This window comes from Zosterops lateralis, assembly GCF_965231275.1.
Source record: "Zosterops lateralis genome assembly, chromosome: 29".
Lineage (NCBI taxonomy): Eukaryota > Metazoa > Chordata > Aves > Passeriformes > Zosteropidae > Zosterops > Zosterops lateralis.
The window spans coordinates 6098316-6208759 of record NC_139789.1 but is presented as its reverse complement, the minus strand read 5'-3'; the positions used below and the strand labels follow the sequence as shown (position 1 = coordinate 6208759).

General features: G+C 54.7%; 6 protein-coding genes and 1 long non-coding RNA gene across 10 annotated transcripts; 4 read left to right on the top strand and 3 right to left on the bottom strand.

Annotated features, from left to right (window-relative positions):
* The first annotated feature begins 4279 nt into the window (after positions 1-4279).
* TNFAIP8L1 (TNF alpha induced protein 8 like 1) lies at positions 4280-9257 on the top strand. Of its 3 annotated transcripts, none has more exons than XM_083880121.1 (2): positions 4280-4406; positions 7897-9257. In XM_083880121.1, the coding sequence occupies exons 1-2, from the start codon at positions 4298-4300 to the stop codon at positions 8457-8459; spliced, it is 672 nt and encodes a 223-aa protein (XP_083736247.1). In that variant the 5' UTR covers positions 4280-4297; the 3' UTR covers positions 8460-9257. The 3 variants fall into 3 exon arrangements, with proteins under 3 accessions (XP_083736247.1, XP_083736248.1, XP_083736249.1); XM_083880122.1 differs by lacking the exon at positions 4280-4406 and adding an exon at positions 5331-5559 and having other exon boundaries at positions 7897-9256; XM_083880123.1 differs by lacking the exon at positions 4280-4406 and adding an exon at positions 7195-7223 and having other exon boundaries at positions 7897-9256.
* Positions 9258-11031: 1774 nt separating this feature from the next.
* MYDGF (myeloid derived growth factor) lies at positions 11032-14526 on the bottom strand. The gene is made up of 6 exons (XM_083879916.1): positions 14308-14526; positions 13231-13281; positions 12843-12904; positions 12466-12547; positions 11839-11911; positions 11032-11325 (listed from the first exon to the last, which is right to left on the bottom strand). Exons 1-6 carry the CDS (start codon positions 14485-14487, stop codon positions 11246-11248), a joined length of 528 nt encoding a protein of 175 aa, XP_083736042.1. The 5' UTR covers positions 14488-14526; the 3' UTR covers positions 11032-11245.
* Positions 14527-16900: 2374 nt separating this feature from the next.
* DPP9 (dipeptidyl peptidase 9) lies at positions 16901-36432 on the bottom strand. 2 transcript variants are annotated; one of them, XM_083879765.1, is made up of 22 exons: positions 36378-36432; positions 34519-34606; positions 31923-32025; positions 31772-31826; positions 29126-29238; positions 28255-28428; positions 27509-27677; positions 27232-27345; positions 26825-26953; positions 26275-26336; positions 25661-25761; positions 24151-24328; positions 23789-23954; positions 23623-23702; positions 21707-21859; positions 21470-21605; positions 20548-20693; positions 19947-20093; positions 19651-19803; positions 19020-19162; positions 18628-18739; positions 16901-18214 (listed from the first exon to the last, which is right to left on the bottom strand). In XM_083879765.1, exons 2-22 carry the CDS (start codon positions 34572-34574, stop codon positions 18122-18124), a joined length of 2583 nt encoding a protein of 860 aa, XP_083735891.1. In that variant the 5' UTR covers positions 34575-34606; positions 36378-36432; the 3' UTR covers positions 16901-18121. The 2 variants fall into 2 exon arrangements, with proteins under 2 accessions (XP_083735891.1, XP_083735890.1); XM_083879764.1 differs by having other exon boundaries at positions 31772-32025.
* Positions 36433-51581: 15149 nt separating this feature from the next.
* On the top strand, positions 51582-59395 carry LOC310920260. Its single transcript, XR_014591959.1, has 5 exons — positions 51582-51654; positions 53423-53486; positions 55805-55879; positions 57879-57990; positions 58878-59395. It is a non-coding gene; the product is annotated as an uncharacterized lncRNA (long non-coding RNA).
* Positions 59396-69360: 9965 nt separating this feature from the next.
* On the top strand, positions 69361-73270 carry FEM1A (fem-1 homolog A; the record flags this gene model as incomplete). Its single annotated transcript, XM_083879755.1, has 1 exon — positions 69361-73270. One exon carries the CDS (start codon positions 69361-69363, stop codon positions 71359-71361), a length of 2001 nt encoding a protein of 666 aa, XP_083735881.1. The 3' UTR covers positions 71362-73270.
* A 2467-nt stretch (positions 73271-75737) lies between these two features.
* On the bottom strand, positions 75738-79194 carry TICAM1 (TIR domain containing adaptor molecule 1). The gene is made up of 2 exons (XM_083880268.1): positions 79147-79194; positions 75738-78102 (listed from the first exon to the last, which is right to left on the bottom strand). The coding sequence occupies exon 2, from the start codon at positions 77961-77963 to the stop codon at positions 75957-75959; it is 2007 nt and encodes a 668-aa protein (XP_083736394.1). The 5' UTR covers positions 77964-78102; positions 79147-79194; the 3' UTR covers positions 75738-75956.
* A 17261-nt stretch (positions 79195-96455) lies between these two features.
* Positions 96456-108070, top strand: UHRF1 (ubiquitin like with PHD and ring finger domains 1; the record flags this gene model as incomplete). Its single annotated transcript, XM_083880112.1, has 16 exons — positions 96456-96608; positions 99265-99528; positions 100276-100448; positions 100836-101051; positions 101784-101890; positions 102061-102244; positions 102991-103114; positions 103190-103297; positions 104045-104149; positions 104669-104775; positions 105586-105748; positions 105850-105987; positions 106367-106478; positions 106600-106757; positions 106998-107096; positions 107666-108070. The coding sequence occupies 16 exons, from the start codon at positions 96456-96458 to the stop codon at positions 107810-107812; spliced, it is 2358 nt and encodes a 785-aa protein (XP_083736238.1). The 3' UTR covers positions 107813-108070.
* Positions 108071-110444: the final 2374 nt, after the last annotated feature.

Genomic DNA, 110444 nt, shown 5'->3' with positions numbered 1-110444 from the left:
GGTCCCCCCAGCCGAGGCCCCCAGACTCTGCTCCAGGGCTCTGCAGGACCTGGGGATGGCCCTGGGGTTCTTCCTGAGCTGGGAAATGTGGGATCCGGGTGTGGGGCACACCGGAGGGCACTGGGGGCGCGGGGTGATCCCCACCCCATCCCAAAACATCCAAAACATCCAAAACAGCGGCCCCAGAGAGGGGGAAAAGCTGCGGGGATGGGAATGTGGGATGGGACAGGAATGGGGACACGGGACAGGGCAGGGATGGGGCGGGGATGGGGAGAGGGGACAGGACAGGAATGGGGACAGGGGATGGGGACACGGGATGGGGCAGGAAAGGGGACCCAGGATGGGGCAGTGATGCTGACACAGCACAGGACAGCAGTGGGGATGGGGCAGGACACCCGAGGGGACGAGAACGGGGCAGTGATGGGAACACAGGATGAGGCTCTGGCGGCCACCGGGAGGTGATTTCGGTGATTGATCCCGGGCGGGCTGGCGGCACAAGCGCTCGGAAAGGGGCAGCAGCTGCTCCGGCTGTTCCGGCACCACCTGGGGGCAGAACAAACCCTGGGGGACATCGGGAGTGGGGGCGGTACCTGGGGAGGGGTCGGGCACTGCCCTGGGGCGGGGGCGGCACGGCCGGGGGTCTGGGGGGGTCTGGGGTTCCCTCCCCAACCAGGGGGCCTGGGGGGGGTCTGGGGGCCCTGGGGGGGTCTCGGTTCCCTCCCCACCCGCTGAGTGAGACCAGGACTCAAGTCAAGGCTCCCGCTAATCCAGACTTTAATCCGCCCCAAATCCCACCTTTGATCTGTTTAACGCCACCTCCGGGAATTGGGATCTGCCCCTCGCTGGGCCGGGAGGAGGAAGGGGAAGGGGAAGGGGAAGGGGAAGGAGGGTCGGACACTCCGGGGCTGGGGGCTCAGGGGTGTCGGGGGGTCCCCGGTACCGATCGGGGATGAACCGACCCCCGGGTTTAACCCCCCCGCTCCCTCGGCCGGTGCCCCCCCCCGCCGTTCCCTGTCCCCAGGGGTGTCACAGCCCCCGGGGGGGCTCAGCGGGACCCCCGAGCGCAGCCCGGGCCGGCAGCACCCCCCTCAGCTCTGCCCATCAGCACCGCCCCCTGCCCCGGCACACGGGGCTCCAGCGTGTCCCCGGCACCCGGGGGGTCCCTGTCACCGACCAGTGTCCCTGTCACCCGGGGTGTCCCTGTCACCCGGCATGTCACTGTCACCCGGGGTGTCCCTGTCACCTACAGGTGTCCCTGTCACGCATCAGTGTCCCGGTCACATATAGGTGTCCCTGGCACCCCTTGGTGTCACTGTCACTGATCGGTGTCCCCATCACCCTCCAGTGTCCCCGTCACTCCCCGCTGTCCCTGTCACTATAGGTGTCCATGTCACCCGGCGTGTTCTTGTCACCTATTGGGGTCCCTGTCCCGCCCCGGTGTCCCTGTCACCCCCCGGTGTCCCTGTCACCCAGCGTGTCACTGTCACCTCTCGGTGTCTCTGTCACTGATCGGTGTCCCCGTCCCCCCCGGTGTGCCGTCCCCCCCTGCAGGCCGGCCTGGGGGGCCCCGTGCCCGCCCCAGGCGCGTTCCCGGGCCCGGCCCACGCGCGCGGGACCCACGGGGGGCGCGCCCGCCCCGGCCCCGCCCACGCACCATCCTCGAGCTCCCATTGGCTGCTTTGTAGCAAGCCCCGCGCCGCCATTGGCTAAATCCGCCCGCGGGACACGCCCCCCGGCCCCGCCCACGCCGCTCCCGGCCCCGCGCGGGATTTGGCGGCGGCGGCGGCGGGAGGGGGAACCGGGACCGGGACCGGGACCGGGAACGGGAACGGGAACCGGGCACTGAGAGCCGGGAACGGGGCACCGGGAACGACACCGGGCACCGGACACCGGGACTGGCACTGAGCATCGAACACCGGACACCGGACACCGGGAACCGGCACCGGGCACCGGCTGTGCCTGCGGGGCCCCGGCGGGCAGGGAGAGGCTCCGGGGGTCCCTAACCCCCCGCCCGGCCCCGCCCCGCCCCGCCCCGCCCCGCCGGGGGCACCGGAGCAGCCCCAGGCCCGGTGGCCGCGCCGCTCTCCCCGAGGAGCTGCAGGTAAGGGCTGGTTCCCCCCGGTACCCCCCGGTTCCCCCCATCCCCCGGTCCCCGGGGCCGCTCGGTACCGGCGCTGGGAGGGGAAAACCTCCCGTCCCCCAGGCCGGGAATGGTCCGTGTGTCCCCCCCCATTCCCGGTGGTACCGGAGCCCCGGGAAAGGAGGGTCTGGGGCAGAGCCCGGGATGTGCCTCAGTTTCCCCAGGCGGATAAAACACGGGAAAAGGCGATTTCCCCCTAAATTCACGGCCGGTGGGTGCCGGATAACGGGCCCGGGGCAGGGCCGGCGCCCCCCGGCAGCGCTTGGCCCCGAGCACCGCCCGGCCCCCTCCTCCTCCTCCTCCTCCTCCTCCTCCTCCTCCCCCCTGCCCTCCGGAGCCCGAAATTCCTCCTTTCCTGGAAAGACAAATCCCTCTGGAGAGGCCGGACCGTCCCGGGTGTGAAACCCCCCGACCCCGACTGACCCTCCCCCGCGCCGGGAAAGGTTTGGGTCATTTCGGGCCGTTTTCTGCCCGTGTTGGACCCCGATTGTCCCGTGGGGTGATTTCTCCTCCCCCCAGGGCGGGTTTGTCCCCCCGGTCCGGGGCAGGGGGTTTGTGCTGTGCCCCCCCCGGCAGGACAGACAGACAGACAGACAGACGGACAGACGGACGGACAGACGGACAGACGGTGCTCTGGCCTCAGTTTCCCCTCTGCAGCCTCTGTTTTTACTTCCCCATAAAGTCTCTGTCTGCCCCGGGTGAGGGGAGAGGAAGTTGCTGCCGGAGAGCGGCTTGAGGGCAGCTGGGGAGAAAAGGAGGAAATGGAAGGCGAGACAGATGCTCCAAAATAATCCCCCCTTTTCCTTCTCCTCTGTGAAATAACAACTCCCCTTCCTCCTGCTCTTCCTCTGCCTTTTCTCTGTGAAATCCGCCTTTCCTCCTCCTCCTCCTCCTCCTCTCTGTAAAATAACATCTCCTCTTCCTCCTCCTCCTCTTCCTCTGCCTTTTCTTGATAAAATTCCCTTTTCTTTTTCTCCTCCTCCTCCTCCCCTTCCTCTGCCATTTCTCCACGAAATCCCCCTTTCTTCCTCCTCCTCTCCATGAAACAACATCTCCCCTTCCTCCTCCTCTTCCTCCCCCTCCTCTCCTCAAAGTAACCTCCATTCCTCCTCCTCCTCCTCCTCCTCCTCCTCCTCCTCTCCCATTTGGCCGCTCCTTTCCCGGGCAGGGCAATCCGGGGGGATTCCTGGGTGCCCCGGCAGCCCCTGGAGCGGCCCCGGCCCTGCCCCTGCCCCGTGTCCGGCCCTGTCCCTGTTTCCCAGGCCCCCATCCCCAGGGGGGCTCGGGCGGGGGGTCCCGGCTCTGGAGCCCCTCGGAGGGGCCGCTCTTTGCTCAGACCCGCCGGAGCCGCCGGGGCGTTCCCAGGGAAAACCCCCAAAGGCCGTCTCCTTTCCCGCGGGCGAGTCCGCGGAGCTGCGGGGGGAGCTTTGGGATGGAGGAGCCCAGAGCCCGAGTGGAGGGGCCAGGGATGGGGACCCGAGCCCTCGGCACCACCAACACCGCGGTGAGGAGGGCGAGGTGGGTCCCCCCGGTGCCCCCCGGCCGCGGATCCCCCCTGGCCGGGCCGGGAGAGGAGTTTTCCCTCGGGCCGGTGTTTGCTGAGCTCTCCCGGCCCGGCCTCGCCCCGCTGGGCACACAGCGCTGTCTGAGCGCCCCTGGCAACCCCGGGGCGGGGGGGACGCGTCCTGTGCTTCCTCCCGCTCCTCCTCCTCCCCGGTTCTCCTGGTAACGGGCCCGGGACAGGCCGGTGACGCTGCTGGGATCTCGGGTTACTGCTCTGAGCGCCTGATGAGCGAGGGTTTAATTAATTAATGATTAATAGGGGTTGGAGCGCGGGGGAAAAGTGATGCCGGGGGATGGGGAGAGTAGAGATGAGCAGAGCAGAGGGTCCCACCCACGGATCCCACCCATTGATCCCATCCCCTGATCCCATCCCCTGATCCCACCCATTGATCCCATCCCCTGATCCCATCCACTGATCCCATCCATTCATCCCATCTGTGGATCCCATCCATTGATCCCATCCCATCCCATCCCATCCCATCCATGGATCCCACCATCCCACCCACCCTCGTGGCCTCCACCCTCGGGGGCACCGGGGGTGCTCAGGGGGTTCCCCAAAGCAGGGAGAGGGAGCAGCGTGTGGGGTGGAGGGAAATGCAGCGAGATCCGCCGCTATTCACTGTTTATTTATCCTGTCGGGGAAACGATGTTTCCACATCGCAGGAAACTTGTAGCGAGACAAATCCGAGTTCCCGTGGCCGAGGTGAGAAGGTGGAGGAGGGAGAGGAGGAGGAGGAGAAGGCAGAGGAGGAGAATGAGGAGGCAGAGGAGGATGATGATGATGAGGAGGAGGAGGAGGAGGATGAGGGAGAGGAGGAGGATGAGGAGGAGGAGGAGAAGGCAGAGGAGGAGGAGGATGAGGAGAGGATGAGGAGGGGGCAGAGGTGCCTCCGCTCCGAGCTGGAGCTCTGTGGAGCCTCCCCCTCTCCCTCGTGCTGCTCCATGAATTATTGAAGTGCTTTTCCTTCCCTGCATGAACATCCCCCGGCTGCCGGGGGAACTGGGGGGGCTCGGGGGGACCCTGGTGGGAACCGGGTGAAAGGAACAGGCGGGGAAAGGAGCTTTGGGGCAGCTACAAATGAAAACTGGGGTGATGCAGTGCTGGGTTTGGCCCCTCTCCACACAGGAGCTCAGCTGGCTCTGCCCGGTGCCACCAGCTCCAGGTGACACAGGGTGACACAGTCCTGCCTTCCCCCCCAAACAGGAGCTTTCATTGATGTTTTGTGCCCTCACTGGTGTGGGAGAGGGTTTTTTGGGGAATCAGGTCCCAGCTGGGTGTTGGGTGAGGTGCAAACCCAGCGGGGTGAACCCCAAACCAGGGATGTGTCTGTCCCCAGGGCACCCTGTCCCTCCTGTGTCCCCACCCAGGACACCCCACCCTCACCCAGCGCTCAGGGCTGCGAGAAACCTCCAAAACCCTCCAGGATGGGTGGGAACCCTCCGAGAAAGGGCTGTACCTGTCCCCAAAGGCGCCGCCGGGACCGCAGCCCCGGGGCGGGGAGGGACTCGCTGTCAGCAGCTGCTCCAGATCAGGAGGAGGAAAAGAAGAACAAACCGAGGCTGTTTTTTAGGGCGTTTTCATTAAAAAGAAGAGGGGGGCGGGGGGCAGCCCGAGCCCCGAGCGGCAGCCGCAGGAAGGAAGTGAAGTTGGTTATTCTCGGGTTTGGCCGCTCGGGGCAAGGCTCGGCTCTTCTGTGCCCCCCGAGCAGCCCCGGGTGAACAATGGGCTCCGGGGGCCCTTCCCGGCAGGAAAACGGCTCGTTCCGCTGAAATCTCCCGCTGCTGCTGAGTCAGCAAATCCTGCTGGGCCCGGGCTGGGCTGGAGGTGCCGGGGAACCGTCCTGGGCCAGCGGGAGGTGAGCCTGGGTCTCCTGGGGTTCGCAGGGTTCAGCCTCTAAACCCATCCCTGGGCACTGCAGAGGCAGCTGGCTGCGTTTTTGGGATCCCCATTCCTGCCTGTACCACTTTTGGTATAAAAATGCCAAATTTTTATACCAGATAATGCTCTGTGCCTCAGTTTCCCCCCTGTGCCTCAGTTTCCCCCCTGTGCCTCAGTTTCCCCCCGTGCCTCAGTTTCCCCCGTGCCTCAGTTTCCCCCGTGCCTCAGTTTCCCCCCGGGGGATGCCGGTGGTCCCGGGGCAGGGCAGGGCTGGGAGCAGCCGGGTGTTTTCTTTGGGGCAGAGGGTTGGTCCGTGACTCCAGCCGGGATTTGGGGGCCGTGGGCAGCTCGCAGGACTCGGCACTTCCCGTTTCTCGTGGGCTCTGGAGGGGGGGTTTGCCCTCGCTGTGTCTGTGGTCACTGCGGGAGAGCTCGGCTGGGGGAACCCCCATTTCTCCCTTCCCTCACCCCACAGCCCCGGGAGGGCAATGCCAGGCCGGGGACACCCGGGCAAAGCTCTGCTCCATCCGGACAGGGTGAGCTGAGTGTCCTCACAGGCGGGGAGAGGGGCTGGGGCTGCCCCTGCCCGGCCTGCCCATCCCTCCTCGAGGGGCAGCCACTGCAATTCCAATCCCACCAGCCTGGCCCCGGAGCTGCTGTCACCGGGCTCTGCCTGGTCATTTTTGTCTGATTGAGTCCCAGAGCCTCAGCTGGAGGCTCGGGCTGACAAGGATCAATGTTTTCCCATTGTAGGAAACGCTTCCCAACCTCTGTGTTTGTCCTGAGGGCTGTAAAAACCCTCCAGGCTGTGGGTCGTGGAATTGTCATCCCCACAGAGCCTTGGCTGTTTTGGGTTTGGGAGCTGATGGCTGGAGGTGCTCAGGGGCTCAGCACCACCCACCTGGCAGGGGATCCCTGGGGATTTGCTCCCCAGAGCCTGGTGTGTCCTCCAGAGCAGGACTGGGGATCCCCAGAGGGGTCTGGGACTCTCAGCTTGGCCAGGGGGGGATGACAGGGCTGCCTGTGGTGGGGACAGAGTCAGTTCTGTGACAATCCCAGAGCCATGGGATGGTTTGGGTTGGAGAAAGACCAAAAGCTCATCTCATCCCACCCCTGCCATGGCAGGGACACCTCTCACTGCCCCAGGCTGCTCCAAGCCCTGTCCAGCCTGGCCTGGGACACTGCCAGGGATCCAGGGGCAGCCACAGCCTCTCTGGGCACCTGTGCCAGGGCCTCACCTCCCTCTCAGGGAAAAATCCCTTCCTAACATCAAATCTAAACCTGCTCCCCTACCCACGAGCGATTTATCACCGCCCATCCCCACACCAGCAGCATCCTTCAGCTGAAATATCTCCTGTGCCCTGCCTGGGGGTGTATTTATAGGCTGATCGTGTCCCCTCCTGCTCTGCCAGCCTGTCCCTGCCGTGTGCAGGGCTCTTGCATAAGCAGCTCCCAGCTCTGCCCATCCATCCCCTGCTGCTCTCCCCTGGCTGTGATTTGTAGCTCTGCGGTTTCCCAGCCCAGGATGAGTCTCCAGGGTCGGGGTGGGGGTGTTTTGATGGTTCACAGGCGGGTTTAAAGCCGTGCTCTGCCCCCAGGGGATGGATTTGGTCCCGCCGGGATGTGGGAGTTGGGCTCCAGGTGAGGATCCTGTCTGGGTGAATTATTCACCCCCGTGCAGTGCCGGCTCTGGAGGAGGCTGGGGCAGGGCAGGGGACGAGTCTGAGCTCGTGTGGGTGTTGCAGGGCGAGCAGTGCCAGGAGAAGGGCCCTCACTCCACCGTGGATGCTGCAAACCGGCTGTGCCGGGGCCTGGATGGGGCACTGGGGGTGACTCAGCTGCCACCTGGGCTGTCCCCAGCTCACCCTGCAGGAAATGAGTCAGGCTTTAAGGAAGGAAAAAAATGTTAAAACGATGGGGCAAGAGGCCCTTCCTGCCCCTTCCTGTGTTGATCACGGGAGGGACAGCGGGATGGAGCAGGGGCAGTGCTCAGGTAGGGACACCGTGCTCTCCACAGGGTCTGGGGTGGGAACGCCCTGGGACTGATCCCACCAACCAAACCTGGGGCTGAGCTCAGCCCCCACCTGCCCTGGCACCCAGGGGCTCCCTCAGCCTCCATTGCCTGGAGATGTTTTTTTTCTCCTGCCAAAATTCCTCGTGGGGAGGTGAGGAGCCACAGAATCACAGGGTGGTTTGGGTGGGAAAAATCTCATCCAGCTCCACCCCGTGCCATGGACAGGGACATCCAGCAGCCCAGGTGAGATGGGGACGGACACAGAGCAGGGACTGACCCGTGTGTGCCTCTTTCCCCCAGAGATGGACACCTTCAGCACCAAGAACTTGGCCCTGCAGGCCCAGAAGAAGCTGCTGAGCAAAATGGCCACCAAAACCATCGCCAACGCCTTCATCGACGACACCAGCAGCGAGATCCTGGACGAGCTGTACCGGGCCACCAAGGAATACACCCGCAACCGCAAGGAGGCCCAGAAGATCATCAAGAACCTCATCAAGATCGTGATGAAACTGGGCGTCCTCTACCGCAACGGGCAGTTCAGCCCCGAGGAGCTGCTGCTGATGGAGCGCTTCCGCAAGAAGGTGCACACCCTGGCCATGACGGCCGTCAGCTTCCACCAGATCGACTTCACCTTCGACCGCAGGGTGATGTCGGGGGTGCTGACGGAGTGCCGGGACCTGCTGCACCAGGCGGTCAACGGGCACCTCACGGCCAAGTCGCACTCGCGCATCAACCACGTCTTCAACCACTTTGCGGACTACGAGTTCCTGTCGGCGCTGTACGGCCCGGCCGAGCCCTACCGCACGCACCTGCAGAGGATCTGCCAGGGCGTCAACAAGATGCTGGAGGAGGAGAGTATCTGAGTGTGCAGGGCGGTCTTGGTGGGCTCTCCTGGGTTGTGCCTCGAGTGAGGGTGAAGATGTGATGAGTGCTCTGAGCTCTGCTGGACTGCTCATCCTCTCTGGTTGTCCCCTCTTCCTCCTCTGCAGTGCTCACTCGTGTTCTCCTCGTTTCTCCAAGAGACTGAACCTCCTGAGTTTGTGTCCTCCTCTTGCCCAGGGTCTGCAAACCCCTCCCTGTGCTGGACTGAGCCCCCTCTCCAGGAGATCCTGGGATTTTGTACAGTTTGGTTTTATTTTCCCACTAAGTGCCTTTAGCTCAAGGGTTTGGACTCGGCCTTGAACTCTGTTGTAACCTCTGGGGGGAAACCCAAGCAAAGACTCGTGGTGTGAAGCACCTCTGAGGTGTCTCTGAGCAGCTGGGACGTTGTTGGGGTGGACAGTTCTGAGACTCCAGAACTTTGTGGAACTCTGTGGTTTTTCTTCCAGCAGCTCCACAACGTGGTGGGAGCAAATCGTGGTCCAGGCCTCAGGCAGGAAGGTGCCTCTGGGTGGGCTTTGGTGTCCTCAAAGAAGTCCCTGAGACCAGGAGGATCCCTCCTCTCCTCCTGGGGAGGGCTGGGAGGGGCTGAGGGAGCTGTTCCTCCCCTGGATCCCAACTCCCCACCAGTGCTGGTGCCACCTGGCAGCTCCAGGGCTGCTCTTGGTGGTTTATCCAAAGCTCCCCTGGGATTTCATCCCTTTTCCACGCCCTTGACTGAGTGATGTTCGTTTTTTATCAAACTCTGTAGCCCTGATGAGTTATTGAAATAAACTCACCTGTGTGGCCTGGGAGGTTGTTCCAGCAGTGGTGACAGTGACAAAAGGAGCCCTGGGGACAGCTGGCTTTGCCCCCAGGTGCTGGTGGCTCTCTGTGCTCTCTGTCCCCTGGCACTGCTGCTGGCTGTACTGGCCCTGCAGCTCCTGGATTTGCATGGACAAAGGGGAAATGGGTTCCCAGGGCCAGAGGGCAGGGTTAAATGGGATATTGGGCAGGAATTCCTCCCTGGGAGGGTGGGCAGGCCACAGAGAAGCTGTGGCTGCCCCTGGATCCCTGGCAGTGCCCAAGGCCAGGCTGGAGCAGCCTGGGACAGTGGGAGGTGTCTGTTCCCACGGCAGGGGTGGCACTGGGTGGGCTTTAAGGCCTCTCCACACCTCAACCAGTCCATGATTTGGTGAGATCCCACTCCCAGCAGACCCCACAGGTTCTCCCCTCCAGCCCCACGGCCCCTCCAGCCCCACGTCCCCTCCAGCCCCACGTCCCCTCCAGCCCCACGGCCCCTCCAGCCCCACGTCCCCTCCAGCCCCACGTCCCCTGCAGCCCCACGTCCCCTCCCTGCTCAGGAGGGCCAAAAGCAGAGCCCTGGCCGGGAGCAGGGGGTGACCCCACAGTCAGGAGCAGAGTCAGCTCTGGGAGCTGCTCCAGCACACTCTGAGCACTGTGAATTGCCCTTTTGGCATCCAAGACACCCCAGAGTCCCCACTGGCCTCATCTCTGTGACCTTCTCGTGCCTCAGTCCCCTGGGTGTCCCCAGGCTCAGGCAGAGAGAGGCTCCTGCTCCTTCCCACCCCTGCCCTGATAACTCTCAGCCTCAGAAGACGAAACGAAAGGCACAAAGACTCCGTCTCTGTCATTTCCAGGCCTGGCTGCAGCTGTCACAGATAACTGTGTGGCCCAGCTCGGGGAGGGGGCAAAGCCCATTCACAGGGGGGTGTGGAGAGCACCAGGAGGTCACCAGGTGCTGCTCCCTCAGGAGCCTCTGTGGCCTCTGGAACAATTCCTGTCCCCAGTGGCCTCTGGAACAATTCCTGTCCCCCCCGGGCTGCTGTGTCCCTGTCAGGACTGTGCTGGACAGGAACCAGGGCTGGGAATCCCAGGCAGGTGTGGCTCCAGCCAGGAATTTTTTGCTGTTCCCAAAGGTGTCTCTGTGCCAGCTGCAAGACCCCCCCAAAGCCCCCAAATTCCCCTGGGACACCTCAGCTCCTCCTGGCCAAGGAGCAGCAAAGGTGCACCCAGCTGGAGAGGGGAGGAGGGACAGAGCACGATGCTTTATTTCTTTATTTGTGCTGCATTTACACAGGAAAGGAATTGCACATTCCTTGTTATTACTCTGGATAAGAAAAGAATCACTTTTCTGTAGGTATAAAACGGTCCCCTGGTCGTGGTGAGAGGTGGATTTGTTGCCTGGGTTGATTCCTGGTCGTGCCAGAACAAGCTGCTCTGCCTTCCCCCACCCAAAGTCCCCCAGCCACACACCCTGGCCATGGAACCAGAGCTTTGGCCACCTCCCTCCCTCCCTCCCTCCCTCCCTCCCTCCCTCCCCCTAAATGAATTATTTCCTCCTGTCACGCTGGTGGAGAGAGAAATCCCATCTCCCCTCCAGAGATTACAGAGTTAACAACTTCCCTTTAGTGAGCCCTGCTTAAATCCAGCCCCTTATCTCCCTGCTCTGCTCTTCCCGGGCAGGCAGATAAGGAGCCCCTGTGCAGGGAGCCCTGCCCTGCTCAGGAAGGGGCACAGGAGGATCAGGAGGCTCCTGGGTTGTTTGTTTTTTTTTTTTTTTTTTTTTTTTTTTTTTTTTTTTTTTTTTCCAGCTGCAGAGCACCCCAGATCTGTCCTCACACCTCCCAGCCCCACTCCTGTGGGTCCCCAGCACATTTCAGTATGGAAAACAGAAAAAGGTTTGGCCAGCCATAAAGGAAAGCCCTGCAGGCACCCAGGAAATCCCTTCCCTGCCAGGCTGCTCTGGCCAAGGTCCTGCCCTGGGGGGTCACAGCTCGTCACGGGGGTTTTTGGCCACAATCACCAGCTTGGAGAGCTCGAAACGGAACTTGCCTTCCCTGTGGGACACTGCAGGGAGAGAGGGAGAACAGCCCAGGGTCAGCAGGTGGAAAAGGAGGCACAGAACAGCCTCTGCTGGGCCTTTCCAGCGTGTGGGGCACTGATCTTCCTGCTCCTGCACATGCCAGGCTGGGAGAAACCCTTCCTTGAAACCTCTCCTTAAAACCCTTCCCTAAAACCCCTCCTTAACACCTCTCCCTAAAACCTCTCCTTAAACCCCCTCCTTAAAACCCTTCCTTAAAACCTCTCCTTAAAACCTCTCCTTAAACTCCTTCCCTATAACCCCTCATTTTTAAAACCTCTCCTTAAACCCCTCCTTAAAACCCTTCCATAAAACCCTTCCATAAACCCCTTCCTAAAGCCCCTCCTTACCCTGTGAATTTAACTGGGATGGGACCCCCAGAGTCCAGGGGTCACTGCACCCCCTGGCTCCATGTCACTGTCACCAGTATTTGAGTCCAAACCTGTCCCAGGCCTGTCCCCCAGCCCAGCCCCTCTCCCCCAGCTGCCCCAGGCACAAACCCGTTGTGTCAGTGATCTCAAACTCTTCCTGTTTTAAGGGGATGTCGCTCTGGGCACCCGCAGCAGCCTGAGACTGGAACAGGAAGGAAGGAAGGAGGTGTCAGAGTGTGAGGCAATCCCAACGAGTGAGAGCATCAAACCAACCAAAACAACAGCACACTGGAAAATGAGCAGGTCCCTGATTTCTGTGCAGGGAAGGAATTAAGAGCACAAAGGAAAATCTCTGGCTGTTTTACCATTTCCCATTAAACCACAGACTCGTGTCCTCGGGGTGAGTGAAAGCCTCACCCCTGGGAACTGGGGAATGGAAGAATGAGCCAGACAAAAACACCAGCAGAGGTTTTGATTTGCTTTGTCACACTGCAGTTTCTCGAGGCAATCCAAGAGCCCCTTTGTGCCCTTTGGAGCCCCCTCCCTGCAAACCCCTGTGGCTGAGAGGGCAGGGACACAAAGGAGCAGCTTTGCCCACCTGCAGCCCCCTCTGCTGCCTCCCTCCAGCCTCTAATTAGGGCCACGATGGAGCACATTTTATGGCACAGATGTCTAATAAATGTTTTCCATGTCTAATTCATGTTTTATAGCAGCCTCCCACACTCCTCCTCCTTCCTGGGATCAGCTGGGACTTACATAAGCCATGGCATACTCTATCTTGGCTCCTTTCACTTCAGCTTTAAACTGGGTAAAGAAGAGATAAGACTTCCCCTGGGGCCTGGAAGAAGAAAGCAGAGCCTGTGTCAGGGGCACGGAGGTGCAGAGGAGTGAAGGATTCCTGGCTCATTCCCTCCCTCCCCCCGCAGCCACCTCTGGATCTCTTGGAGCTTTTGTGCAGAGCTGGGGGAGAGGGGGGAGCTCAGAATTCATCAACCACCAGCTGCACAAAAAGCCCCCAGAGCCACAGAATCCCTGGGAGAGGAAAACCCTCCCTGGGAGAGGAAAACCCGCCCTGCAGAGATGCAAATCTCGTCCCTGCCCCACGTCCCGGGGTGGATTTGCTGAGGACACACCTCCAGATGGTGCAGGAGAAGAGCCCGTTGTCCTCGCTGGTTCCAACGTTCATCTGCCATTGCTGCACGGGGAAAATCCAGAGTTAACGAGGGGAAAACCCCCCCGAGGCCAATCCCTGCCCTCTGAGCTCCAAAATAACCCAGGACCTGCAGCAGAATAACCTCAGGAGCTCCAAAATAACCCAGGACCTGCAGCAGAATAACCTCAGGAGCTCCAAAATAACCCAGCACCACCCCCAGCACCCGCTGGGGGCCCCTCCTGCTCCCTCCTCCTCCCCATAGTCACAGTTGTGATCCCACACAAAGCAGTTCTGAGCCTCTTTTTCCTTTTAGGATGAGGAAAAGGGGCTGATCCAAGAGGAATCAGCCCGGGGTTTGCCCAGCTCACCTCGTTTGTGCCGCCCTGGGCCGAGTAGGTGAAGGTGCAGCTGTAATCCCCCTGCCAGGAGAGAGAACAGGGGCAGAGTCACCTCAGCACGAGCTTTTCTTCCACAAAATCCAGGAATTGCTGAGGTTGGAGAAGTTCCCCAAGAACACCAAGTCCAACAGTGCCCCAGCAGTGCCCAGGCCACCACTGACCCCGTCCCCAAGTGCCACAACCACACGGCCTTAAATCCCTCCAGGGATGGGGGGCCTCCCCCAGTGCCAGTGCCTGACCCCCCTTCCCATGAGGAATTTTTCCCAATTCCAGCCTAAACCTCCCCTGGCACCCCCTGAAGCCATTTCCTCCTGCTGGGGGGAGGATTCACGTTCTGGGGTGCCCAGGGACCCCCCAGCCCCTTCTGCACTGGGGCTTTTCCCTTGCTGAGCCCCCTCCCGTGAGGATCTTTCTTTCTTTGAGAGCCCCCTCCCCTCTCCCTGCTCTTGGGGTACCTCGTCCCTTTGGAACTCCCCTTTTCTTGGGGGGCATTGCCCAGGGCAGGTCCTCATCCCTGGGGGTCTTCTCGCTATAGGGACTGTCCCACCCTGGGGACCTGCTGTCCTTGGGGCCCCCCTTCTGCTGGAGAACCCACCTGGGGACCCCCTCCCCTCCAGAACCCCCTTCTCTGTGGAGGCTCCTCCCTCCTTGAGTACCCCCGTTCTCCCTGGGCCCCCCTGCCTTTAGAGCCCCCCTTTAGGATCCCATTTCCCTTTGCAGACCCCGCTCTCCCTGGGACCCCCCTGCCTTTGTAGCCCCCTTTGGGACCCCCTTTCTCGTGCAGACCCCACTCCCTCTGGGATCCCCTGCCTTTGCAGCCCCTTTGGGCTCCCCTTTCCCGTGCAGACCCCCAGGGACCCCCTTGCCTTTAGATCCCCCCTTGGGGATCCCCTTCTCCCTTGGGGACCCTCACACTGCACGTTCGCCCCGCCCTCCCTCGCGCCCAGCCAATCCCCACAGCAGGATTTATGAGTGACGTGAAGCGCAGCCAATCAAGGAAGGGCGCGTACCTTCTCCTCTCCCGCTCCCTCCCTCCCTGCCGCTCACCAGGCTCCGGGAGAAGGAGTGAACCACCCCGCCGGGCCGCACATCGAACTCGGCCGTGCCCGGGACCGCGTCCGGGGCCGTGCCCGGTTCCGCGGCCGCCCAGGCCGCCAGGCACAGCAGGGCTGCGGGCACCAGCGCGGCCCATGAGCGCCGGCAGCTCCTCCCGCAGGGCGCCGCCATCTTGGAGAGGAAGCGCGGGCTACGGCGGCCGGGAGGAGCCAGAGCGGCGGCGGCACGGCCGCCATGTTGGGTGTGGGCAGGAGCCCGGGCGGGCCGGGCTGAGGGGGGACAGGGGGACACCAGGGGGACATCAGGGGGACAGGGGGACATCACGGGGACAGGGGGACATGGGGACATCGAGGACGAGAGACAACAGGACAAGGGCACAGGGAACCTCGGGGACAAGAGGCCCTGTGGTCAGGGGACAAAGGGACCACGAGGATAAGGTGCCATTGGGACTGAAGGGACCTCAGGGACAATCAAAGGGGCTGGGAGCAGGAAAATCCTGAATTACAGAAAGGGACACACAGAAATCTGCTCCAGTTCCGAGAGGGGCTGCAGGGAGAACCAGGGACAGGGGGTTTCTCTGCAGAGGCCCTGCCCAAAGCCTCCCCCGTGTCCCAGCACGGAGCTGGGGGGGCCTCTGGTTTAACCAAAATCCCTCCCGGAGGATTCTCCGAGATCAGTTTATACCCTTGCTTTGGGCCAGCCCAGCCCAGCCCTGTGCGTGCCTTCCTTCCTTCCTTCCTTCTTTCTTTCCTTTCCTTTCCTTTCCTTTCCTTTCCTTTCCTTTCCTTTCCTTTCCTTTCCTTTCCTTTCCTTTCCTTTCCTTTCCTTTCCTTTCCTTTCCTTTCCTTTCCTTTCCTTTCCTTTCCTTTCCTTTCCTTTCCTTTCCTTTCCTTTCCTTTCCTTTCCTTTCCTTCCTTTCCTTCTTTTCCTTCCTTTCTTTCTCTTTTCCCCTCTTTTTCCTCTCTTTTCCTCTTTCTTTCCTTTTTTCTCTTTTTTTACACTCCTCCTTTGGGGATTTCTGAGCCTCTCCAGTTATCCTGGGGGTGCTCTCAGGGCTGAGATCAATGACCAGATGAGACCCCCAAGCCCCCCGAGTTTCCACTGAGCCTTTCCCTGACCCGGAGCTGTCCCTGCACCTTCATCCCACCCTCTTTGGGAACGGAGATGCCGGGAAGTTTTCCATCCGAGCCCGTTTCAGGGCAAGGAGTGACTTTTCTGAGCTAATTCTGTAGCTCGAGGAGTGGTTTTGTTTCAAAAATAAGCCCTCGAGAACATCTGTTCTCCCTCCACACCACCCACCTAAAAATAAAGCCCCGCGAGGGTGGGTTTGGGGAGAAGAAATGCCTCCCAAGCCACCCTCAAGTCCCAAATTCTTGAGGAAGAGTCTTTTCTACCCGCTCTCCCCAGCACCTGCTGCTTCCTCTGTCATCACCACTCACTGGGGAAATTAACTCAGCTCCATCCTCCAGCTGCAAATCCTCCAGCAAGAGTTATCCTGCTCCCTGTTCCCTTCACCTTTCCCGCAGGACAGCGAGGTGGGGACCCCCCACACCGTTTGGATTTCAATCCCCAGCAGAGCCTGTTCCCTATGGAGCAGCTCCAGCCCCCGGGAGGTTTCCCAGGTAATTCCCCTCGGGATTCTCAATCCCCCAGCGAAGACCAACCCCTTTTTAGGGTGCCAAAAGATCCTGCAGCAAGAGGAGCCGACAGAGCTGCAAACTCTTCTAGACAAGAGTGTTTTAAGACATTTTAAGAAACACTCGGCTTTTTTTGGGGAACAGGGAAAAAGCAGCTTAAATTAAGGCTAAAAATTAAATTAAGGGAAGCACAGAAACAAACCCTGCAAAAATAAAGCTTTTTACCAATCCAGCAGCAGCCACCCAGCTGTGGGGGCAGCAGGGACAGAGGGTGCAGGGTTCTCTTATAGACACATCTCAGAGAGGTGCAGCTTCTTCCACCCCTCCGACCTCAAAAGTCACACCTGAGGTGCTTCTGCAGCAGCTAAACCACAACTCCAATAATTGGGACAATTATCTGGGCACAGGGACAAGAAGAGGAGGGAAAAATCTGCTCCCAGCCCTCCCCAGGAACCCAAAGGCTCCATCTGGAAGGAGCTTTGCATTTAGAACAAGCCTCCAGCAGCACCCTCGGGGCATTAACAGCGGGTTAATTAACACGGGCTCCCACGGGGGGGAAGGCAGAGCAAGGCCAGGTTTAGGAAGCTTTGGGCTGGGAGGGCGAGCAGAGGCAGGCCCAGCTCTGCAGCAGCAGCTCCGGGTGTCCCAGGGCAGCTGCAGCCCCAAATCCCAGCCCAGGGAGGGAAGGAGGGAGGGAGGTGCCCACCCCAGGCTGGTGCTGACTCGCTCAAGGTCACACCGAGCCAAGAGCACGGCCCAGGATTCCCAACCCTCCACTGCCTGGATCGTGCTTCCCCCGAGGAACATCAGGGATTTAATATTCTCTCCACTGCTCGGCACAGAAAGAATAGAACACTTGGCTTTCAGCAGAGCTGCTCTGGCTGTGGCAGCAGCTGCTGTTTCCTCCCACCACCCCCACCCCAAAGCAGCCACCACGTTCTCTTTCCAATATTTTAATGAGTCGCTACATCTTACACTCATAATTATAAAAGAATAAGAATCCATAAAAATATTTTCTTTTCATAATACGCACTTAAAATACTCCAGGGCAAGTCGACGTGGTTCATTTGGGTGGGTTTTGTTTGTGTTTTCGTTTTGCCCCTGGCAGAACCCTTGGCTTGAGGGGGGGACGTGCTCCCCTGAGGTGTGATTGCTCAATCCCCCTCCCCAGAACTGCAGTTCCTGTTGCCCAGGTAAATAAAAACCAGGAGAGAGCATTGCTGAGTGGATGGGCGAGGGGGACCAGTCACTGACCCGCAGAGAACTGAAGCACAGCCAATTTCAGTGCACATTGGAAAGCTCGGGGGAGGACAGGGGGGGGTCGGGAGGCGGCACAGAGAACGGAGGGAGGGGAGGATTTGCATAAATATCATCCATCTTGTGTTGCAAAAACCCAAATGCTGCTGTGAGCTCTGGAGAGAGGCCCTGGCTGTAGCCAGCTGCCTGTGCTACCTGTTGGCACAACTCAGTGAGAGCGGCCATGAGAGGAAGGATCAGAGGACGCCGTTATTACCGGCCCCGGCCACTTCCTCCATCTGCTCTGCAAATTTAAACTGGAAAATAGATATATATATATATATAAAAAAAAGACTAGTGTTGCATGCTTCTGTAGACCTCTCTTCACCTCCCAGGGCTCCAGTGTGGCGGCAGGGCCAGGACACAGAGCAGATCCCCAGGGGAGCAGTAGGTAGTTGTCTCTTCCCTCGCACTCCTGGCTTAAGGCAGCTTCTGATTCGGCTCTTCCGTTTCCAACACAGGCACTGAGTTCTTGCAGGTGAGAGTTTGGGAACTGCACAGGTGCAGTGGAAAGGGAAAAGGATTGGGGAGAGAGAGAGATGGACACAAACCTCAGCCTCGGGACACAGACCACTGTCCATTGATTCCCAGGAGAGAGGGAGTAGCAGCAAAAAAAGCGTTGAACAGCCAGGCTGGAGGAGAGGAGGAGGACGAGCAGCCGAGCAGGGGCAGAACCTCCAGCGTGGAAAGTGAGAGAAGGTGGCACTGTCCAAAGGGAAGGTGCCCTCCAGCTTTTCCCCCTGGCCTGGGGGTTTATCCCCAGCCCAATGTGGGCACTCAGCCCCTTGTGCTCTGGGTTGGACTCTGCCGGGGAGCAGGAGGGCACGGGGCAAGGTGAGCTGTCAGTGTCCAGTTTGCAGAGGCTCGTGCTCTCAGAGGTATTCTTGTAGAAAGTGCAGCAGCGTGATTTCATAGTGCTCTCCAGACTCAGGGCACCGAATACTGTGTCTCTCGTTGGGGTAGATCTGTGCAGGGGCAGACACGGGGCATTGGTCACTCAGCAGGGACAGAAATATCTCTCCTCAGCCCTGCTCCCTCCCCATCCAGTCCCCACTGGGATAGAGAAGTGCCAGGGAGGGTCTGGAGCATCCCCTTCCCTCACTGACACCCCTGACAAGTGGGACAGCACAGCCTGTGGAGGAGGAAAGTTCCAGGCCCCAGGGCAGCAGCTCTGCCTGCACATGGCACATCTGCCAGCCATGGAACAGCCACAGTGCCACCTCCCGGCCTCCTCTCCAGCCCAGCGAGGTGCTCCCTGTCACCAGCATCACAGGAGGATGTGGGACATCTGCCTCCATCTCCTCCCGTCCCCAGAACACACAGCAGGGAACTTTCTCCAGATTTATGGGACTTCTCTCTCCACTCCTGTCCCTCCTACCTGCAGCTGGTAAGGTTTTCCAGCCCGGATTAGCTGCGATACCAGGAAGTTGGTGTGAAAAAAGTGCACATTTTCATCCAAAAAGCCATGGAGGATCAGCAAACGATTTGGCCTGGACGTGGGGCGAGAGATAAGGAGAGAAAACAGGATGAGAAACCAGATGGAAAACACAATGAAGCACCAGATAAAAGCTCTGCAGAGGGTTTGAGCAAAGAGCTGCCAGCTGGACAAGCCAAACCCAAGCAAGAGCAGTGCCAGGCCACAGGCCTCAAGCCCTCCCTGGCTGGGGGTGCCACGGCCCAGCTGCTGCCGAGTTAAAGCAGATCAGAACCCCTCCATCCCTTTGGGACTGAGCAGAGGGGGCACAGAGCAGCTCTGGGGCAGGCACTCACTCGTTGGGAAGCTTTTCCACGTGCAGAGCCACCGAGCCAGCCTCGTAGCCCTGCTGGTTGTTCTCGGGGACGTCCATGTAGCGCTCGGTGTAGCCGGTGTCGTAGGCCATCCACACGGTGACAGGGGCACCTGCTATGGCAATCTGTCAAACAGAGAGGTGCCACCACACAGCCTCCGTTATCACCTGCTGCACAGCCCAGGGTGTTCCCTGCCTTCCTGGAGAGGCTCTGGGCTGTTCTGTCACTCAGAGCAGGATTTTCCTCCTGCGATCCCACACACAACCCAGATTCCTCCTCTGCTGTTCCTCTTGTGCTCCCAGTGGGGAAAATTCCTGCACATCAGCACTAAAGGCCTGCCCTGTGCAGGGAGGACTGGTGAATGATCCACAAACTGTGCTGGGGACTTGGGATGGGGAACAGCACATTAGTATCTCCCTGTATGGCAGACCAAGGCCATCCCAGAGCCATCCTCCTGCAGCTCCAGCAGGAAAGGAGTTGGGAGCTCCAGGCAGGCAGGACAGGGGGACATTTCCACCACAAACAAGCCACAAGGCCAATTCCAGCTGCCAAGAGGGACAGAAGCTGAGAGAGCCAGGTGTCCCAAAGGTGCCAGCCCCACGTGCAGGCTCACCTTGAAGACGTTGGGTTTACAGATGAGCCCCATGAGGGACAGAAAGCCCCCGTAGGACCAGCCGTGGATGGCGACCCGGCTCAAGTCGATGAACCCGTATTTTTCTGCTACATAATGTAAACCTTCCACCTGGTCCTCTATCTCCACCTGGCCCTAAAAGGCAACGAGGAGGCTCATGTTAGTGGACTTGATAAATTTAGAAACTCGAGGCAGGAAGACTCACACAGGAAACGAGCAGCCACCACCCTCAGGAAGGACAGATGATCAGAGATTCCCCAGCACAAGGAGGACGTTACCATTTGGTTTTTCAGGGCCCCTTCAAACTTGAGGCCTCGCTGGCACGATCCCCTTCCATCAATGACCACCACAGCATAGCCCAGGGATGCCAACGTGTTCAGCCGCAGGTACTTGATGCCTTTGAAGGAGTTGTTCACCAGCTGCACCTGCACAAGGAGGGAGGAAGAGTTTCAGAGCTGCCTTCCTGTGCCACTGGAGGATCTGAGCTGGGCAGCAGCCACTCATCGAGCTCTCAGAGCCATGGAAATCTAACCACATGCTGGAAAAGTCAGCTGAGGTTTGAAGCAGAGGTCAAACACAGGGACAAAAAGAGTAGGTTTAGATTAGATATTAGGAGGAGTGTTTTGGTGGTGAAGCCCTGACACAGGGTGCCCAGAGAAGCTGTGGCTGCCCCATCCCTGGGTGTTTTCGAGGCCAGGCTGGATCTCTGAACCACCCAGGACAGTGAAAGGTGTCCCTGCCCATTGCAGGGGTGGCACTGGATGGGTTTAAGGCCACACCAACCCCAAACCATTCCATGATTCCACAACAGTGCTCACTTTGCTACCCAAAATCTTGACACACGACTGACTGAGCCCAGCAGCTCCCCATGGCGATTACCTGAGGGCCTCCATACACAAAGAGCACCGTGGGGTGTTTCTTGCCAGGCTGCACGTCATGGGGCTTGTAGACCATTCCATAGAGCTCCACGTCCGACTGGGTGTGGAAATGGAAGATCTCCGGGGGGACGTAGTCTGGGGGACAGCCTGCAGCAGGAGGGACACACACAGGGCTGAGGGACACAGCAGGCTCTGCTGCCACCCCCCTGAGCCAGATCTGACCAAATCTGACCCTGGGCAGGGCTCCTTCAACACCAAACCACACTGAGGGTTACCAAAGCCTCTCCCTGGGAAACACAGGGAAGGGATTCCACAGGAAAACCTCACCAGCTGGGAGTTCTCCAATAAACAGGGTGGGAGAGGGTAAGAACAGGGATGGGACAAAGTGTTTGCAGTAGGTTCAGGTGCTTCTGTGAGCTGTACCATAACCTTTAAACCCTGCAGTGCACAATGGAGCAGCCACTGCATCCCAGGTACTTGTCTCTTCCCACGTCACCATCACACAAATCCCAAATAAAAAAACACCTTGAAGTGTTCAAGGCCAGGCTGGGCAGGGCTTGGAGCAACCTGGACTAGTGCAGGATGTCCCTGTCCATGGCAGGGCATGAGAGCAAGATGAACTTTCATGTCCATTCTCACCCAAACCATCCAGTGATCCCACGGTAAAACCACATCCTTGTGGGTGTGTCAGCTCTGTAACAGCCCCGAGCACGACTTTTGCTCAGCGTGGGAAACACCTCGAAAGCCCACAGAGCATTTCCTGTGTGAGCTGACCACGAGCAATATCTCCCCCACAAGACACCACAATTCACCTTCCCTCAGAGTAAAGAACACTCAGGCCACTTCCCTCCCTTATCACTCTTGGCTTCTGCTGGGACAATTCTCACTGCAAAGCCCCAGGGGGACGTTTCTCCAGGACTTACTGGCTGCCTCCATCATGCTGGCCCAGAATTTGGGCTGCTTGTGGAGCGGGTCGTCCTCGGAGCCGCTGAGCTTGTAGATGTGCACGCAGGGAGGGGTGCTCACGCTGCTGTAGTGGCTGATGAACATGTCAAAGTTCTGGCAGGGAAAACACAGGGGAGGGAAGGAATGAGTCGTTGTTGCCATTCCCAGTCAGGATCCCTGTCAGGCAGGAGGATGGGGATCCAATAAAAACCAACCTGGCTCATGGAGCAGCTGTGGGAGAAGCCCGGGCTGGTGAGGCGCACGATCTCCCCGGGGCACTCGTAGCTGACCACGTAGAGGTGGTGCTCTAGAGGGGTGTCCTTGGTGCCTTGGAAATACACCAGCTTGGTGGCCTCGTTGACCCAGATCTGTGCCAGGAGACAGGGCTCAGGGACAGGCAGGGCCCAGCTCTGCTCCTCTGCCAGCCCAGAACACACACAGACCGTGACAGGGCTGCCCAGGGCAGGGGCTTGAGGGGCTGGGGAACACACACAGCACTTGGGGAACTGCAGACAACACAATGCAGGGGCAGAGAGCAGCCCCTCAGCCTGTTTGTTAAAGACTCAAAGCATTTGATTATTAATGGGCATAAAAAGCTGGGCTTTGCTCCATGCACGTTAAGAGGAAGCCATCCTCTTAACAAGGAACATTCTGTGCTTATGTGGCACCTTACAGAACCATGGGGTCATTCAGAAAATGGGAAAAGCCCTCCAAGATCAACCATTAACCGTGTGCACCACTACCCCACACCCTTCTGAACACCTCCAGGACTGGTGCCTCCCCACTGCCCTGCACAGCCTGTCCCAGTGCCTGATCACCTTTGCAGTGAGGCCATTTCCCCCATCTCCACCCTAAATCCCCCTGGAGCAACGTGAGGCAGTTTCCTCTGTTCCTGTCCCTTGTCACCTGGGAGAAGAGCCCAACTCTCACCTGGCCACAGCCAGCAGGGCTGGATTAGAAAGGCCCAGGTACCTTTTTTCCAGCCATTGTGGTGATGAATTCCCATTTGTGGGAGGACCAGTCTAACAGCTCTCAGCACCAAAACTTTGAGACACATTAAAATAGGTTTTTTACTGTCCAGATAAAGCTGTTTCTAAAAACCACCCAGTCAGGCAGGAACAGAGGCGACAGCTTTTAAATCCTGCATTGATCCAGCAACAGTAACTGAACTGTTTTTCCACCTTACAGTTTCCAAATGCTATTTCTGGCTAACCCACAGTTTGAAGACCCCTGTGAACAGCAAAGGGAAAAACATATCCAACTCAATTGGCCAGGAAAACCAGGCAGAGCCCTGTGGAGCAACAAATGCATCAAAATAATTGCTGCTAACACAATTTTAGCCATAACACATGCAGGGAAGAGCTGTGGCCAAAATCAACAGCATGTACAGTGAGAATCCACATGGGGAGGGACAGCAGGTTAATTGCAGATTGAGGAAAAGCAGCAGAAACCAAAAGCTTGGAGCTGTTGGTCTTTTAAAAAGCGAGAAGTGAAAATCCAGATTAATTGGAAATGAACAGACAAGGTCTTTATTTTGACAGAAATCACCTGGGAGTGTTAAAGATCAGACTCGAAGTTAATTCCTGAAGCAAAAAATGAAACTGGGTTTCTACAAGATTAATAAAAATTCATTTCTGGCTGTTCTGCAAGCGACAACAGATACAGCTTCTCCATATTCTAAATTGCTTTATATTCCCCAGCTGCCTTCTTCCTAAAGGCTGTGCTGAGGGATCAGCTGGAGACCAAGAGTTCACTCCGAGTGCCAGGACACATTTCCACATGGCAAGAACTCATTGGAGTTAAAATGCCTCAGCAAAGGCAGCAGTCCCCGGCTCCTCCACAAAATGGTTCTTTGTTGCTCTTAAACCTCAGACTTGTGTCCTTTTTTATGGCCTGGCCCACTCCTGGGATTTACCTAAGGAGCAATCCGAAGTCTGATTAAGAAGGCAATCAGCTCCATGTGCACTGGCCTACAGCACTTCTGGGGAAAGCAGAGGCAGCAATAAAAACAGCAACAAAATGAAGCTTAAGCAGTTCTAGCAGGTCCCAGGAGTGAGGGAGGACTCAGGCCAGGACTGGGGGCAGACAATGCAGAGCTGAGACTCTGCAAGAGAATAAAAATAACCCCTACCTTGGATCCGTGCCTCGCCAGCACCTCCCACTCCCCAGCAGTCAGGGCAACCTCCTCCTTGATGGGACATTTGAAATCATCTGCAAGAGAGAGCAGGAGGATAAATCCCTGCCGTCCCCAAAGGACAGGACAGGCCAACAGGAGCCCCCAGGGCTGCAGCCCTTACCCTCAGTGTGGACACAGGGCTGTCCCCAGTCGTGGCTGCCTGGCTTCAGCAGGGCTGTCACCCTGTACAGGTGGCAGAAGCCCGTTTTGCACTCGTTGGCTCGGATAAAGCAGAGCTCTTCCTCCTCCCCCTCCGGCTGGATGAAAGGATAGAAGATGTCGTGGACCTGCCACAAAAGATGAGAAACCTGTGAGTGACTTGCTTGACCAAACCAAACCCCTGGTTCAACACCAGATTTGGGACTACTGAGTAGCCAAGCTGCTGGAGCAAGGACTTAACTGGACACCCAATCGACAGGAGAATGGTTAAGTGAGGGGAGGAAGGGGCAGCCTGTGTTCTCCTCCCAGCCCCGAGCCTCTTACATTTATCCACACATCAGTGGTTTCTTCATAGATCACAAATGGCTGGACATTTTCTGGCACAGTTTTGGCAAATTCAGCACGCTGCTCCTCATTTTCTGGGACTGGAATAAAGAGTGCTGGAGGCAGGAGGACTAGCTGGAGCCTCTGCTGAGGTCTGTCTAGGAACATAGCCCAGGCACTGGGGAAAGAAGTCGGAGGTGAATGTCAGCACCACAAAACAGAGGTCCCTTTCCAACACTGGGAACACGCATCCCCTTTCTTCCCCCCGCTGCCAGAAAGGATTTGGGCATCTGAATGCAAAGCTTTTCTCATCACTGCTGCTTTCTAATCCCCTGGAAGCTGTGCCAACACACACGTACTGCCAGACAGCTCTGGTATTTCACAGGGGTATCGCTCAGACGAGATGTCTGACAGATCTGGCAGCGCCTGCTCCAAGGGAGCACTGCTAACACAGCTCTGTCTCCAGAATGGAGCTCCTCCTCGGACACCCCTCCAGCAGGAAGCACTGTTTGTGCTCCAGCTCAAGAGATCACCCTCCAAGAGCTCCGTCTACAGCCTCCTCCTCCTCCAGGCAGAGGCACAGACCCAACACGAGTGCCAGGGGAAGGAGCTGCTTCGAGTCCCAGCCCTGCTCCCCTCCCAAGGAGAGTCCCTGGAAGTGGTGCTGCACTGCAGGCTCTCAGCATGACAGATGGCACAGCACAGCCACCCCAAGGCCTGCGAGAGCATCCAGGGGAGTTTCATCAGCAAAGACAGATTTGAAAAGAGCCGGTTCTCCCCCAGCGCTGCAGGATTTCAGGAACTGAGATATTCAGCACATTTAGATAAGCTCTGGTGCAGAACATCACAATCACCTCTGGGATTACCTGCTGGAAAGATCTCTAAATTTCCCTTCCAGAGCAGAAAATTAATGACGAGTTACAGAATGCCACCTTCAAAGGCAGCCAAGTCACCTTAACTTAATCTGCACACACACACCAGTTAACAGCCAAGCCAGCTTGGGAGGGGGAAAAAAATTAAGAACTTTAAAATTTCAATCGGATTGAAGTGAACTCTGTAACTCTTCAGGCAAGAAGTATCCCATTTGGAGCAATAGCCAGCCCCAGAGCAATCCTCCCCTTTGGACAGGCTGCATGAAGGACGTGGCACCACTGACCCTGTCCTGTGATCTGGGCTTTTTGTGCCAACAAACAAAGATAAAACTGTCCACAGAACACCCCCATCTTCAGCATTCTATCTGTGTTAAACACCTTCAGCTCCAAAGAATTCCCCAGGACGCCCCACTTAATGCATCAATGTCATTTAACTCTGGTTGTGACAAACCCCTGTCACTCTGCTCTGCTTCATTCCTACTTTTAGGACGTTACAGCACTGAAGAGGCCAAATATTCATGTGCCATTTCTGGCACTCAGGGCTTTAAAACCAGGTCATGAACACAGCAGAAGCACGTCAAGGGTCTGCAGCCACAGGAGCTCTTGGGACAGTTATTTTGGGAGGAAAATGGACTCACAATTTGCCATCCCGGGTCCATCCAGCACGGGCAATGTACTCCACAGTGGGAAACAAGGCAGCAAAGGGTTGCACCAGCTCTTTGTCCTGAGCACACACAATCTGCAGCAAAACCAAGGGCCAACATCAAATCAGAGCTCATCACCTCCTCCCAGGGAAGCTCGGGGAGATGGCAGAACAAGGAAGTTTAGCTACTGGCATCAGCAAGGGTCAGGCCAGGAGGAGCAAGCCTGGCTACAAAGAGCAGGAAGAGAAGGGAAAAAGAGGCTTCAAAGCAGAATGATTTTGGCATTCAGCCACAGGAAAGGACACAGGCAGGGACTGAAGCCCTGGGTTAGACCTGGCTCCAGCCCTCCTGTCTCTGCCATGGTGTGCCAGGCAAGTCCCACTTCCCCCTTTCCCTCCACACTCCCAGCTGAATCTCCCCCAGAATATTCTTCTCAGCATTTTCAAGTCTTTCTGTTTCTTGGATAAACACATTAGAGAACCAGGTTATTACAAGAGAATAAAAAAACCCAGACTAACACTATTTAGGATTTCTTTGTGACCTTGTTTTAACCTTAGGGAGCATCAAAAACCTTCCTGTGCAATGTCCCCTTCTGAGTTATCACTTACCTTACCCTTGCTGTCTGTTTTAAATTCTGCCAGTTTCAATGTAATCTTGGGGTTTTTGCTGCCTGCAGAGGAGAAGTGAAAAAAAACACCAAGATGATCAAGTTGAACATTCTGTGGTTACACAAAATACAGCTTCTGAAGGAGAACTGCCCCTGGTCCTACTGAAATAGCCCTGTGTGAATTTACAAATATCAAATATGAACGTGAGCAAACACCAGAGTCGTTCTGGGAATGGGAACAGTTTGCTTTGCCTTCCCTGGCTGGCTGTGCACGCTCCCAGGAGGGAGAGGAGGATGGGATTCAGAGTGTATCCCACAATGAGCCATCAGATATATTCCACTTCCTCAGCAATCCTTTCATTTAGGGCTGGGATTTAAAGTTCAGCCTTTCTTGCAGCAGATTTTGGGATCAGAGAGTCAATTAGGGCTGAACATTTACAAGCAGTTTCTACATCCCAGTAAGTGCCCAGATTAATGATGCAAAGTTTATAGCCCCAATTCCCCTGGTGATTCCAGCAGGAGTCCAGAGCTCAGCCACGTGTCTCACTCACCTGTCCTGGGGTACCGATAGGAATCTGTTTTTCTCTCCTCCAAGGCGGGTGAAGGAACATGAATTATCTCCACCTCTGACTCATCCACTTCCTCGTACAGGATCCGCAGTGTTTTCAAATCCTCTGAACCTGGGACAGAGAGCAGGAACGTTATCAAAGAGGATTTCCTGCTGTTTCTGGGCTTGCCTGGAGCACTGGAGCAGAGGGAACACACCTGTACAGCCCCAGCTCTCAGTGACCACCCGCAAACACCCCACAATTACAATCCCCTCAGTGCCTTGTTCCTTCAGGTGATCTCCCCAGGAACAACACAAAGCCAGGCCAAAGGAAAACCATGCTCAGAAGCTCACTGCTAGCAGGAGGCAGCAGTCACAGGGCCAGATTTGATGAGCACAACAGTGACTGACCTTCTGTGGCAGCTGTGGGACACCACCAATAGCCCGTGAACCGATCAAACTCCTCCTGAATGACAAAAGTGGCTACACCAGCAGACTTGGGGTCATCCAGAACATTGGACAAGCCTGGAGAGGAACAAAGACCAGACAGCATTTGAATTTTGCATTTACATCTCCTTGGAAAAAATGCTGACCCAAAAGACAGTGATAAATAAGGCAGGAATGTGGGTATTGCAGGCCAGGATCCTCAGCAGGAATTCCCCTCTGGGGCAGGAGGAAGCCCCATTACCTTTGTGGCAGTATGTCAGCCTCCTCTCCTCTCCTGTCTCGATGTTTGCCACCCACAGGTCGTTGTTGTTAATGAAGGAGAAGAAGGCTGGGTCAGCAGGGCAGATTTTGGGATCCATCCGTGGCCCCGAGCACTGAGTCTTGATCTCCAGAGGCTTCATGGGAGATACCTGCAGCAAGAGACCCACACAGAGCTGGGTGTCACATCAGGGAAACACCTCAAACCAGAGAAAAACCTCAAATCAGCCCAGGGGATGATGGCAAACGTGGCCCTGACAGGACACAGGAACAACCACCATGACCAAATGGATGAAGATGTGGAGGAGCCAGAGAGATGCTCCAAGGGCTGCAGCCCCTCTGGAGCCAGGCTGGGAGAGCTGGGAGTGTTCACTGGAGAAGAGAAGGATCTGGGGAGACCTGAGAGCTTTGCAGTGCATGAAGGGGCTCCAGGAGAACCTCCTGTGAGGGTGGGCAGGCCCTGGCACAGGTGCCCAGAGCAGCTGTGGCTGCCCCTGGACCCCTGGCAGTGCCCAAGGCCAGGCTGGATGGGGCTTGGAGCATCCTGGGGCGGTGGGAGGCGTCCCTGGGACAGTGGGAGGTGTCCCTGCCATGGGAGGGGGTGACACTGGGATGAGCTTTAAGGTCCCTCCCACCCCAGTCCAGCCTGGGACTCCACGTGCAGCCACCTCCAATCCAAACCATCAGGCCCCTTTGAGGTGACACCCATGAAATCCCTGGCAGACTCACCATGAACCCATTCTTGCCCCCATCTCGGCAGTGGAAGAGGCTGTTGCTGGCCTGGAAGAGGAACAGGCCACTCTCACTGTGGAAATCGTAGGATGTTATCCCAAAGACACCCAGCCTCTTGCGTTCCCTCAGGAGCTCCTCCTCTCTGGAGTACATCCCGTGGTGAGGGGTTGCCTAGGATTGAAGGAAAGGAATATCTGAAGGGATTTGCAAGGAGAGGAACGTTGACAGGAGTGCTCTGAGCCTGTCACAACACCCCAGCTCACACAGGCAGCACTGTCAGGGTACAAATCCCCAATTCCTGCACTCCAGGCTACAGCTGGGGGGTCCAGGAGGCCTAAACCCACCAAACCCCCCCCCCAATTTCCCCCGCAGAAGGGCTGAGCTGTGAATCTCTCAGTCCTGCAGTTGGCACTTGAGCACCAAGTGAGAACAGCTGCGCTTGCTCTGCTTATGCAAATCAGATGTAACCAATTAACTTAATGACGTTATCTGCAGCCTTCACAAACAGTTTCCATGTCAGACACTGCAAACAAAAGTTCTTCCGGGATCTTGAATTACCCTGGAGAGAATTCGCAGCCCAAATGGGGTCAAGACAGATAAATTCTGTTCCACCAGGAACTTTTTAAGTAGGGGGAGAAAAGACCAACACCCTGCAATGCTGTCAGTGACAAAGGACATGAAGATACTGAAACCAGGGAGGGGGAAAATTCCCTCCCTTTCTGGTGCACTCACAACAGTGTAAGGCAGAAGCAGCAATTTAAACTCAACTTGCCCAACGTTTCAGAAGCAGGAAGGATGACAGACCCCACACAGATGTCCCCACCACTGCATCACCCAGTTTCCCCAGGCTCTTCCCACTCTGGCTCACCTGAAAGTGATCCAGCATCTGTTTCCAGGACAAGAGCAGCAAGGCCTCCTTCCGTACCTTTTTGGGAATCTCTGAGTAAAGGAGGGAATTCTCTCTGCTACCATATGGCATTCCTATTAGGGGGACAAAAGCACCATCCTGCTTAAGATGAGTTAGCCAGGACAAAGAGGCCCACGAGCAAATTCAAACAGGAGTCTGAAAACAGAGGGGCTGGGGCTGCCCAGAGACCTTTACCCACATTCCTCCCCAAGCAGCTCACAGATCAACCCCAGAATAACACCTAAACCACTCAGATATTCACTTGTTTGGAATTTTCAAAGCAAGATTTAATACCCCACCTCTCCAGAATGTATTAGGTCCAATTTTCCCCTCCATGCCCCAGCACCACTCCCTGAATGAGTGACTCAACATTACCCTCCACATTTCTCACACAGAAATTTACTACAGGGACCCGGTTCAGGCCAAGGCAGCAGCTTGCAAGGGGGGAAGGAAGAGCTTGGAAGCTCCACAGAGCCCATTCAAATGTGAAACAGTATCCTGCAGAGTCAAAAGACCTTGTCATTTTACATAAGCCTTTGACTGTGGTTATCAAATGAGCTCCTGGCCTTCATCCAACTTCCAAAACAACCATCAAATATCCCCACACGTGATTTTGACAGATTCTACAAAAACAAAGACCATGAACTTGCCCTCTGCTTATGCTGTAGAGACTCCCTGGATCAGAAATTCACACAGGGATACGTGCCCTGATACTGCCTACTCTGCACATGTTCTGGGCAGAACAGAGAGGATTTCTGAGCTGGCTGACCCAGCAGCAGTTACTTCAAATTAAAACTGAAATATTAATAAGTGCTTGGGAAGCAGAGCAATATGTGAGGATCTAATCCTCAGAGATGCAGGAACACCAAAGTGCTGAGCATGTGGTGTTTAACATAAGCAGCATCTGCCACGATACAACAGAGAACTCAGTGGGGATGGCCCAGGAATGATTGAAGATGGCCATGGAGGAAAAACTGCAGAGGGGAACAAATGACTGATCTGACACTCAGGCAACTGTGACCTGGACTTCTCTTCCCCTTATGTTTGAACTTTCTCCAGTGACCTCAGCCTGACTACAATCAACTGGCATTTACAAGGGAAATATTGCCCTCCTCCCCAAAAGAGACTTTGCTTTGCTTCCAGTTCAACCCTACAGCAAAGTTTTCATCAGGAGTCTCCATCCACTCCTCAGTTTCATTTAAACACTTTAAAATGTTCTTTAAAGCTGGGGCAGTAACAGCACAGTGAGTTAGACACTTGTGAACTCACAGGGTGCCCAGAGGAGCTGTGGCTGCCCCATCCCTGGAGTGTCCAGGCAAAAGAATCAGCATTTAAATCAGCATTTACCCTTTATTAGGGACATCTGAGCGGAGGTACCCTGGGATTACCTGGCTGATGCTGATCTGAACTGAGGGATTAATCTGCTCTAAGCCCTGCACATTTCCTTAAGGAAGGAAACACTGAAAAGGCACTCGTGTATCCTCATTCTGGCTCCTGGAACAGTCACACCCTGGCAGAGCACCAACCACCCAGTAGCTGGTTTGGTTGCCATTTCATACAACAGAACATTAAAAAAAAAAAAATAAAATTAGCCACTTAGCTCTTTAATCATCTAGATCAAAACCAGTATCAAAGTGAACTGGAAACACATTCAACTTTAAATCAAGCCTCAACTGCTCAGACTTGACAAGAAAAATGTGCCAGCTCTGGATCCTGCCCTTCAGAGCTGCACTTGTGTCCCGAGAATTTATGAGAACTACACAAATCAAGTCACTGGCACGCAGGAGCTGCTCAGTGACAGAACAAATCAGTCCCTCAAATCCAGCATCCCACAGTGACCTACAGTCAAAACCTGGAAAAAGAAGGGAAGAACAGCAGGGTCACTTCAGGGCAGCAGTCACTGCACTGAGCTGCACACCCAGCAATTTTAGTTCTGGCCCAGTAATGATCAGCTCATGCCCCAAAGCACAGCAAACTCTTTATAGCCTATAAAGCCTCCCATGTTACCAGCCACAAAATTATCCAGTCACTAAAATCCCAACAACTCTGTCACTAATTACACCGTGGCTCCATCTGTAACAAGGGACCTGCACAACACGGAATTCTGCTTTCAGCCCCACTGAAGGGAAGGGAGATTTCCCTGCAAAGGCCAGGAACAGCTCATTCCCACCTCAATTCTCTTCCCTGCTCCTGAAAGCATCCTACTCTCATGACACTTAATAAAGCAGGAGACACCACCACCCTGCCATTAATATGTTGCAACATATGATGAGTCATTACTGACAGCAAATTTCTTGGAAAGTCAGCCTGGTTAAGGAAGCAAGTAAATCCCATTTTTCCCAAGCTACAGAGGCACGAGACAGAGGGAGGACACAGAAGTGCTGCCTGGCCACCACTTCCCCTTGTCACAGCTGATCCCTGTGTGTTTGAGGCTTGTCTGGGACTGGGGAGTCCCTGCTCACTCCCAGGCTTTGCAGAAGATCCTGCAAGTCTCCAGCCACGTTACCCAACCTCAGTTCCCCAATCTGACAAAGGGAGAGACCCCTCCCATCCCTCCCCGTGCCTGCTGAGCCTGGAGGAGCCCCACGTTCCCCCCCAGAGCCTTACCCAGGTAATAGAGACGGTGGGAGTGCGGGCTGGACTCCTCTGTCTTCCTGACAAACTGGAAATCATGGGGAGCTTTGTTCACTATCATGCCCGAGTACTTCCTGCTGCTGTGAATAATGTCACGCAGCCCATCCCAAGAATGCTTTTGCACCTGGAATTGGGAAGGCACATCCTCCATCTCCACCACTTCGGAGCTGTCCGAGAGCGTGTCCACTGCAGTCATCCTTGCTTCTCCTTCAGAGCTGGGCAAAAAACTGAGGGAGGAGCAGAGGGAGAGAGTTAAGCCTTAAAATCAAGCAGGTGCTTCTTAAACTACAGATCCTGGGATTCTCTGCGCTCAAGGATTACATTTTAAACACACTGAAAGGAAAAGTCCATCTCTCATCCCATATGGAATCTGTAAGTGCAGATATTGACCTCAGAAAACTCCCTCTCTCCCAGGGCTGGCTCTAGGAATAAACTGTTAAAGGAAGCACGGGCAGCAGATTCTGGTGCAGACAACAAGCAGCTTGACTCAAAGGAAAACCACTCCAGGAATTCGGGTGGATATGTCATCAAGGCCATGACCTACCATAAAGGCAATAAACTCCTGCCCCGTGAAACCACAGAAGTGGAATCCCCTTCCTATCCCAAAGGAAAACATTCCTATCCCAAAGGAAAACCTGCCCATCACTTGGGCAGAGAGGCTCAAACCCAAGCACAGCAATTCACTTACCTGAGGAGATACCAGGCCAGGACTAAAGTAAGAGAGATGGGAAAACAGGGAGAAAAAAGTGCAATTGCTTTGCTGAGAGAGAGGAGGCAGCAGGGCCAGCCCCTGGTTGTGTCCTGAGAGAGGTGGCACACATTCCTCAGAGATTTCCAAGGGAGCAGGTGTGGAAGGAGAGGACAAGAACCGCCTCCACATTAACACAAATGTTAATTTGAGGTGAGGTGGACCCACAGACTTGCCCAAGGTCAGTGATGTCACCCACAGCAAGGCAGGAATGAGCTGAGGACTAGGGAAACCTGTTCCTCACACCCCACTTGAGGAGTAGGATGTCCCTCCAAGAGGACATTTGAGGGGTTTTGGAGGTACCTGAAAGAATGTTACAGAGAATCTCAGAAAAACTTCAGTTTACTGGACAAAATTAGCCTGGAGAATTTTGCTCCAAGGAGACAGAATCAGCCTTGTGCAAGGGCTGAAAATGTAACATCTCCTCAGACTCCTAAATCCCTAAATTGTACAAAATGTGCCAAAAGTAACACGAGAACAAGCTCCCAAAATAATTCCGTAGGTACTCCTGGTACCTACTGCCCAGCAGTAAATCCACAGCTTGAAAATGGATAAAGAGCAGCATTTTCCAATCAAAGGCAGGCAGGAAGCCCAAGTGAAACCACAAAAGGGAACATGATGGGATGTTCTAAGGCTGTGTCTCTGTGGCCTCTGCCTGTGCCCAGGCTCTCCACTGCAGCAGCTAAAATCACAGCTGAAGGCAGCACTGCTGCCTGTCAGAAACACAAGACAGACAGACCATGAAAATCCATAAACTGAGTGCAATTCTCCCAAGCCCACCCCACTGCAGGTCAGCTCAGGCAGTGAAACACTCTGGCTTTAGCTCACAGAGCCTGGCCCTTGGGTTACTCTCCCCCAGCTGATGAATCCAGCTCGCTCAGCCAGGCCGGCTCCTCGCAAGCAAAAGTTTAACCTTTAAAACCTGTCTACAAATGTGATACTGTTACCTGAACTGGAGCCTGGAGCCCCTTCCAAACTCTACTGCCATGATTTTATCGTGTGAACAGCACAGCTCTAAGCTTGGCACTGTTCTGAAACCAAGGAGGGGCAAAATTCCCTCCAAAGCACCAAATCCTGGTGATTTGGGCACAAGAATGGAGTGGGGAAGTGAGAAAAGCAAAGTAGCCACCACACAAACTGAGGTGAATGTTGGGAATTACCACTGGCACTGCTGGAGCCTGGTGGACTCTCACAAAAATCACAGAATGGTTTGAACTGGAAGTGACCTTAAAGATCATCCAACTCCAAACCCTTGCCATAGGCAGGGATATCTCCCACTAGAAGGTAAAAAAACCCTAAAACTCAGGTCCTGGCATGCTACAGAGTAAAAGGAAACTCAGATTTCTGCCCCTGTCACCACAGCCACCTCTGGAAAAAGGCGTAGTCAGTATTTGGCAACGCTGCGTAAGTAAACAAGTGCAAGGAGTAACTTATCTCAGAGCAGATTTGGGGATTACATTACTCAAACGTGAGCTGGATCATGACACCAGTTATTAACCACCTTAAGACAGGCAGCAATGGCACATCTAAGATTTCCACCTTGCTGGAGGAGCCCTGTCCCTTCCACCCCACGCTCAGGCAGGGACTGAGGTGACTCAGGGCTCTTGCAGGAACAGTTGTGTGCTCTCTCCACTCCCAAAAACATGGAGCTGCCCCTTTGGGGGTCTTTTAATGCCACCTGTGCCCTGTCAGGGGAGGTGGAAAAACCACCAAACCCTCCTCTGGGGGAAGGTGTTAGCCTGGAGGGGACAACAAGCACAGGTGGGGGAATCAGAACCCGGAAAAAACTGGATATTGGAAGTGAGTGAAACAAGTTATTGTCCTGAGTCACTTCCTGACTCACACACAGATCCTGCCACAGGGCTCCCCGGGCAGGACTGTGCAGATGGGGTGTCTCAGAGCCCTCTCAGGGCAGAGGGGATTGCTGCTCTGCCCCACAGCACACAGAGTCCCCACGGGGACCTGCACGTACCTTCTCCAACTTCCTGCAGTCTCGTTTTCCAGACGAACCCTCTTTATCTTCTGCATTAACTACTCAGAGAGCTGGGCAGGACAGGAAACTGGGGAGGAAGAGGGGAGAAAGGAGATTTCATACAACTGCTGGGTGAAAAGTATCTTCCACAGGTCACATTTCCAGCTGAGTGGGGAGGTACAAATAAATCCTTGGGTTTCACTCCTTGGTCCAAATCTGTTCTGTCAGCACAGCCCTGATAAATCTGAGACTGAATCTGAGCAACGAGGCTCAGGGAACTCTGGGGTGCGCCTCGTTCTTTCCCAGAAAATTCTCTTTAAAATCCAAGACTCTTGAATACTGAACCTTTCTGCCATCCCCTTCCCAAAATCCTGAATTTCCTGTAAGTATCAGGTGCTAAAAGCTGATAAAGCAGAGCTCTGGTCCACACACTCAGAGGGAAGAGTCAAACAAAGGACACACCATAAGGAGCCAGCCAGAGGGTCACAGTCCCACCTGGGATATAAAAAACTCATTTATCTTCCAGGACTGAATACCGTTTCCCTCCTGCCACGAGGAACCCTGGGTGCCCACACCAATCTGCTGTCCAGGAGCACAGGGAGGTGCTTTACTGCCCTCCTCTCTCCCCAGCTGCAAAACCCTTCAGTTCTGAATCACAGACACGCTCAAGACCCACCACTGCCTTTTCTCGAGGCTCCTGCTCTCCCCAAACAGCCCCTTCTCCACCAAAAACACACTCACAGGGGAGCAGGGGAGACAAAGCATCACAAACAAACTGCTCAGCTGCAGAGGAGGGCAGAGAAGGAAGGAAGCAGCTGCATTCAGCAATTTAAGGGCAGTTTTTGATGCAGGCACGAAGGGCAGCAGGAGGGATGCTCAGGAATGCTGAGTAACCTGGTCTGATCTCCCAGCTGACCCTGCCCTGAGCAGGGGGTTAGAGCAGAGGCTTCCCCAGGTCCTGCCAGGCTGGGCTGTGCTGTGATTTTAATGATTCTGAGGGACACCTCAACCCTCACTGCACCCAGCACAGATTGTGCATTTCACACAGGGGAGGAACAGTGAAATCCTGAACCCGGAAAAGAAAAAAAAAAAAAAAAAAAAAAAAAAAAAAAAAAAAAAGAAACTGAGAAAAAAAGACAAAAGAGATCAGGAACCAGCGTGAATCACTCGGGAAGAGCCAACAGGAACAGAGTCACCTACAGGAGCCCTTACAACGTGTCCCCGCCGTGGCCGGGAGCTTTTAAGATCTCCAAAAATTAAAGCAGCTGAGGGTGGGATGAAGCGGTGGGGATTTATCCGGAGAGAGCTGAGCTCTGGAAAAGGCTGCCAGCAGCCCGTGTCCCTCTGCAGCTCTGCCCTTGGTGCAGAGGGAAGGCCGGGATTTGGGACAGCGGGAGAGGGGAATCCCCGGGTTTGGAGCATCCTCTGCCCCTCATCTCCCCCCTGCAAAGGGCTCCTCCCGTGGGACAGCAGCGAGACCCCCCGGGCTGCGGGGGGCACATTGACCCCTCTACAAGGGCAGGGGGTCCCCCCACAGCCCCATCCATGGGCAGCATATGGGGGCAGCGAACTGCAAACCACCCCCCGAAGGGCAGAGCTGGGGGCGAGCAAACATCCCCCGGGGCCAGCGAACGACCCCCGGGGCGAGGAGAGGCCGCCCCCATCCCCAGGGGGGATCAGCCCAGGGGAAGGGGCGAGCACCGCACCGGGGGCACCCCCAGCCCGGGGATGAGGCCCAGGGAGCGGGGAAATGCCCCTCACCCGCCTCAGAGCCGCGGGCCCCACCCGGCCCTGCCCGTCCCCGGGGCGGGACCCCCAGTCCCCGCCATCCCCGCCATCCCCGTCCCCTCCTCACTCACCGCGGGGCGCGGCGCCCTCCCCGTGCCGGGCCAGGGGGGTCGGGGGCGGCTCCTGCTCGGGAGGGAGGGCGGGGGAGGGAGGGGGCGGCGGCGGCGGCTCCGTCAGTGCCGCTCCATGTCCCGGGCGCGGGGCAGCCCCGGAAACGGGGGCGCGGGGGCGGCGGCGGCCACGGCGCGACCTCTCACCCGGCGGCGGAAGTGCCGGGAGCGCGCGCGGCGCTGGCGGAGGCGGGAGCGCGCCCCGGGCGGCGCGGGAGGAACCATTGCCTCTGACTCGTGGGGGGGGGGGAGATGGCAGCGGGAGTGCGGAAATCACAAAATTACAAAATCGCACGGGATAGATGAGGTGTTGGCAAAGAGGTCTGAGGTCATCGTGACCGATAGTCACCTCGCGGTCCGCACCACCGAGCTAAGTCTGTCCTTAAATACCTGCAGGGACGGTGAGTTTGCCGCCTCCCTGGGCTGCCCGTTGCAGTGTGTTCATGGGGAGGGTGGGCACAGAGAGAATTGAGGCTGATACAGGGTAAAAAAAAAAAAAAAAAAAAAAGCACGGAGGGAAGATTCGCCCTCAGAGATGAACCTCTAATTCAGCATTTATTGCCGTCGTGGGGCGGCTGTGGAGCTATTCTCATCTTTTATTGTGCTTAATTCCCGCTCGGGGAGAATGGTCGGGTCCCGCGGGGTGATGTTGCTCAGGGAAGCCGGGAAAAGGTGTACCAACGGGCGTTGGTGGTATAGTGGTTAGCATAGCTGCCTTCCAAGCAGTTGACCCGGGTTCGATTCCCGGCCAACGCAAGTTCCTTTTCTTTTTTTTCTTCCCCCCTCCATGCTATGATATATTTTTTCCCCCCGTTCCTCATCGATCCGAACCGAATTGAGATGCACCGGCACGCGGAGCGCCCGCCCGGCTGCGCTTTGTCCGCTTGAGCCCCGGCGGGAGGCGGGCGCCGCTCAGCGATGGGGCGCCAATGGTGCCGGTTACTTCTCTTCCCAACTCGCGGAGACGGCGGGAAAAAAATAAATAACTCCAAATTAAAACAAAACAAAACACCACCCCAAAATACTGAAGCTCCTCCAAAAACAAAAACAAAACCAAAGAAATAGACCACAACGAGAGAAAGAAAAACAGGTGTTTCCGCCCGGGATCGAACCGGGGACCTTTCGCGTGTGAGGCGAACGTGATAACCGCTACACTACGGAAACCCGCCATGAGAGGCTTGGCCGGGTGCTGGCCCATGTTCCCGCTCTGGCGGCTGAGGGGACGCGACTCTCCCTCACGGCAACTTCAAAATAAACCTCCCGCAAACCCCTAAAAGCGCCGCGCAGGACTCCCAGTGATTATCATTCGTGACTAATTGGAGTTCCCAGGGACCCGCTGGTCTCAGGAGGCGGCTGAGGTGCGTGTCCCGGGCGGTGTTTCGGGGTCCCCTCAGAGGCCACACGGCCCCACGGGGAGGTTCCCGCTGAGGGGGCGCAGGCCGCTGCTGAAGAAATTTCTCTTTTCCCCAAGGCAGCTGCCACCAGATGTCGGTAGAATAGTGGTGAGAGGGAACGGAGCTCCCCGGAGGGACAGAACCCGCCTGGACCAAAGGAGAGGAGCAGCTGGAAGAGGAGCGGCCCCCAAAGACAGGCCTGTTGACAATCACAGATTTACAAAATGCCAGACTGGTTTGAATTGGAAAGAGTTTAAATCTCATCTCATTCCACCCCCTTCCACTGTCCCAGGTGCTCCAAATCCTGTCCAGCCTGGCCCTGGGCACTGCCAGGGATCCGGGGCAGCCACAGCTGCTCTGGGAATTCCACCCCAGGGCCTCCCCAGGCCCAGACAGTTCTCAGTTTGGTCCTCTTACCCTACTGCAATGTTAATAATTTACTTCATGGCAATCCTTCTCTTTTTTGGTAAAAGCTCAGCCCTTGGAATCAGGTGGTAACATGAGAATTATGTTTTTCCTGTTTTGTTTTCTTTGTTGAAGTGTATTTTATGCTCTGCTGGCTGCAGAGAAAAGCTTAGAAGGGAGAGATGAATCATAAACCCAAATGAAAGCAAAGAGAACCTCACTTTTAACAACGCTTGGTCTTAATAAAACCTACTTTTCATTTTACTATTTTGTAGCTGATCTTTTGATTTGGGACCAAAAGGGGTAGAGAAGAGGTTGTCCTTTAACTTCAGGGCTTGCCAGTGCTTTATTCTGATCTGATTTATGATAAGGATTATAATGTTACATCCCAGTCCGTGACAAACCCGATGTCTTGGGACTTGTTTGCCCCGTGTTGTTGTTAAACATCCTGGACTGAAATCCTTTCTGCCTGCAGCTGGCAGAAACCTTTGCCCCGAGCACCAGCTGAGTGTGCTGGGGCAGAGCTGATCAATACCTGGGGCAAGGTCCCCTCCCTGGGGCAGGGGGAAGCAGATCTGTGAGCAACCCATGGCTCAAGATTCAAACACTTTGGGTTTTGTTTTCTCTTGCAGCCCTCTTTCAGCCTGGCCATGGGTGGAGAGAGGAGCCGCAGAACAGACAGCGCCAGGGAGGAAGATTTGGAAGGTACCTGCGGGAGGCAGAGGCAGGAATTCCATGAAAGACGTCGTGCTTGGGGGTGTGAACTGGCAAATCCACCCGGATCCTGGTTCTGGCAGCGCCGGGAGCCCCAGGACACACCGAGTGCTGAGCTCTGGGTGCTCCTGGCAGCCCTGGGAGCTCTGGGACACCCCGAGTCCTGGGTTTGGATGCTCCTGGCAGAGCTGGGAGCTCTGGGACACACCGAGTCCTGAGCTCTGGGTTCTCCTGGCAGCACTCCTGGCTTTGGGGCCGCAGACAAAGCCCCTCTTCCCGCTGGTTCCCGCTGGCCGGAATGGCTCCCGGGGATGTTCTGGCTTTTCCCATTGTCAGGGACGGCCCAAACTTTGCCCGCAGGACACAGACCCCGCGGCGTTCTCCCTCCCAGCCCCTGTCCTGTCCCACTCCCCACCCGTGTGGCTCTGCTGGGTGTGGGAGCCCCTGTGCCTCACCCTCTCCCCGCGGACGGTCCCCAGAGCACGGGAAAGGCCCGTGGCAGGGAAATGACAATTCGGACGTGAAGGCTGGATGTTCTCCTGTATTATCACCAGCGTCTGCCCTTTCTGAGCGAGGAGCCGTCCCGCAGCTCTCACCAGCGGCCATGCTCGGCTTTGTTTCCCCGACACGCTGCGCTGGCTGCACAGTCCCATCGAGCCCCTTTCCTCCCTCCGCTCCCAGAGCCCGCTCCAAGAGGGGAGCTGGAAGCACGGCGGAGCAGGAGAGCCGACAATCAGGGCCGGGAGACAACGCCGCCGCGGCACAATACCCCCCCCCAATTAGCCATTCATTTCTTCTGCCTCTGAAGAAAAAAAATAAAATAAAAAATGGGGAGCGCAGCCCTTGTGCCGGGAAGATAAAACAAGAACGGCTTCAATAGCGCTGATTTAAATTAGGTCAGGCTTGGCTTTTGTGCGGCGGGGACCACACAATAGCTGTCACACGACGGTGGAGGGGAGCAGCATAAAGGAAGAGAGGCCAAGAGAGCGGCACAGATGCCGGGAGTCGGTGGGCGCTGGGACATCGCGGGGTGTGTGTGTGTGTGGGGACAGTGGAGGGGCAGACACTCCACCAGCACGGGATGCTGAGGCACAGAAGGGCCGGCGTGGGCAGCAGGGGACACGGAGGTCACTCACTGCCGGGGCAGGAAGGGGCTCTGCCACACCACAGCCGCGTGCCCCTGGGAAACTGGGCTTTGGCTGCTTGGGAGACAAAGGGTGACAAGTTTTGGACCCCTCAGGACATGGATGTTGAGGGGCTGGAGTGTGTCCAGGGAAGGGAACAGAGCTGGGGAAGGGTCTGGAGCAGCTGAGGGAGCTGAGGGGGCTCAGCCTGGAGAAAAGGAGGTTCAGGGGGACCTTCCTGATCCTCGGGGTGTTCTGTGCAGGGCCTGGGGTTGGACTGATGATCCTTGGGGGGCCCTTCCAGCTCAGAGTATTCTGTGATTCCATGACCTGAGCTGCAATCCCCAGCATTGCCCAATTTCTTTCCCCTCATAAGTTCCCCAAATGGTCCATGCCTGGCCTGAACACCTGGTGTGGTGTGAAATCCTACACTGGGCTCTTTAGGGATGGGTGTGTTTGGGGAAATATCAGCAACTCCCTCAAAATAATCCCCCAACTCAGGTTCTCAAAGCCACCCAAGTGTCTGCCTTCAGAGAGAGGTGCTGGGGAGGGTTTTCCAGGAGGATGTGAGCACTGGAGCCTGGTCCCAGTTCTCCCCTCAGTTCCATTATTATCCTTTATTGCTGTTTTTACAGTGGCAATGCAGATGTTCATGTTTATCTGGCCATGGGAGGACACGAGAGCAGCGTGCTCAGAGCCATCAGCAAGAGCCTGATCTTTACAGCAAGCTGTTGTTGTGGTCTAAATGAATTTATCCAGGTAAATCCATATGCAAAGGAGGGGCAGGTAAGTTTAAAAATAAGAGTCCACCCTTTCAAGTCTCCCAGGAATAAATGAATGATATTTTGTGTTCCAGATTGGACTTTTAAACAGGTGCCACTTTGCTACAGTTGGGCCAAAAACCAGTGGGGGAAAATTGTGGGTGTTTAAAAGTGGAAAGACATAATCAGCCACTTAATTAAGTCTTTTTTGGAAGGACGGTTGATATTATTCTTTGCCAGAAAAAGCCGTAAACAAAAAACAGTACTTAAGAAAAATCTTCATTGTATTACAAAGTCATAATTTTCATGCTTAAATTGCAAGTGTTATCATTTCTACTAGTAGTTGTAAAAAAGTAGGTGAGCCAAAGCACAGAATGTGCCAGCCAGTGCCAAAAGGAGGAAAGTAGGTTAAGCTGAGGTATCAGTTGTTCCTATTCCCCTTCATTTGTTTGTTCACACATGAATAATTTTTTTTTTTTTTTTTTTAAATACAAGATAGCTTAGAAAACTACTCTGGGCCATCATAATTCCCTACAGCTACAATGGCCTAGATAATTCCCAGGCTGATTGAACACACACTGCTCCCCACAGGCACACACAGGCAGCGGAATATTCGGTGGCCACCAGCTGATATTGGAAAGACAAGGCACTAAAAATAAGTTGTCCTTTTTTAACAGGGAGTGTAATTAAGCACTGAAATAGTGCCTGTTGTAGGGAGGTGGCCCCGAAGGCACGGAGCCAGAATGAGACATGTTGTTAAAAGGTATGTTCCCTTCAGCAGATGGTCAGAGCTCTGATGCATGAAGCACCCAGTGAAATTATCCACCCAGTTCCTGTTAGGAAGCCCGTCTGGAGCAACCATAATAGCCCTAATTTCTCTCAAAATACACATATATGGCTGCTAGTTTTCGCTGCTTTGCAGCTCTACTATTTGGTGTATTTTTAGCTGTTCAGTTGTGAGAACACAACAAAAACAGCAACAGCCCACTTTGATTTGCATTATGATTTACCTTCTAAAGCCCACACTGCAGTGGAGGTGCCCAGGTACCAAAAGCAGTTTAACTGTGGCAGCACAGAAATGTGTTGTCTCTCAGGGGAGGGTTAGGTGGAATATTAGGAACAGATTCTTCCCCAGAGGGTCCTGGGGCACTGCCCAGGCTCCCCAGGGAATGGTCACAGCCCCAGGGCTGCCAGAGCTCCAGGAATGTTTGGACACTGCTCTGTCCCTGCAGAGTGACCCAGAGGGAGAAGAGGCAGGAGTCCAGCTCTTGTTGGCAGCTTAGGGGTGTGATCACTGTGGGCTCCAAACAAGAGGACATAGAAGTTATATCTGATCATGCTATTAGTGCACACATCCTCATATATAAATAAATCAGCATGATACAATTATGTGTATATAGGTAGAGATTGTTATTCTCCAGCAATGGCATCATCTGGGATGCTCCTGAGCTGTGACTGTGTAAATCCCAGCATTCCTGAAACGGCCTCTATAACCTGAAATGCTCATTGGAGTCCTTCAGCTCTCCAACAACCCAAAATCCACTGCAGAAAATAATGTGTTCTGCAGAAGATTGGTTCATTCCTTGAATATTTATTTGCTGGTTTGGGCTGGGGTATTTTTCTATTCTTATTATTACTATTATTTGTTTTGTTTATTTCTTCTCCTTTTATCAGCTCCAGCTGAGACAGGGGAGGGTGGGAGGAGGGTTTTGTTCCTCTGGAGATAACAGGAGGCTGTGCCTGTGCAGCCATGGTGACAAGATCCAGGGCGCTTTCTGGCTTCCAAGCAATTTGCTCCCCACCCCTGGCTCCCAAGTAAAAGTGGGGCAGAGAAAGAAAGGAGCTTTTGTTTCTCAAGTGCTTCAGCTGTTACTTCTAATTAAGCGAAGAGCTCCAGTGCCTTCCCACTCCCCAGCCCAAGGAGGATGGAGCTGGGGCAGAAGGAGAGCCAAGAGGCTGCGGCAGCTCTCCCCTCTCCAGCTGCAGCCTGGCTGGGTGACCTGGGCCATCCCAGAGCCGCAGATTCCCTGGCTGCAGAGGGGGAGAAATGAGAGAGCCCAGCACGGGGCCAGGGGGAAAGGACCACCCTGCTGTTGGAGGTGTTATTATCGCTTTAGTGCAAGATGCTCCCAGCTTGCCCGGCATGCTGACTGTCAGCAAATTGCTCTTTCCTTCTCCAGCTTTCTTTGGATACCATCCTCTTCTCTCTGAGATGCCAGCCATGGCCCTGAGGTCTAACAGCAATTCTCCAACCTCCCCAATTGTGCCTCCTTTTAATCCCTGCTGGCATCACCGAGACGTGCTGCAGGAGCCAGGTGAGGTGTCAGCAGGCAGGGACTGGGCAGGTGGCCTTGGCACAGCCAGGTGGGGCCTGTGGGACAGGGACAGTGGGGTGGGCAGGGCTGTGACAGCTGTGAGCCGCACACCCGGCTCTGCAACAGGGAGCACAGGCTGTTCCACAGCACTGCACGAACACGGGGAGCACTGCCAAGAGGAAAAGAGGGTGGAGATGTGGAGAGAGAGAGAGAAAAAAAAAATGAATATAGGGAATAGGAACGCTCAGGAATCCAACAGCCCACAGACTGAAGGTCCAAGCCCTGGCACAGCTCTGGAAGTTGCCCACCAAGGACTGAAAGAGCCCTCCAGGCCAGGGCTGCTCCCCTGTGCCTCTGCACCCACTGAACTCTGCTGGATCTCTCCAGCCCGGGATCTCACAGGAAGTTTAGGGCTTCACTCAGAAACAGATGGTCTCCCTCTTGGGCCCCATCTGCCAGGCAACGCTGGAGCAGTTGGTCTCTGCAGTACTGAGCAGAATCTTGTTTACTTTCCCCTCCCATCCCCAAGGTGATCGCGGGGCAACCCAGGCCTGCTGTTTCAGCCCAGATTTCCAGGAACAGCCAGGAGCTCTGAGGTGCAGGAGTGTAACCCGAGAGCAAGATCGGGCAGCCCTGATCTGTGTCACTGCCCAGCGTTGGAGAGATGGAGCAGCACTTGGCAGCTGCCCCTTTTCCCCCCTCAGGACACAAAAACTCTCCATCCACCAGCGATGCAGGGAAGTGTCTCCCGACAGCATTTGTCATGCACAAAAATCCTTGAGCAGCACCAGCCAAGATTGGTGCACTATGCCTGATAAAACAACTTCACTTCTTCTTCTCTGGAGAGGAGAAGGACCAGAAGAACATTCTCTGGGTTCTGCTGCTGCAACTCTGTGCCAAGGACTGGAGGAAATCATCCATCCGTATTTTCCAGAGGCCTCGGGCCCAGCAGCAGCCAGAGCAGCGAGGTCCTGCTCTCTCAGGTTGCCAGGTTAGGCAGTCGGTGCTCTCTAATGGTGCTCGCTGAGCCCAGGGCACGGAGCAGCGCTCTATCCCTCCCCCGAGGGTTCCCGTCCGCAGAGGTTCCAGCCGGGATAGTGCCGCCGGCAGCTCCGCGCTCATCAGCCCCGAGCCGGGGACTGGAAACTTTCTGCTCGCAGCCACTTAGTGCCATTAGGAGCATCACGAGAGAGAACGGGGCCTCAGGTGGGGCAGGGAGATGCAGGAGGAGAGGGGGAGAGGGGTTTGCAGCCTGTTTGTCGTGCTGGGGCAGCTTCAGCTGGAGAGGAAAGAGGGGCAGAGGCAGCTGGAGCTGGGGCCTGTGTCAGAGCTCTGTGTCTGACTGCTCAGAGCTCTGGAGGTCGTGCACTGGGTGAAGTGATTGTTGCAGGATATATTACCCCTATCACTACCCCGTGTCTGGCCTAAATCTTCCTTGTTCAACACAAACGTGGCACTGTCCAGAGGTGGAATATTAAGCACTGGAGTCACTGGCTAATCATGTATTGATTTCAGTGGAGCTGAGCTCGGTGAGAGGAGTCTGCCCGGCCTCGCTCCATCCCCCTCGTTCTCCCCCAGGAGGATGTTTTGTGTGAGGCTGAATGCCTCTGTAAGTGCTCTCAGCTCCCTGCTCATTGAGAGCTGCTCTGCACAGACACATTGGAGCGGGAGCCTGGAATCGCATTTCCTTTTGGCAAAGGGGATTTTATCTCCCTCAGTCTCCCTGGGCAGTGTGCATGGTGGGGCTGTCAGTTCTCCTGAGCAGGACCAAGAGCCCAGCCAGGCAGGAATTCTGCCACCACCAGCAGCCCCTGGCCTCCCATTTCACTCGTGTCCTCACCCCAGAGCAGAAACAAACTCAACTGACACCTCTAAGCCTGATTTCCCTGCTTACATTTTTCACTAAGCCAGCTCAAATAAAGCAACACTTTCAGGAATTGGACTTGATGATCCATGTGGAGCCCTTCCAAGGCAGGGTATTCTACATTCTGTGCACCCTGATGACTTTGGGAGAACTCTGTGACAGGGACAGAGCTGGCAGGAGAAATAAGACAGGAAAAAAGTGACCAGAAGAACAGAGCTCATGTTCCTGAAGTCTCATTCATGACAAAATATTGCCCCTTGTTCCTGGTTTGTGCCTCGTTGGTGAACACAGATGTTCTATAACTCCACGTGGACGAGCAGTTGTTTTCGTGTGAGCTCCTGTCCATCTTCCAGCTAAAGGGTTCGTCTGTTAGCCTTGGAGATTTCAATAATCCTGTTTGGAGACACGCACGCAGCTCTGCCCTGGGATGGAGAGGAGCCGGGTCAGGGAATGCAGCAGCCAGGAGATGGAGCAGCTTAGCTCCTCGGCGGGAGAGAAAGGCCGGGCCCTTACAGGGCTCTTGTCCCTGATGGAACAGATGTGGCAGCTGCTTTGTGCCACAACCGCTGCGTGTTCGCCGAGCGGCCAAAGGACTCCCCGGGCTGTGCCTCGGGCTGGCACATGGGGCCTTTCAATTTCCTCAAGGGCTCTCGAGGAAGAGCTCATTGTACCTGCTCGGAATTAATTCTGCCAGTCCCCAGCCTGCTCATGGACTCCCTGTGCTGGGGTTCAAGACATGCCTTTCATTTTTTTCCTTCTCTCTGGGATAATATCCTGGGCTGGAGCTGCATTGATCCTGGTGAAGACCACACCAACCTGACTTGGAGCCTCCAGGAACTGGATTTTCCAAGTCTCCCTGCAGCAGCTGCTGGCTGACAGCTTTGTCCCATTCTCTGGTTGCACAGCCCTTGTTCCTCCAAGCCCGAGGATCCCCCTTTGTGCCCCGTCAGCTGGAAGTGCTGTTCTGTTTGGGGCTCCCTCAGCCCTGCTGGCACAACAGAGCTGGTTTGGTTCTGGCTGAGCACTCGGCATCCGAGCTCTCATGTGGTTGGAGCCCATTTTTTTTTTTTTTTGCAAGAATGAAAACAGTGGATTAATGAGCTGCTTGTGGCTAATGTGCAGGGTTTCTCAGAACTGGTGCTATTAGAGCCCAGCGTCATGTAGGAGGTAAATGGCAGCACACGGTGAATAAAGCAGTGATATAATAGGTTTAAGTAGTCCATTTCCCTTTGGAGTGTTACTGATAACAGGCCCAAATGCACACAAGACCATTCCCTTAATGAATAAGACTGCTCTCTAGCAGAGCACACGTGCTGCAGCGCCTCACAAGGGGTTTATTTTTCATCATTTTCATCCAAAACAAGGCTTTGGTGTTTGAGTTGGAGTGGGGTGCAGGGAGGACCATAAACATGGTCCCACTGCCCCACAGGAGACACGTCCTTATCCCCCTGTGCTGGCCCTGGATGTGACCAGAGGAAGATGCTCAGGACAGGTCACAAGGGCGTGTAAAGAATAAGGCTTCTCCTACCTGTGGTTTTGTAGCTTCCAGCAATCTGTGGGGTCTGCTTGGATGCTGCATCCAAACTATTAAGTTTAATCATCACTGAGAGACCAAACCTCCATAATCTTGTCTAAAACCTTTTGAACCTATTTATATTTTCAGGCTACAAGATATCCTGTGGCAAACGAGCTCCAAAATTTAATTATGTGCTGTGTGAAGAAGCAATTCTTTTTGTTTGTTTTAAACTGGGCTGGTAATTTCACTGGGGCACCGACTCCTCGCGTTGTGAGAAGCAGCATCCAAAATACCTGAGGGAACCAGAATCCCAGATTTTATTGGAAGGGCATGTGATTATGACTTCTGTGTGTTAAAAGCACTTCTGAAAATGGAGCACAGGTTCTACTTTTAACGCTCATGGAAATATTGCCTCCAGTGCTCTTGTTTGGTCTTCAGCTTGTTTTTATTTATTTAATTTTTTTCCCTTAACCTCTCTTCACAAGCTGCCCTAGTCCCTGACAGATCCAGTTCTCAAGCTCCTTGTTTACTCTGTTTGCATTGGGCTTTATTTTTTTACAATATTCTCCTTTCAAGCGCTGCAGCAGGCGAGAGTCTCTTGCGGGAGCTGTGAGCACAAACCCCACCAAGGACAGGCACCAGCCTCGGAGCGACCTCTTCCTCCTCATTATGCTCGTGATGGTCTCAATGTCACCAGGTCAAGCACAGGTTCAATCCAGCGCCGGGATCAAGGCAGGAGAGACATCCCCACTCCCCCGAGGCGGGAGCGACTCCGCGCTCCCTGATTGCGCCTTTGGCAGACGCCTCATTAAAAGTGGGTTATTCCGCACAAACACCCCCTTGTCCTTTCGCAGGCGTAACCTGAGCGTGGAGGGAGAGCTCAGCCCCACGCCGGGGTGTCTGAGCCTGCCCAGACCTCGACTCTAACGAGCTGCTGTTCATTTGTAGCCTTCTCTCTGCCCTTCCTGGAGTGGAACTTTCCTGCTGCATCCTGAACTTGTACAGTCTCACGGGCAGTTCTGATCGTGCCTCCAGCTGCTGGAATGAAAATTTGCATTACCCAAACCAAGCCCAGGACACTCCTCTTGCAAGTCCTTTGGTCTTAGTCCAAATAACATTTCTCCTCAGTCGGATACACCTCCTGCGTGAAACGTTCTGATGTATAACTAAGTTAGCAGGTAGAGGAGCCAGACTCTGAATCTTCCCCTTCCCATCATGTAAATGGTTCAGTGGAAGGTATCCCTGCCCATGGCAGGGGATGGAACTGGGTGATCTCAAAGGTCCCTTCCAGTCCAAACCATTCTGTGATTCCCTGTCCTGCAGCCTCCTCCTGCTGTGCTCAAAGCTGTGGTTCTGAGTCCTCTGCACTGCAGAGAGCCTTGCAGAGACTGCCCGTGCCTCAGTTTCCCTTTGCACTGGAAGGTTTGTAGGCAGACTTAGCAGTACTGAGTTAACACTTGGACTCAGTGATGTTAGAGGTCTTTTCCAACTTAAACTTGCGTGTGGTTCTCTGGTCTGTGTGCAAAAAGCAGGGATTGCAGGCAGAGATTGCAGGCAGGGATTGAGGCAGGGGTGACAGGCAAGGGTGACAGACAGAGATGGCAGGCAGGGGTGACAGGCAGGGATTGTAGACAGGGACTGCAGGCAGGGATTGCAGGCAGGGATTGCAGGCAGGGATTGCAGGCAGGGATTGCAGGCAGGGGTGACAGGGATTGCAGGCAGGGATGGCAGGCAGCGATTGAGGCAGGAATGACACCAGGGCTGTGCCGTGCTCAGAGCCAGCTCTCTGCAGGCAGCGCCGACTGTGGAGGGAGGTGCGAGGAGCTGCTGCTCGTGGAGGCTGCCACGCCTGTCTGTGGGCAGAACTCCAGCCGCATGTGCAGGGAAGGGGGTTTGGGGGAGGCAGAGGAGACTGGTCTACGTGGGAGTTCTGTGCCAGCCTGCAAAGGATCCAGGTAGGCTGGATCTGTGCGTGCAGGGTGCAAAGCTTCCTTCGAGGCCTCTGTCATTGTAAGAGACTTTAAACACACCTCAGGAAAGGGGTCTCAAATGTGTCCTCGATCTCCTCTGTGCAGAATTCTCTGGTCTGGAGCTGTTGCTCACTTTGTGATGTGGTTTTGCTCAGACAGGCGTGTGTGGGGTGCGTGGGCCAGGGTGGGCGTGCAGCATCCAGAGGGCTGAGCCCAAGGCAGCTCACGGCTCGGGGAGCCAAGCACACACCGCAGGGCTCTGCCCGAGCCTCTCCGCTGGAATCATCACCAAATTCCACCTGAGTGTTTTCTATTTCGGGTGTTCTCCGCACACCTTTGCTCCCGTCTCCCGTCCGGCTTGCGTCAGGCCCCGGGGACCAAACCGCGCCTCTCCCGCACTTGTTGAGGAGCATCGGCAGGAGAGGGAGCGGTTCCCTTGGAAACCTCTGGATGCCCAGCAACAAGTCGCTGACAGCTGCCATGTGACCAGGTGCATTAATCAGAAATGTTGTATGAATCAGGTCAGATGGGGCCAAAGTCCAGCGCGCTCCCCCCTCCGCTGCGCTGCTAATTACTGAGCCGCGAGGGCTGCTCCGGGGACGGGCTGGAAAACAACTCAAAATAATTAAATCAAACGCTGACCTTTCTTGTCGTGGATTCTAAGTTCATCCCAGACTTTCCCCGTGAAAAAAAAAAATTTTGTCCGATCCTGTCTTCCACCAAAACAAATCTTGAATGCAAATGAGTGAGGCAGAGGAGTCTCCCCAGGTGGAAAAACCAGAGAGGATGAATCCACCCTGTACACAGAGAATTCCCAGCTCTCTACTCAAAACAAACCCAACATTTCAAATGAATCTTTGGAATAAGTAGATCAGGCTTGAGGCGCTTTGGGCTGGACGGTTAAAGCTTCTGTTCATCGCTTGGATCCCTTTGAAAATCATATTTCTGAAGCCTCAACTGAATTTGCTGCCCAGCATCACCAGTTAGAATGCAGGGAAAGGACTTGAGTCCAAAGTCCTGCCCAACAGCCCTAAAAGAAGAGGCTGCAGCCCTCAGGAGATCAGGCAGTGCCTGTGCACTTCTCATCCCTTGTGAATGGCTCCAAAATGGCAGTTCTTTGTGGAGACAGAGGACTGGAGCCAGCCTGGGAGAACTGGGGCTGTTCCCTCACTCTGGGTTTCCTTTCCAGTAGGATCTTCCAAGGGAATTGGGTATCCAAGGACTTGAGAACCCCTCAGCATTTTCCATGAGGTGTTTTCAGCTTCAGCTCTCATTCTTTTCATATTTCCCCCAAATTTCTGCTTTGCCTGGACAAAGTGAGGACAATGGGCTCCCAGATTTGTCTCCTGAAGGAAAATCTCTCACAGAGTCACGTCCAAGGTCAGGCACCAGCGAGGCTGTAACATCTTCTCTCAACCCAACACCAATCTCACATCCTTTGTGCTGTGATAATTCATGGCAAGGTCACCAGGTCCTGCCAGCAGGGTTTGAGCCTGGCAGGCTGTTCACTGGTTTGTGTCACACACAGGCACATCCTGCCCCAAACCAGCTTTTAGCTCAGGAAAAACAACTGTGGCTGGGCAGGGCCTGGGCTGGTGTGAGCCAGGAAAAGGATTTGGCCCCTGATCCACGGCAGGGGGGGAAAACAAACAAACAAAAAGAGTTGGAAACAGAGCACCTGGCTTTATTGTAATTGCTCTGTAATTTGAATAGCATCCAGGGCCACTCGAAAATGGGCTCCTCCGTGTCATCTGCTCTTACTTACAGGTCTTAAGAGCCCCATATTTACCCACAGGGATCCATTTGTAGCAGAAATTTCCCAAATCAGACCTGAACGTGGGTCTCAAGTATTACCCAGAGGTCTCAAGTATTACCCAGACCAAGCCTTCCACTCCGGACCATTTTGATTTCTATTTAATTAATGTTGCCACCAATTATTATTTTTCCTTTGGTATAATTTCTTTGGTATCACACGATATATGATATATTCTTTGGTATCCTATGCACACGATATACCATAAGACAAAGCTTTACTCGACAGACTGACCATCTAGGATAACTTGGGGCACCAATCTTGAAAAATTGGTGTCTGCAACTTGTGTATTTTCCATCCTAGAGGTGCAACTCAAACCCCTCCCTGCTGCCACCCCATCAAACCCAGGAGCACGAGTGTTTCTGGAGATGAGGGTCAGGAAATAAATTTGTTCTCAGTGCTCAGTGCTCCTTGGCACAGTTGAGGGAACAACTGTCTGACCTCCTTGCTCTGGGGACAGGAGAGTCCAAAGGGATCCCAGTACTCGGATCTGGGCTGTCTTTCCGTTCGGTGTGTCTGGGAAGAAATGGAGAGTTGGGGTTTGTGCAGCCCCAAAAACAGGATGGGAAGGGCTGAGCGTGGCTGTCCATTGGAGTGGGAAACCAGAGGGTACAAACCCCCAGGCCGAGGGGGGATGGAGAGAACGGGCTGGTGGCGTTTGGGGACTCCAGAGCGAGTGACCCACCAAGCCAAGCCAAGCCAAGCCAAGGCCCCGCTGTCCCCGCGGGCTGTCCCGGGGGGCTGTCCCCCTGTCCCCCCTGTTCCCCCTGCAGGGCCAGCTCTGAGCGCTCTCCCCCGGCTCTGCCCCGTCCCCGGGCTGGCCGCTCCCCGGCCGGACCTGTTGCGGTGCTCTCCCGGCGCCGGGCGCGGCGGGGCTGTCACAGCGGGGCGGGCGGGCGGTGTAACGGTGTGATGATGTAATTGTGCCGCTGCCGCAGCCGCCCCGAGCCGCCGCCGCCGTTGGCCGAGGCGCCGAGTCCCCGCCCGGCCGCTCCGCCCGCCGCCCCCCGCCCGGGCCATAAAAACCGCGGGGCTGAGGCCGGGCAGCTTCCCCGGGCCCTCCGCCGCCCAGGTGAGCCCGGGACAGGTGAGCCCGGGACAGGTGAGCCCCGCAGGTGTGGGGCCGGTCCCGCTGTGCCCGGCGGGGCGGGGGGCGCTCGGGGAAGGGGCCGCTCTGCCCCGGCCCTGGGAGAGCCCGGCCGGGATCAGCACCACGGACAGCGCCCGGCGGGGCCGGAGCGGGGCCGGGACACGGGAACGGGCACCGGGAACGGGCACCGGGAACCGGCCCCGGGACTCTCCCGGGACATCACCACCACCCGGAGGCACCGAGGCGGCGCTGGACGGTTCTCCAGGGCCGGGGTGAGTCCAGGGGGAGCGGGGAGTGGCCCAGCCCGGTGACCGGCCCGCAGGACCCGGGGCAGGACACGGATCCCGGGGCAGGACACGGTCCCGGTCCAGCCCGGCCCCGCACCGACACCGGGGGTCCCACAGCACCGGGAGGGGCTCGGGGTCTGCCTGAGCCAGGGCTGGATGGGCTGGGGAGGGACATTGGGGTGGTTGCCTTTTCCAAAGATCCCCGCCAGCCTCAGGTAAGACCCCCCGCAGCCCCGGGAAGGGCAGGGAATAAAAACATTCGGGAATCACGGGATGGTCACACTGATCCGAATGTGACCCGCACCTCCCGCCTGCTCAGCAGCAAAGCTTTGTGCTGGGAAACCCAACGCTCCTGTCAGGAGACGTGCCTGGCTGGGAGTTGTGTGTGTAAAGTTGCTGTTAAAATCCCCCGGGGTGCAGGAGGAACAGGACATTTCCCCACGGTACTGTTGGGGGTGATGCTCCATGAACAGTTATTTGTAATTAATTTTTGTCTGTGGCTGATTCTGTCTGGCTGCTCCAAACCTGCCTGGCACGTTCTGGGTCCATTGACAGGTTGTGTTATGTTCAAGTGCTCAAAGGTTAAATCAGAGTGGATTTTTTTCCCCAAAATCCTCCCCTCTACAGAAAAAAAAAATTAAAAATTGAGTGTGATCAAATTATCAAAGTGGTTGGGATTTGGTTATAATTTTGATAAAATTAAAACAACAAAGTACTTATCTCTGGCTTAAGATGAGATAAAACATTTTTTTTTCTCTTTAGATTATTAAACCAAGGATCTAATATATATTTTTAAAAAAGATAAAATGTACAAGTGTTTGAGCACTCTGGAAATGAAGCATTTCACAAGGCTATTGCCAGCTGAAGTGATTTGCTGCATGTTTTTAATCTCCATTTTTGGAAGCTGGGATATTCCCTGAGTGAATCCCTGTTCATGGAAATTCTCCCCCAGCTCTGCCAAATGTGTCTTTAAACACTTTGCTGAACAGAGGCGATTTAGTCCAGTCCTCATCTCCTGTCTTTGTATTTTTAAATTACACTTGTATTTTTCCTGAGTGATGTTGGTCTCTGAGAGGAAAAGGAAACAAGCTGTTCTCCATTTTAAGGAAACTCTTATTTGTTATTTCAGAATTAAATATTTTTTGGGAAAAAAAAGAAAAAAAAAGAAAAAAAAAAGAGAACCACTTGAAAAGAAAGTTATTTCCCTTCAGGCCTTGAATATGCACAGAGCCTTTAGGAATATTTTATAGACATTGGACAAAGTGAGGTTTCCCTATGGAGCTGGAGTGGGAAGGGATCTTTGTTATCTCTCTGTAAATCTTTTAACATCTCCCATCACTTCTGTCCCACGGTGACTCTGATCCCTCCTGGACTCTGAGGTTCAGTCTGGGCAGTGCCTTGTCTCTGCCAACACCAATATCAGGCTTTTCCCCTCCAAGTTCAGCTGTAAAATAAGAGAAAAAAACCCCCATATTCTTCACCTCCTGCCCCACAAAGCCATGCAGAAGAAGCCAGAAAATGATATTGCAGCAAATACCTGTTCCTGCTTTTATGGGTTTATCTCCTCATTCTGGGAAATTGCCTAATCAGATTTCAGATTTGATATAAAGAATAGTAGGACAGATGATATCATATCCTCAAAGCTAACCAAATTTTGTATTGTGCAGTCTTGATTAATCAAAGTTTCATTTCCATTTGTTCAGGGCATATTTTGTCACTTTTTTATTTTATTTTATTTTATTTTTTTTACTAGCAATTTTCTGTAGATCTCATAGATGGCTCCAACCCAGAGGTCTCTGAAGAACAGAGGACTCAGGGTAAGGTCTAAACTTAATTCAGTTTAATCCCTGACTCTTTAAGTATTCTCCAAAACGAGTAAACTGGAAATCAATCTGGCAGGAGGGTCCCACATCACCCTTCCACTGGAAGGAAATATTTGAACTTTTGCTAGAAAAAAATAAACACCACCCAGACATGCAGGTTTTTTATTGTTTAAAATTCAGTAGAAATAAAGCCTGTCCAAGGCAGGATCCTCCTCTCCCCCTCCCAGCACCCAGACAATGTTCCAGGCTCCTGGCTCTGTGTGCCTTGCACAAATATTTGTCTGTGTGTCGCTGCCACTCCACTGCAATCGTGGCATCTGGTAGTAGCTGGGAGACTGGGAGGTGCTTGGGAATCTCAGCAGGGAAAAACAACAAGAGAGTGGATTTCAGACGCAAGATCTGCGACAGCTCTTGAGCCTGGGTAAACAGGGGCGAGGTTGTTGTGCTTTTGGCAGGGATTTGTTGTGCCCCGGGCACCTGCAGAGGGTTCAGCTCCTCTCCAACACTGCCCTGGGCTGTACCAGGGGCTCCCCCGGGCCCTGCACGGGCACTGGGGACACAGGACCTGCCCTGCTCCTGCAGGGCTCAGGCCACAGGGAGAGCTCAGAAAAGTCTCCAAAGGGTTTGGGTTTTGTGCTCGCCCAATTCATGGAGTCACAGAATGGGTTGGGGTTGGAAAGGATCTTAAAGCTCTTTGGGACATGGAAATTTTGTTCCATGTTCAGGGCCACACTGAGAGCTCAGAAAAGTCTCCAAAGGGTTTGGGTTTTGTGCTTGCCCAAATCAGAGTCACAGAATGGTTTGGGTTGGAAGGGACCTTTAAGCTCCTCGGGACATGGAAATTTTGTTCCATGTGTGTTCAGCACTTAAAGATTCTGACTGTGGCTCAGGGGTTTAGGAAGGCCAAAGGAAAGATCTGTCATGGCCCAGTCTGTGCTCTGCAGGTGAACACAGGGACCTGCCCCAAGGCAGCAAACCCTGCGTGTCCTCTAGGAGAGAACTTTGCCTTTGGATTTATTTTAATTTGGAGACTCAGATTTTTTTCATAAACCTACAGTAGGTTACACAGTCTCAGGCCCCACTTCAGGAGAATACAAATGCACTTCCACAAACTTCAGCCCTGAACTCCCTGAGGAATCAAACCAAAGTCAAGCACTTGGCTGCACTGAGGATTAAAGGATGTTTCCATAATGTTATGCAAAGATCTTCTCTTCATCCTGTGTTACTTAAGGCTGTACATTCTTCCCAAGTCATGTTCAGGAACACAACTCCCTCCCCTGTGGTTTTTCCAAAGCATTTTAGTGTTTTCAGGTGCCCAGCACGACATATTCCAATTAATCCTGATTTTCAGGGCCTTCTAAGCACCTGCCTCTTGTAATCTGCCCCTTTCAGAGTGTCTCTAACACAAATATAAGGTGTCCAAAATTGCTGACTTCTTTTGAAAAGCCAGAGCCACGATGAACAGTCCACCTACAAGATTCCAGCCCAGGTGAAAATTGCATGGATTCAAACCCCCCCAAAATCAGAGGCAAATAGTCAGAACCTGCTCCCGTGGGATGACAATGCCACCCTGCCATTAGAGCGAAGTTTCTCTTAGAAAGGAGAAAATTGCACCGTTCCCAGGGAGAACAAGTGCAAACCTTTTTCAGGTTCAGCTGGCGAAATTATTAATGTTGTGGTCTGTAATTCTGGCTGATCAAATATTCCGTTGCTCCGCGTTGCCGGTCGAATGTTGGTGGGGAGATCGATGCCACGAAGAGATGGAAAACTTTGCTGAGTTCCTCCCCTCAGCCAAGGAGGCTCCAGCTGGAGGGCAAAGGCTCCAGCACAGGGCAGAGCTCTGCAGGCTGGGCCCTTGCCTGGATCAGGAGCAGTGGGAATTTCTCAGGAGTGGGGAGAGCAAAGGGCAGCTCAGACAAACCCTCTCCCAGCTGGGGAAGAGCTGGGGATGTTTAAAGAGATTTCGGTTGCTCCAATGGGTTGTTAAATCTGCTCAGAGATGGTTTGTGCCATTCTAATCTGAAACCTGAAGCCATTCCTAAATGATCCCTTGTCCTTGAAGGCAGATCTTGTGATCCCCATTTCCAGGGCACCAGAAAACCAAATTCAGTGATATCTGTAAAGCTCTGGTGAGCTGAGAGCAAATGGAACCAGAGAACAGAAAAAGGTGATTATCCTGTCAGGTTTGGCCCGGGAGGAAGATTATCCATCTATCTCACCAGACCTATTTATCGTCTGATTTTCTCCTGGCTTAGCTTTTATCACCTTCCTAATCCTCCCCACCTAATTCAGAGAACATTTTATCTCAGCAGTTCTCACCCTGTGCTGACGAAGGTGGGCTCGGAGCTCTGGGCAGGTTTTATGTGGCCTCACCAGGGGCTGCACAGGTGGGTGGAACATTAAGTGCCAGATAATGAGTTCACAACTTTCAAAAATAAACGAGCTGGTGTATTTTTCTAGTGGGGAAGTGTTACATCCTTTTCTGCTGGTCTGTCAGTGGGGGAATGGGTTTGGGAGAACCCCTTTTCTGGAATTTGTAAAGAATGGGCTCATTTCGTGTAACACACAAATTTTAAATGTGTGTGAATTTAAATGCGTGTGTGTGTATATCTATACCTGTTGTACAATGTGCATTTAAATGGATGTGATGTATGAAATTGGTCTCTGGGATGGGAAGCACTGGGATGCATCATTTGAATCAAGAGGGACTCAAAGATAAATTTGGGGCAGATGATGGTTTTTGAGTATCGCTCATGATTTGAACATTTGAAATTCCAGGGCTCCCAGTCCCTCACAGGGTTCAGGACCCAAACCCCAGTGAGATGGAGGTTTCCCTGGATACCACAGCCCTTTGCCTTTTCCCTTCTCACCCCGAATCAACGGGCACTTTCCCCACCTTGTTACTGGTGAATGATTCAGGGGCTAAACTTTATCACATCTGCAGCAGTTCCTGGAATAGCTGCGAGCTGAGCACTCGGTTAGGGACAGCCAGGAGAGATGATTACCTGCAGACAGTCTCTGTGGAACATCCCAGGGCTCCTACAGGCACAGCCTAATGCAGGCCTTGGGATGCTGAACAGGATCCCATTACAGGGGCAGCATCTCCACACCTCACACGGAGACACCTCCTCGTTAACGTGCACACCAGTGGCTCCAGAGCGCTGCAGCCCAGCCAGGGCTCGTTAGGGGCAAAATCACTGCAAGGGACATGGTTTCAGAAAGGAAAGGATTTAATTTCTCTCAGGGTTGGGGTTGAGTGGCAAAGAGCCCGGGGTTGTGTTGGAGCTGGGCTGTGCCACAGGCTGAGGTGGGGTCACCTTGAGAGGCCCCCAGAGGGACCCTGGCTCACAGCAGGGGCACATTGAAATAAATCTTCATTAAAGAGGTGATTTTAAAGGCTGTGTGTCCTCTGGGAATCAGCAGCTGAGGTGGGAATTGCTCAGGCACAGCCACAGGCTGCTGGAGGCTCTGCCTGTGTCCCTGCCCCAGACCCACAAAGCCTCTGAGACCAGGACAGGAGTTGTGATGAGGAAATCTCAGCCCACTTTTACCAGCAGGTATTAAAAACCCCCTAAAAATTATCATTACTAGATACAACTGAGTCAGTGCAGAGCTGAAGTGTTGACTTCCTCCTGTTTACCATGGAACAATCCACCAGAACACACGAGACATCCAATGCTTTAGTAAAACACTGCAAATAAACATTTAATTATCAGGTCTGAGAGGGGAAGGAGTAAAAAGCAACGAGGCTGAAGCCATTTGTCATCTCAGTTTTATTTTCTGCCCAGAGTCCTGCACAAAGTGTGCTGGTAGCTCTCCTCTCCCACGTGTGCCACCACTCCTCAGGAATAACTCTGATGCCTCTTCATTCAAAGCTCAGCTCTATTTTAAAAAATCTACTCTCTCTGAAAGGGCTATCTTTAAAAAAACCAAAAAATTGTACAGGAAAAAGGACAAAATTGCTCCTCAACAAAAGGGCCTATCAACAGCCTGTCAATAATGTGCCAAAGGCCAGAACCTGCCTTTCAGAGAGGCTCTGAAGCCTCGACGTGTACTTTGAGAGCAATTAAGGGATGTAAGCAACATGATGATTATCTCATGGGTGACATTTTCATCGGCTCTTCGGGAAAAAGGAGAGATGGGCTTGAGATGGCTGTGATCAATGTTCATCCCAGTCCTGCAGAAATGGCAGGAAAACATCTGGTGGATGGGCCTGGGAATCAAAATGCACAAGGAAGAGAAGGATGGGAGGAAGAGGTGATGAGGGCAGAAGGATTTTAAATCATAGAAGCTGAAAGAATGAGAGAACCTGAGAAATGTGTGTGGGAACCTGTGACTTCCTTTCCCCATCTCAGGCCCTGTGTCCTCTATTTCCCCACTCATCAGGGCACAGCTCCATCCCGAGCCTGAGGAAAGGGGACCAGAACATTCCCAGGGCTGATGTGTGTGGTGGTCACTCTGCTCTTTCTCCAGAGGATTGCACAGAGCCATGGAGTGAGTCCAACCTTTCCTTTCCTTTCCCTTTCCCTTTCCCTTTCCCTTTCCCTTTCCCTTTCCCTTTCCCTTTCCCTTTCCCTTTCCCTTTCCCTTTCCTTTCCCTTTCCTTTCCCTTTCCCTTTCCCTCCTCATCCCTGTCCCATTCCCAAGGTTGGGGGCAGAGGGATCTGCAGGGACACAAGGGATGTGACCCAGGACTGCAGGGGGAAGCTGAGCCAGAGTCTCTTTGCTCAGGATAATTCCTGGGGCTGAGAGGAGCCCGGAGCCTCCCCAGAGCTCTGTCTGGCCCAGGGGATGAGCCCAGCCCGGGTGGGTTGGGAGAGCAGAGCCCACTCGGACTCTGCTGCACCAGCCCAGGGCAGCAGCCAGGCAGAGGCTCAGATGTTGCACATCCCCAGCTGTTTTGAAGCAAAACGTTTCATGGAAAACACATCTGCAAAAGCACATTTGGCTGCACTGTTTCCCCAGTTTGCTGGATTTCTTGTTTAGGAAAACAAACTTAATTGCGGCGGAACAAAGCGTTGCTTAATTTGCTGTAAAAATCTCCCTTCCTACATTTCATTTTTATGAAAAAGAAAAAAATTAGAAATGTTAATGTTGAGCGAAAGAAATTATTTTTTAAATGTTTGGAAATCTCCCTTGTCCCAAAAGATCCTGTTCTACTCCCAGCTCTTCTTTGCATTAATCAGCACAGAGGAGCACAAATACCCAAATTCCTGTTTTGTGCATCCCCACAAGCGTGTGCACTCACACCCTGGGCAAACAACTCCGACGGGCAATAAGCTCCTCTCCATTCTCCAGGAGTGCCTTCTGAAGAGGATCTTAATAATAAAAATAATGTTATGTTACTAGTTAAACACTGGGAATAATTCCCCCATCACAGGCGAGCGGTGCCGGAGCCGGGGATGGACCCGGGAGGATTCCCCAGGGCCCCAGCAGGACACATGAACTGCACATCCCTCCACTGAGCCGTGATGGGAAGAGCACGGAGCAAAAAAAAAAAAAAAAAAAGGAAAAAAAAAGGTAAAGTGGTTAAAAACAACTCGTATTTTTAGAGCACAGAAATCTTCCGAGATGCTGAGCTCTCTCCACTCCTGATTTGCAAGGAATGATAGTTTGGGAGCCCAGCTGAGACTCCCGGGCTGTAAATTCTCTGTAATGTTTTTTCTCCAGCCCCATTTGCTGTCCTGCTAATTAATCCAGGTAATGGCTGGGTTGTTTTTTTTTTTCCCTTCAGCAGCAGTTTTCCTTTTTGTTAACACGAACAGAGAGAAGAGAAGCGCGGATCTCTGTCTCTCAGGATCCCGGCTGGCAGCAATATCACCGTCTGACTGAAGAGAACCCAGGCACACGCACAATCCTCGGGAAAATTCATCTCCACCCTCCCGCAGACCCCGGTGAGAGCCCTTGAAGTGGTAATTAAAGTCTATTGAGTGGCGACTGCACCTGTTTAGAGAGGAGAGTGCGGTGAGAGGGGCACAAAGGGAGATGAGCAGCGCCCGGAGAGGAGCTGCTGGAGGTGGGAGGAACAGGAGTGGGAAGAGGGGGGGGATGAAAAAAAAAGAAGTGTTGGTTTGTTGAAGTCGATCCAATCAGTTGTGCATTTCCATCCTGCCTCAGATTTGCTCCGTCCCTGCTCTCAGAGCTCCTGATGGAAACTCCAGGGGGCTTCCCCAGCAGATCCGGGGGGCTTGTGGGCTCTCAGCAGCCCCCGGCTCCTCGGGCTGGCCCTGGGATGTTCTGCCTCTTGTCCCTCGGCCCCGGGAGAGGGCAGGACCCTGTGTGACACCGGGACAGGTCCTGTGTGACACCAGGGCAGGTCCCTGTGTGACACCAGGACAGATCTGTGTGACACCAGGACAGGTCCTGTGTGACACCAGGACAGATCCCTGTGTGACACCAGGACAGGACCCTGTGTGACACCAGGACAGGTCCCGTGTGACACCAGGACAGACCCTGTGTGACACCGGGACAGATCCCTGTGTGACACCAGGACAGGACCCTGTGTGACACCAGGACAGATCTGTGTGACACCAGGACAGGTCCCTGTGTGACACCAGGACAGGACCCTGTGTGACACCAGGACAGGTCCCTGTGTGACACCAGGACAGACCATGTGTGACACCAGGACAGATCTGTGTGACACCAGGACAGGTCCCTGTGTGACACCAGGACAGGCCCCTGTGTGACACCAGGACAGGTCCCTGACAGCCTCAAACCCCACAAAGCTCCAGGCACCACAGGAGGATCAAAGGTGTTTTTGTGTCCTGGCAGATGGGACAAGAGCAGAACCCAGGCAGGAGCAGAGGGAGGTGGAAGGGACTGGAGTGGGGCAGTGCCTGTCCCAGGGAGGATGCTGAGTTTGCCCCCAGCCCTGGGTTTGCCCCCATCCCCGGGTTTGTCCACACTCCTGGGTTTGCCCCCAGCCCTGGGTTTGCCCCACCCCTGGGTTTGCCCCACCCCTGGGTTTGCCCCACCCCTGGGTTTGCCCCCAGCCCTGGGTTTGCCCCACCCCTGGGTTTGCCCCCAGCCCTGGGTTTGCCCCCATCCACGGCTCCCAGGGGTTCTGACCCAGTGTCACCTCAGATGTCCCCACGGTCTGTAGGAGATTTATAAAATACACTTATTCGTAAATTTTATTAATGGATTTTTACAAGGGCCAGAGAGCCAGAGAGCTGTGCTGCAGAGTGATCTGGGTGCAGGCTCCAGGGAATTTTCATTCTGAGGCTCATGGACTGATGACAGAATTCCTGGCTCCTCCTGTCACAACCCCAGTGTGACCCCAGATGGCAGCAAACAGAATCCCAGGTTATTTGCCCTCCGGATGAGGCTGTAAAACCTCACTCAAAGATCCCTGCAAAAGCTGTTTATTGTAGGAGTAAATAACCACCCCTTACACTCTACACAGACACTGTGACACCCTTGACTCCCCTTACCCAACCCCAAACTCCACTGTTTTAGTGGCACTGGAGCAGCAGTGGGGGCTTTGTCTCTTGTCACTGCAGTTCCAGGTGTGGCCCAGAATGAGCTGGGCTGAGCCAGGACTCCTGGGGCGGGAACAGGAGGGGACAGGGGTTCACCCTGAGAGCACCCCCAGGCTGAGCTGAGCAAACGAGTCAGGCAGAAGAATTCCACTGCTGTTGGCAAATTTTTCCCTCTCACTGGACTTGATGGCAGCCAGTCCCCTGTGAATCCCTGACCTTCACACTCCACAGGCTGCCTGGGATGGCTGACAGGAACCACAGGAGGGTTTTTTTCCTGTTCCTGATTGTCAGAGCACACAACAATTCTGGTGTGAATGTTGTTGAATCTGCTTTGGACAAGTCCTGTCAGCAGCACCTCTGCAGCTTCCCAAAGCTGTGCCAGGACATGCTTCGGTGTGAATGAGGATGGGGAAGAACCTGCACTCAGAGAGTCACAGAATCCCAAATTATTTGGGCTGGAAGGACCATAAAGCTCATCCAGCCCCACCCCTGCCATGGGCAGGGACACCTCCCACTGCCCCAGGCTGCTCCAAGCCCTGTCCAGTTCCATGGACTGTTCCAGGTGGGATTTGAAATTAATTGGGTGTCTGATCCAACCATTTGGCTGCAGTTTGCGGAGACAGACAGACAGACAGACAGACAGAGACAGACAGACATCCCTGGACACCAGGCTGAGCTGCCAGTCAAGTCCTGTCCCAGGGTGAGAGGAATTGTTGTGCTGACTGGGCAGGGACTGCCATGGAGTCACCCCTAAAATACCCTCCTTGCCTCTCAAACTCCAGTCTTGTGCATTAACCAACTCACTGGGTGGAAGGGGCTCATCGTGATAACTCGCCTTGTTTCTGCCTTTTGACTCCCAAACACTCCTCTCTCATTTCTCCCTTTTAGCCTTCCTGTCCCTGGGCCCTTCTCTCTCCACCTTCCCTCTGATTGCTGAGCAGCTTTTTGACTTTTCCATCAATAAGTCTAAAGAGCATTTGAACCGCTCTGGTCCCCCTTGTCTCCTCCCTCCAGTTCCAAATCAGGCAAGCTCATCGATCAGAGGAGCTCAGGAAATATCTGGTGTTTTGTTGTCAGGCTGATAATAACATTGCAGTTGTGAATGGGCTGCTGCAGGCCTGATCATGGACACCTGCAGGGTTTGTTTAATTGCATTTAATGACAAATCCTATACAGAGGAGCATTGCCAGAGAGATTTATTATCCGCCAAAGAGGCAAAGCACAACAGCTCAAAATATAATTTGCACTGAGCATTTTTCCCCCTGCCTCTCTTTAAAGCACGGTAATAAATGACAAATCGGGTAAAGTGGGAGACACGGGGCTGGGGAGGAGGTGGGGGGCAGAGGACAGAGATTGAAACCAGAGGAAATAACAGCAATAAGGCCACATTGTTCTCTCTGCCCTCCCTGTGCTCTGGTGTAGAGGAAATACTGTTTGTTTAATTTACAGCCTGGAAGTGCAGCTGGGGATCTCTCTGTGATGAGCCTGGCTGGAGATAGCTGCAGGCCAAGAGTCCCCACTCTCTCCAGACAGGCTTTTTCCCCCGTTCTGGAGCTAAGTTTAGCTCCATCCACAGAAACAATTACTGGGGAGAGGGGCGAGGTCCAGCTGCCACCAGAACGAGGAGACACGTCCCTGAAATCTCTGGGACAAAGCAGAAGTGGCAGATCCCTCCCTGACAAATATCCCAGGGAGAAATACAGCCCCACAGGGAGAGTCTAGACAGAAACCTCCCAGCCTGAGATTTATGTTTGCTACTGAACACCTCGCTCTGAACAGGGAATGTCTGGGTGTGAAAACAAGAGAGGAGCTCTTGCTCACACGTCTCCTGGCTTGATTTTTACCTGTCTACCAATGATTTGTGTTAAATCCCTTGGTGGAGCCGTGTCCCAGAACAAGGACTGAAAACTGTCCTTGTCACCTGGAATTCCAGTCCAGCTTTGCACTTCCCAAACTGTCTTCTCTCTCAAATCCATTTTTCTTTACAATTCATCCTCTCTTCCAGTTATCTTGGGCCCAAGACTGAATTGTCCTGAATTTCTATTTCTAAATATTGTCTCACTCCCCAGATTTTTTCACTGCACACTCACTACTGTTCCACAGAATATCCTGAGTTGTAAGGGACTCACAAGGATCATCCAAGTCCAACTCCTGGTTAAATTTTACCCAGGAGGTTTGGGGCGAGAGCAGCTTTGTACAGGAACACATCCCCCCGTGCTCAGCAGTTGGCTCTGTCCTTGCACAAACACGGTGTTGGGTAACACCTGGACCCGGTTTTATCTGATTTCCTGGACAATGGCACTATCACTAATGCTCCCTGTTAAATAAGACCACCTGGACATCTGCTGGTATCAGCCCCAGCTATCACAAACACTCCTGCTCCCTCGGCCGGCACAAAGGGCTCTTATCTCGGGGCAGCACCAATCCCCAGACTGAAACACCCATCTGCAGTTGGAATAAAGTGCCCATAGAAAGCACATCTGTCATAGAAAAGGAGAGGGAGGGAGGGATGGGAGTGCTCCCCCTGAGCTCGCCCAGGGCACAGCCCCTGCCAGCAGCACCAAACCCTCTCCTGAGGCTGCACATCCTCATCCTGCCCTGGAAGGAGCAGCCAAGGCTGCTGAGGAATGGTTTTATTTCTTTCCCTTTTTTCCCCCCACTGCTCACAAAAGTACCCAGAACAGTGGGGTGAAGATGGGAAGAGGCTGTTCCCTGCCTGATTTCAGTGGCTGAGGTGAGTAAAGCTGGACTGGACAAGGAATAAAGTCAGATCCCTCCCATGGCTGGGGGCCAGCACTGTCCTCCCACAGCTCATCCACGCCAGGGATTAACAGAGCAAAGCTGGACCTCAACCAGAGATTGCTCATCAACAAACCCAGAGAAAGGGAGCAGCAAAAGGGGTTTGTTTTCCTTGCTTAAATCAGCCTCTCAGCGGGATTCCAGGAAACTCAGCACTATCATTATCTTTCTCTTTGCAGAGTCCTTTTCTCCAGCGTTCCCCAGCACACATTGCATTTGCTTATTGTAGTCAGACTGCGGTGCAGCTGGGAGACAGGCAGGCTGACAGAGCACTCCTGGAGAAGTTTATCACAGGGTAAGGCAAGAGGAGCCCCTGCTGAACCCTGATGTCCCTGTAGAGCCTCCGGAGTGAGAAAATGGAGCAGAAACTCCCGGGAACGGCACAAATTGGAGAGATGATTACAGGGAGGTTTGATGTGGTCCCGGGAGGAAACGCTGTAAAGGGCAGCAGCCACCCCTGAAGGAGAGACAGGAACAAGGATTACAGGAGGAGAAGAGCTGAGGAAGGAGATGCTGGGAGAAGACGAGACGTCCCTGAGGAGGAAGAGCTGCTCTCCTGGCCTGGCTCTGTGTGGAAGACTAGTGATTTTGTTGTTGTGTTTGTAAAGGTGACAACAAATCATAGCCTGCCATACAGCCCAGGCTGCCACGGCCCAGCTGTGCCAGTGTTTTGGGGTGCTGGAGCTCCTGTCGTGGCTTATTCTGCTCCTCAGTCCAAATGTTGCCCAGTTCCTTCTTTGGCCCCGTTTATATCCTGAGCAGGATGTCCTCGGGTCTGGAACATCCCTGGGGTCAGTCCCAGGCACCCCCAGCGTGGCTGGACGAGGGCAGGAAAGGCTCTGAGTGAGCTCAGCAAGAACAAAAACATCTGGGAGTTGTCAGCCCTGTGCTCAGCACAAACCCAACACAGCCCCAGAGAAGGGAATTCACTCTGGCCCAGCCCAAAGCAGCCCAGGAGCCAAGGATCCAGCCCAGGAGCCAAGGAACCAGCCCAGGAGCCAAGGAACCAGCCCCAGGCACAGCAGAGCAGGGTCAGGGCACTCGGACACTGCCAGGACCTCAGTGCCTGGCAGGGCTTGTTTGGAGAGTTGAGCCCTTTGCTTCCAGCAGAGCCTTAAAATATAAAAAGAACAAAATTTCAACACCTCTCAGAGCCTCCATTCTCAAAGGTATTTAGGTGTGAAAATGAAACTCCTGAATCCTGCCAAAGCCAGTGATAAAAGCACTGAAATATCTTTAATAATTTGGGTTGTTCTTGCTGCTGAGCACTTTTCTCTTTTCCTTTTTTTTTTTTCTTTCAACCTACCCGGCTCAGCATTGCCCCCATCACTGGTACTATGGCACAGGTGATTTAGGAATCACAGAATGATTTGGGCTGGAAGGGACCTTAAAGCTGTCCCAGTGTCAGCCCTGCCCTGGGCTGGGACACCTCCTACTGTCCCAGGGTGTCCCAAACCCTGTCCAGCCTGGCCTGGGGCACTGCCAGGGCTCCAGGGGCAGCCACGAATCTGTTCCCAGCACAAACCTGTTCATTTGATGGTGCCTGAAAGAAAAGATCCAGGTTTCATAAACCACAACGACTCTCCCTCCCTCCCTGTCTTTCACTTCCCCACTGACAGATTAAATCCACACCGAATTCCGAGGGCAGCAGTGCAGCCCTTAGTGCTGCAGTGCCCAGGCTGGCTGGTGTCTGATGTAAATGAAACTTTGATTTAGTGTTCCCCCACTAAAGCCTCCCCAGCGTGTCCATCCTGCACAGGCTGATCAAAATCCCCCCTCGCAGGTCCCCGTGCCCCACATCAGCACAGAAAATAATGTCATCAGAGCCCTGCTGATGGAGGCATTACAGGACAAAGGCCCTGCAGCAAGGTGGGGATTGGGTCATCGTTCCTGCTCATGTCAGGGTGCCATTTCTCCCCTATTTTTAGAATTGTTCCCTTTGTACGGCAAATTGTTCAGCTGCAGAGACAATCTGGTGTTCACTGGGCTCGGGGAGCAGGGACCCATCTTCCCTGGCTTCAGGAAATCACACAAACGGCTGAAAGCTGGAGACGGGTAAAATCTGGGTACACAAGGAGCCTGCAAACCTCAATTTACACTGAGAAACCTGAGGAGCTGCTGCAGCCCCGACTGAACACAAAGGAAATTTCTGCAGGTCTCTAAATTATCCACTCTCTGCTTCAGGAGGAACTCAGGGATTCAATAAATCACTATGGACTCTGCTCCTAAATTATTTTGATGCTTTTGGAACTCTTAGCACAGCTCCGAACTTGTCCATATTTTCAGGGAAGAGACGGGGAGCAAATGGATGAGGAATTCTGGAGCCTTTCACCCTGAGGATGTTCCAAACCATCCATCCCCAGCCCTTTGTTATTCTCCACGTCCTGGCTGTCCCAGACACCTCAGCATGGATTCGAGGCAGAGCAAACACGAGCTGTAAATTCTGACTCTGCAGCCCAAATAAGCCAGGCAGGCAGAGAACAGTTATTATTCCTGTGTTATTGGCAGGGAATTGAGACACAGGAAGATTAAATGACCAGCCCAAGGTCACCAAAGGAGCCTCCTGTAAAGGTGAGGGCTCAGCCTGGATTTCTGAAGTCTCTGCCCAGTACTTCAGCCATCCATTCACTTGCTCTTTAAGTACCCTGTCATTATTTCTGTGAAGGAAATTATGCTCCTCCTGCAGCAGCCAGCACCGTGTAATTCAGCTTGTCTGAAAGGGAATATGAAATGGCAGTTTCACAAAAAATTAACCCTCCTGCCACGCAGCCTGGCAGCCCTGTCACAACGTCTCAGTTTTTATCTGCTCTTCCTCCCCGTGGGGATTTAACTCCCCCCTTATTCCCAGAACTCTGGCTGGGGATTTTCCCGTGTTATCCCAAAAACCCTCTGGGGGACCCTGGTCTGCAGGGGAGGGATGGGGGGGGGGGTTGAGCCCCTCGTTCCTGCCCCAAATGTGGGGATTCACCCACGTTCCTGAGCTGCTGCTGCCACAGGGAGGATCCTGGGGGGAGCTGGGGCTCAGCAGGAGAACCTGGAGCAGCCAAATGTCCCTGACCCCCTCAGAGGGAGGGCACAGACCCTTCGTCCCCAGCTCTCGTGTCACTGGAAGTGGGAGCTGTCCAGGAAATGTCCAGGAAAGAGGCTCCAGCTTTGGAACAGCCTGGGGGAGCTGGGATTGCTCACCTGGAGAAGCCCCAGGAGAGCTCAGAGCCCCTGCCAGGACCCCAAGGGGCTCCAGGAGAGCTGCAGAGGGACTGGGGACAAGGGCTGGAGGGACAGGACACAGGGAATGGTTCCCACTCCCAGAGGGCAGGGCTGGATGGGATTTTGGGCAGGAATTGTTCCTGTGAGGGTGTTGAGGCCCTGCACAAGTGCCCAGAGCAGCCCCTGGGCAATGCCCAAGGCCTGGCTGGACACTGGGGTTTGGAGTTCTGGTCAATAAAAGGTTTGGACTGAGGTTCTGAGGCTCCAGCACATTCCACACCCAGGGACCCACAGGGAGAGGCTGCTGTGACACTTCTCCTCCTGCTCTTTATTCCCTCATTACCGAGAAATTTCTTATTAATGGAAAAACCATTTCCATCAGCTGCACTTTACCCCACAACATCCCTGAGCCCACCCAGGGACGGGGGGTGGGCTCTGGGAACCTTAAAAACCTTGTGTGGTGTTCTGGTGAATTCCTAATGGATTCCAGGGAGGGGAAATTAATAGGAAGCTTTGGTTAATAGATACTTCAGATAAAAGAGCGAGTGCATCTGGTCACCATGGCAACAGCAGAGCCAGCGGGGAGAGGAAATGTCACCGTGTCTGTGCCTTGACCTGCAGCACAAACAGCCTGGCAGTGGGGCTGGGCTCCTCTCACAGGGGGCAGGGACACTCCCGGGGGGGTATTCCCACCCAGACACACCCAGAGGGGTCACAGTGCTCACATGGAACTCGTGGGGTGTTTTTTTTTCTGGGTGAAAATGTGATGAACTCGTGCCCAGAGTTGTGGGTTCCCACAGCCCCGAGGGAGAGGTTGGGCTGGGTGGTCCTGGGGGGTTTTCCAGCCTCAAGGATTCCCTGGTTGCTCCTGTCCTGACTGTGCAGGGAGCTGCCCTTGCCCAGCACAAACACCCTGGAGATGTTTAAGGGACTTTTGCCCCTTTTCTGCTCAAACACAAAGTCGCTGTGTCACAGAATTCCAGAAAATTTTGGGCTGGAGGGACTTTAAAGCCAACCCAGAGCCTTGGGCAGGGACACCTTCCCCTGTCCCAGTGTCCAGCCTGGCCTTGGGCACTGCCAGGGATCAGGGGCAGCCCCAGCTGCTCTGGGAATCCCATCCCACCTTCCCAGGGAACAATTCCAGGCACAGACCTTGTGTGGGAATCCTGCCACAGCCACTCCAGCTCCAGGAGCAGCTGCTGCTCCCGGGGACTTTCAGAAGCTGCTGAAGTGAAAATTGGGCTCCTGCTGCCTCTTATGCAAAAGCAGTTTCTTAGCAACAAAAGTGAATTTCTGTGTGAAGGCAACAGGCATCAGTGGGATAATCCACTGTAATTCCAGACAAGACCTAAAACGGGTGGATGGACTGAATAATAATCATGACAGACAGAATAATAATAATGGAAATAATGAGACTAAGCTTATTTCTCTGGGTAGGAGAAACCCAGCTATAAATAAAATACAATGGGAGAAACCCTGTGCCAGCTCTCTGTGTAAAGATTAGGGACACTTAAACTCAATTTATGCCCTAAAAATAGACTCTGGTGAGTAAAGCTTTGCTCATCTAATCTGAGCTATTTATTGCTTGAGTGTTTTCCCTCACTCCGAGCAGGTATTGTCATTCAGGGATGGAACGAGCTGGACATCATGTCCCGTGGGAGGAATGGGAACGAATAAATCTGTGTTCGCTGGTGGGGACGATGCTTTGCCACTTCCAAGGCAGGAAACTTGTAGTTTAAAACGCATCACCAGACCTGTGCAGGGCCGTGGGCTGGACCGCGTCATCCCTGTGGCTCCGATACCGCTCAGGACATTCTGACTTCATAAAACCTGCAATGAAACCACGTGGGATCAATGCTGTGCACCCGCTGTGCTTTGAAGTGCCAAAACATCAAGGAATTGAAGAGAAATAAACCCGCTATGGAACCAGCACACAGTGGGAGTCACCAACACACCTGGACAGCGCCTGGTCCGCGCGGGGCGCGCTGGGAAGTGTAGTCTCGGCGCTGGTGAAACCCCATTAACGGCGCTGCCCGCACGGGAGAGGGGACTACACTGCCCAGCATGCCCCGCAAGGCGAGGGCGCACATCCTTCCCCCTCTCCCTCCACCCGTTCTGCCTTCTGGGAAACAGAGTGCGCGCGGTGCCGCGCCGGGCAGGTGGCGCCGCTCCCGGGACTACATCTCCCATCGCCCACCGCGCGCCCCGCTCCGCCCCGCGCGGCGCCATTTTGTTCCGCGGCGCAGCCTGAGATGGCGGCCGGGCCCGGGCGCTGAAGGTCCCGCCGCGCTGAGGGCAGGGGGGTCCCGCCCGCCCCGCGCCGCGCTGGGGCCGCGCCGCCGCCGCCGCCGGTCCATGGCCTGGAGGCGGCCGCCGGCGCCATGGACCTGCGCACGGCCGTGTACAACGCGGCCCGCGACGGGAAGCTGAAGCTGCTGCAGAAGCTGCTGGGCAGCCGCAGCCGGGAGGAGCTGGAGGCGCTGACGGCCGGGCCCGGCGGCGGGGGCGGCCCCGGGGCAGGCAGCACCCCGCTGCTGATCGCGGCGCGGCACGGGCACCTGGAGGTGGTGGAGTACCTGCTGGATCACTGCGGGGCCCGCGTGGAGGAGGGCGGCTCGGTCAGCTTCGACGGCGAGACCATCGAGGGCGCCCCGCCGCTGTGGGCCGCCTCGGCCGCGGGGCACCTGGGCGTGGTGCGGAGCCTGCTGGACCACGGCGCCTCGGTGAACCAGACCACGCTGACCAACTCCACCCCGCTGCGCGCCGCCTGCTTCGACGGGCACCTGGAGATCGTGCGGTACCTGGTGGGCGAGCGCGGCGCCGACCTGGAGGTGGCCAACCGGCACGGGCACACCTGCCTGATGATCTCCTGCTACAAAGGGCACCGCGAGATCGCCCGCTACCTGCTGGAGAAAGGCGCCGACGTGAACCGGCGCAGCGTGAAGGGAAACACGGCCCTGCACGACTGCGCCGAGTCGGGCAGCCTGGAGATCCTGCAGCTGCTGCTCCGCTCCAAGGCCCGCATGGAGAAGGACGGCTACGGCATGACCCCGCTGCTGGCCGCCAGCGTCACCGGCCACACCAACATCGTAGAGTACCTGATCCAGGGCGGGCTGCAGCAGGACGAGGCCGCGGGGAGCCAGAGCTGCGCCCCGGGCGGGAGCCACCAGAGGGGCTGCAGTGAGCGGGGCTGCGAGGGCTGCGCTGCTTCGGCTCCCAGTCAGGACGAGGTCCCGCCCGTGTTCTGCACTCGGGAGGCTGCGGTGGAAGCCCTGGAGCTGCTGGGCGCCACGTTTGTGGACAAGAAGCGAGACCTGCTGGGGGCGCACAGGTACTGGCGCCGGGCCATGGAGCTGCGCTGCGAGGGCGGCCGGTACCTGCCCAAGCCCGAGCCCCGGCAGCTGGTGCTGGCCTACGACTACTCGCGGGAGGTGAGCTCTCTGGAGGAGCTGGAGGCGCTCATCACCGACCCCGACGAGATGAGGATGCAGGCGCTGCTGATCCGGGAGCGCATCCTGGGCCCTTCCCACCCCGACACCTCCTACTACATCCGCTACCGCGGCGCCGTCTACGCCGACTCGGGCAACTTCGAGCGCTGCATCAACCTGTGGAAATACGCCCTGGACATGCAGCAAGGCAACCTGGAGCCCCTCAGCCCCATGACGGCCAGCAGTTTCCTTTCCTTTGCCGAGCTTTACTCCTACGTGCTCCAGGACCGTTCCAAAGGCACTTTAGCCACTCACCTGGGCTTCCCCGACCTCATCGGGGTGCTGAGCAAAGGGGTCCGGGAGGTGGAGAGGGCCCTGGTGCACGGCAAGGACCCCGTGGCCGACTCTGCCCAGTTCACCAAGACCTTGGCCATCATCCTGCACCTGGTTTTCCTGCTGGAGAAGGTGGAGTGCAGCCCGGAGCAGGAGCACCAGAAGCGCCAGACCATCTACCGCCTGCTCAAGTGCAGCCCCCGCGCCAAGAACGGCTTCACCCTGCTGCACATGGCCGTGGACAAGGACACCACCATGGTGGGGCGTTACCCCGTGGGCAAATTCCCTTCCCTGCAGGTGGTGAACCTGCTGCTGGAGTGCGGGGCGGACCCGGACAGCCGCGACTACGACAACAACACGCCCCTGCACGTGGCCGCCCGCAACAACTGCCCGCTGATCATGAGCGCCCTGATGGAGGCCGGGGCGCACATGGACGCCACCAACGCCTTCAAGCAGACGGCCTACGAGCTGCTGGACGAGAAGCTGCTCACCAAGAGCACCATGCAGCCCTTCAACTACATCACCCTCCAGTGCCTTGCTGCTCGCGCCCTGGACAAGCACAAGATCCCCTACAAGGGGTTCATTCCCGAGGAGCTGGAAGCTTTCATTGAGCTGCACTAGGGGGGTGTGTGTGTGTGACAGCTGATGGTCCGCTGGCCTGTCCCCAAGCCTGTCCCCACCCCTGGTGAGGTTGTGCAGCTGGAGGGCTCTCGGGCTGGCTGTGCCAAAGTGCCCGGGGCTGTCGCTGTGCTGAGCTTTGTCCCCAATCTGTCACCACCCAGCTGGCGTGTCGGGGCAGGGCAGGGCAGGAGGAGGCCCCAGAGCTCGTGGCTGTCCCTTGTTGTCACCTTCAGGTACCAGCTCTCTGCAGTGTCCCCAGGAGGCCACAGCCCCTGCCCTTCCCCGTGCCACCATCGTGTCCTGAGGAGGAAGGAGATTCCCTGGGGCCTGCTGCCTCTCCCTCTAGTGCTGGATGAACTCAGTGTTCAGCTTTGGAGCAGCTACACATCCCCCACGTGCTCTGGCCCTTCCCACCCCACACACCCAACAGATAGAAAGGGAGGAGTAAAATATCCTCCAGCCAATCCCTTCCCCTCCCTCCTGCCAGGTTTGGGGCAGCCCGTGCCCAACAGCTCCTGCTCTGCCCAGGGGGGCACAGGGCTGGCTGTGCTGAGGATGGGCTTTGTCTCTCTCTCTTGGTTGGCCAAGTAGCAGATGGTGTTAAAGGCCTGAGATTTCCATGATTGTGTGTAAAGCTGGGATGTTTTTTCTCTGGTAGAGCCAGGCCCTGTCTATGCTGCAAGACCTCTCCAGTCCCGTGAGATAGAGGAAGATCAGTTCTGGTTACACAGTTTCATCCGTAGATGTTGTAGTTTATGAATGGGGAGGAAAAAAAACTAATTTAAGAACAAAATGCTGATGTGGTGTTGAGGCCCTTGGCTGGTCCATTCCACAGCCATTCCCTCCATTCCCAGCATGGACGTGCTGTGGCTGCAGGGGGCAGCAGGGGCTGAGCTGGAAGGGTGAATGTGGATGGTTTGGGAGCCAGAACGACACATTTTGAACTATTTTGGAGCCTGAGCTCTTGCAAGCCCTTTAGGCCAGGAGGCACTTGCACTGTGGAGGTGCTTGCAGGGGGTTATAAAGCAAGTGAGTGTCCGTGGTGGGTTTGCACCAGGGTGGGCTGAAGGAAGAAGCAAGAAATGAAAGTTTAAGGTGCCTCCTTGTCCTCCTGAGGTTTTGGTATCACCTGCTTGGGCTCTGTTACTGCCCCATTCTGAAACCTCGTGCAGTGGGTTCTTAGCAGGGTTTGGGCTTTTGAGTCTGGTTTTTTTTTTTTTCCTTTTTTATTTTATTTTATTTTATTTTTTTCTGTAACTTCACTGAGGATGGTGCTACTTCCAAGGTGGAATTTGAAATCTCACCTGGCTGCTGTTTTTGGGCAAAGCTCCTTCCTCTGATGAGGATCTGCACCCACCTTGTTTTTAACTCCGTAGGCTCAGGGCAGGTTTGTTTTTTTTTTTTGCCTCCGTGAGCTGAAACCCTCCGTGGTGGTGGAAAAAACAAAGAGTTTTCAGCAGTTTGTCCTTGTGCAGGGGATGATGGGCAGCCCTTCCTGGCCCTGGGCAGGGTGGGGGGCTCAGCTGAGGGGGGAAGCAGCTGCCTGGAGCTCTGGGGAAGGTCCCACCTGGGAGAGCAGACCCCCGGCCCCACCCTGGCTCTCTGTGCTACTGAAGCTTCTCTACTTGTATTTATCAGCCTCAATAACCACGCTCTGCCCCCTTCAAGATATTGTAGATCTGCCAGTACATTTTTGCAGTGTTAACTATAACATTTATTTATAAAGCGAGGAGGTTTAACTTGAATTGAGCTGTAAAGTGCAGAGTTAGTTTAGCTGCCTTCTATTTTTTTTTTTTTCTTTCTCCTTTTGGCTGAAACCTGAACTAAACTGCAGGAATGGGATTTGTTCCTTTGTGAGCTGATGAGCGCTCTTAACTTTAAATAATAAAACAAAAAATGGCTGCTAGAATGCAAGTGCCTCGGACTTCTTCCTGATGAGCCTCTATTGAGGTGTTTTCCTCTATTTTCAGTTTGTTTCCCCGGGATGGGACACTGTGGGAGTGGAATTCTGGGGTGTTTGCAGTTACATGATGGGTTTATTTCATGTGAAAAGCCAATCTGTGCTGCAGCTCCAAACATTTCACCTGGAAAAGAGTCACACTGACACTGAAATGACACCTCTCGTTCTGTGTTCTGCCTTGTATTTTGATGTAAATCAAACAGAGAGGATCTGTGTTGACTCTGGTAAAACCTGCCTGACACACGTGGGACAGTGGGCACAGCAAGCAGAAAGGGGGACACACTGTCATCAGTTTGGTTTCCAACCCCAAATCCATCAGGGGCTGTGAAAACAGAGGGATTAATGGTACTGGAGTTAGTTCCACACAGAGACCTGGATCCTGAAAATGCTGGGTCTTCCCAGCAATGAATGTTTGTCCTGTTGTTCATTGCTCCATCCTTAGTTCTCTGTGCCTTGGTGAGTGATGGTGCCTTTGTGCTAAAAATGCCATTTCAGCAGAGCCTGGGGACGTGCTGCCCCCACCCAGACATTCCTCCTGAGCTGCAGGTGCCCTCCAGGTGTGGGGGGACAGGTACAAGGAGCCAGGTGGCCTCAGGACCGAGGCAGGGGCTGCTCAGGACAATCCTGCCTGGGCTGCTGGCAGGAGAGGGGTGGGAAGGGAGTTTCTCCAGGTAAGAGAGAGGTGGGAAGGGAATTTCTCCAGGTAAGAGAGAGGTGGGAAGGGAGTTTCTCCAGGCAGGAGGGAGGTGGGAAGGGAGTTTCTCCAGGCAGGAGGGAGGTGGGAAGGGAGTTTCTCCAGGCAGGAGCAGCTCTGGAGCTGGGCTCTCGTGGTGCAGAGAGCTGAGGGGTCCAGTCAGGTACTGCAGCAGCCCCAAGGAGGAGAGCATTCTGTGTGATGGAAAAATCTCCACTTTTTTTAAACACAAATAATCAGTAATTACATAGAGGGCCCAGCAATTAAATGTTGATAGTAATTACAGGGTGGGAGAAATCACTGCATGATTTAGGGGTAATTACACTGAACAGGCCTGATTGACTGCAGGGCCAGCTCCGTGTGGGCAAAACACGGAGTTGTGGAGAGCAGGGCAAGGTTTCAGTGATTATTTTGTTAATTCTTGGGCAGAGAGGAGATTTTTTCTCCACTGTGGTGGCTGCAGAGCCTCCTGTAGCCCGGACCCAGCTCTCCCTCCCCTCTGTGTGATCCAGGCACTGTGCTGGGGTTGTTTACAGGCTGGAGCAGCTCCAGTTGACTGATTTTGCACGATTATTTATAGTAGGGGAGGAGCTGGGAGAGGAGGGACTGTCCTGCTCCAACTGCAGTAACACAACTCCTCTTAATGGTGCTCTGGAGGGGAGAAAGCAGGAGAATTAAAGGAATTCGAGCACCTGGATGATGCCAGCAGGCCCTGGAAGGAGCAGATGAGTTAATCCACTGTCAGTGGGTCCTGCAGAGTTAAAATCCAGTCTCTTTGGAGCTGGGGACAGCCCAGAGTCTCCTCCAAGGATTCTGTGACTTGTCTCACTCGGGGCTTGGCTGGGGGCTCGGAGGGCTCTTGGACAAAGGTGCAGCCCCAATGAGGCCTGAGAGGGCTGGGATGGGCTCAGACCCTCCTGGAGCTGCTGGGACAGACATTGGGAACCTGCTGGGGAAGGCAGGGAGTGCCAGGAGCACAGACTGAGCTGCAGGAACACCTGTAACACAGTCACTGCCCTGTGCTGCTCCCAGGGGCCCGGGACACCCACAGTGACAGGGGGAGGCTCCTCGGGAGCTCTGAGCCCTGCCCTGCTCCCAGCACAGGCTGAGCTGCTCCCAGGGGCCCGGGACACCCACAGTGACGGGGACAGGCTCCTCGGGAGCTCTGAGCTCTGAGCCCTGCCCTGGGGAGGCTCCTCGGGAGCTCTGAGCCCTGCCCTGGGGAGGCTCCTCGGGAGCTCTGAGCCCTGCCCTGCCCCTGGCACAGGCTGAGCCGGCTCCGGGCTCTGCCCAGGGAGGGAACAGCCCCATTTCCCGGCTCTCGGTGGCTTTGGGGTGACCTCTGCTGACGAGCAGAGAAATGGCTGTGCCTGGAGCGAGGGCTTTGCTCCAGGTGCCCTCCTGGTGTTAAAGCTCAGCAGGTGCCAGCCTGGTGCATCCCTTGCTCAGATCCTGCAAAATTGCCCCTCCCACTCCCCATTCCTGGATTTTTCCACCCTTCTGCACTACTCTGCTCGCTGTTTTGGGGTTTTAATTCCACGTTTTCCTTAAAGGCAGCTTTCCAAAGCATCCCTTGGTCAGTGCCATGTCCCAGCCCCTCCAGCCAACATGCAGAATAGTTTTCCATATATCCCTGACTACCCCTTTTCTAATTCTATAGGAAGGAACCAGAGGAACACAAATAAATTAATTAAAATTTATTTATAAAATATTCAAGTAGCTCCAGACAATCAGGAAAATAATTTTTCTCAGTGATTTAAAAATAAGCACCAGGAAGAACAGTTCCAAGAAATTGCCACATCATTTTTCCATCAAAAAACAAAGAATTTTCTTTTGTGCTTCAGCAAAATGATGCACTTTGATGCACAGAATAACAGTCCCAGTCCCAGCAGAATCACTCTAATCCAGGATTTGAAATGAATTTTGTCTCTGAGCTCTGGGTCAGACCCCGGGCCTGGTTTGCTCCTGGCTGACCCCGGGCCCAGCTGGGGCAGCTCCCACCTGCATCAGGTTGTGGTTCCCGATCTGGACCATGCTGGCATTTTTGATTATGAACTGTGGGATCCCCCCCTGGCCTGGTGTGATGTTGTAGTGGCCTGGGGGGAGCTGTGCCTGGCCAGGGGGAGGTCCCCTGGGGGCAGGGGGACACCAGGGCTGTGCTGGTGGCTCTGCTGGAGGCACCCAGGGAGGGGAGCCCAGCCTCAGCCCAGCCAGGTTCTGCTGGGCTTGCTGCTCTTCCCAACACAGCTGGAGCTTCCTGCTCTGCATCTGCTCCCACAGGGCTTTCTTCTCCTTGATCTTCCTGGGGTTAAAGGTGTTTTTGACGTTCCTGCAGAAGTGAGCAGAGCTCTCGTCCAGGAGGATGAGCGCACTGAGACTCTTGGGGATCTGGCTGCGCTCCAGGGCGTTGGCCTTGGGCAGGAACGGGATGACTGAGTCTTGCTTGGAGGGCTCCAGGATGGACTGCATCAGAGCAGTGTCTGTCTGGAACAGGCACAGGTTGCAGGGGAAGTTCTTGGTCAGCAGGAGGATGATGAAGGCAGAGTTTTCCATGGCGTCCTGGAAACAAGTCAAGTGGCTGCGTCCAGCAATGAAGAAATCCTCGCTGAGCGTGGCTCCATTGGGCACCCCCATGCTCTCCAGCTGGGTCCTGAGCTCCTGGGCCACAATCTCATCTTCCCTGGCGTGCAGGACAACAAATGAGAAGAACTTGGCACCATCTGGGTCTGGGAGAGGAGGAGACCAGGCCGGAGAGGGGATTGAGTGCAGGGGAGGGGGATAGAATAGATTAGAGTGAGGTTCCTGGAGAGGAGGAAGAGCTGAGGTGAAGGAATAAGTAGGAGGAGGAAGGGAACAGGTTGAAATAGAAGCAGGAACAGAGTTACAGGAAATGCCTTGTGGAATGGAGGAATCCTCTGTGGGCCCGTGGGCAGGAGCAGAGTCCACTGCAGCCCTTGGCTCAGGGACACCAGCAGATAATTTCTTTCCATCCTGCTCTTCATCCTGCCTTTCTCTTGGTGTGGGGGGCTCTGTCACTGTGCTGGACACGTCACTGCTTTGGGCGGGCTCTGAGGGCAGGGGCAGCTCAGAGGGGACAGGGAGAGGGGTGGAGTGACAGGGCCTGGGCTGCAGACCCTCCTCAGGCCGGGGCCCTTGGGCAGCTCTGTCCTGCCCAGGGGGGGGGCTGCCTGTGCTGGCCCAGCTGGATTCCTGTGGGTCCTGGCTCTGTGTGTCCCCCTCGGGGTGTCTGGGCGAGGGGACACCCTCAGGGACACAGGGCTGGGTGTGAAAAGCAACTGTTGGTGATGCACTGATCTCCAGACAGCTGGACAGAGAGGGGCTCCCCGCAGAGCACAGGGTCCGTGGGCCTGAAAGCTCTGAGATGCCTTCGATGTGCACTGGTGAGCTCCTCCTCACGGCCCGGGAGCTGCCTGGGTGGGGAAATCCTGCCTCCTCATGGCATCTCAGCGTTGAAATCCTGTCCCCCGAGCCCCCAGTGGCTGCAGGGCCCTGTTTGTGCTGTTCCTTGGGTGGGATGTTGTTGAGTGTCCCCTGCTGAGTGTCCTGGCAGGTTTTGTCCCTGCCCCGAGGACTGCACAGCTCCTCCTGTGCCAGCACCGTGTACACCTGGGCCAGCAGTGCCATGGCTCCTGCATCCAGCTGGGGAGGCTGCAAACCCTCCCTGTCCTCCTGCCCTCCTGCAGGGCCCAGTCTGATCTGCTGGACGTACTGGGCTGCCCCGTTACCCCTCAAGGCATCCAGGCAAATTCTTGCATCCGTTTCCTGCCCCAGAGTCAGGTGGAGCAGAGCTTGCAGTAACTTGCTGCAGGGCCCAGGCACAAAGTGCTTCAGTTTGAGTTTGAGGCTCAGCAGTTTCTCTGCTGGGGCCTGGGACAGGATCCTGAGCACATCCTCAAAGCTCAGCTGCTGCTCAGTGCTCTGGGCCATCTCAGCAGCTGCTGGCCTGGGGCAGGGATGGGAAAAGCATCTTCTGGCAGAGGGGTGTCTCCCTGTGGGGCTGGGGGTGCCCCTTGTCCCACACAAACCCCTCTGGTGCCCGGGGACTCGGCCTCTCTGTGCTGGGAACCTGTGAGAGAACAGAGGACAGCGCTCAGAGGGGTGATGTGGGATCTCCTGGAGCTGCCAGCCTCTCTCTCACACCTCCCAAATATTTTCCCATCTGTTCCCTGCTTGCAGCTGTGCCAGTGCTCTGTGAATTATCCCAATTCTGTGATTAAGCAAGGAGCACATTCTTTGCCTTCATTTCACATCAATTACAACTGGTTTGAAATAATTGATGAAATAATGCTACATTTAGGTGAATCCAGGCAGCTGGTTCCAGGGGGTCTCGCAGGCTCCTTGTGGTGGCAGCCGAGGAATAAAACAGGTGTAGAGGAAACCCTTCCCAGCCTTTGTTATCGGGGAAGAGCCACAGGAAAGAATTCCTTCCCAATCTCCCATCCATCCCCGCCCTGTGGCAGTGGGAAACCACTCCCTGTGTCTGTCCCTCCATCCCCCGTCCCCAGTCCCTCCATCCCTTGTCCCCAGTCCCTCTCCAGCTCTCCTGGAGCCCCTCTGGTCCCTGGAGGGGGCTCTGAGGTGCCCCTGGAGCCTGTTCCAGGTGAGCCCCCCCAGCCTGGCCCCAGGGCAGGGGGTCTCTGGCTCTGGGGGCAGCTCCGTGGCTCCTCTGGACTCTCACCAGCAGCTCCCCGTCCTTCTTTCCTTGGGAAACCTCCTATCCCCATCCCCCGGCGCTCCCTGAGCCCCCGCACTCACCCCAGGCCCCTGATGGGACTTTAATTAAACACCAGCAGTGTCTGGAGGGGAGGGGCGGGTTCCCGGCGCTGCCTGAGCCTCCCGCAGAAACTTTCCCTATTTAAAGGCAGCCCCGGCAAACGCCCCGAAATAACTCCCAACCGGGGGAAAGTTCCCAATCTCGGTTTTGTTTTCCCGTCTCACGAAAACCCTGCAATTGCCCAAGTGCCTTCCCTCCTTCCCCGGGCCAGCCCTGCCCTGTGACCCCGGGGGGGAACTGGGGGCGAGCCACGGCCCGAACCCCGGACAGGAGCGGCCGGGGAGGGATCAACCGGGAAAAGAAGGGAAAAGCCGGGAAGGGAAGGGATCAGCCTACCTGCAGCCGTGCCCGGGACAGGCGGAAGCGGCGCCGGGCGATGCGCACGGAGGGCGGAGCGGGGCAGGGACAGCCCAGCCCGGGGCAGGGACAGCCCAGCCCGGGGGAAGCCACCCCTTCCTCCCGGGGACAGCCCAGCCCGGGGCAGGGACAGGGACAGCCCAGCCCGGGCTCGGGAACCGCAGGAGGAGGGCCCCGGCCCCGGGGAGCCACCCCTTGGTCCCTGGGACAGGGACAGCCCGGGACAGCCACTCCTTCCTCCCGGGGACAGGGATAACCCGCTCCTGTCCCCAGCACGAGCAGCCCGAGGTGGCACAGGCAGGGCAGGGCAGGGACAGACCCTCCCCCGGCAGTGCCGGGATAGGGATGTGTCGGGATAAGGAAGTGTTGGGGTAGGGACGAGCCTCGCAAAGCCCAGGATCCATCCAGGGCGGGCAGGGGGTGAGGAGGAAGAGCGGGGCACGGACAGGTGAAGATGAGCGTCAGGAGTACGGGCAGAAGTCAGGGAAACAAAATAATTGAAGCGTTTTTCTGCTTAGGAAAGCATGGGACCTGCTAAAAGCACTTTGTTTTCCCCCTTGTCCTGGGTTGTGGTGTGGGATGTGCACACAGTATTTATTCCATCCCCATCCCCATGAGCTGCTGGAACCAGGTGGGGCAGTGTTTTCCCAGGCCCCTCCTTTGGGCTCTTCTGCTCATGGCCCATCAATGCCTTGCCCAGGACTCACAGGGAACTCCCTCCAGGAGCTCTCTCTGTTTAATGGGCCATCAAGGAGCCACTGCACGACTCCTCATCCCATTGGGAGACGCTCCCAATGCCCAGGGGAAGGAGCCAAGCATTCCCACCTGGAGAGAATCTGGGATTTGGGACAGGACAAGCAGCCCTGAGCCACTGGATTCCCAGAGGAGCAGAGCTCCCAGACCTTTCTGTGGGATCACTGCTTCAGGAAGAGCCCCTCACCTGGACTGCTCCCCCCACCCTGCTCAGGGTGTGTTCTGACTCTGGCAGTGCTCCTTTGTGTTACTGCATTGATTTTATTTTATTTTTACCTTTTTACCTTTCTTCTTATTAAATTATATCTCTGACTTGGAGCCTCTCACTCATTTTGCTTTCAAACCACACCACCCCTCCAGCAAAGAGCAGGGAACAGAGAAACTGGCCCTGGACAAGATTTGGTCAAGGCAAGGCTCCAGCCCAGCTCAGGTGAGGGGAGGACACAAAACCCTGCAGCTTTAGGCACACACAGACCCACACGGCTCTGGACGCAGGTCAGGCTTTATTGCAGTGTCTGCTCACCAGCCCTGGCACAGGGACAACGCCAGGAACAGTTACCAAAATAAGTTACATTGGAAATTATTACAAAGTAGTATTTTCTGGGAAAGGACCAGCACCTGGATTAAAATCCCCCCTCTTTTAATAACAGGATATCCCAATCCCATGGCAGAGTAACCCCTGGGAAAAGCTGCCTCATTTAATGACTGTGAAGTGTTTCACACGTGGAGTTACTCACAGATAATCCTGGAAGTCATTCACAGAACTAGAAAAGATGATTAAAAAAAAAAAACCCACACTGCCGAGTGCTTCTCCATGAAGGAAAAAGTGTTTGGCTGATCCACGAGGAGAAATCTCTTCTTGAGAAGCAGCTCCTTGCTCCAGCTGTGCCAGATGTGCTGCAGGCCCAGCCTCCCTGCAGGAAGCACAACAGGCACAAAGGAAGTTGTGTCTGGAATTGTATTTTTAAACGTGGAGAAGGTGGGAGATGGTATCAAAGGTCGAGCACAGCATCTTCTCAAGAGCTCCACAGCTTGGGCGAATTAAAAACAAATCCAGCATTAAAAATGAGCTGAGATCACTTCTTCTCTCCCACAGCTCGTCTCAGCAGGATTGAGCCACTCACAGCTACAGCTGGGCTGAGTTAAAAAGTTGAAGTTCCATCTCCCCTTCCAGCACAGCAGTTGGATTTAAGAACAGTAAATCAAGATTCAGAATCTCCCCACCTCGGTTATCAAATCTTACAATTACATCCGACTCTAAATTCAGAGAGCAGAGGCACTTGTGGCACAAATGGGCACACAATCAGAGGATCCAGAGCTGGGATTTATCAGAGACCTTCCTGTGGTGCACTGGTTTTTACCTCCTTTGCAGCCAGGGCCACCTCTGTGTCCTTCCTTGCCTGTTCCTGTGGCTTCTTCGCCTTCTCCTCCACCTTCTCCAGCACTTCACACCATTTCTCTGAGAGCCTGTTGGCTCCCTTTGGCTCTTCAGGTGCCTTTGTCACCTCCTGTGACAGCGGAGCCTTTTCCAGCCTGGGTGATTTTCTGTCACTCCTCATCTCCTTGTGCTTCCTGCTGTCCTGTGCCACCCTGGCCATGGCCCTGAAGGGCCCCACAATCCAGTTCAGGGGGATGTTGTGAGTGACATACTCAAAGAGCACGTCCAGGGACCTCCTGGCCTCCAGCACACGCTCCTGGCTGCGGGCCAGGCTGCTCCTGGAGAGGTCCTGGAAGGACACGGCCCTGGAAAAAGAGCTGTGGAGCTTGTGGATGTGCCGGGCAGCCTGAGCCACGGCCTCCTGGATGCCGCCGGGGAGGCCCTGGATGCTGAGCCTGAGGCGGTGGTAGGAGGGCTGGAGCTGCTGGGTGATGATCCTCAGCATGGCCAGAGTGCGGGGCTCCACCTGCCGGGAGAGAACAGCTCAGGGCGGCCCGGGGGGTGCCGGGGCATCTTCTGGGGATGGTCCCAGCCCCGGGCACAGCCCCGGCTCCCCTTCGGGGATACCTCGGGCTGACACGCCGTCCTGACTTGGTTTCCTTTGGGCTGCGTCAGGCTCCAGTCCACCCACAGCTGATGGAGCTTCTCCTGCCCCTCCAGCAGCTTCTGGCCAACCTCCTGTTTCACAGATTGGATCTGATGGGAGAAATGAGAGGAGAGGTTGGTTGTACTGCGAGCAGGCACAGAGAGAGGCACACCCTTCCCTGCCAGGGTGACACGGTGTGGGATGGAGGAAGAGCTTCCAGCTGGAGAGCAGGGCAGGAAAGGCTACAGACAGGAGGAGGAGGGAGGGCAAAGCGTGTCGGTACCAGTTTTATGGCCAGCTGCAGCCGTGAGAGCGTGTCCTGGGTGCGGTGCCTGAAGCTCTGCAGCTTGGCCAGGGAGTGTTGGTAGGCCCGGCGCCGCAGCCGGCCCGACAGCGAGCCCAGGCGCACAAAGTAACTCTGCTGCCTCTTCTGCTCCTCCACCGAGGCCACGCCACAGCCCTGCACAGAGGTGGCCAGTCTACCTGGGGGAAACAAGAACAGAGCTACAGCTGGGAGGAGGTTGGATCACCCACTGGAAAACACGAAGGCTGAAGCTTGCTGTGGGAGCAGGAGGGTTGTAGTTGCTCGTGTGTTAAAGGCAGTTGGTCCCTGCTCAGTCTTCAGGTGAGCAGACTCGATGGAGAGGTTGGAGCATGAACCCACGTGTTTATTTACTTTGAGGCCAGTGGGCAAGGACCAGCCAGCAAACGCTTGAACTCTGTCCCATACCATGTGGCAGTTTGGTGTTGACAGCCAGCAGCTTGGTGACAAATTCAGAGCTACCTGTTCTGCTGCAGGAGCTGAGTCTTGCTGTGTCAGGTGCTCTCTGCTCACATGGGAAGGGACTTGGCATCTACAAGCGCCGGGTAAGAATTTTCTTACCTAGTTCCTCCTCGGTCATTGGGAGATAATGATCCACCAGATCTTCTGACATTCCCAGGACAGTTTCCACACCTCCAGCCACTGCCTGGCTCACTGCCTTGGCTTTGCTTATGCTGTTGGTCACCACTGAGTTGGTCATCTCCACGCCCTCCTGGAGAACCTCCCTGCCCTGCTCCAGGGCTGTGTTGATCTTGCTGGTGATGGTGCCATAGGCAGCGTCCAGAGCTGTACTGACCGTAGAGGTGACCACAGATTTGGTCTTCTCCACACTGTCCTGAACAGCCCCTTTGGTCAGGTCCACTGCTTCGGTCACCTTGTTGGCCACCAGCTCCTTGGCCCCCTGGGCAGCCCCCACAGCTGCAGTGATGGTGGAAGCAACAGCAGATTTGGTCTTGTCAACACTGTCCTCCACCATGTGCTTGGTGACATCCACAGCCTCTGTCACCTTGTTGGCCACCAGCTCTTTGGCCCCCTGGGCAGCCTCCACAGCGTTGACAATGGTAGAGGCCACTGCAGACTTGGTCAGGTCAACACTGTCCTCTACAATGTGTTTGCTGAGGTCCACTGCCTTGGTCACCTTGTCTGTCACCAGCTCCTTGGCCCCCTGGGCAGCCTCCACAGCACTGACAATGGTGGAGGCAACTGCAGACTTGGTCTTGTCCACACTGTCCTCCACCATGTGCTTGGTGACATCCACAGCTTTGGTCACCTTGTCCACAGCATCTGTCACCTTGTTGGTCATCAGGTCCTTGGCCCCCTGGGCAGCCCCCACAGCTGCAGTGATGGTGGAAGTCACAGCAGACTTGGTCTTGTCAACACTGTCCTCCACAAGGTGCTTGCTGAGGTCCACAGCCTCTGTCACCTTGGTGGTCACCAGCTCCTTGGCCCCCTGGGCAGCCTCCACAGCGTTGACAATGGTGGAGGCCACTGCAAACTTGGTCTTGTCAACACTGTCCTCCACCATGTGCTTGGTGACATCCACGGCCTCTGTCACCTTGTTGGCCACCAGCTCCTTGGCCCCCTGGGCAGCCTCCACAGCACTGCTGACAGTGGAGGTGACCACAGACCTGGTCAGCTTGACACTGTCCCCAACAACACTTTTAGTGAGGTCCACAGCTTCAGTGACTTTGTCAGCCACAGCTTCCTTGGCCTCGCAGGCGGCGTCCAAAGCAGATGTCACCTTGGTGGACACCAGCTGCTTGGTGTCTGAGATGACCTGCCGGGAGAGGCAGAGAAAGATTTTTTTTGTTGTTGTTGTCATTCCAAAATACATTTTCCCATCCCTAAAAAAAGCTTTTCCACTTGGGTTAGTTGTGCTTGCAGTCTGTGTGAGGGCCGGGGAGGTGAGCACACCTGTATTGGTGTGGATGTGTTTAGTGTTCACCTCTCAATGCTGAGGGCACCTCTCCAGCTTTCCTTGGGCTTTATTTATTCCCCCATATTATTCTGTACCCACCAATCCATGGCTTCCCCAGGAAAAGCCTTTCCTTACCTTGTCTGCTGGCTGCTGCAGAAAGGGCAAGTTCTCCTCCAGCTGGTCCAGACCTTTACAGGCATATTCATTCACAAGGGCGACTGGGAGAGACAACAGGCACCAGTTTATTCTTGACCCTACAATGGCCAGTTCAAGATACACTCATGGAAACCAGCCCCCCCCAAAATAAATCACCATTCTGGGGTGGGAGTCTTGTTAAAAGTTAACAAACCCTAAAATTTGGCAGGTTCAAATAGTCTCCATTTTGCCTTCCCAGCTCTCTAATTGTAGACTTTAATCCAATTGCAGTGTACCTGCCCTTGGTGGGCAGGGCATTGGGTTTAAAGGGTTGAAAAGTGTTGGGATAAGCCAGCCTGAGCTCTATCCCAGCCTGACACGGTCCAACCCGGGATGGTCCCAACTTGGAGTGACAGAGGCAGCAGGGAGTTGTTACTTGGTAACCCAAAGAAATCAAACCCTGTTTCTCCTGGAAGCAGTTTCCTTCCCGGGCAGTTCAGCGTGGGGGAGATGCCGAGCAGGAGGAGAAGGTGCTGAGGGCGGTGGGATCACCCTGGAGGCACAGGAACCTCCCCTCCCTGCCTGTCCCCTGCCCCAGGGCCCCCAGGCCTGCACTCACTCTGCGGCTCCAGCTGGCTGAGGATGGGCTGTGCCCCCCCGACCACGCTGCCCACGGCCACGGCAGCCACGGCCTCGGCCACGCTGCAGACCCCACTGAGGCACGGGTGGGACTCCTTGGTGTGGGTGTAGGCAGAGGAGACCATGTTGAAGGCAGAGTTGAGCAAGGGCAGGCTGGTGACTCGGTTGACAGCGCTCTAAACCCAAGAGAAACGGCGACATCAGAGCCCAGCCTGGGCTGGTGGGTGAACTCAGCCCTGTGTCTGTCCAGAAAGGGCCCAGCAAACCCCTCCCCTCACCCTTCCTCAACTCAGAGCTGGGGAGACTCATCCAGAGGCCTCCACCAAGTGAACAAACCAGGGTGAAGGAGTCTGAACTCTGAATTCTGAGTCAGTCACACTGGTTTGAGCACCAAACCAGATGTGGAGGTAGGACCTGTAGCAGCTCCTGTTCCAGAACTCGTGTTTGCATCACTTGGCCGGCCCTGAAGATGTCTCTTGAGCACAAAAGAATTATCTTCTGTACTGAGGGGGTTTTGATTTGCTCACAGCTTTATAGGGCTGATCTTTCTGTCCCCCAGGCTGGTTTTGGGGTGCTGGCAGAGGTTTACCAGCACATCAGTGGGTGATTTAACTGCTGTGTGTGCCCTGGCACTTACCACACTCTGCTGCTCCTCAGCCTTCAGCAGGTCTGGGGTTGGGGTCTTTCCTGAGGCCATACTGACTTCAGCTGCAGCTGGAGGGAGAAACAAGAGTATCATGAGCATAACTTCACTGCCCCCAAGGAAATAAAATCCTGCCAAAGCAGGGGGAAAGCAGAGGGCAGCAGAGCTGGGCTCTGTTGTTTTACTGCTCCCAGGAAGGTTCAGGTTAGAAATAGGTGAGAACTATTTTATCTGCCTTGTGTTTTCTCTGTGGGGTGGGATGATTCTGGCTGGACACCAAAACACTCCATCACCCCCCTCCTCATCTGGGCAGGAGAGAGAGAATATAACAATATAACCAGTTTGGGAAGGACAGGAAAGCCCTGTGGAGTTTTCCCTGGAGGGTGAGGCAGGTCTCCCAGCTGCAGCATTCCATGGCTACCACAGCTTCCCATCCTACTGACCAGCAAGGCAGGAAATCTCCCTTCCTGTGAAACCGAGGCTCAGAGACATTCTCATGACATAACAGGATTGAAGAAGTGTAAAATGTTGCAATAATCTGAAAGGGGTATTGGTTCCCCAGCACAGATCTCCTGTGGTATCTGGACACTCCTGTCCTGGTGACAAACCCAGGATTACTCTGAGCCTGAGGCACAGCAGGGATTTCAGCACATTTGTTCTTCAGGACAGAGTCTGCTTCTCTCTCCTTTGCCAGTTAATTCCTATTCTTAGACTGGCTGTGACATTTTCCAGTGGAAAACCCTCAAACCCCCCCAAACTGGATTTCCAGGCTGTGCACTGCTCCAGGCTCACTGGAAGACTCTTCCCAAACAAATTTGCCGTCTGAGTAGAGGTGGAGCCCATTGTCTTGTTCCTTGTGTCCTTTGCCTCATCCAAGGTCATTATTTTGCAGAGAAACAGGAACAGGGAGATGGAGAGAAGTGAAACCAGAATTTGTGAGCCCTGTGGGCTGATACTGGCCAGGGACATCTCAGGAGGTGACTTGGCAAAACACAAAATCTTGCTGCATTAACCACTGGATTAGTCAGAATCCAGTGAGATCTGAGCAGGGCAGGGGTGCTGAGGGCCACATGCCCATGGCAAAGGCTGTCACACAAGTTGTCACCTCCAGCCTCTTCGGTGAGGGGGTGGGAGCCCCTCTGGGGGCCCTCCCCAGTTTATCTGCACAGCAGAAACTCCAATGGATCCTCACCAGGCTGGGACAAGCTGTAAAAACCTGCTGCAAACAAAGCAAGGCTGAATATAAAACCCCAGTCCCAAAGTCCACGGGGTTTGCTGTCAGTGTCTGTCCCCCTTGCTCTGCCTCAGGGCAGGTTGGTTATTTCTGTGGAGGGCTGACTTAGGGGCAAAGCACAGCTCTTTCAACACCATCACAAACAACCCCTTTCCTCAGTTATTTTCCTTCTGGAGAGGTGGGAAAAGCTCAAACTGTGGAGTTTGACACCGTGGTGGCCTTGGTGTCAGGGCCAGCACAGAGACACTGCAGCAAAAGGAAGAGGGGAGGATTCTTGTTGGAATAATTCAGGAGTCACTCCTTGGCTGATGTAAGAACTGGTGTAAGCTCAGAGCAGCCTCTGAAGTGCAGAGATCCCCTGTTAATTATGGATGCAGCTGGCCAGAGGAAATCCTGCAGCAGAGTCACGTTGGAACAAGGTTTGTTCTCTGCTGTGAAGGAGAAATCCATGTTTTGCAACACCCAGATTGGCAGTGTGGGCAGATCTCCACAGCGTGGTTTTATTTTCTCTTTCCCTGCAGAATTGCTGAGCAGCCCTTGCAGGAAAGCCCAGTGCTTGGCAACTCTGGGTCAGGCAGTTCTGACTCCTCTGGAGAGGCCACAGCCAGGCCAGGATGGTCAGGAGTGGAAATCCCAGCGGGCAGAGGAAAAGAAACAGCAGCACTTTGTTTTGGTTGTGGTTTGCTTCCTATGAAAGTGACGATCAGATGATTTCACACCATTGCTACATCCGAAATATTGGGTCACTGCTGGAGAAAGCTCTTGAAACAGGTGGTTTCAGGATGATGAAATTTCAGTGCTCTTTTCTGGGATCAAGGTCAAGAGATCTTGTGCCATCAGGAGCTGAACTGGTCACTGCCCAGTTGGAGACACTGGAAGAGCAAGGCCCAGCACCAAAGAGCAGGACAGTGGCACCAAACCCACCCAGCTGCTCCCTTTTCCTGCCTCACCCCAAACTGGGCTGGCAGAAGAGCTGGAACTCCCCAATTTCTGTCACTGGCAGTGAGCAGTTCATGTAGAGCTGGTTCTTCACTCCCCTTGGCTGGGAGGTTTCCAGCAGCTCCACGAGAACAGGCTCCTGCTGTGTGGTCCTGCAGGATCTTCACCTTCAGGAAGCTCCTCTCCCTCCCAAGGGATTTCACCTTGGGGACAAACAGCCACAGCCAGCACGGCTGGTCCAGTGGCTTAACCGGCAATTCCTTAATGACCACCGAGGAAAACAAAGCTGAATTTAGTGCTTTGGATGTGAGCAGGGAGGGCTAATCAGGGCAGAGGAATTCAATTGTAGGTAAAGCACCTATTTACATTCTTCTCGAGATTGGCCACTGATACCCCCGTGCCCAAAAATGCTTAACTGGGTCATGGGATGTCCGTGGGGAATGGGCTGCAAATGGGCTCTGGGGACAGAATTAGTTTTAGGAGGAAGATCAAATGGTTCCCAGCTTTGACCTGAGGACAGGAGTTTCAGGAGGGCTGGTGGAGGTGCCCATCTCACCTTTCTGGATGAACAGCAGCACTAGGAGAGCTCAGAGATCAAAGCCACCCTCGCTGATGGATGCAGGGCTTCCCCACACACCTCCAGCAGAAATCAAACACCACAGCGGCCACCACCGGGTCAGTAACTGCTTGTTACAGAAATATTTTAGGAAAGAGCAGAGAAAGTTTTAACTAAAACAGCTTCTCAGTGCTCCCCAATCTTTCCACGAGGACAGAGCTCCTGGTTTCACCTGGAAGGTGTAACTTGCAGAGCAAGCAGCTCAGCACATTCCCAGCTGGAATTTTCAGCAGAACCAGCTCAGAAACTGAAATCCTTCCCAGCCATGCACAGCTCAGGGTAATCATGACCACATTTAAAGCCTGGTTGGTCTTGAGAAACGCTAATGCAGTTTGCCAAAGCTCCCTCCGGGATCCGGCAGAGCCCTGCAGGGACAGGACGCTCCTGAGCAGGAGTTCTCCTGTCACTCAGTTCTCGTGCTGCCACCAGAGGATCACGAGGAGCAGCCCCAGGGAGGGGTGGCAGGGCTGTCACAGGAAGGGAATGCCCGGCTGGTCACCCGCACCTCCTGTCCCTGGAGCATCCATCCTGTCCCTGGGGGTGTCACCTGCCCCTCCTGTCCCCGGGGTGTCCATCCTGTCCCTGGGGGTGTCACCAACACCTCCTATCCCTGGGGCTGTCACCTGCCCCTCCAGTCCCCGGGGTGTCCATCCTGTCCCCGGGGGTGTCACCTGCCCCTCCTGTCCCCGGGGTGTCCATCCTGTCCCCAGGGGTGTCACCAACACCTCCCGTCCCCGGGGTTTCCATCCTGTCCCTGGAGGTGTCACCTGCCCCTCCTGTCCCCGGGGTGTCCATCCTGTCCCCGGGGGTCCATCCTGTCCCCACCATCCCAAACCCCACACCGGGCTGTGCACATGAAGGTGACTGGTGGGAGTCACCCCCTGTGGACCCCCCAGCCGGGATCCTCAGCAGGCAAAACCTTTAAACCCCAAACCTTTTAAACCCCAAACCTTTTAAACCCCAAACTGCTCAATCACAGTCAGGGATCCACGGAGTTACCGAGGAGTCACCGCAAAGCTGGGAAGGGTTTGAATCCCGCCCTGGTTTGGGTTGGAAAGGACATTAAAGATGACCTGGCTCCAGCCCCCAAACCTCTCAGCTCTCACCCAAGGCAGACACATCGTGACACCAGAAAACGCCACCTTTGGCCTCAGAAAGCAAAGCCCCCCCGTGCACAGAAAATCAGGGACACAGCTCCCGGCTCCTGCTCCCCCAGGGGGCTGGAAGGGCCCTGGGGCACCCACAGCTCCCACAGCGGGGACCTCTGAGCCAGGGACTGTAGGGACAGAGCCGGGTCCATCCCACCCTCCGCCCTGGCCGGGGCTGCAGAGCCCCTGGGACAGCCCTGGGGAGTCACCCCGAGCCCCCAGAGCAGTCCCAGTCACCCCGAGCCCCCAGAGCAGTCACAGTGACCCCGAGCCCCCAGAGCAGTCACAGCCACCCCGAGCCCCCAGAGCAGTCACAGCGACCCCGAGCCCCCAGAGCAGTCCCAGTCACCCCGAGCCCCCAGAGCAGTCACAGCCACCCCGAGCCCCCAGAGCAGTCCCAGCCCCCAGAGCAGTCCCAGCCCCCCCAGCTCTCCCCCCTCTCCCAGCCCAGCCTTACCTGCGCGCCCGGCACTGGTGAGACTGGGAGCGCTGGGCGTGCCCCGGTTAAATACCCCGCGGGCGGTGATGGAACCAGCGGGGCCAATGGGGAGCGGCTGGGGAGGGGAGGGGAGGGGCTCAGGTGAGGGCCGGGGTCCCCTCGGGGCCGTGGCGGGTGTTGGGAGCTGCTCTTTGTCCCCCCAGGAGGGACAGACCTGCCCAGGGTGTCCAGGGGATCTGTCAGAGGGGTTCCTTCCATCCCCTGCTTTGGCCTTGGGGACAGGGAATAGTGAACACCCTGAGTCGTGGGGGGATCCTGTATCCAACCCTGGCCCTGCACAGACCCCCGACAGTCCCCCCGTGCTGGGAGCAAAGAGCCTGTGCCTGGTTCCTGCAAAGAGCTGCTGGTGGAGGCCGAGCCCTGGAGCTGTTTGGGGACAGGAGCTGAGCCCCCGATTGTCCCCAGCTGGGACAGGGGCTGCCCTTGGGCTGCTCCTTGAGGGGGGTCACAGGTGTCAACAAGTCCCAGGGATGCAGGACATGGAGTTTGTGCTGTTAACCATCATCATCATCATCATCATCATCATCACCCTGGTGTTTTCTTGGCAAAGCTCCCCCTCCCCACACTGGGGCTGCTGGGTCTCTCTGAGGAGCCAGACGGGCTCTCCCACCTCAGCCCCAGCAGACAAACCCCTCTCCTGCTTCTCCTGCTCGCTGGGGTTCTCAGGGCAGGAGCTGATTTATGTTTTTATCCTGCAGAGGGCCCAGCAGTGCAGGAGGGCTCCAGGGAGCTCAGGGCTTTTTAACAACTGTGACAAACACTGAAAACTCCAGTTAATGCTTTTCCTTTCCATTTGTGCCTTTTCATCTTCAGCTCTCAAAAACTGGTTTGAAAAACATCAATTAAACTTCCTGTTGTCTGTTTTCAGGATCAGCGGGGGAGGAAACTGAGGCACAGGTAAAAATTATCTGAAGTCTTCTAACGCTATTACAGGGATTGAGTCACCTTGTTTTGGGCTTGCTGGATGCAGGAGGCCTTGGCTCTGTCTCTGCAGTGCCATTCAGGCACGGGGGGTGCCAATGGTTTTTGAAAAATGTGCTGTTAAGGTGACAAAAATGTAGACAATTGTCACTCCTGAGCTTTGGGGTTGGAAGGAATCCTCGTCCTGAGGCTGAAAGGCCTGTGGAGCTCAGCAGAGCTGGGATCTGGCTGAGTCTGGGAAGCTGCCAGGGATGGAGATCTCACACAGCCTCTCTGTTGGACCATCGGGTCTGGGTGGTGCATTAATGGAGAAGCAGCTCCCAGTGTCCACTCTGAGCCTCTCCAGTCACAAATTGTGGCTTTTCCTTCTTGTTTGATCACCTGCACTGCTGGAAACGGCCCTTGTGCATTTGTGTGACACCAACTCCCTGTTCTGTCATCACCTGGGAACCTGTCACAGCCCCAGGATCCCAGAACGGGCTGGGTGGGAAGGACCTGAAGTTTTTGATGCAGGTTTGAAGTGTTGATATCTTTTACTAAAACTGAAGCCACCCAGTGACTTTTAACAATTATGACGTTTGTAAGGGAAATAAAAGTTGCTCTTGTCTGTCCTGTGAAGAGTTGATAAAATTAAGGGATTTTTTTACAGGAGCAGGGAATCAAGAAATGAGTGCTGTGCATTTGGGAGTGAGCTGCAGCCTCAGGTAAGGTGTCAGTGATCCAGCTGCCAGGTGCTTCACGGGTGTGAAGTGCCCTGTGGGTCACTTGTGGTGGGGGTGGTGAAAGTCTCATGGGACAGGCTCTGTTTCATCCCCTAAGTGAGTGAGACAGCAGTGTCTGCACGATGCACCTTCATGTGGCTGTGCTGGGGCCCAGGGGAATGTGACAAGTGATAACCAGTAATGAACATTAACCAGTGTTTGATATCTAATGTGTGGGTTTGATATTAGGGTAAAATACCAGTGCTGGGATTTCCTGCTGGGTGGCAGAGCTGCCTGCAGGGTCAGGACACCATCTGGGGGATTGCAGTGTCAGAGCAAAGCTTTGCACAATCCTTTCTGTGACCCTTGGTGCTGTATGGAAGGCACAGATTTAAATCTGAGATAGAATCATCACTAAGAGGTTGGGTGGGCGTGGGAAGGGCGTGGGAGGAAGTGGAGAAACACGTTTGGGGAGGGGAGAGGAGCTGTGCTGGCTGGAGCAAGGCCCTGTGAGCAAAGCTGCAGCATCCAGACCTGGGGCAGGATCCTTCAGGTGTCAACCCCACCTGCTGCACCTGTGGGAGCCAGGAGCGCCTGTCCCTCAGCCCTGCTGCTGCTCCATTCTCTCTGCTCACCTTGTTCCTCACTCCTGTTCCCCTTCCAGCAGCTCACCTGGGCCCCCAGCCCCTGTTCCCCCCCAGCCCCTGTTCCCCCCCAGCCCCTGTTCCCCCCAGCCCCTGTTCCTTCTTCAGCCCCTGTTCCCCCCCAGCCCCTGTTCCCTCTCCAGTCCCTGTTCCTTCTTCAGCCCCTGTTCCCTCTCCAGTCCCTGTTCCCCTCCAGCCCCTGTTCCCCCCCAGCCCCTGTTCCCTCTCCAGTCCCTGTTCCTTCTTCAGCCCCTGTTCCCTCTCCAGTCCCTGTTCCCCTCCAGCCCCTGTTCCCTCTCCAGCCCCTGTTCCTCTCCAGGCCCTGTTCCCCTTCCAGCTCACCCCCCTCCCAGGACAGGTGGTGGCAGGTTCCTGCTCCCCTTCCAGCTGCTTTTCCCTCACAGCCTGGTTGCTCTCCCAATATTCCAGTTCACCTTTCTGCTGCTTTTTCAGGCTGCAGGATGGTTTTCTACATGCCTGGCTGCTCCTCCCTCTGCTGCTGCTCTCTTGCCTCAGGTGGAGGTGAGCTGGGATAGTGTAGTGCTGGTTTGGGTAGGTGGGAGAGGAGATGTCACCTGGGGCTGGTAAATGTGTCCCCTCCATCCCTGACTGTGGCTGAGACCCCAGAGCCACAGGCCTCCTCTGCCCTCCCCAGCCCTGGGCCAGGCCAGCTTTACCCCTGTCAGCTGCTGCTGGTTCAGCTCCCATCACACAGAGGGAGGGGAACGTGGAATCCAGAGAGCTCCTGGTGCAGTGTGACTCTGGATCATCCCAGAGCACGTGGGGCTGGGACAGCCCTGCACTGCTCCCCCTGAGCTGCAGCCTCCCTGCCTCACCTGGGGGCAGGTTCCTGCTGTGCTGCGTGTGCCAGGCCTGAATCATCACCTGTCCTTGGCAGCAGCTATGCAAGGAATACGTATTTATGCACATAAAAGCGTAAATGTCAGTGCCTGTGTCCTGGTTTTGGCTGGGATAGAGTTAATTTTCTTCCCAGTGGCTGGTCCAGGGTTGTGTTTTGGGTTTAGTATGGGAATAATGTTGATAACAAGCAATGTTGTAGTTGTGGCTGAGTTGTGCTTACTCCAAATCAAGGACTTTTCAGTTTCCCAGGCTCTGCCAGCGAGCAGGGGCACAAGGAGCTGGCTGGGAGCACGGCCAGGAGAGCTGACCTGGGCTGGCCAGAGGGACAATCCATTCCACAGGACACCCTGCCAGGACAGAGACTGGGACAGGGGTGGTGAACGACTGTGCTGGGCAGCTCTGGCAGGGAGGAATTCCTTCCCAATATCCCAGAACCCTCTCAAATGTGTGTGCCCCAGGGCCCTTCCAGCCCCCTGGAGGAGCAGGAGCTGGGAGCTGTGTCCCTGCTCTTCTGTGCGTGGGGGGCTTTGCTTTCTAAGGCCAAAGGTGGCATTTTCTGGTGCCATGATGTGTCTGCCTTGGGTGAGAGCTGAGAGGTTCGGGGGTTTGAACTATGTGGTCTTTAAGGTCCTTCCCAACCCAGACCAGGCCTCAGGGAGTGCCCTGGTGGGGTCAGGTTAATCCTCCCGTACATCAAGAAATGAGTTTGTGTCGAGGCTGAGCCTTGGGCTGGGGAGGAGGTGAGGCCTGGGCGCTGCAGGCCGTGGGTCAGAGTGGCCTGAGTGGCTTTGCCAGGCTGTACCAGGGCTGTGCCGGGGCTGTACCGGGCTGTACCGGGGCTGTGCCAGGCCGTGCTGGGTTGTGCCAGGCTGGGCTGTGCCAGGGCTGTGCCGGGCTGTACCGGGCCTTGCTGGGTGTGCCGGGGCTGTACCGGGGCTGTACTGGACTGTACTGGACTGTACTGGGCTGTACTGGGGCTGTACCGGGGTGTGCCAGGCTGCGCTGTGCCAGGCCATGCCGGGCTGTGCCGGGGCCGTGCCGGGGCTGCTGGGGCTGTACTGTGGCTGTACTGGGGCTGTACTGGGGCTGTACCGGGCTGTACCGGGCTGTGCCGTGTTGTGCCAGGCTGGGCTGTGCCGGGGCCGTGCCAGGCCGTGCCGGGCTGTACTGGGGCTGTACTAGGCCTTGCTGGGCCATGCCGGGGCTGTGCCGTGCCGGGCCTTGCTGGGTGTGCCAGGGCTGTGCCGGGGTTGTGCCGGGCTGTACCGGGGTTGTGCCGGGCTGTACTGGGGCTGTGCCGGGGCCGTGCCAGGCCTTGCTGGGCCATGCTGGGGCTGTGCCGTGCCGGGCCTTGCTGGGTGTGCCAGGGCTGTGCCGGGGCCGTGCCGGGGCCTCCCGCGCCTCGTGTTCCTTTGTTCGCGGGGCCGGGCGGGCTTGGCCTCACCGGGGCCGTTCCAGGCCGAGCCGCCGCCATTCCCCGTCCCCGCCCGGCCTCTCTCCCGACAAACACCAACCCTCGGCCTTCCTTCCTTCTCTTCCAGCAGGTTCTCTTTCCCCCATCCAATGGTGGTTTTAAGCAAATATTGGCGTTTTTAATTTCCTCGTAGCATCGGTGGTTTTGGGGATAAACATCGTGCAGGACCAGTCCTTTCTGTCGGCTCACGGGGCCACACCAAGGCCCTGCTGTGTCCCCCACCAGGGTCCTGCCATATCACCCACTGTGGCCCCTCCGTGTCCCCCACCATGGTCCTGTGTCACTCACTGTGGCCCTGCCATGTCACCCAGGCCACGCTGTCACCAGAGGGGCCCTGCACGATGCCACAAGCCCCCCTGGAGCTAACGGCCTGAGGAGTTAGAGCCCTGATGCGGATTATTCGGTTTATTTGGATTATTCTCTTTGTTCATTCGGTTATTCGGATTATTCGCTTTATTCGCATCATTCGGATTATTCGCTTTATTCGCATCAGGGTAGGGCCTGGAGCCCCCTGGGGGAACAGGACCCCTCCCAGAGCCCCCCGGGGGCACAGGACACCTCGGGGAGGGGTGGCTGTCATAGGGCAGTCATTGGAGTCTCCTGTTCCCCAGGGGCTCACCGGGGGCCGGGTTTGAGGACAATGCCTGGTACCGTGCCCAGGGCCCCGGGGGCTGCGGGGTGATGGAGCCTTTGGGGATTTTTGGGTTTTACCCCCAGCACGGCAGCGGGGCGGGGGGCGCCGGCGGGGGATCCCCGGTTCCGGGGGTGTTTTCCCGCTCCCGTTTCCCCTCAGGGCCCCCCCGGCCCCGGCCCGGCCCCGCCCCTCCCGCGCGTTCCCGCCAGCGGCGGCCAATGGGCGCGCGCGGGGCGCGCACGGGGCTTTTCCGCGCCAAACTCCAAAGCCCGCGGAGAGCGCGCGGAACCGGCCCCGCCACCGCTCCGGTGAGTGCGCCGGGAGCCCCAAACCCCGGCACCGCTCCCCGGTGAGTCCGCCGGGACCCTTCACCCCCGGCACCGCTCCCCGGGACCCCCAGCCCGGCACCGCCGCCCCGGTGATTTCGCCGCGCTCCCCCCAGCCCCGGCCCCGCCGCCCCATGGCGGTCCCGCCGCGGGCCGGGGAGCGGCCGGTGGCACCGGCAGCGGGAGGACAGCGAGGGGCGCGGGGCTTTCCGTGCCGGGGCGGTGCGGGAAGCGGCGGGAGCGCTCCGCGGTGCCCGGGCGGTGACAGCTGGCTCGGGTGGCCCGGAGGGGACAGACCCCCGCCCCGAACGGGCCCGCGGGAGGGGGGTGTGCCCGGCAGGGCAGGGGCGGTGCCGGCGGCGCCGGTGCCCCGCGGGCTCGGGGAGGGGCAGCGCCCCGCGGGGGGCGCGGGGATGACGCGGCGGGGCTGGGGCGGGTCCGGGGGTCTCTGACACCCCGCGGTTCCCCTGCAGTCCCGGGGTGGGTGTACGGGCGGGGGTCCCAGTCCCCGCTGTGCGGGAGGCGGTGACGGCCCCTTTAAGAGCACGCGCTTTCCCCCCCAGCCCCTTTATCCCCGCTCTCATTTGCATGATCTCGCGGGATTTGCCGAGTGGGCGCGGCGGGCGCGTTTCAATTGTGGCGCGAGATGCGGCCGGCGCGAGCCGAGCCGTTAGAGCTCCCGCGTGGGGGGGGCGGGGCCCGCGCCTCTCAACCAATCAGCGGCCGAGCCGGCCGGGCCGGCGGCCAATGGGACGCGGCGGGCCCGGGGAGGGAGGCGCGGCCGCGGGCCATGGCCCCGCCCCGCCGGTGCCGCCGCCGCCTGAGCGCGGTCCCGCTCCCGGGGCAGCACCGGCGCCATGTGGATCCAGGTGCGCACCATGGACGGCAGCCAGACACACCGCGTGGACTCGCTCTCCAAGCTCACCAAGGTGGAGGGGCTGCGCCTGCGGATCCACGAGGTGTTCGGCGTGGAGCCCCAGCGGCAGCGCCTCTTCTACCGCGGCAAGCAGGTACCGGCCTGGCGGGGGGCGCTGACAGGCCTGGGAGCGGGGACACCCGCCCGGCCCCGTCCTCCCGGCCAGCTGAGCACGGATGGTTTAATTCATTTAATTTGAATTGGGGGGAAAGGAGGGGTTTTGCTGCCATCTAGCGGCCCCGGGTCTGCAGGAGAGGATCCAGATGCAGAATAGTCTTTATTCTCACTTCTCCTTACTGTTTTCCGCCTGATGTGTTGCTCTTCTGCCTTGACATCGCCTCTATGAAGTGTCTGGAAATTAGCGGAGGTTTTATGGTCTTTAAAATGTTTAATGTTTTTGAGCCTTGTGAATTTCACTGCTCTGAAGGGTGTAAAGATCTCATTTTTCTGTGTAATTTGGGAAAAGCAACTCATGATTTTGGCGTTCTTTAGCTCTGATAGCAAATTCCCACTCGGTACAGAGCACTTGAGTGGCTCAGTGCTTATTATGTTCTCAATAATAGATTTACAATTGCTGTTGTACATCTGTTTCCTTCCCTGTGAGTTCATGGTATTACTGAATTAGCGCTGAAATCAATCAAAACCACTTTAAAATAGAATTGCTGTACTCTGCCTAGTCCTGTGCTGCTAAACCTTCGTGCCAGAGAAACTCCTGCTCTGGAGTTTGGTGGACCACAGGATTAATTCCAGGAAAAGCAGCGGGATGCTGAGTTGGCTGGAGATGGACAACTCTTTTCCAGCTGCTTTTCTTTCTGCTTTAGGCTGTCCTGAGCTAACTGTGCTCTGTAATTAGCAGGTGTGGCTGTAGGACATGGGAACACACCTGGAGTAGGCTCAGTCTGGGCTCAGGTACCAGCTCTGGCACAAAGTGAGGCTTTTAGGATGGTGTGACCTCCCTGTAGGATGGTGTGACCTCCCTGAAGGGCTGCTGGGTGTAACGCACCTTTCTCTTGGGTTAGTGTAGATCTGGACGCGTTAATGACCCGTTTGTGTTGTAAATTAAGTGATAAAGGGGTTGGTTCAGGGCAGGTGTCTCCTGTCAGCCTTTCCCTGGGGTCTGTGCAGGGTTAAACCTTCCCAGCAGTGGTGACTCCTCATCAGGATGTCCTTGCCCTCCAAAGGGAATCCCTGCTGCACTTCCAGCCTTCCTTGGCTCAGGAACATCCCCCAGAGCCTCTCCCAGGCCTTGTTCCCGTTGTGCTTTGTTGGGATCCCTGCAAATGTTCCATTTCTTACCCACAAACGTTTCTAAATGGGGTTAGAAAATTAGAAATTGGCTGTTAGATAAAACCTGCCTCCTTTGTTCCTCGGGCTCTTCTTTCTGGCTGTGCTTTGAGCTCCTGTGGTTTCCTGTCCTGTTCCTGAGCTCTCCCATCTCGCTTTGCACCTGTTGTCACTCTTGTTCCTCTGCTGCTCTTGTTCCCATGGTTGTGACACTGTATCTCGGCTGAGAAGAAACAACCCATTTCTGGTGTGTTCTTATGTATCTCCAGGAGTTTTCATCTCTAAACCAGCAAAAAAAAAGCTCAGACCTCTTCCTGTGCAGTCAGATTTCCAGGGATTGTTCCAGAGCCATTTGACGCCATAAATCAGAATTGAATTATCATAGTGATCCCTGTGAAGTGTAAATTTTTGTGGTTTTGCTCTGCTTCCCCCCCGATAGAGAACAAAGCTCCAGGGATTGCTTTTTCTGGTGGTTTGGACTGGAAGGGGATGATCATTTCCTGTATAATTTCTTAGTCAGACCTTAAATATGTGGGGAAGCTTGTCTGAACTTCTGACTGCTCCGTGGGCTCCAGCCTTGCAGTGTTAACTCTAAAGTGGTTGTGCTCCTTAGAGCTCTCGAGAGGTGATTGAGGGACTTTTCTCCCTCTGCACTTCTCTTTTTGCAGGGACAGGGGTCTTGTTTTGACTACAAACTGTGCCAGACTTGCCAAGTAAACTCAGAATTAGAGAGGGTGTGAAATTAGGGCACGCCTGGCTACGCTGGGGAGCGATTGGGCAGTTTCAAGTTGAATTGAATCTCTCTTGATTTTGCTTTCAATGGAAAAAATGCGTGTTTGCTGGGAGAGGAGTGTGTGCTTAACTCTGGCTTCTACTTAATGCTGCGATTAATGGAGGTGGTGTAGCAATAATCTGGATCACACACAATTAAAATATAAAGACAGTCTGCATTAGCATTTGGCACGTGTCTGAATCGAGGAAGAAATAATTTCCCTTTGAGTTTGTAGGTAATGTGGAATTATCTCTGAATCCTGACAGGAATGTGGGGGGGGTCTGTAATAATTTAATTGATGTTTCTTGGGAACGTGCTGCAAACTTTCCCAGATCTCACAAAGGCTGGGCAGCAAACCCAGGGCAGCAGGGAAGCCTTGGTGTTACAGACTGTGTGCTGACTGCAAAAAGCACATGGAAACAGCAGCACTGAGAGAGAGAGAGAGAGAGAGAGAGGAAGGGCCCAGAGATGGCTGATAATGGTCCCAAGGCCACGTGGCGGGTCTTGGCGGGCAGAGCTGGCCCGGGGGACGACGGGGTTTGGGGGGGACAACGGGGCGTGGAGGGGATGGCGGGGTTTGGAGGGGACAAACGGGGTTTAAAGGGGATGGTGAGGTCTGGAGGGGACGATGGGGTTTGGAGGGGACGATGGGGTGTGAAGGGTCACCCGGACGGTCTCGGTGCTCTCCCCGCAGATGGAGGACGGGCACTCCCTGTTTGATTACAACGTGGGGCTCAACGACATCGTGCAGCTGCTGGTGAGGCAGAGCCCGGCCGTGCCGCCCGCCGGGAGCAGGGACAAGGACCCCGAGCTCTCAGACACTGACTCCGGCTGCGGCTCCGGCCCCAGCGAGTCCGACAAGAGCTCCCACAACGGGGAGGGGGCCCTGGAGCTGGAGGGACAGCCCGGCACGGCAGCTCAGCCCCACTGGGGCCACCCCTGCTTCGGCCTCTACAAGGTGGGTGCTCGGTGGTGACCGGGAGCCCCCAGAGCTCTGCCTGGCCCGGGGGATTGTTCTCTGCTGGGAATCCTTCATGCCCCAATTGTGTGGGCAGTTCCTTTCTTCCTCTCGAGCCCTCCAACAATAAAGAGGAAAAATACCAACTAACCCACAAACCAATTCAATGCAGCATGCTGTAGGACAAAATGCTTAATTTTTTTTTTTCCGTTTTGTCCTTTGAACTAAAACTACAATACATTAATTGATTAAAAAAAAAAGGCATTCAGAGTTTCTTGTTTGATTTTTTTTTTACAATTTTTCCCAATATTTTTGCTTGGAGTCACTACATTTGTCAAACTGAAACTTTCTTGAATGGACAAAAGAAAATCTTGAGCAGCTGTTCAGAATAATTTTACTTCTCTGTTTCAATGGACTTTATTGCAGATCTAGTGATGTCTTTGCCAGGTTATGAGCAAGACACTTTGAAACTCTGTTACAGACTAACCACTAATGGTTTGGGCTCGCTAACAAGGCTGGGTTTACATGTGCTGGTGTAGAATGGATTTATTCCAAATTCAACCTAAGCAGATTGCAAAGCTGCACAACAGGACCAGCAAAGCAGAGGAAACCTTGATTTTTAAGCTGATCAGTCAAATATCTTGATAATGGTGCAGTTCTAGAGACAGTTAAATCATCAAGTAGGTTGGAAATGAATGCCTGATTTGCAAATCCCTTTTGGTGAGCTGTGCCCTTTGCTCTGCACAGATCAATGACCTGGTGGATGCTCGGGACACGGACATGGGAGCCTGGTTTGAAGCCACAGTTGTGAACGTGACCAGGAAAAAGCCCTCCAGTGAATCAGCCGAGAGCTGCACAGATCCCGAGCAGCCCACAGCTGTCCCTGAAGAAGATATAATTTATCATGTGAAATATGATGAGTGAGTTTTGTTTTGTTGCCTCCTTGGCCAGTAAAGTCGTTTGGGTCGTGATGTCGATGGGAAATCTTATTGCAGATTTTGCACAAGTTAAAGCAGAGCTGGGCAGTTGTTATGTCACTGTGCCCTGGCAACTGCAAGGTTGTTTTGCAGTTGGGATTCCAGGGGGCTGGAATCACGTTTTTATGGATTTATAGGAAATGCTGCTGTCCTGGTGTTAAAGGGAGGCAATAATAGCAACATCAGACTGGTTGGTTCTGACTCTATCTGTGTGGGAGGAGATTTTTGATGATATTCCTGTGCTGCACAGCAAAATCAACCTTGTCTGCACAACCCCAGTGACTCCCCAGGACTGATGCTGACTGTGATTTCTGTTCTGTCCCTCCCAAGTTACCCAGAGAACGGGGTGGTGCAGATGACCTCCAACAACGTCCGGGCTCGGGCTCGGACCATCCTCAAGTGGCACCAGCTGGAGGTGGGGCAGGTGGTCATGGTCAACTACAACCCTGATGAGCCCAAGGAAAGGGGCTTCTGGTACGACGCTGAGATCCTGCAGAAAAGGGAAACAAAAATGACCAGGGAGCTCAACGCAAAGATACTGCTCGGGTAAGCTGTGCACGTGGAATAAATGGGATTTCCCCACTCTGCTGCAGCTTTCTGAGCTCTGAGTGGTGACTCTGCTGCAGCAGTAGTGCTGGGGGCAGAGGAAAAGTGGCCTGGCCTTTTTGAGGGATTAACTTCAGCATTCTGCAAGTCTGGTTAACTTCCACTGAGGAATTGGAGACTTTGAGGAATGCTGATCCATGGATTTATCTGATGCTGAGAGGATGCAAAGCCCTGCATTCACCATGAGGCAAATTATGTGTTAATTATCCACAATGGCTTTACAAAAACTGCAGTGTAATGTTTTCTGGAGATAGGATGATGTAGAATGAACTCTCACTTTATAAAGGTGATGAAAAATTATTCCAGTTCTCTCCTAAAGGAGACTCTCAACTTCAGGAAGAAAAGGATATATTTTTTTTTAATTTTCAGGTAATTTTCACTGGCTTGCCAGAGTATTCCTCCTTTTTCCTCTCACCACAGTGTTTTTGACTTTTTAACTATAAACTATGAGAAGCATTATTCTGAAATATATTTGGGAGCAGAGGGGGAACAGCCACTCTTGATAATTGAAATGCTACAAGTGCCTGAATTCTCCCTAAGACAAGAGGGGGTTAATTCTAATTGCATGAAAATGATTTGATTTTTAATGCCAGAGCAGTCTGATGCATGCACAGCTGTGAATGAACTCTGGGATATTTCCAAACTCTGATCTCTTTTCTCAACTTCTTCTAGGGACCCTGGTGATTCCTTGAACGACTGCACAATCATATTAGTGGATGAAATCTATAAAATTGAAGAGCCAGGCACTGCCTCTCCCATCAGTTCTGGCACCCCAAAACGTGAGTGTTTTATGGAGTTTCCTGCACGTCTGTCTTACCTTGTGCTGTCCTGCCAGTTATCCCTGTGAGGATCAAAGCTCTGAGAGCTCCAAGACACATTTCTTGGTGCCTCTTTGACCATTTCCGGTGGATCCTGGCCCTGGCTGAGTGTGTTTTGTGTTTGCCCACAGGACAGAGTGGCCCCGTGTGTAAAGCTTGCAAGGACAACCCCAACAAGACCTGCAGGGTCTGTGCCTGTCACATCTGTGGGGGAAAACAGGACCCAGACAAGCAGCTGATGTGTGACGAGTGTGACATGGCCTTCCACATCTACTGCCTGGACCCTCCCCTCAGCAGGATCCCCGATGAGGACTGGTGGGTTCTCAGGAGGGCTCTGGGGTGTCCTAATTACATCTAATTAACAGCAGGAAGTGAGGGCTGGGGATTGAAGCTGCCCTTTTCAGTGGCTGTACAGGGATGTGTTTTGTTTTTTTTTTTTTTTTTTTTTGGTAAAACTTCATGGCTTTTCTTGAGCTTAATGAGAATTGTTTTAAGCTAGTGTCTTTTCCTAGTTTTGAGATCCTGGTGCCTTTTTTGTGTTCCTGCCTAAGGCCAGGGCTTGGAGCAGCCTGGGATGGTGGGAGGTGTCCCTGCCATGGCAGGGGGTGGAACGAGATGAGCTTTAAGGTCCTTCCAACCCAATCCAGCCTGGGATTCAAAGAGAACCAAATGAGAACTTGATTTTTGGAAGTTTCATGTGTGCAGTGGCTTTTATGGGTCACTGCAGGCAGACCCCAGACCCCATCATCACATCAGGCTGGTTTGTACATGAGATATGCACACTGAGAGATGAGGAGAGTGAACACAGAGTCAGTGAAATGCACTGGTTTGTTCCCTCTGCCCTGTTTGAGCACTGGAGGCAATGATTTTATGACACAGCTCTTTCCTGACACACCTGCAGTGGCTGGTGCAGGGACAGGAGCTGTTGTAGGTCAGATTCCAGCATGGAGAATGTTCCCATGTCTGGTTTCACCTGGGGAAATTGTACCATAACTCACTGTGTTTGGAGGAAAAGCTCCTAATTGAAGCCTTTGCTGCTTGTCAATTTTCAATGACTTTAGGTATTGCCCCGAGTGTCGAAACGATGCAAGTGAGGTGGTTTTAGCGGGAGAGAAATTAAAAGAAAGTAAAAAGAAACAAAAGATGGCATCTGCTAATTCCTCCTCCCGGAGAGACTGGGGCAAGGTCAGTTCCAAAGCTGTTTTACTCGGAGTTGTGTTTGTTCCTCTGTGCCCTTGGCTGATCCTGCTCTCTGCCCAGGGCATGGCGTGTGTGGGGCGCACCAAGGAATGCACCATCGTCCCCTCCAACCACTATGGACCCATCCCTGGCATCCCCGTGGGCACCATGTGGAAATTCAGGGTTCAGGTATGAGGCTGAATCCTGGCCTGACCTGCCGTGGGGAGGGATGGGAATGGTCCAGCTCCTCCAGGAAACCTGAAACAGTTATTGTGGAAATGTGGGTGTCACTGGATATGTGGAAGTGCAGGAGGAAAAGAATTCTGGCTTTGTCTGCATCAAGTGTTCCATGACTAATGCTGCATTTGTTGGGGCTCAGCAAGTGCAGGGTTGTTTTTGTTTTAGGGCTCTTCTTGGTCGCCCAAAAACCCCAAAGCAAACAGATTTGTTCCCAGAGGTGTGTAGTGTGCCCTGGCAAGGGTCTCTCAAATATCCACACATGAAACAGAAGGTTTCTCATCCTGTTAGAAAGTTGGGGCAGAAAAAAGCACTGGCCTATCCAGATCTTGGTTTCGAATATTGAGGGAAGGTTGCTATTACAACTCTTTCAGAACTTTATACAAATATTTAATATCTGTGTTATTTCTAAATACCTCTAGCTTTTTAATAAACAATTTCAGTAAGAAATGTCCAAATTATTAGGTTTGCACCACAAACTTTATCCATGTCTTCAATTTACCGATAGACTCAGTGCCATTTTTACTTTTCTTTCTTTTGCCTGGAGCTTTTTGGAGGATGATGATGGTGAGAGCAGCTTCCCCCTGTGATAGATGGAAAGCAGATGTGAGGTAGCACAGTTGGTTCAGCTGCAGGCCCAGGGCTGTGTGGGGCTGCTGAGATGAGAGGAGGTGTCTCCAAAGCTGGTTTTGTCTCCAGGTGAGCGAGTCTGGGGTGCACAGGCCCCACGTGGCAGGAATCCATGGCAGGAGCAACGATGGGGCCTATTCCCTGGTGCTGGCAGGAGGATATGAAGATGACATCGTGAGTGGATTCTGATTATTTATTTACAACCCAATTAACTTGTTACTTTTGGCCCCTGTTACTTTTTACACTCTGCACCAAACACTTGCCCAGCTTCACCTGTTTCCTTCAGGAGCAAACGAGGCAAGGAAAAGCTGCAGTGATCTGTGCCAACTGAGCCACAGGGTCATCCAAACCCACTTTAATATCCCTGTGTCAGCTTTTGGTTCCAGAGCTGAGACTTCCCAAGGTCTGCATTACACCCACAGTAGTTTGAGCAGTCCCGTGGGCTGTGCTGGCAGCTGTTCCCTTCCAGCAGATCCTGTGTGAGATCCTTGCCCTGCTCAGGTTTGTGACAAGACAACTCTGTCACCCTCTCCTGGCAGCCTGATAAGGGACAGCCTCAGCCTGGGAGCTTAAATTCAGAAAGCACTTTTCCTTTTTGAGAATGTCCTGCCAAACCTCCCTGGTTAGAAGCCTGTTCTGCTTTTGTTGAATTCTTTTCTGTGCCTGTGTCCAAACCATCCTCGTTCCTTTCAGGATCACGGGAATTCCTTCACCTACACGGGCAGCGGGGGCCGGGACCTGTCTGGGAACAAACGCACGGCAGAGCAGTCCTGTGATCAGAAACTCACCAACATGAACAGGTGGGGACCTTGGGGCTCATCCTGCCCTCAGCACCCTCCAGTCTGTCACCACCAGGGGTTTTGGGGCTGTTGGCATCCAGGGAAGGTGGATAAGAGGAAAAAACGGGTCAGAATTGAGTCTGGGCTGTGGTTTGGGCTGCAGATCAGCTGCACAATGGGAATGTTCCTCTCAGTGCACTGTAATGGGACAGAACTGTGAGTGGTGTTGGTGTCAGGGGCAATACTGGCTGAGACTTAAGGAGCAGAGCAGTGGAGCAGCACTTGGCTACAGTGAACATTCTGTCCAGGGAGGTTCAGCCACCAGCAGGGAAAGAGATGAGACAAGTCTGTTGTGTTAAGCTCAAGAATCCATTTTTATCTCCCCCAGAGCTGAGGAGAGAGGAGAAGACAAAGAGCGTGAGCAGGGGCAGGGTGGTGGGTTTTATAGGGTATTATAGGGGAGGACTCTTAGGGTTTGGGTCAAGGCAGGAGATACCACAAGGACAATAAGATCAGATTTCAGCCTTCTCGAAACTGGAGGACTCCACAGAGCAGTAAATTGGTGTAGGAGTTCTTCTGCTCTCTCCTGGACACCTTTGCAGCCACTGGTCACCTTGGGGAGCCCAGACCATTTGTCATTTTTGTCATTCTGAGCTGTTGCTGTCCCAGCTAAGCCTGGACTGGCGTGGAGGAACCAAAGTGGGCTGGTGCATTGGGGTAACACCACGAACACTCAGCCGTGGATACGTGCCCCCCAGGGCTGTCAGCTTCACACAGGGCACTCAGCACTGCTGTGCCCAGACAAACCCCGAGCTTTCCCTTTCCCTGCAGAGCCCTGGCCCTGAACTGCAGTGCCCCCATCAACGAGAAGCACGGGGCTGAGGCCAAGGACTGGCGGGCAGGGAAGCCGGTGCGCGTGGTCAGGAGCGTCAAGGGCGGCAAACACAGCAAGTACGCGCCCCTGGAGGGGAACAGATACGACGGGATCTACAAGGTGAGCGGGGCCAGGGTTCCCTCCTCAGCCAGGGAAAAGGGCTGTGCTCATGGCCAGGGGGCTTCTTGCACAGCGTGGTGGACGTGCCGTGGTTGTTGCAGGTGGTGAAGTACTGGCCCGAGACGGGGAAATCTGGATTTCTGGTGTGGCGTTACCTGCTCAAGAGGGACGATGAGGAACCTGCTCCTTGGACCAAGGAGGGAAAGGACAGGATGAAGAAGCTGGGCCTGACAATGCAGGTATTGCCTTGGGGCATTAACTTGATGGGGAGCAGGGGTTTTCCTGTTAAATGTTCTTAGTGAGGATGATCCTTAGCTAAAAATCAAGACTAAGGGGGATATAAATATATATAAATATATAGTCTGGTGAGTTGTTTTTATACATCAGGAGGCTAAAGGGACAAAACTCACTTTTTTTCTTTTTTTTTTTTTTTTTTTTTTTTTTTTTTTTGTATGGCATTTCTATAGGCTGTGAAGTGCTTCCCTATAGCAGAGATTTGTTGCTATTGTTAAAATAGATTAAAACTGCCCCTGGAGCAGTTCTCCAGACTTTTGGACCTGCCTTGGTCTGCAAGTCTCACCAGTGTGTTTGCATTGGATGCTCTTGGTTCTGTTTCAGTATCCTGAAGGATATTTGGAAGCCGTTGCAAACAAAGACAAGGAAAAAGAAAATAACGAAGATGATGAGTTTGATAGCCCAGGGAAAGGCAAGAGGAAAAGGAAATCAGCAGGTTTGTGGAGTAGGCAAGTGGATATAGAAAGCCTTGAAGGTTTTTGTGCATTTTACTTGGTTACTCTTTTCTGGTGATTTTTTGGTTGGTTTTTTTTTTAAATCTTTGTGTTTTCTGCCAGGTGGGGAGGAAAAACTCATCAGCTCTCCAGAAGGGACTCCAAAGAAAACTAAAGTTGAGCCATACAAGCTGACATCCCAGCAGAAATCTCTTATAAAAAGTGATGAAGCCAACGAGAAACTGTGGAATGAAGTCCTAGAGGCTCTCAAAGATGGACCGGTACATTGGGCTTCTCCCCAGACACAAACCTGAGTTAAACAACAGCCTCAGACCTAAAATGATCTTATTTTAGTGTAAACACCCCCGGCAGGTTTAATGGGACAGATTTTGCATGTTCAGATTTGTTGAGAATCTTTCTATGATCAAAGTAATCCCTTGCATTTAATGGTGGGGGTTTGGGTTAATTGATGTGTCTTTCAGCACTAAATTGATTGAAACGTTTTCTTTTTCTCTTTGCAGAAATTTCTGAATAAAGTGGAGGAGGCCTTTCTGTGCATTTGCTGTCAGGAGGTCGTGTTCAGGCCTGTCACCACCGTGTGCCAGCACAACGTCTGCAAGGTGGGCTGGGCTCTGCTGGGCTCTGCTGGGCTCTGCTGGGCTGTTGGGAAGGAATTCCTCCCTGGGAGGGTGGGGAGGCCCCAGAATGGAATCCCCAGAGCAGCTGTGGCTGCCCCTGGACCCCTGGCAGTGCCCCAGGCCAGGCTGGAGCAGCCTGGGGCAGTGGGAGGTGTCCCTGGGGCAGTGGGAGGTGTCCCTGCCATGGCAGGGGTGGCACTGAATGCGATTTAAGGTCCCTCTAAGCCAAGCCAGGCTGGAATTCCCTGATCTGTGCAGTGTCCAGCAGGAACACTCTCAGTTGGAGTGCAGTGCTCCTGTTCCCCCTGGAATGTCGGGGCTGTGCCAAGTGACCCCAATTCCCTGTTTCTGTCCCCAGTGCTGGTTTCTGTCCCTCTCCCTGACCCCGGTGCTGGCTCCTGTCCCTGTCCCTGACCCCAGTTCCCTGTCCCTGACCCCAGTGCTGGTCTATGTCCCTGTCCCTGACCCCGGCGCTGTCCCCAGCCCCTGTCCCTGACCCCGGTGCTGTCTGTGTCCCTGTCCCTGACCCCAGCACTGCTCTGTGTCCCCAGGACTGCCTGGACAGGTCGTTCAAGGCCTCTGTGTTCAGCTGCCCCGCGTGTCGCTACGAGCTGGGCCGTGGCTACAGCATGGAGGTGAACGAGGCCCTGCAGAGTGTCCTGGCCCAGCTCTTCCCCGGCTACGGCAGCGGCCGGTGATCCCCCAAAGCACTTCTCCCTCCCCAAACCACCCCCGGGCTTAATTTAAAACAAACAAACAAACAAAAAAAACCATAAGTCTGTGTTTCCTCCCAACCCCCCGTAAAAATGGTTTTAAGTCTTCCTTGTTTTTTTTGGGGTTTTTTTTATTTTTTTTTATTTTTAAAAAAACCCTGTAAACTCCTTTTGTCTGTTCGTGGGTTTTGTTTTTTGTTCTCTATGTTGAACTTTGCATTTTTAAATTTTTTTTTTTTTCATCCCCTCAAACCTGACATTTATCAGCACAGAATTATTTGTTTCCAATGGACTGAAAGTGCTTCCGGTGAGGCTGCTAATGGTGAGGAAAGTTCTCAGAGTGCCCCCTGTGCCCCTTTTTATTTTTGTTTATTTTTTATTCCAAAAATGGCTTGGTTGCTAGAACAATCTTCACTGTCTGGGGATTTGGCCATCAAGGTAGACTTGTGCATCACCTTGGCAGCATTTTGATACTCAATTTGTACAAGATGATTTCTGGCTTTGTACCACAAGCGAGTTTTTTGCTATTTTCTTTTTTTTGTAAGAACTGGGTTTTATACATTTGACAAAAAGCCATTTCCTGCTAATTTTGTATCTCAGAACCAGGAGGCTCCTTGCTCAGAGCCAAGTGGTTGGAGCAATATGAAGTACTACCTCACTGGACTTGTCTTAGGGAAGGATTTGTTCAGCCAGGTGCTGTCCCCTGTCCCGAAATGCCATTGTGGAATATCCTAAAGCCATTCCTAAAGTGCCTTTTGTCCTTTGCTGGAAGGCTGGGCTCTCAATCACCGTCAATGTCTCCTTTTTTTTTTTTTTTTTTTTTTTTTTTTTTTTTTTTTTTTTTTTCATAAGCACTGAATTGTTGGGACTTGCCAGCCGGATTCTGGGGGAGTGTGGATCACTGTAGCTGTGTGTGATTAGTGGGGATTTGCAGAGGATCAGGTTTTCCTAGTCATAGGTGTATTGGGGAGTTTTTTTGGTTTTTTTTTGTTTTTTCTTTATTTCTCACTGCATTTCTACCTGGAAATGAAAAATTAACCAATTCTGGCTTTTTTATAAACTGTTTTGTACTGGCCAAGCCTCGAGGAGGTTCCCTTGGTCTCCCTCTGCCACAACCAAAGTTTGCAGTTCGATACCTCAGCAGGACAGGGATGTTTTCAAATCACACTTTTCTGCAGACAGACTGGAACAAAATGTGCCTGGTTTTGGTTTCCTCAGCTCTTAACCCTTTGGAAAGTGATTATGTTAATACTTTAGGGAAAAAGACCCCGCAGCATTTTATAGGTGGAGTTTTTTTCAGTGAATTTGTCAATTTTTTTGTATAATGTGCAAGTTGATGTTCTCGAAATAAATATCTTCTCAAATCAGTTGTTGACTGTTCTCCCTCAATTCTTTTGATGCAAAAGTGGGTTTCCAGACCCAGATCCTTGTGCAGGAATTTGAATTTACGTCCCATTATGCCAAGGCTTTTATTTTTCTAAGGGCTGTGATTTTCATTATGGTTTTTCACTGCAAATTTGGAAAATACTCATTTGATGTTCTTCAGCATAATTGTTTCTAGGCACTAGTGAGGGCTCACGTTATAGTCAAGATTCCCAAAAGTTTTTATTGGCATTAAACTCCCACTGCTCCAAAATCCAAATATCAACTGGCAGTTGGAATTGTTTGTCCATTGAATGAATAAACCCCAAAATTGTTGTAAGTGCCAAATCCTGCATCGTATTTGAGGTGAGACAGGACAAGTGTGAGCATCTCCACAAAGCAGAGGAATAAATTCAGCCACGGTGGAGGAAATAAAGTGACATTAAGGTGGTAAAAACATAATTGTCAAATTAAGCAGCAGTAGCACCACCTGCCCTCTTTAAAATAATTTATTTTAAGGTCATTGTTAATATTAAGCACTTTGAGATATTTGGGTTTCATTGAAAATGTCCTTGCACTTTTTATTCTGTGTCGTGACGGGAAGAATTGGGGAAGTGTTTTTGCATTTAAATTCCAATAACTGCAACGACTTCCTTCGTTTATTGGTTTTGTTGTCATTTGGAACTTGAAAAAACAAACTTTGTTTCCTCCATAGGTGCCAACGTTGTCCTCTGTCAGTGGCTTTATAAAACAACAATTACAATTTCTCTGCAAATCGGGCACTTTGTGGTGCGACCTGCCAAAATGATCTGTCCCAAATTCCAAAGCCTGGTGGGGCTGCGGGGTGGGGAGCGATGGATCCCGGGACCCCCCGGTCCCCAATATTCCCCCCGATCCCAAATATCACCCCAAATCCCGGCTGTCCCCCCGCTGTGCCCGCAATCCCCAATATCCCCCCCGGTCCCCGCTGTCCCCTCAATCCCCGCTGTCCCCTCCTGGTCCCCAACATCCCCCGACCCCAAATATCGCCCCAAATCCCCGCTGTCCCCGGTCCCCGCCATTCCCCGCCCGGCCGCGCGGGGGCGCGCTCTCTCGCCGCTCCCCCATTGGCGCAGCGCGGCCGCAGCGCCCCCGCCCCGCTCTGTGCGGCTCCTCACGTCCTCACCGCTCCTCCCCGCGCCCGACGGGCACCGCCCGCTGCCAATCCGCGCCCACCCGGTGCCCGCTGTGCCCAATGGCCGCTGGGGGCGGGCGG

Coding starts and splice junctions, on each gene's coding strand:
- MYDGF (XM_083879916.1), bottom strand. CDS start 14,487: ATGGCGGCGCCCTGCGGGAGGAGCTGCCGGCGCTCATGGGCCGCGCTG. Junction 13,282..14,307: donor ACTCCTTCTCCCGGAGCCTG/GTGAGCGGCAGG, acceptor CTCTCCTGGCAG/GGGGATTACAGCTGCACCTT. Junction 11,912..12,465: donor TAGAGTATGCCATGGCTTAT/GTAAGTCCCAGC, acceptor TTCCTGTTCCAG/TCTCAGGCTGCTGCGGGTGC.
- DPP9 (XM_083879764.1), bottom strand. CDS start 34,574: ATGCAGAAGATAAAGAGGGTTCGTCTGGAAAACGAGACTGCAGGAAGT. Junction 27,678..28,254: donor GGGGCAAGAATGGGTTCATG/GTGAGTCTGCCA, acceptor CTCTTGCTGCAG/GTATCTCCCATGAAGCCTCT. Junction 20,094..20,547: donor TTGTGTATGGAGGCCCTCAG/GTAATCGCCATG, acceptor CTCCTTGTGCAG/GTGCAGCTGGTGAACAACTC.
- TNFAIP8L1 (XM_083880121.1), top strand. CDS start 4,298: ATGCAGCGAGATCCGCCGCTATTCACTGTTTATTTATCCTGTCGGGGA. Junction 4,407..7,896: donor TCCGAGTTCCCGTGGCCGAG/GTGAGAAGGTGG, acceptor TCTTTCCCCCAG/AGATGGACACCTTCAGCACC.
- TICAM1 (XM_083880268.1), bottom strand. CDS start 77,963: ATGGCCCAGAGCACTGAGCAGCAGCTGAGCTTTGAGGATGTGCTCAGG.